This window comes from Pistacia vera, unplaced genomic scaffold (assembly GCF_008641045.1).
Source record: "Pistacia vera cultivar Batoury unplaced genomic scaffold, PisVer_v2 Contig124, whole genome shotgun sequence".
Lineage (NCBI taxonomy): Eukaryota > Viridiplantae > Streptophyta > Magnoliopsida > Sapindales > Anacardiaceae > Pistacia > Pistacia vera.
In genome coordinates this window covers 1252619-1396797 of record NW_022195293.1, presented here as the reverse complement: position 1 = coordinate 1396797, position 144179 = coordinate 1252619, and the positions used below count along the sequence as shown (strand labels likewise).

At 35.5% G+C, this 144179-nt stretch overlaps 8 protein-coding genes, 1 non-coding gene and 3 pseudogenes across 11 annotated transcripts; 5 read left to right on the top strand and 7 right to left on the bottom strand.

Moving 5' to 3' along the window:
* Positions 1–8818: 8818 nt before the first annotated feature.
* On the bottom strand, positions 8819–9347 carry LOC116118385 (annotated as a pseudogene).
* Positions 9348–21788: 12441 nt separating this feature from the next.
* LOC116118457 lies at positions 21789–21895 on the bottom strand. The gene has a single exon (XR_004126154.1). It is a non-coding gene; the product is annotated as a small nucleolar RNA R71 (small nucleolar RNA).
* A 17396-nt stretch (positions 21896–39291) lies between these two features.
* Positions 39292–40916, top strand: LOC116118290 (branched-chain-amino-acid aminotransferase 2, chloroplastic-like). The gene is made up of 8 exons (XM_031404270.1): positions 39292–39414; positions 39513–39689; positions 39826–39957; positions 40044–40139; positions 40217–40333; positions 40428–40523; positions 40610–40722; positions 40802–40916. Exons 1-8 carry the CDS (start codon positions 39307–39309, stop codon positions 40914–40916), a joined length of 954 nt encoding a protein of 317 aa, XP_031260130.1. The 5' UTR covers positions 39292–39306.
* Positions 40917–57232: 16316 nt separating this feature from the next.
* On the bottom strand, positions 57233–59998 carry LOC116118073 (histone-lysine N-methyltransferase SUVR4-like). Its single transcript, XM_031404055.1, has 7 exons — positions 59916–59998; positions 59771–59822; positions 59226–59577; positions 57832–58792; positions 57682–57748; positions 57476–57526; positions 57233–57364 (listed from the first exon to the last, which is right to left on the bottom strand). Exons 1-7 carry the CDS (start codon positions 59996–59998, stop codon positions 57263–57265), a joined length of 1668 nt encoding a protein of 555 aa, XP_031259915.1. The 3' UTR covers positions 57233–57262.
* A 7934-nt stretch (positions 59999–67932) lies between these two features.
* Positions 67933–70582, bottom strand: LOC116118062 (annotated as a pseudogene).
* A 7620-nt stretch (positions 70583–78202) lies between these two features.
* Positions 78203–80761, top strand: LOC116118358 (pentatricopeptide repeat-containing protein At4g35130, chloroplastic). Its single transcript, XM_031404348.1, has one exon. The coding sequence runs from the start codon at positions 78276–78278 to the stop codon at positions 80688–80690; it is 2415 nt and encodes an 804-aa protein (XP_031260208.1). The 5' UTR covers positions 78203–78275; the 3' UTR covers positions 80691–80761.
* Positions 80762–82625: 1864 nt separating this feature from the next.
* Positions 82626–83433, bottom strand: LOC116118425. Its single transcript, XM_031404416.1, has one exon. It carries the CDS (start codon positions 83276–83278, stop codon positions 82805–82807), a length of 474 nt encoding a protein of 157 aa, XP_031260276.1. The 5' UTR covers positions 83279–83433; the 3' UTR covers positions 82626–82804.
* A 2900-nt stretch (positions 83434–86333) lies between these two features.
* LOC116118055 (probable polyamine transporter At1g31830) lies at positions 86334–87758 on the top strand. The gene has a single exon (XM_031404037.1). It carries the CDS (start codon positions 86346–86348, stop codon positions 87756–87758), a length of 1413 nt encoding a protein of 470 aa, XP_031259897.1. The 5' UTR covers positions 86334–86345.
* A 968-nt stretch (positions 87759–88726) lies between these two features.
* On the top strand, positions 88727–90775 carry LOC116118415 (serine/threonine protein phosphatase 2A 57 kDa regulatory subunit B' epsilon isoform-like). Its single transcript, XM_031404408.1, has 2 exons — positions 88727–89821; positions 90349–90775. The coding sequence occupies exons 1-2, from the start codon at positions 88769–88771 to the stop codon at positions 90685–90687; spliced, it is 1392 nt and encodes a 463-aa protein (XP_031260268.1). The 5' UTR covers positions 88727–88768; the 3' UTR covers positions 90688–90775.
* Positions 90776–91801: 1026 nt separating this feature from the next.
* LOC116118401 lies at positions 91802–93344 on the top strand. Of its 2 annotated transcripts, none has more exons than XM_031404396.1 (5): positions 91802–91978; positions 92067–92158; positions 92249–92400; positions 92584–92665; positions 92945–93344. In XM_031404396.1, the coding sequence occupies exons 1-5, from the start codon at positions 91942–91944 to the stop codon at positions 92978–92980; spliced, it is 399 nt and encodes a 132-aa protein (XP_031260256.1). In that variant the 5' UTR covers positions 91802–91941; the 3' UTR covers positions 92981–93344. The 2 variants fall into 2 exon arrangements, with proteins under 2 accessions (XP_031260256.1, XP_031260248.1); XM_031404388.1 differs by having other exon boundaries at positions 92881–93344.
* An 876-nt stretch (positions 93345–94220) lies between these two features.
* Positions 94221–107594, bottom strand: LOC116118231 (transportin-1). 2 transcript variants are annotated; one of them, XM_031404197.1, is made up of 29 exons: positions 107309–107594; positions 106263–106550; positions 104839–104928; positions 104665–104742; positions 104497–104577; positions 104062–104112; positions 103725–103810; positions 102863–102929; positions 102709–102765; positions 102230–102259; positions 102062–102121; positions 101803–101916; positions 101576–101689; positions 100982–101080; positions 99500–99625; positions 99322–99396; positions 99072–99143; positions 98792–98902; positions 97868–97951; positions 97144–97248; positions 96605–96706; positions 96300–96362; positions 96149–96223; positions 95865–95936; positions 95648–95772; positions 95407–95458; positions 95213–95281; positions 95077–95136; positions 94221–94964 (listed from the first exon to the last, which is right to left on the bottom strand). In XM_031404197.1, the coding sequence occupies exons 1-29, from the start codon at positions 107489–107491 to the stop codon at positions 94881–94883; spliced, it is 2673 nt and encodes an 890-aa protein (XP_031260057.1). In that variant the 5' UTR covers positions 107492–107594; the 3' UTR covers positions 94221–94880. The 2 variants fall into 2 exon arrangements, with proteins under 2 accessions (XP_031260057.1, XP_031260063.1); XM_031404203.1 differs by having other exon boundaries at positions 95276–95281.
* An 11479-nt stretch (positions 107595–119073) lies between these two features.
* LOC116118392 lies at positions 119074–143544 on the bottom strand (annotated as a pseudogene).
* Positions 143545–144179: the final 635 nt, after the last annotated feature.

The following is a 144179-nucleotide window of genomic DNA, read 5'->3' as shown; positions in this document are numbered from 1 at the left end:
TTGGTTTTTGGTAATATTGTTTGATTGAATGTTGTGTTGAATGTTTGCCCTGAAATTGGTTGAAAATAGAAGAAGTTTAGTGTACCAAGCTTCGCCGGGGCGAAGGATAATCTTCGCCGCGGCGGGAAGATGTGTTGAAAATACGGGGAGGGAAACTCCTGGCAGTTTCGCCGCGGCGACAGAAGTTTCTTCATCGCGCGGCGAGGCCGATAAAATGTTGGTTAAGTTTTAGATATTTCTTCCCTAAGGGCAATTTGACCATTCTACCCCTAATTAGCAGGAAAAGGGGGAGTTAATTGTAAGGATTTTTCATGGAGAATGTTGATATGGGGGTGAGTTTGTAATGAATCAAAGGATATGGAGGAATTCCCAAAGAAGAGTAAGGGCAAAATGGGAATGATTGTGTATATATTTCATTAAAAGGAATTAAGATTAGCAAACCCTCATTCTTCTTCTCAAAAACGCAACTCTCCATCTTTGCTCCTCTAACTTCCCTTTCTTTTGATCAAGGAATTCCAAGGGGTTTTTGAAGTGATTTGGGGTAGAAAAGCAACCTAAGGCTTCCTAAGGTAAGGATTTCTACTTAAGTTGTGTGATTTGTGAATTTTAGTTATATTGAAGTTTGAGGGTTTTTTGTTATTTGGTTAAGAGTAGAGAAAAAGTCAAGCAAAACAAGTGAAAGAAGAGTTGGTGAAGTCTCTCCATAACAAGGTAAGTAAATCCCAACCCAAGTTGAGATTTAAGAATCTTCTTGATTAGGGTTTTGGTAGAAATGATGTATGTATGTGATGTACATGTGATATGCCATGTATGAAGGCTTAAATAGAGATTTGATGCCTTGTGATTGTTTATTCTTGCAAATATGAGAAGGAGTTGTTGGGTTGGAAAGGTAGTTGAGATGAAATTGAAGGGGTGTTATGGATCCCTTTTGGAAGTGTTTATTTGACAGGTTTTATGGTTTTGTGAAGGGGTTTTTCCCCATTTGGATGGTTAGAAAAAGTTTTAGAATCATACTATAATAGAGTTTTATAGTGCACATGAGTGTTTGATGAAATGCCTAATAGAGGTTTGAGTGTGAGTAGTGAACCTTAATTCTTGCAACATTGCATGTTGGCATCTCATAAGTGCATTGGTGAGTTGAACCATCCATAGGCACTAGTTGTACATTGAAAAGTGACCTAAGAAAGTGTAGGAAAATTGCATATGCAATTACCCTATGAGTAGAGAGCTTGGTGGGTACAACTGCTCTAAGGGTAGAGAGCTGAAAAGCTACAATAGAGTGAATTAGAGAGTAGTATAGGTGGGATGATGCTTGTGATCATCACCCGACCGTTATGGGAATCGGATTGATGCTTGTGATCACCACCCGAATAGCCCTTAGGATGGGTCGATGCTTTGTGATCGTCACCCAATGAGTAATAGAAATGGGTAGATGCTTTGTGACCACTATCAATTAGTTATTAGATAAGTGGGGTGATGCTTTGGTCATCATCCAACAAATAGTAGTAGAAGCGGGTTGATGTTTGTGATCATCACCCGACAGGACTAGAGACGGGTTAATGCTTGGTGATCGTTACCCAAAAGTCATGAGAAACGGGTAGGTGCTAAGGGTCTCACCGAAAGTTAGGAAAACCGAGTAGGAGCTTTGTGATCCCACTCGGTACTCACTAAGAACGGGTTGGTACTATGTGAATTCCACCCGATAGTCATGGAGAGTGAGATGGTGCTGTGTGAACGCCATCCGGCCGTACCTCCGTAAGATGAGGTCATGGTATTAGTAGAAACAGAAACAGAATTAGAAAAAGGAAAGAATAGAGGATTACATACGGGGACAGACAGTTAGAGGGTTTTACTTACTGAGCATTATTTGTGCTACACCCGTTATTTTCCTTTGTGGATGCAGGATCTAGGTGTTGATGCGGTCGGAGGGGCGTGCGGCAAGCGAGGAGCAATAGCTACACTGTTTCCCCTGTTTTGTCTTTTAAAATGCATTTTGTAAACAGTACTCTTGTGTATAAAAGACATATGAATTGAAATGAAAAGAAAACTTTGGGCCCAATCTATTGTTAGTATGCATGCATTGTACTAGTTTTCAGTAGATGTTACATGGGGCTACTGTGTGTGTTTTTAATTTCAAGAGAAATCAATTAATTAATTAATTAACACACAAACTTTTCTTTTTATAGGTAATCAATTTGCCTAATCCCATACGGAATAGGCTTGAGCTCCAACCCAACAGCCCCATGTTGCCAACACTCCAATATAATATTTATTTTCCATCATTATCTCAATTAAAATCAATAATATAATATATATATAATTATATATATAATATATATTATATATAATATATATATTATATATATAATATATTAACATTAACAATAATGATAATATATATTTAAATATGTGCGAACACACATTTAAACATAATTTACTTATTTAATTTTTCTAACAAATTAAATAAAGGCTACGACCTCAACAAATTTATTGCACTGTGAAATTAGCAAAATATCCTTTCACCTTAAAAGACGAAAACGCCCTCTTTCTTCTTGGATTAAATTGTCTTCTATGTGTGGACCATAGGTTCCTCATCATATCGGCAGTGTATAGTATCGCGATTAACACCAATTAATCGTCTCACAATACACTGACCAAGATTGGCCCCTAGCAAGGATCATGGCCACCCCGATAGATTCGGATTTAGCAAAGAGCGTTACCTGTCAACGATATGGTTATCGTGCAATTCGACCCTTTCATCATACGTTATCTCGACGAGAAAAAGGCATAGAAATAGTGTCAACCTTCGGTTACTCTCGATATTAGTATTCAGTTTCTGGACCAATGACCTGTATTATAATTCGGATAGAGCAACAACTCAATCCCACTGTGGCCACAGTTTTAACGTCATTGCCATATACTGAATTGCGCCATGAGATAACTTCTCCTGTACCCGGGAGTGATGAATCCTCTGTCAATCCACCATAGTCTTGATACACTCCTTGATGCAGCCAATCACCACCGTATTGATGGCTCTGAAAAGAACTGTGTTAGGCTAGTGTCAAACTACACCAATCGGTGCACAAGGTGCTCCGGTGATCTCAAGTCTAAGGATAACATGCACCACCATTCGTTAGAGGATTTGTTACATAGACACTGGGGTTACCATCCATATGGAATCCTCTGGTGGGTCAGTCTAGTAAACTTGCTGCGGTGTATCTGCCTATAGCAAGCACCCATGTGTTGCACTAGGTTGTCACCAAATAACCTTGACAAGTGAGATCAGTCACTACCTTTCGACAGGGTCGTTCAACACTATGATAGCCTTACCGTATTATCTGTGCCCTTACTTCAGAATAATACTGGGGCTACGGACGTTTCTAGAATGGCCACCATATGTGCTTATAGGGTTCTCACTATCAAGATTTGAAACACTTGATACCCTCGGCACGGTTCAACCATTCTAAGGACATATATCAATACATATTGTAATAATAATGATTTACGCGATATAGTATAAAATGCCTTTTATTGATTAATGAACATTATTACAAAGAGTCAATTCCACAATCATTAATTGGCTCTAGGGCACCTACTCCAACAGTCGAGATGTATATCTCTAGCAAAGACAAGTTGGGATATATCAATGGTGATATTCCACAACCATCTTCGACAGATCCAACATTTCACAAATGGCGTACGAACAATGCCATTGTCAAAGGTTGGTTGATAAACTCCATGGATCCCTCATTGATAGGGAATTTCATTCGGTTTCCTACGGCTAAGTTGGTGTGGGATTCCATTGCTACCACTTACTTCGATGGTAGTGACACGTCTCAGGTCTATGATCTTCGACGTCGAGTGACACGGTTGAAACAGGCTAGAGGCTCCCTTGAGAAATATACAATGACCTCCAAGGCTTATGGCGTGAGATTGACTTCCGGCGGCTTAATCCAATGGAGTGTGCCGTCGATATCCAACATTATAATCTTATCCTTCAAGAAGACAGAGTATATGTTTTCTTGGATGGTCTGGATGATAGACTCGATAAGATCCGGGGCAATGTGTTGCAGCTTCGCCCATTCCCGACCGTGGAGCAAGCGTATGCCCATGTGCGCCGTGAAGCCCTCCGTCAATCTGTTATGATCACTGGCAGTGCAGATGGTGTATTTGGCGTTGTTCTCGCCCCCAAAGGACTCAGACTTGGTTCCTCTGCCCACCCTCCTACCATGCACAATGGTAAGCATAAATCTCGTGCATCTTCCGACGGTTTAAAGTGCTCTCATCGTGGTAATTCGAGACACACTCATGACACTTGCTTTAAACTGCATGGGTATCCTAATTGGTGAAATGATCTTCAGGCTAAAAAGGGTCATGACCTTGGCACTAAGGATGCAAGCTTTGGTCAAGCAACCGTGGTTACTACCGAACCTCAACTCTCCTTCACATCATAGATGGCACTGGTTCCAGACTCGGGTAACTCTGGTTGTGCTTATTATACTTCGACTAATGATGCTAACAGTGGTGCATGGCTCCTGGACTCCAGCGCCGCTGACCATATGACGTTTTTTACTATGGATTTCATCACGACTTCCCTACCGAAACGTACAAATATTGCCAATGCTAATGGTGTTACCTCTCCGGTCACTAGAGCGGGCATTGTGGCCTTATCTCCTATGTTATAGCTGCATAACACTTTACTTGTTCCATCTTTATCTCATAAGCTTCTCTCCGTGAGCCAACTAACCTCTGATCTTAACTACATGGTGTTAATGTATCCTATTTTTTGTCTTCTTTAAGACATTCTAATGAAGGAGATCATTGGGCGTGGTACTAAGAGGGGGCGACTCTACTATATGGAAGACATGAGTGTGGGCCAAGTACATCATATGCATCATTCTCTTGGTGTCAAAGAAAAGGAACTTTGGCTTTGACACCGTCGGTTAGGACATCCGTCCTTCACCTATATGAAACATTTGTTCCCAGATTTATTTTCTGAGTTGAATAATTTTGATTTTCAATGTGAAACTTTCATATTGGCAAAAAGTCATAGGGCTTCTTTTCCATTAAGTTTGAATAAAAAGGATATTCCATTTGCTTTGATCCACTCTGATGTGTGAGGTCCTTCCCCAATTACTACTGTATCTGGCTTCAGATGATTTGTGTTGTTTGTTGATGACTGCACTCGCATGACTTGGCTGTATTTGCTTAAACATAAAGATGAAGTACTCGGTGTGTTTAAATCATTTCATGCTATGGTGTAGACAAAATTTTCTGCTAAGGCTCAGGTCCTTCGATCGGATAATGGTGGTGAATATGTCAATCACCAATTTCATGAGTATTTTCAACAACATGGCATTATTTACGAGACTTCATGCCCCCAAACCCCTCAACAAAACGGCATTGCTAAGCGGAAAAACCGTCATGTTCTTGAAACCACTCGAGCTCTCTTAATTGGTGCCATGCTCCTAATTGGTTTTGGGCTAAAGCCGTCACCACTGCCGTTCATTTGCTCAACTGGATGCCCTCTAATGTGTTGGATTTTAGAACTCCATTACAAGCCCTCTCAGGCTACACTCTGGTGCCTGTAGTCTTGATGCTTCCTCCACGTGTATTTAGGTGTGTAGCGTATGTCCATCTCTATAAAAACCAGTGGACTAAGCTTGACCCTTGTGCTCATCGATGTTTTTTTCTGGGCTATGCTTTTCATCAAAAAGGTTATAAATGCTATGATCCTACTTCTGGTCGCACCTATATTACTATGGATGTTACCTTCATGGAAACTGAAACATTTTTTCCACCCACTTCTCCTCTTCAGGGGGAGACTAGAGAAGAAGAGCAAAATTGGATGGAATTAAATTAGTCGAACTTATCTCAAATGCATGTGGAACCAAGGCGAACAGAACATATCTCTTTGGGGCGAACAGAACATATCTCTTCGGCTAAAGAAAACTTATCTGAAACGCATGTGGAACCAAGGCAAACAGAACATATCTCTTCAGCTACTGAAAACTTATCTGAAACGCATGTGGAACCAAGCCGAATAGAACATATCTCTTCGACTACTGAACAACATGAAAATGATCACGAAATGCATGTTTCTTCCCCTTTTGCAGTACCTGAAGACCCAACTCCTGAGAATGATCTTGAGGTAAGCCCGTTTAACACAAATATTGTGACATCTCCTGTTAGTTATGTGTTACCTAATAGGCAAAATCGTGGCAAGCCCCTAAGCCGCTACTCACCAGACATTGAAGAAAGAAGATCAAGATAACCTATTGCCAATTATGTGTCCACAAAGGAGCTGAATGATCCTCTCAAGACATTTGTGCATAGCCTATCTGTGTCTCATGTTCCAACAAGGGTGGAGGAAGCCTTAGAAGACCCGAAGTGGACTCAGGCAATCAAAGATGAAATGGAGGCACTAATGAAGAACAAGACATGGAACCTAGTGCCACTACAGGAAGGGAAAACAACAGTGGGGTGCAAGTGAGTGTTTTCCATTAAACACAAAGCTGACGGATCTATAGAAAGATACAAGGCAAGACTCGTGGCAAAAGGGTACACTCAAACATATGGTATAGACTATCAAGATACTTTCTCACCAGTAGCAAAATTAAATACTATTAGATTGTTGCTATCTCTTGCAGCAAATTTAGGATGGCCACTACATCAGTTGGAAGTGAAAAATGCCTTTCTTCATGGTGAGCTTGAAGAAGAGGTTTATATGGACATCCCTCCAGGCTACTCAGTGACCATAAGAACTAATGAGGTGTGTAAGTTACAACGAGCCTTGTATGGGTTAAAACAATCACCACGGGCTTGGTTTGGGCGATTTAGCTTGGCAATGAAGAAGTATGGTTTCCAACAGAGCAACGCAGACCACACGTTGTTTCTCAAAAAACAGCAAGGCAAAGTAACGGCTCTTATTGTTTATGTCGACGATATGATCATTACGAGAGATGATATTGAAGAAATCTCACGGCTCCAATGGCAGTTGGCTAGCGAATTCGAAATGAAGAATCTAGGTGGGCTCAAGTATTTCCTTGGGATAGAAGTTGCTAGATCACCCCAAGGCATATTTTTATCCCAAAGAAAATATACCCTAGATTTATTATCTGAAGTTGGATTGTTGGAATGCAAACCAGTGGATACCCTAATTGTCCAAAATCATAAACTTTGGGTATATCCAAACCAGAAACCAACTGACAAGGGAAGATATCAACGATTAGTTGGAAAACTAATTTATCTCTCTCATACTCGTCCAGATATTGCTTATGCTATGACTGTAGTGAGTCAATTTATGCATTGTCCAAGTGAAGAACACATGGAGGCTGTAATTCGGATACTAAAGTACTTGAAGTCTTCTCCAAGAAAAGGGCTCATGTTTTCTAAGAATGATCATGTGGAAGTTGATAGCTATACCCATGCAGATTAGGCCGGGAACATCTATGATAGGAAGTCGACGTCAGGGTATTTCACATTTGTAGGTGGAAACCTTGTGACATGGAGAAGCAAGAAACAAAAGGTGGTGGCACTCTCGAGTGCAGAGGCAGAGTTTTGTGGGATGGTCAAAGGGTTATGTGAGCTCCTTTGGCTGAAAAGACTATTATCTGAGATTGGTTTTGCTCCCAAGTCTGAAATGAACCTCTTCTATGACAATAAAGCTACTATAGACATTTCACACAATCCGGTTCAGCATGATCAAACCAAGCACGTAGAGGTTGATTGACACTTCATCAAACATAACCTAGAGAATAATACAATCTAGTTCCCATTTGTCAAATCTGAGGAACAGCTTGCAGATATACTTACAAAAGTCGTGTCCAGCAAAGACTTCCACAACTCACTGATCAAGTTGCGCATGAAGGATCCGTATGCATCAACTTGAGGAGGAGTGTTGGCGTGAGTTGTATATTAAAGGAATTAGAGTAGTTATAGGAAGTTGGATGGAAAGAAATTATCTCCTTCATACGGTTAGCATAATTATAGGAGAAAAATCTGTATAGAAAATATATCCTAATATGTACTTATAAAACAGAATTGTAACAGGAATAAAAATATAATTGATTGAGAACTTTTTGACAGAATTCTCTTAGGGAAACACGTCTACGAGTTCAGATTTACAACTTATTAATCATCCATTTATAAAATTAGATGAATCTTAGTAATTTATATTTTATACAAGCCTTTCTTAGTCAAGGGAGACATGTGTAGCTCACAATTTAAACTATCCACAATTTTCATCTTATTGAATTATATTTCTCTCCTTTTTCCTTTCACGTAACGTCTCATGTACATGCATATGATGATCCATGTTATCCCTTTTCCAAAAACTGTAATTGCCTTAATGCAATTGAGAATATCGCTCAAGAGCTCATCACCAGATTCATAATATTTATGAACTTCTGCAACATCTTGTCCAATACCATCAAATTTAATCTTTATTGGATTTCTAGCAATTGGAATTAAGAAGAAGAATAATGATTTTGGTGTCTGGGTTCTTCTAGCAACTAATTCAGTTTTCTCTAGTTTTTATTTTGGTGAAGCAAGGCCTGTTTTCATTGTTGGTTTTGCTGATCTTCTTTTGTATAGACCTTCTAAAGGCTAGTTTTTTGGTACATAAGGATTGAATATCCTTGTTCCCCTTTGTTGCTTTTTGTAGTTTGGTTCCTTGGACTTGTCTGAGGAGCTTGGCTTCTAAAGGGAATCCCCTTCTTTAGGTTGTATTCTTTCATTCATTTATAAATTACCGATTATCCAAAAAAAAAAGTCGAATTACGATTGTTAATTTAACAAATGAGATAGAACTAATTAATTAATAAGGTTTCTGCCCGACGTAATTACTTGGGGGAGCATAGCTGCAACCGATGAAAGTTCTGCCATTGTTGCACCTCATCTTGGCGCACCCAATGCGAACCGAGTCACGCCAAACTACCTACGTGTAGAGGCCACAAACCTTGCCTGCAGCACAAGTATTAGAGTTGTAGTCATAATCGGCCTTCTCATCGACCCACAATTTCACAGCATCCGTTCCCAAAAGGTCAGCGCTACTCCATGCAAGGTTCTCACCGTATTTCCCACCACCACCGGAGTGGACGAGAGCGCAATCGCCGATACGTTGATTAGCATAGTTTTGTGCAAAGGCGGCTACCGTGTTGTCCCAAGTCGCAAGCCCAACACCGATGGCTGCACGAGCTGAATTGTGGGCATTGACGTAGTCCTGTTGGGAGTTTTGTGCATGGGAGGGGAAGACGAGGGCTAACCCCATGAGACACAAAAGAGAGAGTGCAATTTTAATTGAAACCATTTTGTTTTGCAAGAATTTTGCAATGCAAAGAAAAATTGTTGAGTGATTGATGAACAAAATGAGAGGATTAGAGGGGTATTTATAGGGGAGAAGACGTGGAAAATTATTGAATCCATTTGCTTGATCAAGTGAAATAGGTAAAAAGGATAAAAATATTAATAATGTCACCTTCAATGAAAGTTTAAATTAAACGTTTTCGTGGTTTGCATTTTGATGAAATCAACTTCAAGTTTTACTTCTAGGAGGAGAAAATTGATAAACATTGGATTGGATTTCTATAAATGACGTGAAACAGTGCTACCATAGCATATGTGTTATGCTTATTTTTCTAAAATAAAATAAATTATATATTTTAAAACATTTTACATTCAAAATATATATGGTCTCTACTGACTTGCTTCTCTTGTTCTATGATTCAGTTTTCACACAATACACCGTTATAATAACCCCATACAAATATATTCTGGTTTATGAAAATTGGATTTTTTTTATTACGGAATTATTGAAAATTTTAAGACCTTAAAGTTATTATAGAGAATGAAATCTAATTAATATTTATTTTAATTTATTGATGTTATCTTGGGATATATTCATAATCAGAAGATGGCAATAATAAGTCTTATTTTCTACATGTGAGGGGAGGACTTTTCTTGATAATGAAAATAAGACAAACATACCAAATAATTTTGTAATTTGAAGACATTATGACAGAGATTACATGTTTATCATGTCATCCGTATTCATCCTACTAAACTTTTTTTTTTTTTTTTAAAAATTTAAAAAAATAAAAAAAAAAAAAAAAAAAAAAATTAATTAAAATAAAAAAAAAAAAAAAAAAAGGTAAATGATTAACATAAAACTAAAAACACTATTGTTTTTTGTTAATGACCCGGGTGTCCGGGGAGCTTACATGCACCTTAACTAATCTTTCGGGATCTTGGAACTATTAATCGGGTAAGAACTCACGTGGCTACCTCTATTAGCATCCGAGGGGAGACTTAAACTCATGACCTCTTGAATAATATACCCAAGAGTCCCTATCAAACCACTCGACTACCCAAAAGTAGTTCATAAAACATTACTCTTATTAACATATTACAATTTGAAAAATTCTTAATGCTTTATTTCTGAAGAACTAGTTTCGTCCATAAATTAAAAGGCAATTAGCACTCAACGAAAATTTCCATGTTTTACGAATAACATGGATTGAGAAACTCGCTATAAAACCCCTCCCTAGCCGGGTATTTCCTAAGTATCCCTTGGCCATTGAGAACCTAGAAAACGCACGCCTAGGAAAGAAGTTTATTTTAAAATCCTATTTAAAGAATAAACTTGTAGTTAAAACATATATATAGATATATGTGTTTAATTTTTTTTTTATTTTTTTTTACTATAATAAGTTCATTGTATAATAAAAAAATATAGTTTCTTTTCTTGGAGTAAATTATGAAATCCATAGTAATACTTACTAGAACATACACACTTTTATAAAATTTACTAGCAATTTGATTTCCTTTATTCATACAACATATTTACTTCATTATAGAACATGGATATAATTACTACATTATGAAATATGAACATAATTACTACACTAAATATTAGCAAAACCATTCAATAGTCATCATTAAAGCATCCCCTCATGCTCATAGCGTCCCTTGGAATCCTCTCCCAACTTCATGCCTTAATCCGTACCTGTAAAACATTTTAAAACATTTCGTGGGGTGAGCGCTAATCGCTCAGTAAGGAATATGGCCATTTATAAACTATTAAGGTTCATTATACAAGTATATTACTTAGGACCTTACCTACCTACAAAACATGACCTTCATTCTTTGACATAACAAGTTCATAAAACATATCATACACTTTGGACTTTTCTCATAAACATAAGTCATAACATAACCATACATAANTTGAATAATATACTCAAGAGTCTTTATCAAACCACTCGACTACCCAGAAGTAGTTCATAAAACATTACTCTTATTAACATATTACAATTTGAAAAATTCTTAATGCTTTATTTTTGAGGAACTAGTTTCGTCCATAAACTAAAAGATAGAAACAGCAGACTTCTTCAGCCAACACTAGTCATTTATTTATGACTATAATCATGGTCCACATGGGCAACTTTCTTAAGCTGACTAGTCATTTACCTCCAAAAATTCATTATCTTCATATCTTGGACTCGTCAATGTAGTTTTTATGAGGCAATTAAAGATAAAAACAGCAGACTTCTTCAGCCAACAGTAGTAATTTATTTATGACTATAATCATGGTCCACATTGGCAACTTTCTTAAGCTGACTAGTCACTTACCTCCAAAAATTCATTATCTTGGACTTGTCAATGTCGTTTTTATGAGGCAATTACAGATAGAAACAGCAGGCTCCTTCAGCCAACACTAGACTTTTCCTTTCCGTAGTTACAGGTATAATTTCCATATTACATCACAAAATTATAACAATTTTGTTGTTTTACTATACAATATTTGTAGAGTTCTCTTTTTTTTTTTCTTTTTTCTTTTTTTTTTTTTTTTGGTACATAAATCTTTTAGAGTTTAAATCACTCAAAAATAGGAATTTCTTATTTTGAGAAACAAAAAAATTGTATCCAGTGCAAATGAAATTACCCATAATTTATGTAGCTAATATTTCATGATTTTCATTTGTGGTTAAAAGTAAACGGTCGCGATTTTATCATATTCGCATGTTTCATGTTCTTATCAACATTGACAATGCATCTAGAAAGTTGATTTTTCTGTTTTTGATTGGGTCCCCAGCCATGGCTCATTAATTAACGGACAAAATTTTAGGAGTGTGGAACATAAATTATGGGAACAGGTTGAGCATAAATGTAGGAATATTTCATTAAAAACGCTTAAGTCAAGAGCATAGATGGACTCGCTGTGCATAATTTACTCATAAAAGTTCATATGGAAGAAAACACGTGTATGCAGACTAAGTTACAGAAAAAACTAGTCAATTATCTCAAGTAAAAAGATCTATAAAATTAGGCATATTGCACAAGATTTGATCTTAATTTTCACTTGATCAGTGTATAATCTTATTCACAATCAAATTTAATTTATATATATGTCATATATATTATTAAATTTGTACACACAAAAATTTTGTATATTTAAATTTTGTTTTATACAAATTGATGTGATATGGTTCTTTAATTGATATATAATCATCTATTCATTTTTCTACTATATCAATTTGTTATGCCTGAAAAAGTAGGGCTAACGCAGAGCCCTGTCAGCATAAGCGGTCAAAGTTTAGGTAAGTCCTATAGCCATTCAGACGAAGCCACGTCGCACGCTGACACAAGCAGCATACTCCTGCCAGTGTAGTGGGTGTGCGCTAGGCTGGTGAAAGGATGGAGACGATCCACATGTCCAATCCTTGTAAGCGTCGAGTAAATCACTCAAGCAGGTGAGTAACGGGACGCAAGGAAGGATTTGCACGGCAATCTGACCCACTCCCTGATTTAGTAATCATTACCTTAACTCATCCCACTATAAATAGAAGGTTCCTCTCCCGTTTGTGGGATTAGCTAATTTCTCTCTGGAATAGCATATAGACATACTCTCTCTCTCTCTCTCTCTCTCTCTCTCTCTCTCTCTCTCTTGTAATCTCTTGTAAGTCAGCTCGCTGAATGCGACCTGACCTCATATATTAATACGATACCAATGGACGTAGGATTCACTTACTTAAGCATCCGAACCACTTTAAACATTGTTCTTCATCTTCTATTCAGTTCAATACCCCCGTACACGTGTGTCTTCTGAGTCAGCTCAACATTTCTCACGTACGGTTAGTTGGTGTCAAAATCAAGCATCAACAGTTTTGCGCTAGAAGGAGGGCTTGATTTAGTATTCATCCTTCATCAGGAGAATTTCTAACTAATCAGTCCAACAGCAAAAGGCTCGCCAATTCGAATCTGAGCGACCCAATCATGGTGAGGAAGAGATCCCCCAGGTACAAGAGGACACTTCATCCGAAGTGCCCCCAGTCCCGCAAAATCTCGTGGAGGATATCCCTTCAAGCTCACGGCTTGATCCAACCGTTATGAGCTACCTGAAGAGGTTCAACAATACTCTCCAAACGGTCAACCAAAGGCTGGATCGCTTGGATCGGGTCGCGCCACCCAAATCAAATGAGATGGTGCCACTACAAAAAACGCCTGCAGGTCACATGAAAGTACGAGAAAGGGCGATAGCCCGTGCCGCACGCACTGCAGCGAGTCAAAGAAAGGGAAAACAGGTGGCGAACAACGGGCCTAGAGGCTCTGAGGGCTCCGAGGGACCAGCGAACAACGATCGCACCCCAGGTAAAATACCCGAGGCGCGCAGACTCGGTGACATGTTACGGCCTGAGCTCTCCCGTGCCACGTCACGCGAGCACTCCCACAAAAGTGCAATCCGGGGAGATTCCTATTATCGCCAAAATGACGACTCTGATCATCGTTGTGCGGGAAGTTTCCACCATCTGCGGGTCAGTTCGCCCCACCGCAGAGGTCAAAAAAGTTCCCCGGACCAGTCAGCGCCATCGCACGACTCTAGCCAACGTGTGTCAAGAGCGGTTGGAACTGCCGGCCGAGGCAAGGAGGAATCCAACCTTCAGACTTTCCTCAACCGTAATCGCGAGGGTCGAACCCGCATTGGGGAAAGCAATCCCCAGATGGCTCTGCTACCTCAGATTGAGGAGCTACAGCGAGCTTTGGATTAGCTGAAGGCTCAGCAAAATGAGCGAGGGCAGGTCACAGAGGCATCTCCCTTTTCTCCGATTGTGTTGGTCGCCCCTCTTCCATCCAGATTCAGAATGCCCGATATGCGGGAGTTCGATGGGAATTCTGATCTGCATGATCATTTGTACCAATTTAACGACATGATGGAACTTCACCAAGTTTCTGATTTGGCAAAATGTCGTTGTTTGGTAGTAACTCTAACTTCACATGCCAAGCGATGGTTCAGGTCATTCCCAGCAGGATCGATCAGCTCGTGGAATCAGATGAGCTCGACATTCTTGAGACACTTCCAAGCAAATAGGAAGTTCTCAATGCCTTTGAGCTACCTCCGCAACATAAGGCAAGAGAGGGATGAATCCCTTCAATCTTACATCGATAGGTTCCATAGGGAACTCTATAAAGTAGCTCATACTCCCAAAGAGTCCGTTCAGACTCTCATCATAGCGGGAGTTCGTCCACAGACAAATCGGTGGAAAGAGCTGCAATCAGCGGACAATGTTTCTCTCACTCGCTTCTACAGCCTTACGTAGAAATACCTCCGTATTGAGAACTCTGTGGTCGTGCCCCACTGCCATGACCCCGACACTTTAGGCAATGCACCAAGTCAAGGGGAAAATAGGAGGGCTAATCGCCGATGGGCTAACGATGATCAGTGAAAAGGAAAGAAGTAGTGGTTTAAGCCCAAGAAGTCTTATGCTCCAGTTTCTCATCGCGATCGCGACAGGAATCAATATACTCCTTTGAATGCATCTGTCTCGGCCATTCTTGACAAATTAGAAGAGGCTGGCCTGCTCGGAGAGCCTAAGCCTATGAAAAATCCCCCTTCAACTAGAAACAGTAAAAAGTACTGTCGTTATTATCAAGACAATGGGCATCACACTGATGAGTGTCGAGCTCTCAAGCAGGCAATCGTAGACCTTATCAAGCAGGGGCATTTCAAAGAGTATATTGACAATTCTGCTCCCGTAAGGGAGAAAAATTGAGAGGAACCGGGTAAGAAGCGTCGTGATCACAAGGGCATCTGTAGCGTGGGGATAATCTTTAGGGGACCACACCTCGAAAGAAACTCGCGAGGTGCCCAAGAAAGATATGCTCACACAGCCCATCACGACCCTATTCATGTGATGAACACGACATAGTGACCATCAAAGGTTCGTAGAGAAAAGGAAATAACCTTCTCTGAAAAAGACACAATCTGATTGCATCAACCCCAAGACGATGCTCTCGTCATCACACCCCAAATAGGGCGCTACAACGTCCACATAATGTTGGTGGATAATGGAAGCGTTGTGAACATCCTATTCCAGCGAGCTTTCGAAAGAATGAAATTGGATGAGGCCGACCTGAAGCCCGCCTCCATCCCCCTATATGGTTTTACAAGGGATTACCTAATCCCTAAGGGAATGATCTCGCTTACAGCCACGCTAGGTGACTTCGACAAGGTGACCAGGGTTACTAAATTCTTGGTAGTGGACTGCCCCTCTGCTTTCAATGGCATCCTAGGGCGACCTCTACTAAGAAACTTCAAGGCAGTCACCTCGATCTACCATCTCAAGATGAAGTTCCCCTCCCCGACAGGTGTAATATCCCACTTGAGGTACGTATTTAAGATTTTGCTGTATTATTTAAAGGATCCTTTGTTTCAACTTCAATTGAGTTTGTGTGTTGTTGCGGTTAGTTGGTTAGCCTTTAATTGAATTGGTATGTTTGCCTTGGTTTTGGTTGAAATTTGGTGAAGTTTGGAAATCCAATCTTCGCTGGGGCGAAGAAGAAGCTTCGCCGCGGTGATGAGGAGCTACACCCACGGGTAGGCTCTGCCGGGTTTCGCCGGAGCGATGGATTGTGCTTCACCGCGGCGAAGAGCCTAACAAAAAGTTTCTTGAGTTTTCTAGAGAATTCTTCTTTTGGGGCACAATGACCTTTTTACCCCTAATTAGCAGGAAAAGTGGGGAGTAAAATGTAAATAAATTTAGTAGAGATTGTGTTTAGATGAGGGTGTATTTGTAAAGAATCAAAGGATATAGATGGAATTTCTAAGGAAGGGCAAGGGCAAAATGGGAAATGATGCTTATAATATGAGCTAAAAAGGGTTAAGTGTAGAGAAACCCTTTAGTCCATCCATTCCACTGCCTCTTCCATTGCCTATTTTTCTCCCAATTTCTCCATCCAATCTTCCAAGATTTCTAAGGGGTTTAAGAGAGCTTTTGAGTAATTTTTGGTAAAGATTTCATCTAAAGCATCCTAAGGTAAGGATTCTTGCTTTAGATGTGAGTTGCTTATACTTATATTGAAGTCTTACTTGGTTGTTATTGTTCTTGTTGTTGTTTTGAGTTGTAGAGAGAGGACAAGACAACAAAGGAAAAGAAAAGTGCTAGAGAAGCCACTTTTTCATAAGGTAAGTAAATCCAACCAAGTTGAGTTTTGAATAAGCTTTTGAGTAGAGATTTAGAGATTGAGTAGAGATGTATGCATGTATAAATATGTATTATGCTTGTTGAGGAATTGAGTTGAGATGAGTAGTTAATTGGTGGTTGTTGGATACACTTCATGTATGAGAAGTGTTTTAATGTGTATTGAGAAATGGAAATTGAGATGAAGTTTGAGAGATGTTGTGTAAACCAATTTGGAAGTGCTTTTCTTGACAGTGATTATGAGTATTTAAGGGAGTTTTCTCCCATTTTGGATGGCTAGAGAATGAGTAATTATAGTAGAGTGTTTATATGCACATGAGTTGCTTGATGAAATGCCTAGGTGAAATCTGCCCTGTCATTGCCGTGACTTTCTAAGTGATTTTTGGGAATTTTACGGATTGAACTTGGCTAAGACCCAAAGTTGTAGCCCTGTCTCTAAGCTTTAAAACGAGACCAAAACCGTAGAAATCCGATGTGTATAATGCAAGTTATGCCCTTTTTAGTGTGACCTGTGCAGAATGATTGTTTAGATGAAATTTTGTATTTGGCATTTCATAGGTGCAGTAGTGAGCATGAGTTATTCATATGCATTTTTATGCACTTAAGAAGTAGCTTGAGACATAGCAGAGAATTTGAGTATAAGCTACTTTAACAGCTAAGAGAAAGAGAGAATGAGCACTAGAGAGCTAAGAGAAAGAGAGAATAGAGTAGGTTGTGCGATGGGGAACCCGTGAGTAATGGGTAGAGTATTCCCGCATGTACGCCGCATTGAGAGAGCGGCATGAGTATGAGAAAGAGTAGTGGTGTAGCCCGTGAGAGTACATGCGGATGAGGGCTATACCCGAGTACCCGAGAGAGAGATTATACACTCACATGGCCAAGGGTTCCGAATCCATGCATAACCAAGTCCGATCGGCTAGAACGAGTAGAGGTCACGTAGAGTGGGAGCGAGTCCTGGCCATGCCCCCAGTAAGATAGGGCCGTGACTGACTAAAGAGTTATTAGAAAAGATTCTAAGGAAAGAGAACTAGAGAGAAGAACCAAGGAGAAATTGAATGAGAAGTTGTAAGGAAAGAATTAGAGAGAGAGAGAGAGAGAGAGAGTTACGGGGATAGATGAGTAGAGGATTTACTTACTGAGCATTGTTTTAGTGCTCACCCCGTTATTTCCTATGTTTTGCAGGATCTAGGTGAGGACACGGTCGAATGGACGTCGGCGCTCGAGGGGAAGCAGTTACACTGTCCACTATGTTTTTGATGACTTTTGTACATATTATAATTTTGTATGAAAATGTAAATGTTTGTAAAGAATATATATTTAATAAAAAAAAAATTTGGGCCCAACTCTTTACACTATTTTATATGTATTTTATTTTGTATATTATACGAGTACTTGAGTAGAAAGTGGTTGTTACAATGGGGATAGGGGAAATAAGCGGATCTCAGCACGCATCTCGCGACTGCTATGTAAGGGCAGTGCAGATGGTGTCAAGGGGAAAGGCATCCCCCGTGGCATTCCCGAACAGGCAATGGCGATCAGTCGGATCGAACCACAGCCAGGCCCAGCCGAAGATAATATGGATCTTCGTATCCAGGAATGCCCTTCCAATGGGTCAGTTGAGGATTTATCTGAAGTGTCAGTCGATTAGAACGAGCCGAGCCGAGTGTTGAGGATTGGAAGCAATCTCGATCCCTAGCTCGCTACTGATCTGACCAACTTCCTTAGAGAAAATATTAATGTGTTCGCATGAACGCATGCCGATATGGTCGGGATTAGCCTGAACATCATTTGCCATGCCTTGAACATCAATAGTGAAGCCAAGCCGATCCACCAGAAAAGAATAGTGATGGATCCAGAACGATATGTTGCCTTAAAAGATGAGGTAGATAGTCTCCTTTGTAATGGATCCATCAGGGAAGCACTCTACCTGAGCTGGGTTGCCAACCCAATTCTAGTAAAAAAGCCTAATGGCAAATGGAGGACCTGCATCGACTTCACCGACCTCAACAAAGTTTGTCCAAAAGACAGCTTTCCCCTACCAAGGATTGACCAGCTCGTGGATGCAACCTCCTGCCACGAGCTGCTAAGTTTTATGGATGCATACTCAGGATACAATCAAATCTCGATGTATGCGCCAGACGAAGAACATACCTCCTTCGTTACAGATCGAGGGTTGTATTGCTATAGGGTTATGCCCTTCGGCCTGAAAAATGCTGGAGCAACTTACCAGCATCTAGTTAATTGAATGTTTTTCGAGCAAATCAGAAAGTCGATAGAGGTTATCTCGATGACATGCTGGTCAAATCACATGTCGCTTTAGATCACATAGCGCATCTCACTAAGATGTTCAACATCCTCCGAAAGTGCAAAATAAAGCTCAATCCTTTCAAATGCTCATTCGGAGTATCCTCAGGAAAATTTCTGGGGTACATGGTAAACCAGAGGGGAATAGAGATCAACCCCGAGAAAATCCAAGCTCTCCTCGACATGAAAAGCCTGACCAATTGGAAACAGGTTTAGAGTCTCAATGGGCGAATAGCGGCACTCAGTCACTTCATATCGAGGGCAACAGATCAATGCTTGCCATTCTTCAACATCCTCAGGGCCAATAAGAAGTTTAAGTGGACTCTCGAGTGTGAACAGGCATTTCAAAGCATTAAAGAGCACCGCGAAAAAACACCTCTTCTGTCCAAGCCTCTCCAGCAGGAAGTTCTTCTACTGTATCTATCCGTCTCTCAGTACGCGGTCAGTGTAGCTTTAGTTCGGGAAGAGCATGGTTCAATGGCTAGTTTATTACGTGAGCAAGCGTCTGTTGGATGCCGAGATGTGGTATTTGGAAATGGAGCGATTGGCTTATGCCTTGCTGATCGCTTCCAAAAAGTTGCGACCTTACTTCCATGCCCACACAATCTATGTAATGTCCAACTACCCACTCAAGCAAGTCCTCCAGAAGCCAGAGGCATCGGGTAAATTGCTCAAGCGGGCCATAGATCTAAGTTAGTTTGATCTACAGTATAGACTGAAAGCAACATCAAAGGGTAGGCTGTTGCCGATTTCATCTCCGAATTCTCATATCATCTGATGAAGGAATCCGAGCAATAGGCCAACGAAGTCACCCAAGAAATTGTTCAGAACCTATCGACCTGGAGCCTCTATGTCGATGGGTCATTGATAATCCTATTTTTCCCTATAATTTTGTATTGAATTTTGATAGGATTTAGGATACTTCTCATGCAATTTGGGCCATAATTGCTACCTAATTCTATTAATTTGTCCTTGCAGGCATAAACGATGATTTTGAGCATAAATGACAGTTTTGAGTATAAATTGTGTAACTTGAGCTTGGAAACTCAGAATAACCTGAATTTAGAAGCTTTGGAAAGCTAAGAAGAAGAACTATAACGTTCATGTTTTGGATTTTTCCTAATTCTGACTGGACAAGGGTGAAAACTTGGCTTGAAGTCGTGAAAAGTACGCGGGGAACTGAAGAAAAATGTCTTTGGATGTGCTTCTGTATTTCTGCCATAACTTGAGCTGTAGACCTCGGATTGTGCTGATTCTTGAATGAACACAAAGATAATTGAACGAGCTATAATTAATATGTTTAACACTTTTCCATATTCATAATCTATAATGCTCAAATTTGGCCCGAAAGTACTTGCCGTGGCAAGGAAAAAGCTTCGCCGCGGCGAAACCTGCATCAGATGTAAAAATAAAACGACGTGTTTTGGCTTGCTAGGGCTTCATCCTTAAGTGAGAGAGGTATAAATTAGAGAGAAAAGAGCTTGGTTCGTCATTTGGGAGGCAACTCATGGAAGGAGAAGATTATTGAAGATTTGGGCTTCAAATTAGAGAAGATTTATCCATATTTTGCTTGTTTTTCAATGATGAATCTTGATTCAAGTTGTTTTTGTTATTTTATTTCGTTTTTTACTATGAACTGAATTGTTTAGCTAGGGTTTGATGTAATCTTGATAAAATGATTCAAATTTATATGAATTGATTTACTTTGAGTTTTAATTTCATGATTGAGTGTTTATCTCTTTTCTTAATGATTTTTGGATGCTTGATCACCATTCAAATGTGTGTTATTTACAATGAGACTGAGAAGTGATTTGTAATTGTGCCTCTTGGGATAAATATCGTAGATTAAGCAAACACTAGAGATAGGTTTAGCGATCTACGAAATCTAGATAGAATTCCATAAATCTTAAAAGACTTTGAACTATTAATCTTCATTTGTTGGGTGCGGAAGCTTAATAGGGATAAGTAGGGAAACATAGCCTGAGAAGGTATGTTTTATAACTTAGGGAATTCGATTTTCAATCAAGGAATTAGAACTTGGGTAATAGATTCTATGATTTGGATTAGCGTATCTAGGTGAAATCAACACCCTAGCATTTTTTGCATTGTTTAATTAGTTAAGTTGTTGGGTTTTGCTTTAATTTCATTTTCATTCATTTTTATTTTGTCACTTTGTATTTAGTTTGATAATTTTCCATTAATCCAATTTATTGTTTCTTCAATTAGGACTTAAACTAGAGAAATCGGTACTTAGTAACACTATCCTCGTGGAAACGATACTCACTCATCACTTTATTACTTTTTACGACTGATGCACTTGCCATATTGCATGTTGTAGTTACAACGCATCAAGTTTTTGGCACCGTTGCCGGGGATTGAGTTTTAAGTTAACATTGAGTTTTTCTATAGTTAGCTAGATTGAAGTTTTAATTTTTGTTTTAAATTTTAAGTTAGTTTGTGATCTCACTTTCTTTCGTTGATTCTGTGCAGTTTATGCGAAGAGCGAGACATCAGCCAGTGGTTCCTGTTGATCTTGAGATTGAGAGAACCACCAGACGACTTAACAGAGAGAGAAGAGAAAGAGAGGACATAGTGGTTGAAACAGAAGAGATAGTTGTTGAAATGGCAGAACCAGAGAACAGGACATTAAGGGAATTCTCAGTTCCCATGGTTAATGGTAGTGGTTCGAGTATTATTAGGCCTATGGTGCAAGCCAAAAACTTTGAGATTAAGTCGGCAATCATTCAGATGATCCAGCAGTCGGTAAGGTTTAATAGAGATTTGAAGGAAGATCCGAATCAGCATATTGCGAACTTCTTGGAAATTTGTGACACCTTCAAGTCGAACGGAGTGTCAGATGACACCATGAGATTAAGGTTATTCCCATTCTCATTGGGAGATAAAGCTAAGGGGTGGTTAATGGCACTACTAGCAAGGACTATCACAACTTGGAATGATCTAGCACAGAAGTTCCTGACTAAGTTCTTTCCTCCAGCAAAATCAGCAAAACTGAGAAATGATATCACATCATTTCTACAAGAGGAATCTGAGTCATTGTATGAGGCTTGGGAGAGGTACAAGGAATTGATGAGGAAATGTCCACACCATGGGTTGCTAGTTTGGCTTCAAGTCCAAACTTTCTACAATGGACTGATGGGTAACGTGCAAACTATGGTGGATGCAACATCGAGAGGAGCTTTGCAGAATAAGACACCAGAGGAGGCTTATGAGTTGCTTGAGGTGTTGGCAAGCAACAACTATCAAAGACCAAATGAGAGAGCAATACCAAGAAAATCTGCAGGTCTTCATGAAGTTGATGCCTTCACAGCCATCTCAGCCCAACTCACAGCACTTCAGAAATAGTTGGGAAGTATGCAGGTAAACTCCATTCAAGCACCTCAACTAACTTATGATTTTTGTGCAAGGAACCATGTGAGCAGCGAGTGTCAAGTGGAGAACACATTTGCTTCGTCATCTTCATCAACGGAGCAAGTAAACTACTTGGCAGGAAATCAGAGGCAACCAAACAACCCGTATTCCAACACATACAATCCGAGGTGGAGAAATCATCCAAATCTAGCTTGGGGCAATCAGAACTAGCAAAATAATCAATGGAACCAAAGGGCAGTGCCGAATAACCAACCAGGGGTGAATAATCAACCGGGAGATCCAAGAGTGACAAAGTTGGAAGACATGTTTGGGAAATTAATGCAAAAGACAACGAGATTTATGAATGAGATGAGGACGAATTTTAGAAATCAAGGGGCGTCCATTCGGAATCTTGAGGTACAGATGGGCCAATTGGCCGAGAAGCTAAATGAGAGACCGCAGGGTTCCTTACCAAGCAATACAGTCACTAACCCACATGAGCAAGTAAATGCAATTTCATTGAGAAGTGGGAGAGTTTTAGAAGAGGTGGAAAAATCAAGGAAAGAGGAAACTTCATCAAAGCAAAATGAAGATTCTGATGAGGAAGTTGATGAAGAAATCATTGCTGAAGAGAAACCACCCAGCTCAAGGAAAGATGAACAGAAGCAGGAAGAGGGGAAAAAAAAAAAGAAAGAGAAATTGCCCTTCCCCGAGATACCACCAGAGTTGGCGCATCACACACCACCCGTGCCTTTTCCTCAAAGACTCAGAAAAGAAAATCAGGATAAGCAGTTTATTAAATTCCTTGATGTTTTTAAGAAACTGCATATTAACATTCCTTTTACAGATGCATTACAGCAGATGCCGAGCTATGCAAAGTTCTTTAAGGAAATCCTATCGAACAAAAGGAAGCTAGAAGATGAGGAAACAGTGATGCTTACGGAGGAGTGCAGTGCCATTCTCCAGAAGAAGCTACCCCCGAAGCTCAAAGATCCAGGGAGTTTTACGATTCCTTGCACTATGGGAAATATCACCTTTGATCGAGTTTTATGTGACCTAGGTGCTAGCATTAACCTTATACCTTTTTTTGTTTTCAGGAAACTAGGAATTGGTGAAGTAAAGCTGACAACCATATGCTTGCAACTTGCAGATCGATCAATAAAACATCCTAGGGGCATTGTAGAGGATGTGTTGGTTAAGGTGGACAAGTTTATTTTTCATGCGGATTTCTTTGTGTTAGATATGGATGAAGACAAAGAGATTCCTCTTATCCTGGGACGACCATTTCTGACGACTGGAAAAGCTTTAATCGACGTTCAAGAAGGGAAGTTAATCATGAGGATACAAGATGAAGAAATAACGTTTAATGTCCTTGACTCAACGAGAGCTCCACCTAAACAAGAGTCGTGTTTGAAAATCGATATGGTGGACTAGGCAAAGAGTGAAACCTTCCAGCTGGACAATCCTAGAGTGGAAATTAAGAGCTACATTGTCAACCCGAATCAGTTCGAGAGTGAGGACCATAACAAAAGGGATGGCACAAAATTCTGAGATAAGCCACAGTCGAGATTGTGTTTTCACAAAGAAAGGATCTCTCAGTTCAAAAAGGGTGAGGGAAAGTCAAGAAAACGGAAAACAGTCGGTGAGAAGAGTCGAACCACCAAAGTAATTACCAAAGGATGGAAATGGGTGGTGAAACTCTCAACAAGACCACTGTGTGAAAAAGATCATCAACAAAAGAAGCTCAAGCACAAGGGAATGTTAAGGGATGTGATATACTTGGATAGTCCGGACTAACGTGAAAAATTGAGGGAGTCGAGCTTACCGACTATAAACAAGCGCTTCTTGGGAGGCAACCCAAGTGTTTTAAATCTTTGTTCTTCTATTTTTTTTTTTTTTTTTTTCAGTGTGTTGAATGTTTTTCATTCTTTTTAATTTTTGTGTTTTGGGTGTTTCAGGTGAATTTTTTAGCTAATACAAGGAAGGAAAATGCTCCAGACTTTGCTGAGGCGAAGAATACGACTAAGCACATCAGATAAAAATAAATTTTGAAAGTCCCAGACTTAGCCGCGGCGAATATTGTTCTTCGTCGGGGTGAAGCAACCTGAAAATTTGTGATAGCTACTGTATTTTATCGCCTCAGCGAAGAAGGTTGGATGAAATTTTTCTAAGGAAATTTCGCCGCGGCGATTAGCCACTGTATTTTTTCGCCTCAACGAAGCGTTTTTCTTCGCCGCAGTGAAACCTAGGTTTAAATTCGTGTTCATGAACGAAGAACTTCGCCACGACGAAGGTTGTTCTTCGCTAAGGCGAAACCTGGGTTTCTAATTAGGGTTCATAAACGAAGAACTTCGCCGCGGCGAAGACTATTTTCTATATAAACTCACTTTGGCTTTTCATTTTTCACGCGTTTTTTCAAATATTTTTGAGAGAAAAATTTTCCAATCTCAATCCTTTGCCTCCCAAGTGCTTTCCCAACCAAAGTTTTCACTCATTAACCTTCCTAAACACCAAAACAACTCATTTCAACAACAAATTTCTCGAAAATTTCACGAAAATTTCAAGTTCAAGAAATTTAGGGCTTTCCAATCTGGGCTGATTCTGAGTAAATTGGTGGCGAATAATCCTTCATATTGGTAAGATCTCAAGTTCCCTAAACTCATTTTCGTAAAATTTCAAGTTTTAAGTTGTAGATCTGAGAAATTTATTTTTGGTTGAATTGCGAATATTGTGAGTTGGATTTTGTTGAAGAAGGATTTATTGTGCGTGTTGTGATTTTTAGGAGTATGGGTGTTGAATTTTGGAGTGTGTTGTTGAATTCGGAGAAATCGAAGTTTGGGGGTCTGATTGCAGATTTTTGGAAGTGTTGTTCATTTTCTTTTTCAAGTTTGAATTGGTTGTTGTGGGGAACCTAGGCTTGAATTTTTGGGTTGTGTTGTGAATTGGATTATAGGAAATGGCACCCAAAATTAAGTTGACATACAAAGGAAAGGGAAAAGGAAAGAAAGTAGATAGCTGTTTTGTGAATGAAGAGGCCTAGAAACGATATCAAGCGGCTATCCAAAGAAGAGATAAGGGCTTTATTCCTAAGCACGGATTAACCACGAGTCAGACGTTGGATTGGAGTCGAGGGAGACGATAGGAACTGTTCATGAGTGCTCCTGCACAACCGATTGTAGAGCCGCTAGTAAGGGAGTTTTATGCCAATCTCCCGAATTGTGATGAGGGTTTTGCATTTGTGAGAGGGGTTGACGTGCCGTTTACAGCAGATGAGATCAATAAGTTTTACAATCTACCTAGATTTGATCAGGATGAGTACGGAAGGTTTAGGGGGACACAGTTTGAGGATAGCATCATTCCTCCGGTCATCGCAAAACTGGATGCAACTTGGTCAGTGTCGAAGAAACAAAAGAAGATCATTAAGGGAACTTCTTTAATACCGGTTGCTCGAGTGTGGCAGTATTTTGTTAGTGCAAAGTTGATGCCGAAAACGCACTATAGCACAATAACTTACGAAAAAGCATTACTGCGTTACTCCATTGCCATAGGAAAGAGTATCGATGTGGGAAGAATTATCTTTAACAACATTCAACATGCTGCCAAACCAGGGCGATCAAGTTATTATTTCCCACATCTCATCACGGCTTTGTGCATTAAAGCTAGAGCCAAGGTAGGAGATGATGAGCAATGTATTCATGCTGCCCCTATCCTTGATTCAAATTATTTTCAGAAGCATCTTGAACATCCAGAAGCTGATCAACCAAGGGCAGGAACGAAACAGCAGAGAACCACACAAGGCCCTGTCACATCCTCCAGCTCCACAGCTACATAGAAGGAGATGATGCAGCAGATGATGGGTTTGATGAAACGGATGACAAAACGTCAGGATTGGTTGGTTGAGCAGACCCACATGATGTATGAGATGTAAAAGAGTAGCTTTAACAAGCTCAACGTTGACACTTCAGGATTCCAATGGGCCGACTGGGATTCAGATGAGTGGATGGGCTCCGAATCAGAAGAGAAAAAAGAGGAAGACGAGGGTGGCGAAGAATGTGCACCGGAACACCTGTGTTGTTGTCTTTATTTTCATTTGTTTAGTTGAATTGGTTTTTCATTTCAAACATTAAACTCAGCTCTTATTTTTGTTTTGGATTTGCGTAGTTGTTTTAGTTGTTTCATTTTCTTTTAATTTGTAGTTGTTGCAAGGACGAGATTAGGATGTAATATTTTCAATTTAGTTTGTGAATTTTTGCTAACACAATGGACACCATAGTTTCTTTTGTTTTGACAGATGTTGGGTGATGACAAAGTGTGCAATGTGGAGCGACAACTCACAGATTAACCAGGGAACTTTCTCGTACCTTTGTTATTTTTTATTTTCTATTCCAAATTTATGCATAATGGGACAATGGGGACAATGTCATCTTTTGTTTGGGGGTAGGAAAATTAGGAATTTTTGAACTTTCATTATTTTTTTTAGTTTGATTGTTTTTGCTGATGATGAATTGTATAAATCAATGATGCGAATTGGATTGTTGCATTTTTATTATTGAGAAATGTTAAGCATTGCTTCAAGTTTAGGTTTATTGACTGAATTTTGATTAAGATTTGTTGAGTGATTCAACCACCATATTCATTTTTCCGGCATGCTTAGATTTATTTTATGTACTTAGGTAAAGTTTGATAGTGTTGGTGGACTCTAGAACCTAGTAGAGAAGTGCTTGAGGCGAAATTCTAGGATTAGACATGGTTGAGGAGATGATTTAGGCATTCTTTTGGAACGTTTGAGCCTTTCTAGCCAACCCAGGAATGAAATTGTCCCTAGTCACCCGTTTGAGCCTTTCTAGCGAACCCAGGAATGAAATTGTCCCTAGTCACCCGTTTGAGCCGTATGAATCATTATTGCTTCATTTTTCTTGGCTAACAAAAAAAAAAAAAAAATTGTCCGATCCTTGTACCCTAAACACTCTGTCGTACCCGTAGGAGAATTCAATCCTAATGCAAACACAAAGAAAGGGAAGAGTTGTACAAATTGACTAAAAGAATAGTTTGGGGGTTGTAAGAAGGGCAATAAAAATAAAAGAGGTAGTTCACCTCAGTTCAATGGATGTGTCTCGATTGTATAAATGCTTTTATAAAAAAAAAAAAAAAAATTCTTTTGCCAAGTTGAAGGGTATCTCGATTGGAAACCAGTAACCGCCTTAAAAACTGCCTAGCAGTACTTGGTGACCTCTGATTTAACAACGCCATGTACACCTTCGACCCGCGCATTTATTGTATCAAAAATAAGAAAGACACAAGTTTGACGGGTGTAAATTAGTGGATACGTTGATTGGTGGGTGAAAAGAAATGGAGTTCGATTTGATTTGAGTGTTTGCATGAGGAGAACCGAGTTCTCTTACTTTGTATTTCCTATCCTTTTTTTCTTGGAACCCACAGAAAAGGGTTGGGGCAGGCCTTCTCCTCCTAAGTCTTGAAGGGACTCGCATTCATGGCATCCTCCGCTTTGGGTTCAAAGCGATCAACAATGAGGCCGAGTATGAAGCTTTGCTTGCTGGATTGCGGTTGGCAAGAGAAATGGGATCAATTGTGATTAGCATCCATAGCGACTCCATGCTGGTTGTTAACCAGATTTTGGGGGAATATCAGGCCAAGGAAGAAAACATGATCGGCTATTTGAAGAAAGCTAAAGCCGTAATTAAGCCGTTTAAGCACTTCACGATCATGCAGATTCCTAGGGACAACAATTCTGTCGTGGATGCCTTGGCAAAGATAGCCTTATCACTGGACTCGGATTCGCAAGAGAGCATTTTTGTTCAATTCATAGAGGCCCCCAATATCAGTTCGCCCGAACAGGCCGTGAATGTGACTGAATCAATCTCTTGGATGACCCCCATCATTCAGTATCTCCGAGATGGGATCTTACCCAATGAAAAGGTCGAGGCAAGAACCCTGCGAAGAAGAACTGCTCGTTACACACTCATAGGAGATCAGATGTATAAGCGAGGGTTTAGCGCCCCTCTTCTATGATGTGTAACTGATGAACTGATGAAGAAGCTGACTATATCATGATAGAGATACACGAAGGAATCTATGGTAATCACATGGCTACATGATCCCTCGCCAAAAAGGCTGTTTGTCAAGGGTATTACTGGCCCCTGATTCAAGAAGACACCTACAACTTTGTTAAAACGTGTGACAAGTGCCAGCGGTTCGCAAACATACTGCGAGCTCCTTCCCACCAACTGGTAACCATGTCCAGCCCCTGGCCATTCTCCATGTGGGGAATCGATCTCATCGGACCCATGTAGCTGGTAAAAGGGGAGTCAAGTATGCGGTGGTCGTGGTAGACTACTTCACCAAGTGGGTCAAAGCAGAGCCATTAGCCGCGATCACCACCAAAAAGCTTAAGGACTTCATTTTCAAAAATATTGTATGTCGCTATAGGATTCCTCATACACTTATCTCTGATAACGGGAAGTAGTTCGATAATGAGGAGTTCAAGCAGTTTTGCGATGGGCTGGGTATCCAAAAGAAATTCGCCTCAGTCGCAAGGTCGTAAGCAAATGGTCAAGTTGAAGCTATCAACAAAACCATCAAGCACACTCTGAAGGCCAAACTTGGCACAGCCAAGGGGAATTGGATCGACGACCTTCCTGAAGTTCTATGGGCATACAGGACAACTCGAGAACCTCCACCTCAGAAACCCCTTTTTCGCTAGCATATGGCTGCCAAGAGATGATCCCTGTGGAGGTTGGGACAGGTTCACTTTGGAGAGACCTGTACAACGAAATAGACAACAAAGCGCTTATTGTTAGTGTATATTAGTGTATGCCCTATAAACTATTCGTGTTATCGGTTTCAAAGCATTTTGTCTTGTATCTATATATCATAAATAATAGAAGAAAGAGTTCTTCGATTCATATATATAAATTGCTTCCTTTATTCAGTCATGCATTTAAAATAAAGTATGTATATGAATTGTCCAGATGATTCATTTAATCGGTAAATGAATTATCGAAAAGGGTTCCCTACGGAAGCAATATAATTTGGGCAACTATATTGCATAGTAGGCATATCAGATGCTTCCGAAAGATATCATGAGTTGATATAAGTACGGATGACGATGTCTTACCACTGGGGCATTGGTATGGATTAGCGGTGGTGAACTGTTTTTCAAACGTGACCGAGTAACGACAAATCACTTGGAAAAGCATGTAGTTAATGATTTATCGTTTGGTTACATCAGTGCACGATGTAGTCTTTTGACCTGAGACATTGTAGTCGGATCCGATACGGATGCGTATGGTTCATACGGTGTATAAGTACGAGACTAATCGTGTTTCGTATAATAAAGCCTATTTGGTCATGCGTTGTTCATATGCAGAAATGAACGATGGTCAAGAGGGGATCCATTTACTCGGAAATATAGGATCGGGAGTACCGCTGACTCCATCCGGATTCGAGACGAACATCGATAAATGTTGGAAATCAGAATCTCTAGCCAGAGTCTATTATTAGTCATACAAAAGCAAGTTTGTGATGACAAGTTCTGGACATATTGATCGACGATTCGGTAGAAGATCGAGTTTAGGATTTTGACGTTCCATAAATCCGTGCTCGATCAGGATATATCAATGGAGGGACTTTACCTACATGGTACATATGATCTGAAATGGGTTCAATGAAGTATTTCTTCATCATGGTTTAGGGACTATGGCACATTGCTAGATGTTTACCATAGTCGTTGGGCCTCCGGATAGGTTTCTGGATTCATCGAGAACCGGCTCACGGCTAATCCACGATGGACCTACATGGTCACACCAATAGCCTTAAGAAGTTAGAGAATGATGAGAGAGAGAAATGATTATCCGAAGAGGGCTAGCACCTTCCGAGGGTAATGACGGGATTTCTATGGTAATAGTTGCATAGAAAATTGTTTGTGACATTTTAAGGATTAAAATGGTCAAGCAATAATTAATTATATTTAATTATTATATCTTAAAGCATTAAGATTAATGAGATGAACGAAAATTACCTTTTAATAGTTAAAGGGTAAAAGGGTAAATTTATGGGTTGTTAATGTAAACTAATTTAGTTTACATGGGCCCCTGAATAATATTGATTATTCAAAGGGTAGCATAATAAATTTGTGGGGTCCCTTTTAAAATAAGTTTTTATTGGGGCTTGGAAGTGAAAAACAAATAATTACAAAATTGCCCAAGTATATATAAATGCAAAAGGTTGCATTTTGTTCATAACACACATTGTTCACTCAAAGAAAATTAAAAAACTCTCTCTCAAAGCCACGACCTCTCTCTAAATCTCTCAAGGTGGTGTTAAAGTGTGGAGGTCTCATTACTTTGAGTCTAATCTTCATCAATCCAAAGCAAAGGAGTAGGTATAATCCCTTTTTCCAGGCTTTCTTTGAAAATGTTTTTTGAATCCATCTTTTCATGCTTTCATTCTCCATTTTCGCCACTCTTCATGCATGTTGTTTTTTCACTTATGCACGAAATTCTAGATCTAGTTGAAGAACATTGCAACAAGGCTCAACTAAGAATAGCAGCCTATCAGCAACACACGAAAAGGTTCTTCGACTCTAAGGTCAGAAGAAGAGACTTCTAGGTCGGCGACTTCATTTTGAAAGAAGTCCTTCTTGGTTCTAGAGAACCAAATGCGGGAGTTTTGGGACCGAACTGGGAGGGCCCATACCGCATTGCCAAAGTGATAAGACCAGATACTTATCCTCTCAAAAGGCTAAATGGCTCCAAAGTACCGCGAGCTTGGAATGCTAAACATCTCCGACCATATTATCAGTAATTCCAAACTCAATTTTTCCTTGTAAATATTTTACTTTTCTTAGTCCTTGTAAATAAAAGACATCCTTTTGCAATTATCTTTCCATGTGTATAACACTGTTCGCATAGACTTGTACCAATGTTATTGTTATTATATAGTTAGAATGCGATCTCATATGTAACATAGGATACAAAAATTTTAAGTATTCATAACAAATTAAGAAAGCCATGTCTTTATTTATTTAAATAAAAAAGAGAAAGTACATAAGCGAGTAGGAAAAAGACCACAAAAACGGATCACTAGTCCTCTACCCCAGGGGTGACCTCAACATCCTCAGGCTGATCGCCGATCACCTGCTTGGGTGCAGGTTCCTCGGGGACATACTCCAGATGCTCCTCTTCCAGGTCAGGTCCCCGAGCTGCTTCCTCATCTTCGACCCATGCCATGGAGGCAAGGGCATCCCAGTACTCATTGAGGAGGTCGAACCGATCAATCCTTAGGTTCTTCGACCAAAGGGCGAAGATGGACTGAATCGTCCATTCTGTAGCCCTATTCTCGAGCTCTAACTCCTATTGTTGCATCTCCAAAGTTAGTGAGGTGACGTGAACTTGAGTAAATCAAAGCTCAGCTTCAAGCGCCTCTCGCTGCTTTTTGGTGATCTCCCACAGCTCAACCCTATCCCATTCTACTCGTAAGGCCCGCTCGGATATCATTTACAGCTCCCGCTCTTTCTCGCCAGACTTACCTCCTCTTCGTGCTTCTCTAGCTCAGCTTTCTGAAAGTCCACCATGCAAAAAGCAGTGTTCCTTTCGAAAAAGTACTGGTTCACCTGGACAGAGGCTAAATCTCTCTCTGCTCGTGTGGCCTCTAATTCTCACGTAAGCCATACATTCTCTTCCCTTAGCTCGACCAGTCCTTTGGCAGCCCCCAGTTGAATTTTCTGTAGGGACAGATGCACAGAGAGTAGGGCTTATGTAACGAAAAGAATAAAGAGTCAATTTCCTTTTTACTAAAAAAGCAAATATAAAGTCGTCACTGAGGACAGCTCGTTTACCTGACTCATGTGCTGGAAGGACGTGGACATCAGGTCCATGGGGTTGGAGGCCACGAACTGTTCGAACGTCTCTACAAGCCCGCACTCCAGCAAAGTGAAAACTACCAACTGTAGGTCCAGAAGTTGGCCAATCGAGTCTAGCACAGGCGTGCCCGTACCTGTAGTAAGTATAGTCTCTTCCGCGGGCTCTTTGCCCAACCTCCTCCCTGGACCTGCAACCTCCATTTGCCTTGTCCACAAACCCTCTGGGGCAATGGAGATGCCGGTCGCGCCCCTGGCTAGCCCTCCCGAGCGGAACGCTTGGTAACGTTGCAACCTCTCAGGTTGGATGCCCAAACCCTTAGTCTCGGACTCTGACTCTTCGGCCCAAAGTTGCTTCTGCCTCTTGGACTTTTGAGCCATTGTCTTCTGATTCGGAGACCAGCCGAAGGCTGGGGAGCACCCGACGGTGTCCCTCCAGTAGCGGGACCGCTGGAGCCGCTCCAGCTGGCCTGGTGACACCCATCCAGGGGAAGGAAAATTGCCTTGGTCGCGGTGATCTGGGCACCTTGGGAGGCATGGTCGCTGCATACGAACGTCGTTAGCAAAACAGTTCGCTGCGTGAAAAATCAAAAAATAGGCTAAGGTTAAGCTTACTTGATGGGGTCTCTAAGGTTGCTTCGGGGTTGAAGAAACTGTACTTCCGCAAATTGGCAGTTGTCACGAGCAGCCTTACGTCGCGACTCTTTTCGGGCAGAAAACTGAAGGTAGTGATTTTGTCTGGATCCTCGAGGAGCGACAACCTGGTCATTTTGTTAACTGCAAAGAAACAAAGAGCTCATTAGCGAAGACCAAAAGGGAAATTTGCGACCTCAAAGGAAAGGTTAACCTAATCGGCTCCAGAAAGTGGCAAATGCCATTGTATCAAAAGAAAAAGAACTTTGTCTCATATGCCTCTACGTTGCTGGGGTAACTATGAATTCCCTCTTCTATCGTAGAGCGCTTGGAGAGGTAGAAGGAGTCTTTGTCCTTACTCTTCTTTAGGATGTACGAGCAACCAAGCTCCAGCGTGGTCAACTCGCCTAATCCGTTTTCGCCGCAGGCAATATACATAGCCACTGCTATCATATATGCATTCAGCGTTAGCTGTAGTGATGCGATCCCGAAATGATTGAGGACCAACCTGACAAAAAGGTGAAAAGGGATCTACCCTCCACTCTTGAAAATGTTCTCGGAGATCGCGACCATCCCTTGCGGCGGACTCCGAGCTGTGTGTATCCTATCTTGGAAGACCTCCATGCTAAGAGCGTATTGGTCTATCACCTTTTGAATCTCCTCGATAATAATCATCGATAGAATCTCTTGAGGGGGACCCGCAAAAGCATCCTGCATAGGCGAGCTGGTTCCCTCCTCAATTCTGGTCATTGTGGGGTCCATTCTACTACGGTCTGAAAAAAGCAACATACAAGAAATCATTCAGTCCTCGTATACTGTTTCATACGATGACGTGGAGGAGAAAGTAAAAAGCTTCCTCCCTTAAATCCTAGAAAAACCCTCATAATACTTTTAGAGCCACCATCAAATGGCTCAAACCCAAGGAGAATATTTCATCTCCGATCAACTAACGGCAGACTATCATCGCATGGCAACTATCGAAAGCAAGAAATAATAATAAAAGTGGTGGAGTAACCATCCTTACCTCTTGAAGTGAGAAGATTAATCCTCCTACTTCGAATATCAAGCGCGCACCAAGCTGAGAGACAAAGAACCAAGGCTCACAAAAATTTTTGCTCTCTTTGAGAAAGTGAGTATTGTGCATTACCTGAAGTGAGCTTGGGGTTTTATAGTGAAGGAAGTGGCGCTTTGGTTTCCCGAAGTGAAACGATGTTTGAGCGAAAAATGCATTTGACCGTTGCTCGCGACCATGTGTCATGAATCAACGAAGAACAGTGACCGTCATGCTTCGAGAAACCAAATCATCATTCTTTTCCGTTGAAACACTCAAGCGATGGCACGTTTCCCTCTTCCATATTAAATGCGCCCCAATCTGCATTTAATACCCTGATAGGGACTATTGTTTTAGCATGATTCGCATTTAATGCGCATGGCTAGCACTTATTACGCACAGGACAAGTCTGTCATAACAAAAGGTATTTCATTAAATGTATCAGCTTCAAAAGTGCAACGGATAACATCTGAAGGGGTCGTTATTAGAACACTCTTCGTCTTATGTCAGTCACGAAGCGACGTGACTCTTCGATCTTGTCTTACGTCAGTTGCAGAGCGATGTGATCCCTTGCCTTTGGCAAAAAACTCTTTAAGTGTAATCAAGTCGCAAACCTTGGTCGAAAACCAGTCATCGTTATGGCACTGAACATGTTCTAAGAATAAGTCACTGACCCCAAGAGCAAGACATTTTAGGTCGCCTACATGGAAATGTTTCTTCGACCTTTTTGCAACCAGGTCGGATCGACTAGTATCTCTTCAAACGCATCAAATCAAGGCATAATATGTAGTTTCCAAGGTTCGATTCTCAAACCTTAAAAACTAGGGGACTTCTGTTATGCCTGAAAAAGTAGGGCTGACGCAGAGCCTTGTCAGCATAAGCGGTCAGAGCTTAGGTAAGTCTTGTAGCCATTCAGACGAAGCCACGTCGCACGCTAACGCAAGCGGCATGCTCCTGCCAGTGTAGTGGGTGTGCGCTAGGCTAGTGAAAGGCTAGAGATGATTCACGTGTCCAATCCCTGTAAGCATCGAGTAAATCACTCGAGCAGGTGAGTAACGGGACGCAAGGAAGGATTTGCACGGTAATCTGACTCACTCCTTGATTTAGTAATCATTACCTTAACTCATCCCACTATAAATAGAAGGTTCTTCCCTCGTTTGTGAGATTAGTTAATTTCTCTCTGGAATAGCATATAGACATACTCTCTCTCTCTCTCTCTCTCTCTCTCTCTCTCTCTCTCTCTCTCTCTCTCTCTCTCTCTATCTCTCTCTCTTGTAATCTCTTGTAAGTCAGCTCGCTGAACGCGACCTGACCACATATATTAATACGATACCAATGGACGTAGGATTCGCTTACTTAAGCATCCGAACCACTTTAAACACTGTTCTTCATCTTCTATTCAGTTCAATACCCCCGTACACATGTGTCTTCTGAGTCAGCTCAGCAATTCCCACATGCGGTTAGTTGGTGTCAAAATCACCCATCAACACAATTTATTTATAAATTTGTATAAAGAGTTTATATATAAAATAGATTTGAATTGTATTCACGAATAATCTAGCAAGAATATTCATAGCATTTCTAAACAAGTGACCTTTTCTTTTAATTAAAAAAAGGTTAAAATATATAAAAATTGGATGGAATGGACGCATATTCAACTGAAAACATCTAGAGTAGACAAAACAAATTAAGCTAATTAAATGATTTTAGTATAAGTTAATATAGCTGATTAGTTGATAATATATAGTTTTTTTGTCGGGGAAAAGAGAATTATCGATATATTTATTTAGGATTAGTTGCATTTTATTTTTCCAGATTGAGGTTATTTAATTCGCTGCGTTTTTGAAGTAGAATGATTTTCATAACTTGTTGGTTCTTTGTTGATTTCAATTAGATAAACATTATTTACCATGTATTTATCGCGAAAACTGGTCCAATTTGGACAAGTAATCAAGAGCCATGTCATCAATAGACAGTAGACATCAGTTTTGATTAAGTCAATGTGTCTTAAAAAAGTTAGAGTTATTTAAACCCTATCTACACTCCTTTTAAACCCCAAAATTTACTATATTTAAATAATTTTTATTTTATTCCAAAATGAACTTTTTAAACTTTCACTACTTTTTTAATCTTTTTATTTTTTAATATCTTCTTCTTAATACTTTTAACTTCTCGTTTATTTAATTATGATTAATAGACAATAAAATAAACAACAGATTGGTTTAAAAGGAAATCTTTCTTGAAATTTTTTTTCTTTTTTTATTTGTTTATTTTTTGGAAGTGAATGAAATTTTGTTGAAATATACTTGTGATTTAGAAAAAGTTATCAAACCCATAAAAACAAACAAAACAATGGTTGGAAAGAAAATTTCAGTCATGATTTTGCAAATCATGATCGGAAATATTCTTTCAAATTTGTTTTATTTTTTATTTTTTTTCAGATTTTTCATAATTGTTTCTAAATAATGAGTTTTTAAGAAAGAAAAGAAGTTAAAAAAGATTAGGAAATTTAGAGAATTGAAAAAGATTAAGAAAGTGGAGAAGTTAAAGAATATAAAATGGATAACTTTGAAATAAATTTAAATTTATTTACTTCTAATTGATTTTAGGGCTTATAAAAATTTGGAAAAACACTACTCAAAAAGTTATTAGCATTTCTTGTTATAATAAATCCGGATTCTTGAAACTCATATAATGGTCTGACTCAACTGCTCTCAAGTCTCAATACTGGGTAATTGATTAGCTATTGCTTGACTGTTTAAAAAATGGGTCTAACTATGTAAATAATGGACTTGTTGGGCCGATTATTAGCATCATGTGTCTGTTAAAGAGTTTAAATAATAATAATCCTCACTTTTTTCTTTCTGGTTGAATATATATCTATCTAAAGGATAAACTTATATATATATATATATAATATTATATATATAATTATATTTTATATAGGTTTTTTTTTTTTTTTTTTTTTTTTTTTTTTTTTGGTGACCAAGATGTGTGAGCCAGTTTATGCACTTCGACTAATCCTTAGATCCTTAAAGTTAAAGACTGGATAAATCCTCTAATAGTAACCCCCTATTAGGAATTTAACCATTGCAATAAAAAATATTGGTTGTAGATACAGTTGGCTTAAAATTTTTACTTCAACCGAGAAAATGGAGAGAAAAAGACAAAAAATTAAACAAAAATTAAAATTTTTCTTTTGGTAGTCAAAGGAAAATAAAGAAAGTGAGAATGTATAAAATTTATATAAATGGGATTCTTTCATTTTGATCTATAGTTCCTACCATTGCAACAGGTTGAGGAATAAGCGACGGAGCTAGTCATGGAGTGAAAGAATTAGCATATCATCTTTTTTTTTTCTTTTCTTTTCTTTTTTCCCATATTGATTACTGAATTACTCTCTCTTGCACCCTTCCTCGTTCTCACAAAAACAAATATTCTTCTAATTTAACTTATTTTATTTCATAAACATAAAATTCTGTTTCATACAAGATGTAGCCACTTCTAAAACTTCCAATCAATATCGATTAAGACATACATTTTCTTATACTACACCTCAATAAGGACGTTCACCTTCAATATTCCCCGGAGGATAATAACTGCAAATGACAAACCACCATCCATTCTGGCACTTCACCCTCCCACAGCCAAGTTGAGTCGATTTTCACCAAACAACCTGAGTGTAATGCAAGCACTCGTCACCAACACAAGAATTTGATGCATAATCTTATTTAGGCTTCTCGCTAACCCAATTTTACTGCATGCAGTCCAAAACGACGCCATAGGAAAATCCATAAAAAGGTATGTTATATATGAATTTACGAAACTATTGTTTTAATTTGACATGCATAATTCCTGAATAATCTAACAATCAAATATTTTGATTGTTAAGTATGATTTTATTCGACTTTGGATCACATATATATGAAGACCTCATTCTTAATTGTATAATTCATGCTGGCATGACTGCAAACAATCATTTAAAATAGGCCAAATATGTTATAACCATTTGTAATAACTAATAAACTGTAATTTCTTGTTCGCTAAAGGGGAAGGCGCAACTTAAAAAATAATCACCAGCGATGGACTTTTTGTTTTGTGAGCTCCCTACCATATTTACCTTCTGTTAATTGCTAAAATTCTTGAAACTCAGTGCTATTACTATTGTCTGCAAGTTTCGATTGAACTGAAAAAACTTTTTAACTAATAAATTTAACAAGTTTGTTAAATGCTTAATTTGATTCTCTTTTTCAGCCTATAAGAGACTGTATCTTACTCAGAACTCATTGTACCAACTTTGGAGACTTTCTACTTCGCTTCTGGAAGTAAAAGGTATCACATTTGTCTTGTTTATTTGTTTAGCTCCTTTATATAAGGGTAATAGCTATGATTTGTAATAATATGAGTTTGGATTATAGCTAATCTTGTTGCTAAAGATACAATTCAAGTTCAAGGACGCGACTCACATAAATGACTGTTTTCTTGATTGCAGTCTCATACCACAGTAATGGCTCCTCCCTTTATTGGAACCCAAAGTGGTAGCATTAACAACAGGTACACATTGAGNCCAAAACGACGCCATAGGAAAATCCATAAAAAGGTATATTATATATGAATTTACGAAACTATTGTTTTAATTTGACATGCATAATTCCTGAATAATCTAATAATCAAATATTTTGATTGTTAAGTATAATTTTATTCGACTTTGGAGTATATACATATAAAAGGAGACTTCATTCTTAATTGTATAATTCATGCTGGCATGACTGCAAACAATCATTTAAAATAGGCCAAATATGTTACAACCATCTGCAATAACTAATTATAAACTGTAATTTCTTGTTCGCGGAAGGGGAAAGCGCAACTTAAAAAATAATCACCAGTGATGGACTTTTTGTTTTGTGAGCTCACTACTATATTTACCTTCTGTTAATTGCTAAAATTCTTGAAACTCAGTGCTATTACTATTGTCTTCAAGTTTCGATTGAACTGAAAAAACTTTTTAACTGATAAATTTAACAAGTTTGTTAAATGCTTAATTTTATTCTCTTTTTCAGCCTATAAGAGACTGTATCTTACTCAGAACTCATTGTACCAACTTTGTAGGCTTTCTGCTTCGCTTCTTGAAGTAAAAGGTATCACATTTGTCTTGTTTATATGTTCAGTTCCTTTATAGAACGGTAATAGCTATGATTTGTAATAATATGAGTTTGGTTTATAGCTAATCTTGTTGCTAAAGATATAATTCAAGTTCAAGGACGCGACTCACAAATGACTGTTTTCTTGATTGCAGTCTCATACCACAGTAATGGCTCCGCCCTTTATTGGAACCCAAAGTGGTAGCATTAACAACAGGTACACATTGAGCAAATTAAATGTAATCTTTATATACATAGCAAGAGAATGTGTTTTATATTTTACTTAAATTTAATTAAAGTAAATATCTGTTCTTCATTATTCAACCACAGATTCAATTATTTGCTAATTTGTTTGCTGATTTTTGAAATGTTGTGAGCATTTATAGCTCGGAAGAAAATTATGCAGACGTCGACTGGGATAATCTTGGATTTGGTTTAACTACAACTGATTACATGTATATAATGAAATGCTCAATGAAAGAAAACTTTTCACGAGGACATCTTACCAACTATGGCAACATAGAAATCAGCCCTTCTGCTGGAGTCCTAAATTATGGACAGGTAGAAACCAATTTAATTTAAAAGCAGCAATAATGATAATGTGTTGGACTTAGCATTAATTGAGTGACAAATTGCTTCTTTAATGGTGGTATCTTTAGGGTTTGTTTGAAGGTCTAAAGGCCTATAGAAAAACAGATGGTAGAATTCAGCTCTTTCGGCCAGAACATAATGCTCTACGGATGCAAGCCGGCGCAAGGAGATTGAGGATGCCGTCACCATCAGTTGAGCAATTTGTCGAAGCTGTAAAGCAAGTTGTCCTGGCCAACAAGCATTGGGTAATATTCCTTTTTCTCTCTTTGTTTGAATGATCTTAAGTTTTCCGGAACTTTTAAAGATCTCAGGACACCAGTGCATTTGCACTTGACGTATGCTTATTTGTTAACGTATTGTTTCAAATTGATGAACACACAGGTGCCTCCTCATGGGAAAGGCTCACTATATGTTAGGCCTCTGCTCATGGGAAGTGGGTCGGTTCTCGGAATCGGACCTGCTCCTGAGTACACTTTCCTCATATTCGCATCTCCAATCGGCAACTTCTATAAGGTACACTAATTACTTGAGTCATTGAATTAATTTTCTTTTGTTTGATGCAGTATTATTAACAATAATGCCACTGATATATATTACAGGGTAGAGAATCCCTGAACTTATTGATAGAAAGAGACCTCCATCGTGCTGGACCTGGTGGAACCGGAGGCATTAAAAGTATCACAAACTACTCAGGGGTGAGCATAAAATTGAGCTTCATTACATGCCGTGATGCTATATCGAATTGTTTTTAAATTTTCATTGCTTATTGCAGGTTTATGAAACCGTAGCCGAAGCAACGGCCAAAGGATTCACTGACGTCTTATTCTTAGATGCAGTAAGTGGAAAGTACATTGAGGAGATTTCTTCATGTAACATTTTCATTCTCAAGGTAAGAACTAAAGGCCATTCTACACAAATGTTTCGCTTCATTAATATCAGAAGTCCTCTATTTTTTCCAATATTAACAAATCTCTCTTTTTCAGGACAATGTAATTTCAACTCCAGCAACACATGGAACTATTCTGCCTGGTGTCACCCGAAAAAGCATTATCAAACTTGCTTCTGATATGGGTTACCAGGTAGCTATATAATTGCCATTAATTCTGTTAATCGCAATAAAAGGGCGAATTGAGGAAACGTTTTAATAAATAAGTACAATGTTTAGGTGGAGGAACGCAATGTTCCATTGGAGGATTTGTTGAATGCAGATGAAGTATTTTGCACAGGAACCGCAATGGTTGTGACTCCTGTTGCCAGTATGACTTACAAAGATACAAGGTAAAAGAAATGTATATTTATGTTGTTTAATTTCCTTCCTCCTTCGTCCTCTTTTAACAGTGGAATAATTTTAATGTAGGGTTGAGTACAAAACTGGAAATGAAACAGTGACACATAAACTTCACGCAACACTTACAGGGATTCAGACTGGTGTTATTGAGGATAAATTGAGATGGACGCTCCCAATTAATTAATTGAGCTTATCTTCATTGTCTTATGTCCATAGATAGATATATAGTACCTAATAATGTGGTTTTCTAATTAATAATGTAATCACAAAATTTAGCCAAAAGTGCAAAGAATGTTTGGCAGAATATAATATGATTTGAAGATATTATATAGAGTACGTTTGGTTCAGGGAATGTTGCATTATTAGAAAGATAGATTATCAAAGAATCTTTAGAGAAATGTGTTTGGTTGGTTAGAATAAATTGGTAGGTATGTTATAATAATATGTTTGGTTGGGAGGATAAATAAGTGGGTATATTATATAGATTACTAAATTGTCCTCCTTTTTAAATAATAATATAATATTATTTTTATTATTATTTTATTCTATTATTTTTTAAATTATTTCTTTTAACACCCTATATTTGAAATTTTGCTAAAACACCTCAGCAATATAAAACCTTAATTTATAGCAAAATCATCCCCACTCACCCCAAGCCACTACCGGCAACCAGCCACCACCGTCGGCAGCCGTTGTAATGGCACACGACCAACCGGATCTAACTGGTCGTGCGTCGGTAAGGCCTAATCCAGCTATGGATCGGCAAGACCTAGCCATGAATATGGTTGTTTCACGGCCAAAGATGTGGCCATGAAATGGCGACCATTTCACAGCCAAAGATGTGACCATGAAATGGCGGCCATTTCACAGCCAAAGATTTGGCCTTTTCAAGGCTAGATTTATGGCGTTTCATGACCACATCTTTGGCCATGAAACAGCCAAATCTGGCCATTTCTGGCCATAGATCACAAATCTATGGTCAAAAACGTCCTTACCGGTACACGACCAGCAAGATCCTACCGGTCTTGCGCTGATATGATGACTTTCGTCGACGGCCAACGGTGGTCTTGAGTGGTTGGGAGTATTTTGTTAACTTTTAAACTTTTGTGGCTAGGGTGTTTTAGCTAAATTCTCAAATGTTGGGGGTCTGGGTTAATTGTTATTTGGTAGACATATGAGGGCAACTGTGTACGGAATGATAAAAGATTAAAGGCAAAATAGTGTCAAAATTAAGATTACCTCGGTAATCTTATATTAGCACCCCTTGGGAAGGTAATCTGATTACCAACAATATTACTAACAGTAAACACTATTTGTAATAAAAGATTACATAATATTTTATTACTTGACAACCAAACGAGAGAATTTTGAAAATTAAACAAAGATTACAAGATTAATCTTATATCACCCCAAACCAAACGCAACCGTAAGGTGCGCTTGGAACGAGGGTAATCTTTGTTTATTTTGCAAGATTTTGGTGTTTGATTTGCAAGTAATAAAATATTATGGATATCTTTTATTGCATATAGGGGGCGTTTGGATCATATAATATTTTTTTATCTTAGTAATAAGATTTCCAAGTAGAAAGATTACCTTGTAGATTACCAGGTTTAAATTATTATTGTGCTTGGTTCAATTGGAATGTATTAATAATTAATGTACTTGGTTGATAGTAATAACAGATGTCCTTAAATACCCTTTTACTATAATGCCCTTGCAATGATCACTTGTATTACTAATCAATCTGTTTGGTTTGCTGTAACAGCAGATGTCTTGATTACATTTTATTAAAATGCCCTTTAGATAATTACTGGGTGTAAATAATCAACATGTTTGGTTAATAAATGAAATTATCAATTAACAAAATATTTTTTCTTGTATTTTAGCCAAGTATTTTATTGGTAAGTTATTTGTTGAGAAATTTACACAGACTGTTGAAACTCCAAAAAAAACCTATTGTATTTTCTGTTGGATATACATTCAACACTTGATCCTGGTATTGCAACAAATATAGTTGGCATCTCCGAATTTAAAACTCTATCTAAAACTCTGATTCTTGTATTACCATAAATTATAATTCATACATGTTTATTTCTACTTTAATTCAATTGAATCCGGGTCAATTTCTATTTTTCAAGGCAACAGAAAAATAAACTTTTTTTTTTTTTTGTTTAGACCATGCCTGGAATTTAGAAACAATTTTGCATATTTGAGGAAATCTATTAACTTTTTCCACTTATCCTAGGCCAAAACTATGTGTGAAAATTGTGAGAATTATTGGTGCATTTATCATATCACATATTTCGGAGTACCTGTGCACAAAAAATAAAACCCTTTACAAGACTTCACTAGAAATCAAATTAGTCGGTACTCAATACTTGCTCCAAGCTGCATCTTCACAAATTTTGTCTACATGTGCATTGGTAACCCAAACAAGATATCTATCTTGTGAGGTTCCTTGCAAATCTCAGTGGTCGCTGTTAGCATCTTAGTGACTGTGAATCCATCCAATTGAGAAATGATGGAATACACCTACCCTTTTACGGTCTTTCTCTTGGGTTTCCTTCTTGAAGTAGTCAGCAATACCCTTGAGCTCTGCTCGGGTCCCATCCAAGGCAGACTCAAACCTGCCTAATGTGGTGTGCCAGTCTGTTGCTTTTTCGGAATCTTTTTTTCTCTTCTTACTACTGACCGCAACTCTGCTTTGACTGGCAGTGGCTGCCTAACAAGTATAATCAACTACATCATCCTTGGGCGGGCCACTGGTGTGCCCCTAGACATCGACCTGTACATCGGCATCGATGTCCATCTGTTCATCATTGTTCTCGACACTGTCATTATCTAAATCCTCAACAGCATCAGCTGTTGTCTCTGCACCAGCTCCATTGGCCCTGTCTTTGTCGTAGATTGCGACAAAGTAATCATAGTGCACCCATAGTTTGTGTCGCAGTGCTCTTGCAAAAGGATGACTCTACAAAAATGTTAATCATCATAAGATATGCGACATCTATGTCAGTACATATAAACGTGCAGTTTAGAATTTAAAATTTACACAAATAAACGAACACAAGCATACTTACCCGGACCCAGTCATCAAAGACATCCTTGGTACATGTAATGTATTTATCCTCATCATTCCACCCGAAGCCGCTACCTCTCTCAATCATCTCGTTGATTGCATTATATTGCCTCCTCAACATCTTCAACCTCGAGTCAATATGTGGTTGTGCTTTCAGACCGCAATGAGGAAGCTTTTCCCACATCATCTTTTTGACCTCAGTTAGGTAACCACACTTGAACCCCCGCTCAGTTCTCCAAAGTGGCTGCTCTTTCAGCTCCAGCAAACACTCCACCAACACAGCGTCCTTCTTTTTTGTCCACTGCCACTTACTTCCCTTACCCTTTGCCCTGCCCTTTCTGCCCCTTTTTAGAGGCACAGGGTTGTTATGCATGCCAATACTCCTGTCGGACTCCTGGGACCGTGATGCTGACCTGTCTATATTGCTAAAACAAAACAAAAAAAAAAAACCACGATTACTAATATTGTACAAAAAAAATCAGGTTACAAATGTTTGTTTATACACAGTGTCCGATCAACTGATATGCGCGAGTTGAATAATTTTATGTCAATCAGGAAGAATAATACATGAATAGGATGACTTAACAATCAAGCATCCACATTACGACAATGTAAATCAATGTACAAGTCCCCTAACAAAGGTAGATTAGCGTTTGGGTTCATTCATACATGGAAAATCAGAAAAGACATAAATTTAAAGAGTCACAATAGTACACATAAACTAAACAGAAGCACAATCATTCATTCCGCGCAGCCATCCAAGTATTGAACATTTCAGCCGCCAAATTGTCTCTAAATGCAGTCCATGTGGCCTAGGCTCAACGTACCTAATCAATTCACCTTCGTCATCCTCTTCCCCTTCATCGTTTACCTCTTCCTGAAGCTCCGCTTCAACCGGGTCAATGGACAACTCAGACCTTATGAAATTGTACAAAAGACAACATGCAGTAATGATTCTACATTGAGTTTTGATGGGGTAGTAAGATGTGTGCTTCAATATTCCCCATCGAGCTTTTAGGATGCCGAAACATTGCTCAATATAATTTCTTGCTTGAGAGTGTTTCATGTTGAAAAATTCTTGTGGTGATGCCGGTTGGTGACCTTGTCGCCAATCACTCAAATGATATCGTTGTCCTCGATAAAGGGCCAAAAATCCTTCCCCGTTAGTGTATTCAGCATCGCACAGATAGTAATGCCCTAAAATAAACAATTTCAAGTCAATAACAATTACTAAGTGCACTATTATGCCAGACCCTAACATTAAAAATACAATTATTTTGTTATATTACCTTAGGGGACCTTTAATCAATTTCTCCTAGTAATGGCATCCCTAAGAACTCTACCATCTGCAGCGGAACCTTCCCACCCAACGAGTACATATATAAACTGCATGTCAGGTGTGCATACACTAAGGACATTAATTGCGATTTCACTTTTCCTTGACTGATACCTAGGTATATCAACAGTCAGCACGTGAACCTTTATGTATGTTCCATCTAAGGCTCCCAAATAGTTTTAACACAAAACACCAACAACAATATTTTAGAGAAAACAATAACTCTGATTTTAATAAGGTACTGAACTACATGTGCATCATAAACCTAGTGATTACACTGTACCTTGAACCATTTCCACCGCTCATCGGTTGAGTTCTTAGGAATGGCCTCTGGATTTTTAAACAACAGGGTATGCAACCTTAACACAACGTTCAGGACTAAGTAAAAATTGCGGCTTACCATCTCAGTGGATCTACGCATTTGACGTTTCATTACTCTAGTCTTTTGGTTATGGGCAAGGATGTGAAGAAAGGTCCCAACTAATTCTTCTACGGATGAATGACGGGTTGATTTTAAGTTGCCATGTATAGTAAGTAAATTACAGAATTTGTGAAATACAGCCCTATTCATCCTACAGCTCTCAAAACATAACTCATCACTTTGGAAAAGCATTGTGTGTAAATTGAGGGACCTAACCTTAAACCTAGACGCAGACTCACTGGCATATGATATAGCAGCCCTATGTCTACCACGTATATTAAGTGCATTAGCCAACCCAAGAAGGACGAGCATGGTGTACATGGTTTCCAACATGTCCAAATGGAAGACTAGAAGGGCAACCAAGTGCATCTTCTGCCTGACTGTTAAACGGGCCGTAGCTATTTCACATAATTCATGAGTCAAAGCATAATGAAGTCAATCAACCATGTACAACAAATTTGAAATTGACTGTGAGGGGTAAATTCACAAATGATAGCATATGTTTTTACAGATACTCTTCAGCAAATTAAGTAATTTCCTTCTTTATCATATCAGAGAAAGTGCAGACAGAACGGGTTGAAATAGAAGATAAAGAGAAAGTTGAACAGGATACATTCTCTCATGCAGTAAATTAAAAGCCAACAATTATAGCATAACAATGTATTAAGGTCATGTAACATCCAAAAAAGTTAATTCTATTACAAATAATTACTACTTGGTGACACAGTATTTTTCAAGCAGTTGGTTTTCACTATCAAAACAAACAGGAGATGTAAACTAAACAAAATATGAAGTCCAACAGTGTCTGAACAGGAAGAAATATTCCCATAAAAAATTTCAGGACCCATCTCTAATTGTTCTTAACCATTTAACTTCACACCTAGTTTAGTCAAAACGGAAAACATAAATCAGTGAAACCAAAAAAGATCACTAAGTTAGACCTCAAAATCTTTCACACAATTTTGTACACCATGTATAGACACATAGAGATCCAATTGACCAATATTCCTATCACTCCATAACCCATAAACTAAGGTATTTCTGTACCAAACATATAAACTGTAAAGAATTGCAAGACACACCCCACTATACTAATAAGCTGCCTTAAACTAGACTACACTAACTAGATTAGTATAGTATACTAATATGCTCCCTTAAACTAGACAATACTGAAGCATATCAGTCCACTTATACTAATATGCTCTCGTAAACTAGACTATATACCAGATTTATAAAATTCAAAACAGCAGCATATTATCTTCATTATTTGTACTTTGTCATTCAAATCTTAATACCACAACAGCAAAGGATAGCCAGTTACAGTCTCAACAGCATAATAGATCAAGCAACAACTTGGAATCTCAACAACGAGTAGCAACAGAGCATAAAAGATAGCAACTTACAACCTCAGCAAAAAACAGCCTTCAAATCTCAGCAACAGAACAACCAAAACATCCTTAAAATCTTAGCAACAGAACAGCAAAAACATTGTTAAAAACTTAGGAACACAACTGTAAAAACACCCTTAACATCTTAGCAATAGAACAGCCAAAACATCGTTACAAACTGAGGAACAAAAATGTAAAAACACCCTTAAAATCTTAGCAACAGAACAACCAAAACATCCTTAAAATCTATGCAACAGAACAGCAAAAACATCATTAAAAACTGAGGAACGGAACTGTGAAAACACCCTTAAAATCTTAGCAACAGAAGAGCCAAAACACCCTTCATGTGAAAGCTGGTTCATCCTCCAATAGCATTTTTTCTCAAGTAAAGATTGATGATTATTTTCAAATGTTCTGTCCTTTGGCTGATTTCAAATTTTTTAAAATCTTATATGTTCTCCATGTTGCTTTTATAACTTAAATACCAATTGTTGATTTATGGAATAGAAAATAGAAAATTTTAATGTTCTTTTTGAACAGGTAAGGTACAGAGGAGCTATAGTATAGGAGCTATTTCTTAGTCTTCTCCTATTAATACCTTATTCTTATAAAAATCTAATCTTTTTAATACAATTTGAAGATGACATTTTGATATGAATAGTTTACTATAAAAATGTAATCTTGTAAAAGACTACTCATAAGGTGAGACTATTTAAAATCACACATTCTGTTCCTTTAAAAAAAAAAAAAAAAAAAGGCTTTGGTTAAATAAACAAATATTTATATTATGTATTATTCAAAAGCAGAATTGTCATTGTCATTGTCAATACTGAAAACAACAAAGAGAGGGTGTTTCTAGGTTTGTTTATACTTTCCAACCATTTAGGGGATTTAGAGAATGTCATAGGTTTAGATATAATTTGATGTTTTCCTCTTCTTTTTTACTTGTATTACTCCTATCGACTATATATTCGAAAGTGCTTCTATAGTTCTCTGCAGTGTAAACATCACCCTCATTTATTTGAATTTTAACTCTTTAAATCACATTCTTATGTGTTTAAATAATAATTTGTCAAATTTTGTCGAATGCTTATCATCTCCTACAGTTATGAAGGCACTTATTATCTCCTTTACAATTTAGGAGCTTATATCTTGTTTCTAAATGAGCTATAGATATGAGTTTTATCTAATCACTGATTAGGAGTTGTTTATCCAGGATGAAAACAAAATCATTTGCTGCTCTAGGTGTAATTTCTTCATGACGTAGTATCTAGAATTTGCATAACTGCCTCAACACTCCCAATGATTCGTTTATCTATTAGAATGAATGACCAATGACAGACAAAAAATTTCAAAGTACGTAAAAGCAATCGAAACAAATAATGGTACATTCAAAGAAAAGAGGGCAAACAACACTCCCAATGATTCATTTATCTATCACAATGAATGACCAACGACAGACGAAAAATTTCAAAGTACTTAAAAGCAATGGAAACAAATAACGGTACATTCAAAGAAAAGAGGGCAAACAACAAAAAATTTCAAAGTTAGGGTTTACTTAAAAGCAATCGAAACAAATAACAATATATTCAAAGAAAAAAGGGCAAACCACATACCGAAATTAGCGAACGGACTGACGAACAAGATCGTCGAGCAATTTTTCTCCACCGACGGCGAACGAGTTTAGCGCAGAGATCTGAGAACAAAATCATACCTCCTTTGCGTTTTAGGAAAAAAAATTTCTTTCATCTTGTAGTTTTAGTGAAGTTAAAGGGCATATTGGTCACAATACACAAATTAGCGGGGCATTTCTGAAATAAATGATAAAAATCTAGGCAGTTTCGTTTGGAAATAAAAAATATGAGGACAAATACATCTGTTTATGTAAATTGGCTATTTTGTAATTATTAATAAACCAAAGGATATTTTTGTCCTAATAAAATACTGTTTAGGGGCAAGATTCCGATAACGTTTTAATAGCCCCCCATGAGGTACAAATATTCCCGGTAATTTACCCCCTTTTGACCACTGTTTGTCATCTTTTGTTCCCAGTAAATTTTTTTACAAAATTGCCAAACATGGTAATCTGCTAAATTTAACAAATATTACCCTTGTTAAAAAATTTAAACCCGATCCAAACGAGCCCATAGTGTTTACTGTTGGTAATGTAGGGGATAATCGGATACCTTCCCCCAAGGGTGTTATAAATGATTACCGGGTAATCTAATTTTTATACCTATTTTGCCCTTAATAAAAAACTATTTCAGACACAATTATTCTCAAATGTCTACCAAATGACAATAGCCTAGCCCCCCTACATTTGAGAAATTAGCTAAAACACCCTAGCCACAAAAAAGTTTAAAAGTTAACAAAATATCCCCAGCCACCCAAGACCACCGTTGATCGTTACACACCACCCCCGGCGTCAGTCATCGTAATGGCACACGATCATCGAGATCTGGCTGATCGTGCACCGATAAGGCTATTTTCGGCCATGAATCTGTGATCCATGACCAAAAATGGCCAGATATGGCCGTTTCTATGGCTATTTCATAGCCACAGATCTAGTTGTTTCACAGCCAGATCTACAGCCGTGAAATAGCCACATCTTTGGTTGTGAAATGGCCATAGATCTGGCCGTGAAGCAACCATGGATTTGTGATTCATGGCCAGAAATGGCTTTGTCAACACACGGTCGACCATATATTGCCAATCACGCGCCATTCTGTCGACTGCCGACGACAATCAGCAGTGGTGGCTAGCTACTAGCAGTGGCTTGGGGTGGGTGGGGGTGATTTTCTTACAAATTAAAGTTTTATATGGCTAGGGTGTTTTAGCAAAATTTCAAATGTTGGGGGTTAAAAGAATAGTTCAAAAAATAATAATAAAAAATAATATTATATTAATATTTAAAAAGGAGGGCAATTTAGTAATCTATATAACATACGGACTCATTTATCCTCCCAACCAAACATATTATTCACCAATTTATTCGAATCAACCAAACATATTTCTTAAACATTCATAGTAATCTTCAAGGTGATGTATCTTTGCGTTAATATAACATTCTCTTATAATAAAATATAATATAATCCAAACACCCCCATATAGATATTCATATTTCCCAGCTCTCTCTATTATTATTTTTTATTTTTTTATTTTTGTTTCTTTTTGTGATATATAACCATATTGCCAATACACCTCTTCTAGTCTTACTAATATAAATTGAATTGCATAAGTATTGTTGCTGACAAAGCTTGGTTAATAATAGTTGTTGTGCATGATTTTGTCCGACAGCTAGATTCATGTCACCTATGTAAAAACCATACTAGGATCTAGCCGTCTAAATCTTCCCCACGTGTCACACCCACAGTGGATTACTTAACCAATAAGCTCACTAGTCCTAAGCATGGGCCTTTTGACTTAAGTGTGGGTGAGGGCTGACTCAAATCCGAATTATGGGGAATTATACATGTAATCCATCTTGTAATATCAACTTCCAACCACTGTCAGACGGAGTGTTAAAAAGGGAGGCACCACCTCCATTTTATGGATCTTGGATTAAATACACTTAAACACAGAAAAACCATTTTACAGAGAGCATCAGCTTGCTATTACTTGTTTTCTCCTATAATCATCTTATTTAAAGTCCAGTTATAAGCAACAAGATAGCAATGGACGTAGGCTTGGTTCTAACCCGTCGAACCACTTCAAAAATCTCTTGTTTACTCCCATTATGGATTTTTTTGTCTGTTTCAGGTTGGTTATTTATAATCACAGGTGACTATTTATAATCATGTGCACATCCTATGGGGTGAGCATGGGTAAAGGGTATAACCGGAACCGGTGGGTTCTGGGTAGGAACCAAAACCGGCCTCATTAGGGTCCAATTCTGGTTCTAAAAAATTGAAACCGAAAATTCCCAGGTCCAGTTGCTATAGTGTTAGAATCAGGAACTAGAACCAAAACCGAGGTCTGGGTACCCGAGTAGGAACCAAGACTAAATTGTAATCTTTGTAAATTGTTGAGGTGTATTTGTAATTTTTTTGGGTATATTTCTCATATTTTAAAAGTAGGGGGTAACTAAAATTAACCCAGGTACCCGGAACGAGAACCTATATTTCAAGTTTTGGTTCCAAGTTTTTAGGAACCAGAACCAACTGCTTCCAGTTCCGGTTCTAATTCCTTCAAAAAATGCAGAATATCTGAAAACACTCACCTCTAAATTCCTACCCAGCCCTGTAGTGGTCGATTGGGTGTCTCTGGTTATTGCGAATTTTCGTAACAATAATAATATAGTTAGATTTTAATCTAGAAATTATGTTTATATATCATAAAATGATAAATAAGTTAAAAGATTGTAATACTACAACAAAGTAATCTACAAAGATTCTCTATTAATATATATATGAATAAATAGCCACATCATTTATGATCTATTAAGGAATATGTGCGAATAGATTTGCTATTTATTTACCAGGTTCCTAAAACTTTTAGCTAATTGAACTCATGGTTTAACTGTAAATTGTGTATGTTGAAGTAAATGATATTTTGCTGGAAATCATTTTGCATGTTTGATTTGAAAGTTTGGCGCCAGTTTTTTAACTAAAAGGGGCTATCTGTCAAGTGGAGTTCCTGTCCATTTTTGGAAATGTATTTGTGCGATGTTTAGGTGAAGATAGCCGGTGATTAAGGCCACAATATCTCAATGCAATTTGTGTTACTTAAGAGTAGATTAAATTGTATTATACTTAAAGTTTATTCATTGCAAAGTTGTTGAAACAATGGTGTATCAGGTCCATATATCTCTCTGTTAATGAATGAAAAATACAACTTTTTGGAATTAGTTTTTTACTCTCATTGTTAGATCTCTCTCATGCACGAAAATCCTTCTTTCTCTTAGTTTTTGAACCCTAAAAAACCAACAATTGGTATCAGAGCTTCTTTGATCCTTCAGAACCAGAATACTAACTCAAGAAAAGCTTCTCCATGGCATCCAGTTCTGCTCCAATCTCTGCTCCAGTTTTCAATGGTGATTAGTACCATGTTTGGGCTGTCAAGATGAAAACATACTTGAGGGGCCATGGTTTGTGGCAATATGTGGAGGAGGATAAGCAAGTTNGTTAGTAAGTCAGAATGGCAAATCCCAGCCTTGTTTGAGGGAAGATGTTAGTAAGTCAGAATGGCAAATCCCAGCCTTGTTTGAGGGAAGATGTTAGTGAAGGATGAATGATCTGCCAAGCCGTTAGTGCTTAGTCACTGTTTCTATTAAGTATTTTGTTGCTACCGTTAGAAGCTAACAGTTAGTTACTGTTCAGTTCTATCAAAGCACTATAGAAGTGTTATTGTACACTTGTATTCTCTTAAGCTCAGTACATACAAATTTCCAGAAACTTTCTTCTTGATTTTTCTCCGTCTTTTTGCGCGAAACCTCACATCAGCTTAGAGCCATCTAGAGCCTGTATGACTAATTCGTATTGTTTGTTCTGAGCCTGTGCCTGTTTTCTCTTTTCTATTTGATTTGAGCTTGCAAGCTCCGTTTAGGGTGCTTGTACCCATCTTCCTCCTTGGTTTGAAGCCTGCGTGCTCCCTTTTGAGCATTTGTTCCCGTCCTTTTGTTTAAAAAGATAGACATATCTGTTTTGGTATTTTTTAGACCTCTTATGGGGGTATGCTCCTGGTTTCTGTATAGTTTATCTTCTTTTATGAAATTTACCTTTTAACAAAAAAAAAAAAAAAAAGATTTTTTATGTTAATTATTATAAAAAAATAATGTGATAGCTTCTAATTGAATTATATATATCATGGAAGAATAATTACAGTTTATGAAGAAAGTTTTCCAAGATGCAAAACCTTCCTTTATATCAATGATTAAGAACTTATAGAAAGTAAGAGGATCATACTTTGGGAAAACAAAGGCAATACATGGATTCTACTACTTCATAGTTGTCATAATTTTCTCAGTATCGATAATTCAAGTATTACTTCTAACACCATGAATGACTAATTGATAATTCAATCAAGAAAGTTTTGGTAAGCTTCAATTATTGGCAATTAAAGTTTCAAGGTATTGTTAAAGTACATTCTGACTCTAAATTATGCATCAAAATCTAATTGAAAGCAACTAAACCCGTACATGTAATCTAAGCAAATTAATTAATATTCTGTTAACAAACACTTGATTTTTAGATAACAAAGCAAAGGAATCAATGTTGGTTAGGAGAATTAAAATATTCATAACGACAGATTATACACAGCTATATAGCTAGCTATATATCTCAATCATTTCCCAGCATATGAACCAACTAATCTAATCTCAAGTTTTTCAGGTCTCCGCCTAATGAACATTTGTTTAAAGAATTAATTAACTAACCACCACTAAGTAGTTTGATGGTAAAAGAGTAAAAAAGATTTCAGGGTTTTATGAGTTCTTAAGTTTGGGTCTCTCCAAGCACTAATGGGGTGACCACTAGAGCTTTTATCCGATAAACAGTTTTAGGGTCTTGAGAGATTAGTTGAAATGCACATAAGCTGATCCAAAACCCCTAGTGATAAAAAAAAAAAAAAAAAAAAAAGAATTAATTAACTTGTTCATCATCAACTCATTAGAGAAATCCAGCTTTGCATGTTAGTTGCCGCCCTGTCGGTCACCTTCATTACCTTCAATTTAAATTATTCTTTCGTACATATCATGAATATATAACTAGTTCATAATTCAATCGAGCAAGTTGAGTAAGCTTCAATTATTGAAACTTGAAGTTTCAGATGTTAAAGTAGATTTTGACTCCCTTAAAATATGCAGGATTTGATTGAGAATAGTAGCTAGGGAGTTGGCATTTGGGTGTGCCTATTTTTTTAATCGAAGTCAAAAGGCCAACCTTGCAATTGATGAACAAAGATTCTGTGGGAGAACTCTATATATATGAATCAATGGATTGAGAGTTCTAAATCCATCAAAGTAGATCAATATTTACTAGAATAAGAGAGATGGGGTTAAAAGTTTTCCAAGGGAAGTCACTAGCACAGAAACAATTTCAGCGAAGTATGGAGAGCAATCTCATGGAAGCTATTTCTCTGGTGAGTGGTGGAGTTGTTTCTCAGACCAATGAAGATGGAGTTAAGAGGATGAAAATTGTCGTAAAAAAAGAAGATTTAAAGCAAATGATTGACGCAATGAGAGGTTGCGAGAAAAATGTTTATCGGCCATCAATTTCGCCATCATCGCCATTGGTTGCAGAAAAAAGATTGAATCTTTTGAAGAGAAGGCATCTCTTAAGAGCGTCAAAGGAGAGCCGAAGACGCACTTGGCGTCCTGCCCTCCATAGCATCGCTGAGGAGATCTAAGCCGAAGTACTAAATTAACTGAAATATTTAACATGTTACATTATGTGACTCCCATCAATCTGAGATCTCTTTTAATTTTCACATTCTTGCTGTTTTTCTCTCCTTTTGTAAAGAAAAACAATTTACTCTTTCATACAAACTAAGCTAATTGTTCAGGTATATTGATCATTGTCATGAAGTGCCAACTATAGTATCTTCTGAGTCTCAAAACTACCAAATGGAATTATATAAAATGCAGATTAATTAAATAATTGGTGAGGTTTTTTTAGCACCATTCTAAAATTTATTGTTAGAAAACTTCACGTTGAAGTAAAAAAACTAAAAGTAAGGGTAGCCACTAGAGTTCTCTCCCGACCGGCTGTTTCAATGTCTCAATGGATTAGTTCATATGCGCGTAAACTAGTCCAGACACCCCCGGTTATTAAAAAAAAAAAAAAAATTGATGTTATATAGCGTTGAAGAACATATATAAATTCTTCTGTTTTCTCTTTCAAAATTTATCTTAGATTGAGTACTAACTATAAAAATCTGTTTCATCATTTTTATTTTTCGTTTACTCTAGCAAACCTTCATCTAAAGAATCATATATAAATTTCAATTTCATTTCATATATATTGATCGTTTCCACCCTCTTCCAAAATCCATAAACATATTAAAGGTATGTTTGTTTTATTATTTTGAGTAGTATTTTTAAAAAAGGTTGAGTTATTACGAGGATAAAATTTGAATTTGAAAATGTGTTTGATAAGATTATTTTTTAATCTCTTATATTTATTAATTTAGTTAAACACCCCCTATAATAAAAGTTTTAAAATTAACAAAAATACCTCTATTCACCCGTTAAATGTCGACAGTCGGCCATCACCGTCAGAGAGTGATCGAAAGTCACCGGAATGATGCACGACTATCTGGTTGGGGGTGTTTAGTTTATTTAACAAACTTAAAGGGTTAAAAATAATAAATATTTTAAGTTAAATAAAATAAGATTAAATTTTGAGAATAATAAAACAAATATATATTTTAAGTAGAATAGGATAGGAATAGAAAACAAACATAGCCATATACTTTTTTGGTCGTACATGTTTTGCTAATTAATTCAATCAACCTTGGTTCAGAAGTTCAATTATTGATGGATTGGCCAACACCTGGACTGTGACCTGGTGTCGTGGGTCGAAACTGATTAGCATATTCCACCTTACGTTTCTGCTCTTGGCTCGACTCTGTGGCTCGAACTTGAACTCCACCTTTTGCAACACTCAAAGGGTTGTTGTTGACATCCTTTGAACATTTCTTGCACAATCTAGACTTTAGATGCCTTACTTCGACGCAAATAAAAAATCACAAGAAAGTTTGGTGAGCTTCAATTAGTGGCAACTAAAATAAATTTCAAGATTTTAAAGTAAATTTTGACTCTAAATATGCTTAAACATCTAATTGAAAGCATGCGACGAATATAGGTTTTCTTAATCCAAAGCTTGTTCTAAGATAGGAATGATATTATATATAGTTGTTCTCAGTCTTGTTTAGGCCTTTTTAGATCTTATCCTAGGGCATGTCCCATGGCAAGATGTCTTTGTTTTTGTCTTTGTATTCTTTTACTTACTCCTCTTCTCTTGTCTCTTATCCTTTACGTACTTAAGATAGACAAACAAGATGATATTAGATTCTTAATCTATTAAGTTTGTATTTTATTCTTATCCCAGGGTTTGTCTTGATGAAGGATGGTCGGTTTTTTAATGAGCTTTATGTACATTCTTTCTCTCTTTTAACAATACTATTTACTCCAAAAAAAAAAAACCCATCTAATTGAAAGCAACTAAACACGTACATTAATTAATTTTTTTTTAGCAAACACTTAATTTTTAGATAACAGTTAACAAAGCAAAGGAATCAAGTTGGTCATGAGGAAAGTTAAAATATTCATAACGACAGATTATACACAGCTAGCTATCTAGCTCAATCATTTTCCAGGATTTGGATAAACTAAATAAATAGATAATATATCCCATGAAAAGGGATACCACAAACGTCTACAAGCTTTTCAGGTCGCAGCTTCGATTTTAAAAGCATATATATAAATGTTCCATATTGACCTGGTCACAATTAACTAATTTATCATCAACTGATTGACGAAATCCAGTCAGCTAGCATAATACTGGGCTTTGCATGTGAGTTGCCGCTGCGTCGGTCACTTTCATCATCTTCAATTTAAATTATTCTTTCGTGCCTATCATGAATAATTAATTCATAATTCAATCAGGAAAGTTGAGCTATAAGACTCAATTATTTGAAACTTAATGTTTTAGATGTTAAAGTACGTTTTGGCTCTCTTAAAATATTCATAAAAGAGAATTTAATTGAGAACAACTAGTTAAAGAGTTGGCATTTGGGTGTGCATTTTTTTTTTTTTTTAATCGAAGTCAAATGACCAATCTAATAATTGATGAACAAAGATTCTCTGGGAGAACTCTATATATATGACTCAAGGGATAGAGAATTCTAAATCCATCAAAGTAGATAAATATTTGCACAAGAGAGATGGGGTTGAAAGTTTTCCAAGGCAAGTCACTAGCAAAGAAACAATTTCAGAGAAGTATGGAGAGCAATCTCATGGAAGCTATTTATCTGGTGAGCGGTGGAGTTGTTTCTCAGGTCATACAAATTTAGACTGTTGCTCAGTTCTTTTATATTGATTATTGTAAAGTGCATAGAGATTTTCATTTCAATTCCAATGCCACTTATGATATCTTCTGAGTCTCAAAACTAAGAAATGGAATGTATAAACTGCAGGCTAAATAATACGACATTTTGTGTTTCAAAACAAGGAAGCCAGTGAAGGATACGAGCAACCGAGGGACTACCTACCGATGCCTTATTTAACAAAATCGACAACAATTAATTTTCACTGTTTAAACAATTGATCATCCTAAGCAGTATTGATATGGCTTTAAGCTCATACTAATTAAGGCGAAGACCGATTCTTCATGCAACAAAAAAAGCTTCCACACTTGCAGTCGAATGCTTTGATTGGATGAGTTTCATCATCGAAATCAATGCCATAGTCCTGCAGCAAAATCATTTTGGTATATCAGACCATAGAAAACCAAATAAAATTCATTAACTTTTTAACCCATTAAACACATTCCCAGAGGTTAAAAAAATCTACTATTGATACCCAAGTCAATTCTTCATTCGCCTTGATCTTTCTGCTTGTGAAAAAAGCAATCTGCATTTGAAAGCAAAAAAAGAGTAGACAAACAGGAAATACTATGTCAAATTTTGTATATTATGAACTGATATAATAAGTACTAGGATAATACCACATAAAATAATTTTCTTTTAATAAAATAATGTAATTCTTGAAATACTCGGATTTCATACATGATAATAGTGATGATCAGGAGTCTCCACTTCCACTGGAATCTCCACCAAGTTTGCATCGTTACATCTGAAAATTTTCAACGAAATTTGTTATATAAATGCTCACACAAATTCAAACAAGAGTAAGAATTACAATTGCACGAGTAGTACCTGTGATTGATAAACCTTGCAACATTTCCAAATTTTGTTGCATCCAAACAAAGTGCTTCTTCATCCTTCAAGTGTCTTTCTGACGCCCAATCTGCATCAAGAAGCACTGGATACGTATGTTCCTCTCCCCAACTTTCCTCATTGCGTTCATGTAGTTCCTGATTTGTGACAATTTCACCAACGTACTCGCACACAAACGTTCCTTTCTCCATATCCTCAAGTGTTCGAAGTCCCCATCCTTTTCCTTGGGCTGTTTGGAACACCTGCAATTTCACTTTAATTCCTCTCTGAACAACACGATTTCCACAATTCCTACTGCATCCACATTTAGCCCAGCACTCCTTAATAAATTTTCTCATCAGGTGCCCCTTACAAGCCCTTTTGGGATTCTTTCGTTTCTGGTGCTTACCATTTGTAACCGAAGTGTTTTCCAATGGACAATTTTCGCAGTAATAGAGATTGTATTTCTTGGGTTTCCTCTGGCTCATGCCTATACATTCATCTAAAAATTTCTCCTCAACCACTCCTTCACTTGTGTAAGCAAAGTCGCCCCGAGTTTCGCCGGTACAGGCGCAATTTGCCGGAGATAAGAGGCAGTCTCCAGAACAATTTGAACACCAATTATGATCGGATATTCGTGCAAGTGAAAAGTTCACATAAGCGTTTTTGAAAATTATGTTCCTTGATATGTAGAAAAACTTGGGCAACTTCAAAGAGCTACTACCACTGTCGCTCACCAATGAAATTGGATTGCTCTCCTCACCTCGTGTTATATCTTCAATAAAAACGGTGTACTTGGGAAGTCCAATGCATGAGTTTGGAGATTGTTTGGATTGATTAGACCCCTCAAACTTCTTTTCACTTTCAACAGATGAGTTTCCAACATCTTTACCATTGCAAACATCAACATGAGCATGAGTTTGAAGATTGTTAGAGCTTTTGCCATTAGTGAGATATTGATCTGCAACAGATTTTTCTTTGAAATATCAAAAATTGGTAGTACAAGAACGTAAACAAAACAAAGATAAGAAGAAATGCATGATCCAATGGAAGTTTATTTTCCAATCCAAATGAACATGATCATTATGCAAGCATGTGGTCAATGATAAGAAGAAATGCTTGCATGTGGTCAATTCTATTGACTAAAACAAATTACTTGGCATCAACTCAAAGAATCATTAATGTAAACCTTAATTAAGCTATATTGGATTAGTATAATGTTGAATCCCCATATTCAACATTATAATAAGAAAACAAAAATCCAAGTTTCATATAAAAGGGCTTTTTAGATTAATATGATATTTTCTCATCTAAAAACTTAAGCTTTAAGATAAAATAGTAACTTAACAAGTCATTCATTACTATGATCAAAATGTATTAGAGTAAGGTAGTACCTAGATGGATCACAGCAAAAGGGGATTCATATTGTAGCTCTTGATGATAAGAATTCTGGTGCAAGTCTAATGTCTGCGAAACAACAGGAGTTCCATTCTCAAAGACAGAAGCTTTCCCATTAGAATTGGTATCACCGATCACTGACCTATCCCCTTTCAGGTCTCCAACTGTTCCAAGAGATAGTTGACAAAGTTCATTTGTTTCAGGCGCAGTTTCATCTAGTTGCATATGCACTGTTGATGACGACCTTTTATCCTTCTCAGTATGATTTCTTTTACGCCTTATTAATGGAGGTTCAGGCTCTTCAGATTCATCATCGTCCAAAATGTGCACCAACTTCGGTTCTAATTTCTAGGTACAGGTAACAAAAAGCGTGATAACACGAGTAAAATCAGAAGTCCAAAAATTGTAAAAAGACTAGCTAAAATACCAAAAATCTTCAAAACAAGTATTGTTAATAATTCAAAAAAAAAAAAAATTTATTATTATACAATAAAATAGAATGATATAACAGATTTAAGATATATAGTGAAAAGAGATGCACCTTTTCTTCCTGGATGAACAAAGCACCTCTCCTCATGGATTCCACTGTCTGGCTAAAAAGAATCAATTACCAAAAAGTTATTGGAAAAGTAATATTATACAAACAAATTAATATGACCTCAATAAAAGAAGGCAAAATAAAATACCTTATTTTCTTTTTGCTTATCATTCTCCCATGTCCACTCAAAAATAGCTTTATAGTTATTTTCTTCGATACGATCCCATGCATTACAGCACGTTGAAGTAAAAAAACTAAAGTAAGGGTAGACACTAGAGTTCTCTCGACGGCTGTTTCAATGTCTCATGGATTAGTTCATATGCGCGTAAACTAGTCCAGACACCCCCAGTTATTAAAAAAAAAAAAAAAAATTGATGTATATAGCGTTGAAGAACATATAAAATCTTCTGTTTCTCTTTCAAAATTTATCTTAGATGAGTACAACTAAAAAATCTGTTTCATCATTTTTATTTTCGTTTGCTCTAGCAAACCTTCATCTAAAGAATATATATAAATTTCAATTTCATTTCATATATATGATCGTTTCCACCCTCTTCCAAAATCCATAAACATATTAAAGGTATGTTTGTTATTATTTTGAGTAGTATTTTTAAAAAAGTTGAGTTTTACGAGGATAAAATTGAATTTGAAAATGTGTTTGATAAGATTATTTTTAATCTCTTATATTTATCAATTAGTAAACACCCTCTCTATAAAAGTTTTAAAATTAACAAAATAACTTTATTCACTGTTAAATGTCGACAGTCGGCCATCACCGTCAGAGAGTGACCAAAGTCACCGGAATGATGACGACTATCTGGTTGAAGGTGTTTAGTTATTAACAAACTTAAAGGGTTAAAAATAATAAATATTTTAAGTTAAATAAAATAAGATAAATTTTGAGAATAGTAAAACAAATATATATTTTAAGTAGAATAGGATAGGAATAGAAAACAAACATAGCCATATACTTTTTTGGTCGTACATGTTTTGCTAATTAATTCAATCACCCTGGTTCAGAAGTTCAATTATTGATGGATTGGCCAACACCTGGACTGTGACCTGGTGTCGTGGGTCGAAACTGATTAGCATATTCCACCTTACGTTTCGCTCTTGGCTCGACTCTGTGGCTCGAACTTGAACTCCACCTTTTGCAACACTCAAGGGTTGTTGTTGACATCCTTGAACATTTCTTGCACAATCTAGACTTTAGATGCCTTACTTCGACGCAAATAAAAAACACAAGAAAGTTTGGTGAGCTTCAATTAGTGGCAACTAAATAAATTTCAAGATTTTAAAGTAAATTTTGACTCTAATAGCTTAAACATCTAATGAAAGCATGCGACGAATATAGGTTTTCTTAATCCAAAGCTTGTTCTAAGATAGGAATGATATTATATATAGTTGTTCTCAGTCTTGTTTAGGCCTTTTTAGATCTTATCCTAGGGCAGTCCCATGGCAAGATGTCTTTGTTTTTGTCTTTGTATTCTTTACTTACTCCTCTTCTTGTCTCTCTATCCTTTGCGTACTTAAGATAGACAAAAAGATGATATTAGATTCTTAATCTATTAAGTTTGTTTTATTCTTTCCCAGGGTTTGTCTTGATGAAGGATGGTCGGTTTTTTAATGAGGACTAATGTACATTTTCTCTCTTTTAACAATACTATTTACTCCAAAAAAAAAAAACCCATCTAATTAAAGCAACTAAACACGTACATTAATTAATTTTTTTTAGCAAAACTTAATTTTTAGATAACAGTAACAAAGCAAAGGAATCAAGTTGGTCATAGGAAAGGTTAAAATATTCATAACGACAGATTATACACAGCTAGCTATCTAGCTCAATCATTTTCCAGGATTTGGATCAACTAAATAAATAGATAATATATCCCATGAAAAGGGATACACAAAACGTCTACAAGCTTTCAGGGTCGCAGCTTCGATTTTAAAAGCATATATATAATGTTCCATATTGACCTGGTCACAATTAACTAATTTATCATCAACTGATGACGAAATCCAGTCAGCTAGCATAATACTGGGCTTGCATGTGAGTTGCCGCTGCGTCGGTCACTTTCATCATCTTCAATTTAAATTATTCTTTCGTGCCTATCATGAATAATAATTCATAATTCAATCAGAAAGTTGAGCTAGACTCAATTATTTGAAACTTAATGCTTTAGAGTTAAAGTACGTTTTGGCTCTCTTAAATATTCATAAAAGAGAATTTAATTGAGAACAACTAGTTAAAGAGTTGGCATTTGGGTGTGCATTTTTTTTTTTTTTTTTTTTTTAATCGAAGTCAAATGACCAATCTAATATTGATGAACAAAGATTCTCTGGGAGAACTCTATAATATGACTCAAGGGATAGAGAATTCTAAATCCATCAAATAGATAAATATTTGCACAAGAGAGATGGGGTTGAAAGTTTTCCAAGGCAAGTCACTAGCAAAGAAACAATTTCAGAGAAGTATGGAGAGCAATCTCATAGCTGGAAGCTATTTATGGTGAGCGGTGGAGTTGTTTCTCAGGTCATACAAATTTAGACTGTTGCTCAGTTCTTTTATATTGATTATTGTAAAGTGCATAGAGATTTTCATTTCAATCCAATGCCACTTATGATATCTTCTGAGTCTCAAAACTAAGAAATGGAATGTATTAACTAGGCTATAATACACATTTTGTGTTTCAAACAAGGAAGCCAGTGAAGGATACGAGCAACCGAGGGACTACCTACCGATGCTTATTTAACAAAATCGACAACAATTAATTTTCACTGTTTAAACAATTGATCATCCTAGCAGTATTGATATGGCTTTAAGCTCAACTAATTAAGGCGAAGACCGATTCTTCATGCAACAAAAAAAGCTTCCACACTTGCAGTCGAATGCTTGATTGGATGAGTTTCATCATCGAAATCAATGCCATAGTCCTGCAGCAAAATCATTTTGGTATATCAGACCATAGAAAACCAAATAAAATTCATAACTTTTAACCCATTAAAACATCCCAGAGGTTAAAAAAATCTACTATTGATACCCAAGTCAATTCTTCATTCGCCTTGATCTTTCTTTAGTAAGTCAGAATGGCAAATCCCAGCCTTGTTTGAGGGAAGATGTTAGTGAAGGATGAATGATTTGCCAAGCCGTTAGTGCTTAGTCACTGTTTCTATTAAATATTTTGTCGCTACCGTTAGAAGCTAACAGTTAGTTACTGTTCAGTTCTATCAAAGCACTATAGAAGTGTTATTGTACACTTGTATTCTCTTAAGCTCAGTACATACAAATTTCCAGAAACTTTCTTCTTGATTTTTCTCTGTTTTTTTACTGGAAACCTCACATTAGCTTAGAGCCATCTGGAGCCTGTATGACTAATTGGTGCTGTTTGTTCTGAGTCTATGCCCGTTTTCTCTTTTCTATTTGGTTTGAGCTTGCAAGCTCCGTTTAGAGTGTTTGTGCCCATCTCCCTCCTTGGTTTGGAGCCTGTGTGCTCCCTTTTGAGTGTTTGTTTCCATCCTTTTGTCTAAAAAAATGAACACATATGTTTTGGTTTTCTTTAGATCTCTTTTGGGGGTATGCCCCTGGTTTCTATATCATTTATCTTTTTTTATGAAATTTACCTTTTTCAAAAAAAAAAAAAAAAAAAATTATGTTAATTATTATTATAAAAAAATATTGTGACGCTTCTAATTGAATTATATATATCATGGAAGAATAATTATAGTTTATGCCGAAAGTTTTCCTAGATGCAAAAGTTTCCTTTATATCAATGATTAAGAACTTATAGAAAGTAAGAGGATCATACTTTGGGAAAGCAAAGGCAATACATGGATTCTACTACTTCATAGTTGTCAAAATTTTCTCAGTATCGATAATTCAAGTATTACTTCGATCTGACACCATGAATGACTAATTGATAATTCAATCAAGAAAGTTTTGGTCAGCTTCAATTATTGGCAATTAAAGTTTCAAGGTATTGTTAAAGTACATTCTGACTCTAAATTATGCATCAAAATCTAATTGAAAGCAACTAAACCCGTAAATGTAATCTAAGCAAATTAATTAATATTCTGTTAACAAACACTTGATTTTTAGATAACAAAACAAAGGAATCAATGTTGGTTAGGAGAATTAAAATATTTCTAACGACAGATTATACACAGCTATATAGCTAGTTATATATCTTAATCATTGCCCAGCATTAGAACCAACTAATTTAATCTCAAGTTTTTCAGGTCTCCGCATAATGAACATTTGTTTAAAGAATTAATTAACTGACCACCACTCAGTAGTCTGGTGAATAAAAGAGCAAAAAAGATTCCAGGGTTCTATGAGCTTTTAAATTTGAGTCTCCCTAGACACTAATTGGGTGACCATTAAAAATTTTATCCGACTGATAATTCTAAGGTTTTCAAGAATTAGTTGAAGTACATACAAACTGACTCGAACACCCCTGGTGATAAAAAAAAAAAAAAAAAAAAAAGAACTAATCAACTTATTCATCAACAACTCATTAAAGAAATCCAGCTAGCATAATACTAGGCTTTGCATGTTAGTTGCCGCCCCGTCGGTCACCTTCGTTACCTTCAATTTAAATTATTCTTTCGTACATATCATGAATACATAACTAGTTCATAATTCAATCGAGCAAGTTGAGTAAGCTTCAATTATTGAAACTTGAAGTTTCAGATGTTAAAGTAGATTTTGACTCCCTTAAAATATGCAGGATTTGATTGAGAATAGTAGCTAGGGAGTTGGCATTTGGGTGTGCCTATTTTTTTAATCGAAGTCAAAAGGCCAACCTTGCAATTGATGAACAAAGATTCTGTGGGAGAACTCTATATATATGAATCAATGGATTGAGAGTTCTAAATCCATCAAAGTAGATCAATATTTACTAGAATAAGAGAGATGGGGTTAAAAGTTTTCCAAGGGAAGTCACTAGCACAGAAACAATTTCAGCGAAGTATGGAGAGCAATCTCATGGAAGCTATTTCTCTGGTGAGTGGTGGAGTTGTTTCTCAGACCAATGAAGATGGAGTTAAGAGGATGAAAATTGTCGTAAAAAAAGAAGATTTAAAGCAAATGATTGACGCAATGAGAGGTTGCGAGAAAAATGTTTATCGGCCATCAATTTCGCCATCATCGCCATTGGTTGCAGAAAAAAGATTGAATCTTTTGAAGAGAAGGCATCTCTTAAGAGCGTCAAAGGAGAGCCGAAGACGCACTTGGCGTCCTGCCCTCCATAGCATCGCTGAGGAGATCTAAGCCGAAGTACTAAATTAACTGAAATATTTAACATGTTACATTATGTGACTCCCATCAATCTGAGATCTCTTTTAATTTTCACATTCTTGCTGTTTTTCTCTCCTTTTGTAAAGAAAAACAATTTACTCTTTCATACAAACTAAGCTAATTGTTCAGGTATATTGATCATTGTCATGAAGTGCCAACTATAGTATCTTCTGAGTCTCAAAACTACCAAATGGAATTATATAAAATGCAGATTAATTAAATAATTGGTGAGGTTTTTTTAGCACCATTCTAAAATTTATTGTTAGAAAACTTCACGTTGAAGTAAAAAAACTAAAAGTAAGGGTAGCCACTAGAGTTCTCTCCCGACCGGCTGTTTCAATGTCTCAATGGATTAGTTCATATGCGCGTAAACTAGTCCAGACACCCCCGGTTATTAAAAAAAAAAAAAAAAAAATTGATGTTATATAGCGTTGAAGAACATATATAAATTCTTCTGTTTTCTCTTTCAAAATTTATCTTAGATTGAGTACTAACTATAAAAATCTGTTTCATCATTTTTATTTTTCGTTTACTCTAGCAAACCTTCATCTAAAGAATCATATATAAATTTCAATTTCATTTCATATATATTGATCGTTTCCACCCTCTTCAAATCCATAAACTATTAAGGTATGTTTTGTTTTATTATTTTGAGTAGTATTTTTAAAAAAGTTGAGTTATTACGAGGATAAATTTAATTTGAAAATGTGTTTGATAAGATTATTTTTTATCTCTTAATTTATCAATTTAGTTAAACACCCTCTATAAAAAAGTTTTAAAATTAACAAAAATACCTTTATCACCTGTTAAATGTCGACAGTCGGCCATCACCGTCAGAGAGTGACCAAAGTCACCGGAATGATGCACGACTATCTGGTTGAAGGTGTTTAGTTTATTTAACAAACTTAAAGGGTTAAAATAATAAATATTTTAGTTAATAAATAAGATTAAATTTGAGAATATAAAACAAATATATATTTAAGTAGAATAGGATAGGAATAGAAAACAAACATAGCATATACTTTTTTGGTCGTACTGTTTTGCTATTAATTCAATCAACCTTGGTTCAGAAGTTCAATTATTGATGGATTGGCCAACACCTGGACTGTGACCTGGTGTCGTGGGTCGAAACTGATTAGCATATCACCTTACGTTTCTCTCTTGGCTCGACTCTGTGGCTCGAACTTGAACTCCACCTTTTGCAACACTCAAAGTTTGTTGTTGACATCCTTGAACATTTCTTGCACAATCTAGACTTAGATGCCTTACTTCGACGCAAATAAAAAATCACAAGAAGAGTTGGTGAGCTTCAATTAGTGGCAACTAAAATAAATTTCAAGATTTTAAAGTAAATTTTGACTCTAATATGCTTAAACATCTAATTGAAAGCATGCGACGAATATAGGTTTTCTTAATCCAAAGCTTGTTCTAAGATAGGAATGATATTAATATAGTTGTTCTCAGTCTTGTTTAGGCCTTTTTAATCTTATCCTGGGCATGTCCCATGGCAAGATGTCTTTGTTTTTGTCTTTGTATTCTTTTACTTACTCCTCTCTTTGTCTCTTATCCTTTGCGTACTTAAGATAGACAAACAGATGATATTGATTCTAATCTATTAAGTTTGTATTTTATTCTTATCCCGGTTTGTCTTGATGAAGGATGGTCGTTTTTTAATGAGCTTTATGTACATTCTTTCTCCTTTTTTAACAATACTATTTACTCCAAAAAAAAAAAACCCATCTAATTGAAAGCAACTAAACACGTACATTAATTAATTTTTTTTAGCAAACACTTAATTTTTAGATACAGTTAAAAAGCAAAGGAATCAAGTTGGTCATGAGGAAAGTTAAAATATTCATAACGACAGATTATACACAGCTAGCTATCTAGCTCAATCATTTTCCAGGATTTGGATCACTAAATAAATAGATAATATATCCCATGAAAAGGGTACCAAAAACGCTACAAGCTTTTCAGGTCGCAGCTTCGATTTTAAGCATATATATAAATGTTCCATATTGACCTGGTCACAATTAACTAATTTATCATCAACTGATTGACGAATCCAGTCAGCTAGCATAATACTGGGCTTTGCTGTGAGTTGCCGCTGCGTCGTCACTTTCATCATCTTCAATTTAAATTATTCTTTCGTGCCTATCATGAATAATTAATTCATAATTCAATCAAAAGTTGAGCTATAAGACTCAATTATTTGAAACTTAATGCTTTAGATGTTAGTACGTTTTGGCTCTCTTAAAATATTCATAAAAAGAATTTAATTGAGAACAACTAGTTAGAGTTGGCATTTGGTGTGCATTTTTTTTTTTTTTTTTTTTTAATCGAAGTCAAATGACCAATCTAATAATTGATGAACAAAGATTCTCTGGGAGAACTCTATATTTGACTCAAGGGATAGAGAATTCTAAATCCATCAAAGTAGATAAATATTTGCACAAGAGAGATGGGGTTGAAAGTTTTCCAAGCAAGTCACTAGCAAAGAAACAATTTCAGAGAAGTATGAGAGCAATCTCATGGAAGCTATTTATCTGGTGAGCGGCGTGGAGTTGTTTCTCAGTCAACAATTTAGACTGTTGCTCAGTTCTTTTATATTGATTATTGTAAAGTGCATAGATTTTCATTTCAATTCCAATGCCACTTTGTCTTCTGAGTCTCAAAACTAAGAAATGGAATGTATAGACAGGCTAAATAATACGACTTTTGTGTTTCAAAACAAGGAAGCCAGTGAAGGAGAGCAACCGAGGGACTACCTACCGATGCCTTATTTAACAAAATCGACAACAATTAATTTTCACTGTTTAAACAATTGATCATCCTAAGCAGTATTGTATTGGCTTTAAGCTCATACTAATTAAGGCGAAGACCGATTCTTCATGCAACAAAAAAAGCTTCCACACTTGCAGTCGAATGCTTTGATTGGATGAGTTTCATCATCGAAATCAATGCCATAGTCCTGCAGCAAAATCTTTTGGTATATCGACCATAGAAAACCAAATAAAATTCATTAACTTTTTAACCCATTAAACACTTCCCAGAGGTTAAAAAAATCTACTATTGATACCCAAGTCAATTCTTCATTCGCCTTGATCTTTCTGCTTGTGAAAAAAGCAATCTGCATTTGAAAGCAAAAAAGAGTAGACAACAGAAACTATGTCAATTTTGTATATTATGACTGATATAATAGTAATGATAATACCCACATAAAATAATTTTCTTTTAATAAAATAATGTAATTCTGAAATACTCGGATTTCATACATGATAATAGTGATGATCAGAGCCCACTTCCACTGGATCTCCACCAAGTTTGCATCGTTACATCTAAAATTTTCAACGAAATTTGTTATATAAATGCTCACACAATTCAAACAAGAGTAAGAATTAAATTGCACGAGTAGTACCTGTGATTGATAACCTTGCAACATTTCCAAATTTTGTTGCATCCAACAAGTGCTTCTTCATCCTTCAGGTGTCTTTCTGACGCCCATCTGCATCAAGAAGCACTGGATACGTATGTTCCTCTCCCCAACTTTCCTCATTGCGTTCATGTAGTTCCGATTTGTGACAATTTCACCAACGTACTCGCACACAAACGTTCCTTTCTCCATATCCTCAGTGTTCGAAGTCCCCATCCTTTTCCTTGGGCTGTTTGGAACACCTGCAATTTCACTTTAATTCCTCTCTGACACACACGATTTCCACAATTCCTACTGCATCCACATTTAGCCCAGCACTCCTTAATAATTTTCTCATCAGGTGCCCCTTACAAGCCCTTTTGGGATTCTTTCGTTTCGGTGGTCTTACCATTTGTAACCGAAGTGTTTTCCAATGGACAATTTCGCAGTAATAGAGATTGTATTTCTTGGGTTTCCTCTGCTCATGCCTATACATTCATCTAAAAATTTCTCCTCAACCCCTCCTTCACTTGTGTAAGCAAAGTCGCCCCGAGTTTCGCCGGTACAGGCGCAATTTGCCGAGATAGAGGCAGTCTCCGGAACAATTTGAACACCATTATGATCGGATTTCGTGCAAGTGAAAAGTTCACATAAGCGTTTTTGAAAATTATGTTCCTTGATATGTAGAAAACTTGGGCAACTTCAAAGAGCTACTACCACTGTCGCTCACCAATGAAATTGGATTGCTCTCCTCCCTCGTGTTATATCTTCAATAAAAACGGTGTACTTGGGAATCCAATGCATGAGTTTGGAGATTGTTTGGATTGATTAGACCCCTCAAGCTTCTTTTCACTTTCAACAGAGAGTTTCCAACATCTTTACCATTGCAAACATCAACATGAGCATGAGTTTGAAGATTGTTAGAGCTTTTGCCATTAGTGAGATATTGACTGCAACAGATTTTCTTTGAAATATCAAAATTGGTAGTACAAGAACGTAAACAAAACAAGATAAGAAGAAATGCAGATCCAATGGAAGTTTATTTCCAATCCAAATGAACATATCATTATGCAAGCATGTGGTCAATGATAAGAAGAAATGCTTGCATGTGGTCAATTCTATTGACTAAAACAAATTACTTGGCATCAACTCAAAGAATCATTAATGTAAACCTTAATTAAGCTATATTGATTAGTATAATGTTGAATCCCCATATTCAACATTATAATAAGAAAACAAAAATCCAAGTTTCATATAAAAGGGCTTTTTAGATTAATATGATATTTTCTCATCTACAAATTAAGCTTTAAGATAAAATAGTAACTTAACAAGTCATTCATTCTATGATCAAATGTTAGAGTAAGGTAGTACCTAGATGGATCACAGCAAAAGGGATTCATATTGTAGCTCTTATGATAAGAATTCTGGTGCAAGTCTAATGTCTGCGAAACAACAGGAGTTCCATTCTCAAAGACAGAAGCTTTCCCATTAGAATGTATCACCGATCACTGACCTTCCCCTTTCAGGTCTCCAACTGTTCCAAGAGATAGTTGACAAAGTTCATTTGTTTCAGGCGCAGTTTCATCTAGTTGCATATGCACTGAATGACCTTTTATCCTTCTCAGTATGATTTCTTTTAGCCTTATTAATGGTTCAGGCTCTCAATTCATCATCGTCCAAAATGTGCACCAACTTCGGTTCTAATTTCTAGGTACAGGTAACAAAAAGCGTGATAACACGAGTAAAATCAGAAGTCCAAAAATTGTAAAAGACTAGCTAAAATACCAAAAATCTTCAAAACAGTATTGTTATAATTCAAAAAAAAAAATTATTATTATCATAAAAGAATGATATAACAGATTTAGTATATAGTGAAAAGAGATGCACCTTTTCTTCCTGGATGAACAAAGCACCTCTCCTCATGGATTCCACTGTCTGGCTAAAAAGAATCAATTACCAAAAGTTATTGGAAAAGTAATCTTATACAAACAAATTAATATGACCTCAATAAAGAAGGCAAAATAAAATACCTTATTTCTTTTTGCTTATCATTCTCCCATGTCCACTCAAAAATAGCTTTATAGTTATTTTTTCGATACGATCCCATGCATTACAGTAAACAGTTAGAAGATGTCTCAGAGCCGCCTCCACTTTTGGTTTTGGCGTGTCATATCATCTCTTCATCTCTGCACAACCCTCCTTATTTTTTCCAGATGGACGCCATCTTCACTCCCTTGAACAAGAAACCCAAATAAAGAAGCAATAAATTTAACAACTTACCCTGAAAGTGAACAAAAAAAAAAAAACCTAGAAGGCATGCACTAGGGTTTTGCAGAAAGTTAAGTTAATTTCCTAAACAAACTTTCTCCTTCTGCAGAAAAGAGAATCGAGGGTTTGAATTGTTTAGTGTTGGGGAACAACATTCATCGGCAGCAGCAAGAAAAAGTCGACATTCATTGGCAGCAAGAAAAAGTCAGATGGCTTGCATCTACAGTAAATCACACATCACAAAGAACTAAGCGAAAGGGGAGCGTGCGCCGCATTGCTTAGCCCTAGAAAGTTCCCGAAGAATGGGAAGAGGCGGGGCCAAAAGCCGAAACTGTAATTAAGTCTAGAAGAAAGATTATTTGGTTACGCTCTGACTTGACCAGATTCACGATCATTAATTGATTCACTTATGACTTATTGGTATCATCGAAACACGAGAATTGTTTTTACTTTTTACTTTTTATTTTCTGAATTTTTACATCTTTATCCGTTGTATCATTGTGGGCATACAAGAAGAAGATGTAAATTAAATTTTGCATTTTGTATGAAATTACTAATATTAGTATTCAAGAACAACGATTAAAAATTGAAATACAATGATATTATATTATAAAATATGTTAAATCACGTTACGAGAATCTTTTATAATGAGATACATATACGATGCAGTTAATCAATCATAATGTAAGTGCATGTGATACATGATAATCATCTGATTAATTGATTGTGTGTGTTTACATATAAAGAATTTTTTATCCAAATTATAAAATTGGAATATGGATGTGTGTAGACAGTAAAACTTATGGTTGACATGGATGGAACGGATCTTGTGAGAAGGAAGCCACTAACAATCGAATGGACCTGCACACAGAGAGTGAACGAACGTGAAGGCTCGGGGAACATCGATTTGGTGTCTGTTGTAGGCACTCCAATGCTCAAGTGAACACAGTTAAAGATATTTAGTGAGGGTTAAGAGCAAGAAAGGGTTTACCGTAATGTGGCTAAGACTAGACTACACAAAGTGGCTGGAACACAACTTTGCGGTGGCTAAAGATGGTAAAGTTAGTTGAAACTAAACTTTACAACAAGTAAAATGGAGATTCTTGGGAGCAAAGAATTTGCGAGCTAAAGCTATGGGTGATTTTTGAATATTGGATGAATAATGAGAGGTTAGATCTCTGTTTATATAGTGAGCATATGAACTTGAATCCTAGTTGACATCTAAGTTCATAATGATAGAGTTTTTGTAAAAAGGAAAGTCTTTATTCACTCATCTTTGTAAGAGCAAAACTCCTAATTCATACAAGATTCAAGATCTTAGATGAATTAGAATGTAGATGAATTAGGAATTAGATGAATTAGGATATGAACAAAACTCTGGATTCTTTGGAGCAGCCATGGACCCAATTTAGGGCAAGGCTTTAGTAATTGGATGATCCAACTTGCGAGTAGCCTGGTTGGTGCAATGGGCTGACTTGTAGTATGGATCTTAATGTGGGCCTGACCGACATTGGGCCATAGCTTTAGGCTATATAGTAGATGTTTTGTGTTTAGGCCTAGTGAGACTCATTACGATTTTTTGCTGATTACAATGTGTTAGGTACGCGACGAGTAATTATTGAACAAAATAATAATTGACTAAAATGATTTTAGGAAATTATTCATGAAAATAACTATCTCTGTGTAATCAGGTGGGGTGATAGGAACTCTTAAATGTATTACTCAAAAAGTCTTAAGTTCAATTCTGTTCAGGTTCTTAATACCTTTAGGGTCCTGGAAGATTAGTTGAGGTATACGCACAAACTGGTCTAGACACCCAGCCACCAAAAAAAAAAAAAAACAAAAGAAGAAATTATTCATAAAAATAGAAAGAAGTTTTAAGTTTTAATGGAATACTTATCACGCTTTTTACCTTGGAAAACTAACCCACCCAGCCCATGGAGTGTTCAAGCAAAATTGCATGTCGGGCCTAACTCGACCCGCCTCTTTGGCCAGAAGGGTTGGCCCAGCCCGGCCTGCCAACCCTAACCTGATGGTTTTTTGTGCAGGCTGGGCCGAGTTGGCCCGAAATTTTTTTTTTTTGTAATTTTTTTTAGCTAACTTTTCAAATATCAAAATTTAATTAAATTAATTTTTTTTGTTAACGTTTCAAATATTAATTCATTTAATACAATTAAATTGTAATATAAGAAAAATTAGATTTATTAATTTCAAAAAAAATAAAATAAGAAATTACAACAATTATTATCTCGTTAAAAACTTACCAAGAAAAACCAATTGGGACAAAACTTGGTAAGGAAAAAAGAATGCATATTGACAGTTAATTTACAAATTACAAAGTTACAATTTACAAAACAACTAATTTGAGAGTTGACTAGGACTTCTCTCATCTGTATCATCTAAATTACAAAATTGAAATGATTCTATTAAAGTATCGTTGATAACCTCGTATGATCCTGATGACCTGACCATTCCCAATCTCGAAGACTATGAGAACTTCAATCAATTTTGGTGAAAGTTTAGTCCTCCTATCTTTAAATTTTTCCACTTGTACTAAATGTTTATTCTAATGAGATGGTTGAGACAGAAACAGAGAAAACATCCAGCAATCTTGATAATACTAGAAAAATGATTTTCAGGTTTTCAATTTCTATGACATCAAAGTGACTTTTGTTATAGATAGTTGGTAGCACGTCAGAGGTTCCAATAGATAAGCTTACTCTATGCTCATGGGGACAAATATTCATTGTTGATGCTTCTGAGAGGAGGCTGCTTTGGCCTCGGGTCCCTTCAGCCTATTAAGTGCACTCCAAGAGTCGAAATCTTCATTTTTTTTCTGATGCTACTTCCTCGAGTATTTCGCCTCTTTGCTGGTTCTCTACCATATTTTTATATTGCAAATATACATCTGCAAGACACTCTCTTTCTCTCTAGTTGATTGACATATGCTTCGTCTCATATTTTTACTTAGGTGTCTAAACCATTTTCTAAACGCGCAAATTTAATTCTATGATCAAATATGACAGCTAAACAATAAAGAAAAGGAATAGATTTCAATATTTTTAAAATTTTAATTTCATTGACTTATTGGTCTCGCTAAAATTTCATTGTTTCTGTTTTTTTTTTAAATAAATCTGAAATTTTTATAATTATATGTATTATCAATGGACTAGTAGGATAATACACACTAGAAAGTTATAAAATGGATTGATAAAGATTTTAGAAAAAAATGAAATTTTTTAACTATATGCTAAACATTGTCTACCAAATAAGAGGATTTTATTATTTGCTACAAATAACTAATTAAATCTGCATAATGTAAACATAAATCAGACATTATAAGTACTATTTATCAACAATATGTCTAATGAAAAGTTCTAGAAGATATATTTATTTTATACAAGTATTTTGAAATTCAGCATTTCTTTATTATTATATATATAAGCTAAAAAAAAACCCTAATTCTATCATATTATTTCTAATTTTTTTATACCACTTTTCACATTAAATTAATATGTGACATACACAACATTGGTAAAAAAATTTTAAATTGTCATAAAAATGAAATTACTTTTAAAAAATATAGCTCTACATTAGCACTTGCATTATCTTAAGTTAAACTTATCACTTTGTGAATAATATCATAATCTTTTAAAACTTCAACAATTTTATTATAAATTTGTTGACCATTTAATCCACATCCATTAATCTAAATCCCAATAAAGATTTATTTAATTTATATTCTTATCAAACTAAGACTAGTCACAAATACATCTTGTATAACTCTACCACTCCAAATATCGGCGTTAGAGCTACACTAACATACAACTATGTATTTTATTTTAATTCTAATTTCATTTTCTCAAACAATTTTATTAAATCATTTCTAATTGTAGTTTTAGAATAACTTTAAATCTTGGAAAAATGAACTTTTATAATCTTTCAAATATTTATCTTCCACCTATTAATATGTGATCAGTTGCAGTAATATATAAAACAATTGTTCCCTATATAAATCAGAATATAATTCAAGTAGTACCCATATTAGTTATCTGAGTTTGATTAGTTTCTCTATTTTCATGTTAATTCAATGTTTACCAGCATGCCTTTTTTAAAGTATTAATACCATTACCGTCATCAGCTTTATAAATATTTCCATTTTACTTATATCTTGTTCTTCACTTGAACTCTATTTTCTGTCTCATAAAACTGTCGAAATACACCCAAACATTGATGTGTGTCTGTCGTCTATTCCGACTACAATTGGAACCCCTTCTGCTTGAGTGAGTTGGATAGGACGATGATTACGAGGACACTTCTAAAACTACCGGGAGCTGTATTAGTATGCGAGGAGGAGGATATTATGAGATGTATCGGATTCTAAGAATGGGAAAGTATGACTATTTGAATCTACTGACTTATGTTAGTAAATTTATGGGGATTGGGATAATTTTTTTCATCACGAAATTGATGGTATTAAAATATCTATTAAAAAAAATGGATATAGAAGAAATAAAGAATTAAGAATGAGAATGGAATTTGGAAATATGAATTGAAATTGCAAAAACAAAATAAAATTAAATGAGAGCAAATTGACAAAAAAGAGATTGAGAGATTTCAATAGAAAAAGTGAGAGAATTAGAGAATTTGGGATGTAAAGAAATTGGGAGTTTAGGCCCTATTCATAGAAAAAAAAATGACCAAAAAAATCCCTCCAACAACTCTAACGCTACATTTCAAGGGTAAATGGATTTTTGTACAAAAAAAAAAAATATTTTTATTTTTTAATTTTTTTGTCCAACTTGCCAGGTTGACCAACGGATTGAAAACCCTCAACCCTGGGTTGGACAGGTTTTTTTTTCAGTATTATATATTAGGTTGCCCTATGAAGGTCAAGCCCGCCCTGCAAGGTATACGTGGGCGGGTTAAACCCAGTTGATGCAAGTCAGGTTAGGGTTGAACCCGACCCATTTGTTCCACCTCTAGTTGAGCTTATCTATGGAAAAATAGCTTATTAATTTTATATATATATATATATATAATAAGCATGTATAATGTAAAAGTTATAGAAGACATATTGATTTTATTCGAGCATTTGAAATTCAGTATTATTTTATACTATTAGTAATCCAAGCTAAAAAATCTCTAATTCTATCAATTTATTTCTATTTTTTTTATACCACTTTTCACAATTAAATTAATAATGTGACATGCACAACGTTGTAAAAAAACTTCAGATTGTCATAAAAATGAAAATTACTTTGAAAAAAATCTATAGCTCTACTGTTAGCACACTGCATTATCTAAAGTTAAATTTATCCCTTTGTGAACAATATCATAATCTCTAAAACTTTAATAATTTATTATAAATTTGTGGACCATTATAATCCACACTATTAATCTAAATCTCAAATAAGATTTATTTATTTATATTCATTATCAAAATAATTACTAGTCACATAAATACAATCTTATTTAGTCTACTACCACTCCATATCGACGGTTAGAGTTACACTAACATAATAACTAGTATTTTATTTTTTAATTCTAATTTCTTTAAAACAACATCTTGTTTGCTCTATCACTCCAAATATCGGCGGTTGCGCTACTAACATAACAACTATATTTTATTTTTTAATCTAATTTCATTTTCCAAACAATTTTCTAGTTGCAGTTTTAGAATAACTTTTAAATCTTGAAAAAATGAATTTTTAATAAATCTTTCAAAATATTTATCTTCGCATATTAATAGGTTGATCAGTTGCAGCTTGCAGCAATATATAAAGTTAATTGTTCCCTATATACATCAGAATTACAATGTCAAGTAGTACTCATATTAGTTATCTAAGTTTGATTAGTTTCTCTATTTTCATGTTGATTCATATGTTTACTAGCATGCTTTTAAAGTATAATCCATTACCTACATCAGCTTTTAAAATATTTCAACTATACTTATATCTTGCTTTCTTCACTTGAACTCTATTTTCTGTCTCGTAAACTTATCGAAATGCACCAAACGTCTGATGTATTCTGTCGTCGTTTCCATTGCAGTTGATGAACCCGCTTCGTTTGAGGTGGAGTTGGATGAGGACGGATTACGAGGACGACTTCTAACCATCGGGAGTATAGCTAGGCAAGGAAGGGGAGAATATTATGGGTGTATCAGATTCTAAGATAGGAAAGCAGAACTATTTGAATCTACTATAGGGGTGTTTGTCTAGCTTATAAGCTGATCAAACTGCTTATAAGCTCTAAATTAAGCTGACCTGTTTGTTATAATTTTTTGAGCTATAAGCTAAAAAAATAAGTTGGGGGAGGTTTTTTTTTTTTTTTTTTTTCGCTTATAAGCATTTTGCTTATAAGTTAGTTTGACCAAGTATATTACCACATATCTTGTTTAATTTTAAAATTTCATAGTATGCCCTTGTTTAATGTAGTACCTTTTTTAGTAATTTTATAATAAAATGTACTTATAGCCATATTTTACCAAACACATAATTACTTATCAGTCACTTATAGTACTTTAACCAAATCGTAATTGCTTAAAATTTCAAATGCTTATAAGTTAATTTTTTATAAGCATTGTTGCTTATAAACAATTTTCATAAGCCCGGACAACACCCCCTATATTTATGTTGTAAATTTAGGGGGACTAAACAATTTTCTTCATCTCGAAATTGATGGGATTAAAATATCTATCCATTTTAGTTTTAAAAAATGGATATAAAGAAATAAAGAATTAAAAATGAAATTGGAATTTGGAATTGGAAATTAGAATATGAATTAAAAATTGCAAAAACTAATAAAAATTAAAATGAGAGTAAATTGCAACAAAAGACGAGAGATTTCAATAGAGAAATGAGAGAATTTGGGATGTAAGGAGATATGAGAGTTTACGCCCTATTTATAGAAAAAAAAAAGAGAAAAAAAGAAAATGATCAAAAAGATCATTCCAACAATATAAAACAGCTACATTTCAAGGGTAATGAGTTTTTATACAAAAAACTAATAATTTATTTTTAATTTTTTTTTTTTGTCCAACTTGTCGGTTGACCAATAGATTGAAAACCCCCAACCCGGCGGTTTGGACGGGTTTTTTTTTTTAATATCTATATATTGGGTTGGCCTATAAAGGTAAAGCCCGCCCTGCAAGGTATACACGGGCCAGGTTAGGGTTGAATCCGATCAATTTGTTTCACCTCTAATTGAGCTTATCTATGGGAGTCAGAGCTTATTAAAATCATTCATATATATATATATATATATTTTGAGTTTCTTCAATTAAATTCTTTTTAATTCAAAAATTTCTGAATACTATTTCATTAATTTGATTTTCTTTATCTTATATTAAATTATTTAAATGCACATCTAAGTTACAGACTAATAAAAACATTTAAGAATGGGATCACGGGTGCTATAAATAACAGAATTAACCGTTAATCTCATTCCCCCGCCAAAATCCACCGAGCTCTCGCTACGCAGCGCCATGATTTTTAACGACTATTTTTTCTGAATCTTGAACCAACCCAACAATGGCGTCAGCAACCCTTCTTGTTCAGAGTTGCTTATTTGACTCCAAAAGTACACCTCAAAACATGTCGCCAAAGCACCCCAAAACCCCAAAAACTGATATTATCAATTCAAGAACCTCAAAATCGACCTATCTCCGTAAAACCAAACTGAAAACTTCGAAAACATGGGAAATTGAACCAGGAGTTCTCAAACTGACACGGGCTCTTATTGGATTTGTTGAATCTGGGTCGATGGATGATGCACTCTATCTGTTTGATAAAATGGATTATCTGGATTCTTATATATGGAATGTTATGATAAGAGGGTTTACAAATAATGGATTGTTTGAAAAAGCAATGGAGTTTTATCGTAGAATGAAAATTGAAGGGTTCAGGGCTGATAATTTTACATACCCGTTTGTGATTAAAGCGTGTGGCGGGTTGTTGTCGTTGATTGAAGGAGAAAAGGTTCACGCGAAGTTGTTTAAATGTGGATTAGACTTGGATATCTATGTGTGTAATTCTCTTATTGTTATGTACATGAAGCTTGGGTTTGTGAAGTCCGCCGAAAAGGTGTTTGATGAAATGCGTATAAGAGATTTGGTCTCTTGGAATTCTATGATTAGTGGGTATCATAGTGTTGGTGATGGTTTTAGCGCTTTGAGTTGTTTTAAAGAAATGCGAAATTATGGAATGGAATATGATAGGTTTAGTGTGATTAGTGGTGTTGGTGCGAGTTCTGTTGAGTATTGTGTAAAAAGTGGCAAGGAGATTCATTGCCATGTGATCAAAAGTGGACTTGAAACAGACATTATGGTTCAGACATCACTTATTGAGATGTATGGCAAATGTGGTGTGGTCGATTATGCAGAGAGGGTGTTTAATAGGATTATTTCAAGGAATATTGTTGCTTCAAATGCTATGATTGGTGCTTATGTGCTGAACGCTCGTTTTCTCGAGTTATTCACTTGCTTGAAAAATATGCAAGAGGCTGATAAGTTGAATCCTGACGCTATTACAATGATTAACTTGCTTCCGTCTTGCTCACAATTGGGAGCTCTCTTGGAAGGTAAATCTATTCATGGCTATGCCATCAGGAAAGGGTTTCTACCTCATTTAGTTTTGGAAACTGCTTTAGTTGATACATATGGACAGCGTGGGGAGCTGAAAGCAGCAGAATGTATATTTGAGAGCATGACGGAAAAAAACTTGGTAACGTGGAATGCCATGATTGCTGGTTACGTACAGAATGGGCAGAACGAGGAAGCCTTAGAATTGTTTCAGGACCTATGGAGTGAACCTCTTAAACCAGATGCAATTACATTTGCAAGCATCCTACCTGCCTATGCTGAAATCGCCACATTGAATGAGGGTAGGCAAATCCATGCTCTTGTCACAAAATTTGGACTTATTTCAAATACATTTATTTCAAATTCAATGGTTTACATGTATGCAAAATGCGGAGATCTCGAAACTGCTAGAATACTTTTTGATGGCATATTGTGTAAGGATGTCATCTCATGGAACGTGATCATTATGGCCTATGCCATTCACGGGTTGGGGAAGACCTCCATCCAGTTGTTTCTTGAGATGCAGGAAAAGGGCATAAGACCCGATGCGAGGACTTTTGCTTCCCTATTATTATCTTGCAGCATTTCTGGCATGGTGGATGAGGGGTGGAATTACTTTGACTTAATGAAAATCGATTATGGGATTGATCCCGGAATTGAGCACTATGGTTGTATTATTGATCTTCTGGGCCGCACCAGGAATATTGACCAAGCCAAGCGTTTCATTGAAGAATTGCCACTGGTCCCAACAGCCAGGATATGGGGTTCTTTGTTGACTGCAAGCAGAGTAAACAGTGACATAGTCTCAGCTGAATTTGCCGCTAGGCATATTCTATCATTGGAACATGATAATACAGGTTGTTATGTCTTGCTTTCCAATATGTATGCAGAAGCTGGGAGGTGGGTAGATGTAGAGCGGATTAAAAGTATTATGGAGAATGAAGGACTAGAAAAGACAATTAGCTGCAGCGTGGTTGAGGAAAATGGTAAAACTCACCGGTTTATCAATCACGACAGATCCCACAACAAAATTTACATGATTTATAATGTGTTGGACATTCTATCGAGGCATATAGGAGAAGACATTTATGTTAATAGTCTATGTAAGTTTAGTCCAGCAAACTTGATGATGAAAAGAGCAAAATCACCAGCGAATCACAGTGTAAGATTGGCCATTTGTTTCGGTTTGATTTCCACAACTATCCAAGATCCTGTTCTTGTAAGAAACAACACTAGAGTATGTGAAGCTTGCCATAGTGCTGCCAAAAAGATGTCAAAAATCACTAGAAGAGAGTTGATAGTGAGGGATCCTAAGGTCTTTCACCACTTCAGAGATGGGTATTGCTCTTGTGGAGATTACTGGTGACTGCAGTTATTCCACAAACACCCAGAGAAAATAACTTGTAGAAGTTTGTACAAATTACCCAAAACTATACATATAATCTCATTAATGGAAGAAAAAATTTCAAACCTTTTTTCCTTGGATATCTCTCAAGATTATCTGGACAAGTGTTTATCCTCATCTAACCCAACAAAGTACGAGGATGGCTACAAATTAGATGATTCAAAATGCATAGATAAGGGGCAACGAACCGAATAATAAAATAAACCGAATGGTGATCAAAAAACAGATAAGATTTAAAATGAGAACTTTGATTTGAAACCGCCACCTACGCAAATATGAAACTATTATGAACTTTCCTTAATAACATGCATGACGTATCATAACCCTTAATTAACGCATACTTAAACTAATTAAAGGAGTAAAAGACTTTTTTCCACCCAAGGTTTGCCTTAATGACCTTCACATCTAAAAAGTTTCAAACTACTACTTTTCCATCCAAAATTGATTCCGGTAGCGAAAATTCTTTTCGTCACCATCATTTAAATCTTCGGTCTCCTCTTTACAAAATCTCTCTCATTCCGACATTTGATTTCTCACCGATACCCAACTACTGCAAAGTTAGGGTTTCTTGTTATTAGTTGATTATCGGAATTTTCGGTTGATTCCGACAACAAATATTCAATCGATCACCACCATTCGATCTACCGGCCTCCACTCTACAAAACTCATCTTACCTTGACTCTTGATGACTCGTCAAATGTCAACTAAGAAAGTGAAGTGTATTTTGGTTATTAATGGAATATAAACTTTGGATAAAAAATTGGTATTATCGAACTTTTTGAGTGAGAAAGTGTGATTATGGCAAAGCTTACTCTTTATTAAAGCCAACACACTTTCAATTAAGGGCACACAAATACGCCAAGAATCAATGGGGAGATAGAATAATGCAACTATTAATAAGCACAAATTATTATGGTTTATTAATACCATAATTTTTCTTATAATAAAACTGCCTTACATAAATTTTTCTTGCTGGAAATTGAAAATATAATTGAAGAACACCTATCGTGTTCACCCACCATTCTTACAAAAGTTCGAGAATTTGAGAGCATGAAACTGAAAATGAAATGCCACCACAAAATAATTGATGGTAAACTCTAGAGGATGGTAGAATGATTAATTTATTTTGTTACGTGTCATTACCCCATCTCACTATTTATTTTATGTGAAATTTACTACCCGAAAGGCCAAAATTGACGGAGTCAAATAAAATATGATACATTTTTTTTAATAATTAGTTTTATACACATTTCAACTAATTCTTANAACTTTTTGAGTGAGAAAGTGTGATTATGGCAAAGCTTACTCTTTATTAAAGCCAACACACTTTCAATTAAGGGCACACAAATACGCCAAGAATCAATGGGGAGATAGAATAATGCAACTATTAATAAGCACAAATTATTATGGTTTATTAATACCATAATTTTTCTTATAATAAAACTGCCTTACATAAATTTTTCTTGCTGGAAATTGAAAATATAATTGAAGAACACCTATCGTGTTCACCCACCATTCTTACAAAAGTTCGAGAATTTGAGAGCATGAAACTGAAAATGAAATGCCACCACAAAATAATTGATGGTAAACTCTAGAGGATGGTAGAATGACTAATTTATTTTTGTTACGTGTCATTACCCCATCTCACTATTTATTTTACGTGAAATTTACTACCCGAAAGGCCAAAATTGACGGAGTCAAATAAAATACGATACATTTTTCAAAAAAAAAAAATCTTTTATTAAATATATTTTTTTTAATGACCAATTTTATACACATTTCAATTAATTCTCAAAATTCAAAATTATTGATAGATAAGAGTTTCAGAAAATTCACTTGAACTAAACCCAAATCTTATAATTTACAACTCAGAGATATAAGAAAAAATATATCACTATAAAAATCAATGAGAGTTGGTATTCAATAATTTTCTATGTTTTAATTACACGTCACCCCACCCAAAAAAAATTAAAAAAAGAAACTCACCTGAAAAAAATAATAATGAAATTGGTATTTACAAGTTGAATGAACCGCTAATCTACCAGTCAAACTTATAGCTTCCAAAATTGTCCATCTCAGTCAACTTTCTCATCATCTTCATCTTCATCCTCAATATGTCCATTCCAGAACACCTCCTTTACACTCCTAAACACGACGTCGTTTATCCAGGAAAAGCACTCACATTGACAGCAAAACGAGTCCCTGAGTTTCCCAAACAATCCTTTGTCCCCTGCCTCCGGGGGGCTCGACATGGGCTGCAAATAGGCCAACGCCGCGTGTTTAACAAGCGGGTTCTTGATGGGGATCTCGCTCCAGCTGGAGTTTTGCGTCGGTGAAATAATCGACGGCGGCGACGCCGGTAACAAATCCTTTAAACTTGTGTAGGTTGCGGGCTGTAACTTGATCATCTCTATATCAGAAATCTGATACCCTGTAGTTACTGAATTGATGTTGAAGCCGTTGGGTAAGAGAAAGGCGGAGTTCAACGACAAATCATTTGCTAGATTTGTGTTCGTGTTGGGATCTTTAATGAGATGCGTTTGAGCCATGGAAAGAAGGTGGTTTCGGTTGATTGAACGATCAATGAGAAGAAGCAAGAGAAACAGAAAGAGAGAGAATATACATATAAATATACATCCAAGGGGAACTTGATTTATCTGTTTGTGTTTTATTTATTATATTTGCTTGGGTTTTTGTCTTTGAGAGTGAGAGGGAGTTAAGAGTTTGAGTGTAAAGATGTTTCCTACTTAAAGTGGGAATGATGCTTTTGCAGTTGGTTTTGGTGAAGTAAAGGGCCAATTATTTTCGACAAATCTGTGGACTTTCACTAGTCAACAGGTTCCTATCTGGTTTAAGGTTATACTAAACATTCAAGTTCAACTGTAAAATTCTTTTTTTTTTTTTTTAACGTGATAACTTATATTTATCTCATATAAAGTCATTCTCTCCTATTTGGGTTCATACACCCAATGGTGGTGGCTGGTGGGAGACACCTCGGCTATTCTTCTTCTTCTCCTTTTTTTTTTTTAATTTTGATTTAGTTTTGTGACCGAAACTAGTAGGAGGAAATGGATTCCAAGTAAGCAAGAGCACTATTGAGACAATCCAATTACAACATCGATCTTTTTTTTCTTTGTCTTTTTTAAGTTTATAATTTAGGGGTGAACACCAATAGTCTGGTTCTGGTTTTGAAAAATTAGAATTGGGAATTCTGGTTTCTGTTCCAATTTCTATAGTGTTGGAATCGAAAACTGAAATCGACACCGGAACCGAGGTCCAGGTACTTGGTAGGAACTGAACTGAATTATAATTTTTGTAAATTGTTGAAGGTGTATTTGTCATTTTTAAAAAGTATGGGATAATTGAATTAACCTAGGTACCTAGAACCAAAACCTATGTTTTAGGTTTCGGTTTTAAGTTTCTAAGAACCGGAATCGACAGGTTCCGTTTCAAGTTCCGATTCCAAATCTTAGAAACTGGCTGGTTCTGGTTCCTTAAAAAAATACAACGTATCTAAAACCGCTCACCCCTACTTTATATGAAAGTTACATCAAAATTTCTGCAGGCAAAGATCATAACAATAAAATATGACACAAAAACGCACGTGCCTTCGTCCATGAAAGACTTTCTCTTTATAGAGATTGGTTTAATTATAAATATAAGCATATATTTCGTGTCAAAAAAGGTTTAATCTAATCGTTGGTTCCAAACTTACCGCATTGGTTTATCAAGGTTTACTTAAACACACTAATTAATTATATAAATATAAAATTAATTTGAGTGCATAAGCTGAAATTAATTCAATCTAAAACAAGTAATATATTTTGCTCTTTTTTAAGCAAACATATATATAACTTAATACCAACGTTTTCGAAATGATCTACTGACAAGTCTACAACAAATATTATATTTATATAATAAAATCACAAAGATAAGATTAAACTATAATAATTATAAAAATCCAGCAAATTTCTTGGTAGTTTACTTAAAAATTCAGTCAAAGACTGGAAAAGGTAAAAATCAAAGTCATCGTCCTCCGTAAATAAATAATAAATCAATCTATGCAAATTTATTTGATTTATTATATATTTATTTATATAAAAATTCTTTTAAAAGAAATGGGATTAGAATTGCTGATGTTATTCTCCATTCACTCTCTTTCTTTGTCTCAGTTTTATTTTACGTCCATGCAGAGAACGCCAAGCAAACCACGTATCGGTTGCGTTCATGGGACACGATGAACTTTGAAGACGACGCGTGGATGCCGACTCATGCACTCACGTAACCCTCATTCGACACATAACACGATTACTTTCGCAACACAACTAACAAAGCTTCCCACTTCTCACTTTCACTGTCAGTTTCACCACTCACACACATTTGTTTCATTCTTTTACCTTCTCCATCTTACTTTCTTCAATCAGTTTTCGATGCTTTTCTTTGACTTACTGTTGAACGTCAGATCACCAACGTTTCAGGTAGAGTTTTTCTTTTCTGGGTTTGAGTTGTTTGCTACTTTTTTAATGAAAATATTGCATTAATCTTCTATCCATGTTGTTAGTATCCTACTGATACGCAATAAATATCCTTCAATATGATTTGATATAGGTTACTAATTATACCTATTAGAAAGTGTATCTTATAATTCGTATTCATTTGTATCCTTAAAAATATCGATACAGATCCATACAACTTTATTAATTTAGGCCAAATGTCCAAAAAAAATTCGGGTTGGATCTGGGTCATCCAATCCAGTTCACTAAAACCTGGTAAAATTTACCCATTTTGCATGGAAAAAGTGAAAAGGAAGATATGTTGCCCATTTTGCATGATAATAATAATACAAATGGAGATATAGATATTGGCATTGACATTTATCTTGGAAATCATATGAATGATTGAGAGGAAATAATATAGATTCTTAATTTTGATTATGTAATACCATAATTTAAAGTCAATAATAACACAAAATTCGTTAATTAATCATGGGATGATATTAATTTTTAGAAAAAAATTATTATTTTATTAATTTTTTTGAAAAAGGCATATCTTATACGATTTGAAAAATTAGGTTTTCGGTACTTTTGACAACCATGCTTCTATCCTTTCTAGGTGTGTGTGTATATCTGTTTGTTTCTCTCTATTTTCCTTTCTTATTAATTTATTTGAAAAGAAGAACGTATTTGTACAATTTAGTAATAAACTGTGTGATGACTGCACCACGTGCTTGCTTAACAATTTTAAATTAATGAATGCATATACATAGAACAGCTTATAACCAGCAGCAAAACAGAATTGGCATGGTGTATTGTTCAGGGAAAAGGTTGGAATACTAAGGAAGTAAATTAATGCTATACCGTAAGTCATTTTATATATGTTATTTATGAAATTTTCTCCCTTTCATCTCTGTTTTTCTGTTTTTATAATTAATACATTCAATGTAAACTCTCTCGTTGGTTAGTATTTCCATTGTGATGCTTCCATTATGATGTGGAGCCACTATATCAGTGCTTCTCATTTATTTCTCTAACATTAATTGCCTAAACCTGGAAGTGGTAGAAATGTTTAAGGTTGTGTTCGGACTTCTGATGTTGCAGGCAGACTTCTGCAGCATTGATGGAATCCAATGATGCCCAATATGTGGAACTAGGGGAAGGTTCATCTCCCAATCTAGAAAGGTTTCAAAAAGTTTCAATTGTACCACTTGTTTTCCTGATATTTTATGAGGTTTCTGGGGGACCATTTGGTGTTGAAGACAGTGTCCAGGCTGCAGGTCCCTTACTAGCCCTTCTTGGATTCTTGCTTTTTCCATTTGTATGGAGCATTCCGGAGGCCTTGATAACTGCAGAAATGGGTACTATGTTTCCTGAGAATGGTGGATATGTTGTCTGGGTTTCATCAGCTCTAGGTCCCTTTTGGGGCTTTCAACAGGGTTGGATGAAATGGTTAAGTGGGGTCATTGATAATGCATTATACCCTGTTCTCTTTTTAGATTATCTTAAATCAGCATTCCCAGTTCTAGGAGAAGGTTTTCCGAGAATAGTTGCGGTTTTGTTTTTGACCTTGGTCCTCACTTACATGAATTATAGAGGTCTAACTATTGTTGGTTGGCTTGCTATATTACTTGGGGTGTTTTCCCTTCTTCCTTTTGTGGTTATGGGGATTGTGGCTATTCCCAAACTGAAGCCTTCAAGGTGGTTTGTGGTAGATTTGAATAATGTTAATTGGGGTTGGTATTTGAACACTCTTTTCTGGAATTTAAACTATTGGGACTCGATTAGCACTCTTGCGGGAGAGGTGGAAAATCCTGCCAAAACCCTCCCAACAGCTCTCTTTTATGCTCTAATCTTGGTTGTTTTCGGGTACTTTTTCCCTCTTTTGATCAGCACTGGCGCAGTTCCACTTGACCGGGAGCTTTGGTTTGATGGATACTTCTCGGAGATTGCTCACTTGCTTGGAGGTGTTTGGTTGAGATCTTGGGTCCAAGGGGCTTCGGCTCTGTCAAACATGGGAATGTTTGTAGCCGAGATGAGCAGTGACTCTTTCCAACTTCTGGGGATGGCAGAACGCGGGATGCTTCCTGAGTTCTTCGCCAAAAGGTCTCGTTATGGAACTCCAATAATTGGGATTCTTTTCTCTGCATCTGGCGTGATATTGCTCTCATGGTTGAGTTTTCAAGAGATTGTTATTGCGGAGAATTTCTTATATTGTTTTGGAATGATTATGGAGTTCATAGCATTCGTGAAATTAAGGATGCAACACCCCGCAGCACCTCGTCCATATAAAGTACCTGTTGGAACATTTGGAGCAATTTTGATGTGCATTCCTCCGACGCTACTAATATTGGTGGTTTTAGTTCTTGCTTCTTCAAAGATCATGGTTATTAGCATCTTTACTGTCGTGATCGGGTTTGTTATTCAGCCCTGTCTCTCTTACTCTGAGAGAAAAAGATGGTTGAGATTCTCCAGGAGTTCAGACCTCCCAGATATCTACTCTGCTTCTGCCCATTACCAAAGTAATGAATCATGAACTGTGAATGGTAATGCTACCAACTTCATACAGAATGCATATATCAGCAACAGTTTTGTGAGCTACTTTTGTAATGTTGTGGATCTGCTAATATGCTATTTCTTGAAGCTAACTGGAAGGATTAGAGAACTGATCTTATATAATCTGGATATTACAACATCAGTTGCATAACAAAACAAAATCTTTTTTCTGTTGCATAATACATGTCAATCACTCGAAGCATGCATTATATAATCTATATGAAAACCTTAGCTTAGTTTCAACAATGGTTTAATTTTTTGTATAAGTTATGTTGTCTTTCTTGCTCCCTTGACTATGGAATCGCTTGTCTCCTGGTTTTTTCTTAGATTTGCATGTGATAGGGAAGGGAAACGACAGCTGTTGAGTTGAGACTAAATAATTTGTTATCATTTCTTTAATCCAGCTAAGATTAAAATGTATTTTCCTTTGTTTTCATACTTGTAACTAAACATAATGTTGTATGATTCTCCATTGCAAACGCCTCTTAGATTTCTGATTCTATGTAGAAAGTTTGTCAATTTTGCACATGAAGGATTTGTTCAAGTTCAAAATGTCCAGATTACTGATGGGTAGGCTAGGTGAGGTGAGGCAAATTTGTAATGCATTGGCAAAATTTTAGCAAGGCCTGTTGTCCTCTTGCTGATGTCTCCATATATATTGCAACCAAGTAATTTTTGTAATCTAATTACTGTAACTAGAGAAATCCATGTGGCATTCACCCAGATGAGGAGCAAGAACAAAGAAGATCCCTTATTTATCACAACCTGTCACATTACTTTGACTCCTGGGAGAGCTTTTTATACTCCATTATCGGATATTACAACAGTTACTGCCTATAAAACATCGCTGTCCTTTTGGCATTTCTCTCATGAGTCATGACCCAGCAAGGGAAAAAGATAAAGAAGATGTATTGAAACATTCTCTCTCTCCTTCGGCAGTTGGGCAATTATAACCAAACTGTCTGGTTGGAGAAGGAAAGAAGAAAGAACATGGGTGTTAGTAGGAACTCCAAAGAGACTTCTTCAAAGACGAAACCTCGGAGTACCACACTTAAGTACCTGTTTGATCTAGATTCCAACTTTGGCAATAATCCTTCAAGTCCCAACAATGGCAAGCGCTCGTCTTTCGATTCCGAAAATGAAGAAATCCTGTCAGCTATCTCTATCTGTAGTACTGTTTTCACCTTCACTGATCCTGCAGAGTCTCCCTCGCAGCAGGAGCTCAAGCGCCTCAAGCTCAGTCAATTACTTGCTAGCACAAAGTCCCCCAAGAAGACACTGGATGATAGAATTCTATCTCGTCTAATCTCCATGCTGTCGACCAATCTCTTCCGGCCTCTCCCTCCGCCTTCAAATACCTCCATCATCTCGGAGTTAGCTGATGATGAAGAGTTGTTTTACAGTCCAGGACCTTTGTGGCCACACCTGCAAATTGTTTATGACATTCTTCTCAGGCTTGTTCTTGACATGGATCCCAAGACACTTCGCGAGTACATCAATCATCAGTTCCTTATCAACCTCCTATCCCTCTTTCAGACTGAGGATCCACGAGAACGTGACAGCTTGAAGAATGTTTACCATCGGATATATGCCAAGTTCACTTTCTATCGATCATTTATGAGGAAATCGATGAACGATATTTTCCTTCACTATGTTTATGAGACAGAGAAGCTTTGTGGGATCGGCGAGCTTCTTGAGATATGGGGAAGCATTATAAATGGTTTCACAGTTCCACTAAAGGAGGAGCACAAGCTGTTCTTGATGAGGGTGCTGATTCCTTTGCACAAGGTCAAAGGAATGCAGGTTTATCACAGGCAGTTGGCTTATTGTGTCTCTCAGTTTGTACAGAAGGAGCCTACGCTCGGCGGGGTGGTCGTTCGAGGCATTTTAAAGTATTGGCCTGTCACTAATTGTCAGAAGGAAGTCATGCTTATAGGAGAACTAGAAGAAATGGTGGAGAACATTGACCCAGATCAATACAGGAAGTTAGCCCTGCCTATATGTACCCAAATCACAAGATGCTTAAACAGCTGCAACTCACAGGTTAGCTCATAATAATAAATCTTCTCTGTCAACAGTTTATTTCATTTTCTTTAAAGGGCTTTTTCTGAAAAAAAAAGGGATTCCTTGATGTAAGCATCAACTTTCTCTTATAATCAAGTTATTTTCCGAGAACTTTTTCTCAATCATAAACAGCTTTGAATTTGACAACAGCTGCTAAAACTCAATTTTCCAATTGAATACTCTCTACTAGTCTTTTTTTTTTTTTTCTTTCTATATTTTCTCAAGAACCATATGGAAAATGAATGATCAACTCTTGAAAATATTCTCTCCTACCAGATTCATCATCTTGAAACTCATGACATTGAGGCCAAAGAACATAGAATCTGTGAAACCGGCTTATTTTGCATTTCTATAAATCCTTTCATCTTTAAGCTTTGTTGGTTTTTTCAACATATTTCGAAGCTCGCAAAATCCTCAAGGTTATATCTTTCATTTGCATATTATAAGTTGACATATATTTATATATACTCCTATAATCTTTCTACCATACATTGCTTTTGATTCAGGTAGCCGAGCGCGCGCTATACATATGGAACAATGAGCAATTTGTAAAGATGGCACAATCAGCACTGGAAGAAGTGTTTCCAGTGATAGTGGAAGGCATGGAAAGGAACCTGAAGCTGCACTGGAGCAAGAGTGTGAAGCAATTGACAGAAAATGTGAAGTTGATGCTGGAAGAAATGGCTTCGAGTTTATACAGCAGATGCCTACAAGACATAAATCTTAGAGAATCTGAAGCTCAACAAGAAGAGATCAATAGGAAACAGAGATGGGAAAGAATTGAAATGGCAGCATCTCTTAATGGAATACTCCAACAAAAACAATATATATGTGTTTCTCATTGAAGAACAGAACACAATATTTTGTTGCTGGCATATAGAAGCTAATATATACTATAACAGAAGCCTTCTTTTTATTCGTATAAATTGTGCCATGTCCAACCTGGTCTTCATGTGAAATATAATGCAGATTTCTTGCTATTAAAGAAGGTCAATTATACAAAACTAATCAAGCCAAAAGAGTAGTTATATAATAACATAAGGAAACATAATTGCACTTTCTCATGGCCGGCCATGTCTAGAATTAGTAATAGGGTTAAGATATCAAATCTTAAAAGTTTGGCTTTTAAATTTATGTATTTAAAAACTGCAAATAATGCAATCTCTACTACACCGCTACACCCCAATACCAATAAGATCAATGAAAGAGGTAATTTTATAATTCTAAAGATTCAATATTAAATATTTTATTCTCTCTAATGAAACCGAACCTAAACATGCATTCGAGAGATAACTATCCATACATATATAAGAGATATGTGAATTATCTAGAAAAGAGGAGTCACGTGTATTCGAGAGATAATTATCCATACACGTATAAGAGATGTGTGAATTATCTAGAAAGGAGAGTCATGATGGTAATTTCCCTTAACAAGAAATTTAGAATACCATTAGATCTAATGATACCTCATTTATACAATCAAGGTATTTATCACTCATGAATATTCTCTCTCATTAATTACTATCATAGATGTAGTTGATAGTTACCAGTTTAAAAAAATTACATAACAGTAATATGCTTGTTAATCATCACTGGGTGGCCTGATGATGAAAATGGCAAAAAGAGATTTTATAAGTTTCTGAGTTTGAGTGCTCCTAAATATTAATAGGGGTGATCATTAGGGTTCTTACTCAGATTAACAATTTCAAAAATTTGAAGAATTAATTAAAATATACATAAGTTATCAGCCAAACCTCCACTGATAAAAATAGAAATTAAGATTTACGTTAGATTTTACTTAAATTGGCCATAATGGATGGTGATGGAATGTCCTTGGTATCTTAAAATGTAGTGGGTTATCTTTTCTCAATATATTGGGCGGGCTTCAATCCAGCCCAACAACCACCAGCAAATTCTACTGTTCTAGTGTTTCACTGTTCTTATTCTTAGGGCAAGTATTTTAATTCCCTTGAGCCTTGAGCTTCCTCCTCGTTTCGCTGGCTCCAAAATCTTTTGGTGGATACCCAGTGATTTTTTTTTTCGTTTTCTTATCCTTTTCAAAAAATTGCTGTAAATAAAACTGATTGAATTCATCTACAATGGTTTTTGTTTCCGGGTTGCAGGCAAATTGTCCAGGTTCTCACTCTTTCTCTTTCTTTTCCTTTTATTATATCAAAATTTCCATGCTTTACTTCTCCTTATCTTTGCTTATCTGTTTCAACAGCTTTGCTTCATCCTACTCGGCCGAACAAACTCCCATACCCAACTGGGAGTTGTAACAGCTACAGATTTATTCATCACAATGCCGCTCAGCAAGTAAGTGAAAAGGGAATTCTTTGCTTTGTTATTGTTTATATTTGGTTTTAATAAGTACCCGTAATTGAATTTTGAATTATACTTTTATAGATTTCTACAGGAGGAATTGGGTATTGGGTTGAAAAGGGTTTAGGCCATGAACGTGTTAATTCTGTCGGGAGAGATTATCAGCATCGATTAGGCTATGATGGTGACATTCCCGAGGAGCCCCTTTTGTTAACTTGCATCAAGGAAGCCATTTGGTATTGTAGTTTCAGCCTTCTTAGTAATTTCTTTATGCTTTTACTGAGAAGCAATCTACATTGAATCACATGGGGTCTTTCAAATTATTCGTTTTCCTCAACCAGCAGATTATCATAATGACATTGTCAATAAAGGAATACAGTTAGCATACTGAATGTAAGGATATTTTGTCTTCTGTATAGGGCTTTGAGATCTTTATTCGTACTTCTGGTTGAGCAGCCTAGTCAGCTGAAGTACATAGAGTGGCCAGGCTTTCAAAATACGGTATGTATAATTCCTTAAGTCCATGTCTGTGTTTTCTACTTTTGAATCCTAACAATAAGCCGCTTACTAACAAAGTGTCCACATCCAATTTTATTGTACTGCAAATATTTCAAATGATTGATATACATTGTGTCGATCTAGCTCAAGTTCGGATGTTTTTGAGGTGAATGAATATAGAGGTTGTAATCTTGGTTTTTCTTGTTGCTGTTGTGCAGCTAAAGACTGCCACTCTTACTCTTGTTCTCGTAGCATTGCTCATTGTTGCTCTCTCATCAACAGACTCTTTCCTCAGCTATTTGCTGGGTTTGCTTCTGAGGAGAACCCCGTAAAGGAATGTACCAGTTTTGCATACTTTTCATAACTTGATTGATAGTTTATTGAAGATGGACGATTCTGCTCCAACCTCAATTGCTCATCAGGACAATAATTTGAAAGTTTTCAGCCGAGGCATTGAAGCTTCAGCATTGTAACTTGTAAGTATAAACTTTATGGATCTGCTTAGATGATGAAGCTTGACTGGTTGGGAAACTCGTTATTGCAGTTTATTGAAGATGCAACTACAGGAAAAACTGAGATGCTTCTGTGAGGTGAGATTAAGTTGTACTGCCACGTGCGAGCTTTGTTTTAATTAACAAAGTTGAAACAAATTAATTTAAGAAATATAAAGTATTTGATCATAGTTTGAATTTTTATTTTTATTCATAATTTTTTTGGCCGATTCCTCATCTGTTTTCAATTCTCCAGGCAATTAAGTACGAGTAATATTACGCTCTCAACTCAATCTCACAACATTTTCTTATAACTCTGATGTAACAGTTAAGTTGGCAACTGTCATGTCAGTCACCATTACATCGTAAACATTGAATGACTTTGATTAAACAAGAACAATCGTTTTTAAGGGAAGAACGATCTTTCTTTTTTAAGGAATAGTTATTCCTTATAAAGTAATGGACAATCCTTTCTTATGAATGAACGGTCGTTCGTTTTGAAAGAACGATCGTTCGTCTCTAAAGAAACATCATTTATATTTAGTCACAATCGTCAATTGACATGATAGTATCAACTTTGTTGTCACGTTAGGGTTGTTAAGATTATGTTGTAAACATAGTATTTTTTATTAAGAGTACATTTGTAGTGGTCATACACATTGGTAGATTCAATCACAACATTATACTCTTCATGCTTAATTGAGTATCTTTAAAAATAGAGTAATACTATATATACAATATTTTTATATAATATTTCTCATATGATATTATATGACAAAATATGATTGATTAATTTTAAACTAAGATTAAATTTTTACCTAATCATCTTTTATCACATAATGTTGTATGAAAAATATTATACGAGAATGTTATATATATATATGATATTCATTCTGGTCTTAAGATGAAGAATTTCATTATCAAAGCTTTGCAAATGTGAAACAGTTAATTGGACTTTGGTCTCCTTTCATAGCCTGCACAATCCGGAAAGATTGAACATAACTAAAACTGGTTTTCGGATAACTTAAAAATAGTACTTGAAGTTGAATCACAGATCATAATATGAAAACTTCTTAATGTTCAAATGAATTACTTTCAATCATTTTCATGGAAAAACCAAAGTTACAGAATATTTATTGTCCCCACAACCCAAATCTGACAATCGCCAGATGCACAAAGAATTACTCGAGTCGATTCTCATTTTAAAGTTACAAACTTGGACATACAAGACATGGTGGTAAACTTCTAATAATCAAGGTCAAAACTGCTTGTACAAAATCTGTGGGAAACCAGAAAGAAACCTATAAACCAAAACAACAAAAATAAGAACTGAGACCAAAGGAGAAACAAAAAAAATAAAAATAAAGACGAATTCGAGCTTGTATAAAATGCTACTACCCATCCTTAAACCACAAAACAATAAGAATCATACTCTCCCAGAGCTTGAAAAGCTGTACCCCTGTACACCATATCCACATTCAAAACTCAGCTTGCTTTCAGTTGAAAATTTGAAGAGGATATCAGCTTCAAGCTTTAATGATTAAGGCAACAAAGATGCTGTGCCTCAAGAATCTGTGACCAAAACTGACTTTTTGCTTTAAAAAATTAAGCTCCAATATCATCTGGCAATGCACAATGACCAATAGTAGCAACACGGATACACAGCTCCAATGGACCACAACATTGAAGAAGAGTAGAAGACTGCCGGTAGGAAAACCAGAAAAGTATTATACTTGATATTTTGACAGCTTGTCTTTTACAGGGGGCTCCAAAGCTGACATGCATTGGTCCCATGCACCATTCCTCAGCATCTGTTAAATTGTTTTTATCGAAAGAGCAGTGGATCAATTTTCTGTTTTCTTCATTTCAAAAACCATTATTTACATAAAAGTCACATAAGCATGGATTTGAAGCATTACTAACCTGTTTATAACCATGCAACACCTGGCAAACATCGTTATGCAGCTCTTCGCTCCTTATTTCCTGTAGGAAAATAATAAGTTGATAAGAAAAATCAAAAACATAGAACTTCGAAAAAGGTATGCAGAGCCATTCTTACGTGCCAACTTGCAATAGCTCTGCACATGAAAACAAGTGAACTTAGAGCTCCTGAGGGATTTACTTTAACCTGAAAAAAATTGAGAAGAACCAAGCATAGGTTTAGCTATTAATCTGTCCAGCCAAAATATTCAAAAAATAAATAATATAACGGGAAAAAACTATCCATAACAATATTACAAAAAAAATACATACCATTGCACAGAGACCTCGGAATGCATCCTCCTTCTCAATGTCATCACGTATCCTGCCATAATTAAATTAAGTGCTCATAAGAAAATGTATTTGCATTGAGTCTGTGAAAGTAAATACTGAGTTTATGCTTAGAAAACAAGGAAATACTCATGTCCATGATCCTAGTATTAACTAAAGAGTACTGAATCTATGGTTGTTCATATCAAGCGAATACTCAAACTCGATAGATAAAAATACTTACATAGACAATGCAATACACCATGATTGCATGAAATGCTCCATATGAGGTGCTACAAGTTCTGGACAAACCCAAGCAAGCCTTCCAAGTGTGATTGCACTATTTTCTATTAGCGACTTATTGAGCTCCTGCTTAGTGTGAACAGGTGTTAATAATAGTTACGATGCATAAGATTCATACACAGACAAAATATATTAAGAAAACAGAAAGAGACAATCACCTCAGAATGTTTAAGAATTAAGACCAGGCTTGAAATAACTGTCATAACAACTGGAGTAACTTCTTGACGAACCTAAAATAAGATAAGTATAGATCACTGAGAAATCTAGTCCATCAAATGAAAACTTAATAAGTTAATTTCAATATGTATAAAAATGTAAAGTACAAGCAAGCACGTTGGCATGAGTATCATTGAATTTAATTTAGCAACTTCAAATCTAACAAAACCACCAGAAAGCTGTTTAATCCACCCTAAACAAACCACAGCAACGGGAGCTCACATACCTTAATAGCTAATTCTCCAATAGCCCAACACGCATTATTTGCCACTGAAATAGTTTCTCTCAGCTTAGAAGTGTTCTGCATCGAGCATCAATCATGTAACATTTAGAAAGCCAAATATAATTCTTGAAATATAGAAATGAGCTTCACTTACCAGTTGCTTGGCAGCAACATCAAGAAATTCGGATAATCGAGGGTGCAAATGAATAGGACACACCTAATAAATAACATCAACGGCATTGTTAAGAATGAAGAATCACAAAAAATTTACTAATTAAACAAAAACAGAAACTTTCAAGTGGCTAACAAAGAAGCCTTAAACCCAGTGGTACCAATTGCTTCTTCTTTAAAGGAGGTACAGTGCACAAGTCTTCGCATCTCACTATTAGCCCTAGGGTCATAAGAAACTTGGCTAGACTGAACACTATACATAACGTGGTAGGTACATTTTCAACTTACTTTTGCAAGGTCCCCAAGGAGGGCGAAAGCACTTTGTTTGACATCATGAGCATCATCCATGCAACATTGAAGAAGCAACTCCCGCAAATTACTTTGCGCAATCTGCATAGAGAAAAATATAAGAGCATATCTAAGTATATCTATGGTTTCTTAATCCTAGGTAAAAATCTGTCCTCATTTGCCAGACCAACAGATATCAAGAACAAATGATGAACTTGTTAAAACATAGGAAAAGTTTCTATACTTCTATCCAAAGCAGTGAACCAAGGCGTGTATAAAAAACAAGAAATCACAACATATGGCTAATATGATCTAAGTTATTATATGATTATTTTCAATAGTAAAAACTTCCATTCCTTGCTAAGATGAATTTTCTCATCAAAGAGCAATCTCTAGTGAAAATGTTTGTTTCATTCTTCCAGAGGAGAAAAGGGGGAGTCAATTCTCAGATAGGACCCAGAATTATATCATATATTGCAATAGTAAATGTGCATCTTATCGCTAATCCTGATCAATAAATTTTAGATAAAGGGAAATACCAAACTCTCTATCCCACCACCGAGACCCTCCACAAGTCCAGAGAGCAGATCAAGAGCGCATACGATAAATTCTTTATCATAAGCTCCAGCTGAAACAGGATCAACCTGCAATAAAAGTTCCAGCAAACGTCTATGAAAAACTGAGTGAAATGTGTCTTTGGAACAACACAACTAGTGCCATAAGGATGCTGTCTATGTCACGCAAAAGAAAGTTCATGAAGCAACATTTATAATGCAACCACACAAAGCAGATATGATACTAATTAGAAGAGATCAAATGTCAAGCTATGAAGGATATACAATGACAGTTCAGTAAATCTACAGCTTTAAGGTATTATGCAATCATATATGTTACAAGGCCAGATTCAAAAGATATAGACTGCAGCAACACACTGATTATTCACACCAAAAGTGAGTTTAGTAAATTCTGAAACAGTAGTGCACAATGAACACAACATTCCATCTTATTGTGTAGAGAAAGATACAAGGTTTTGTGAACCAGCAGTATGAGAACAATTACTGCTAGGCATCTTCTCAACAATGAGAAAAACCTGTGCTAAATGGTGCAGAAAAAATATGCGAGGAAATGAAACATAACAGAAACAACTACAAATTTATATGGAATCAACCTTTGGCAGTTGATGACATTTAAGTATAATTATTCAAGGGAAAATTGAAAAAGTATAGCAACATAGTAAATTTCTATATATCAATCAACTGAAACCTTTGCCAGTTGTTGGGTCTGGATGATATCTATGCACCTCTGAAATACAGGAAGAGCAAACTGAGTGAATCCAGTACCCAATGCCTGAAAGAAATAAACCAAAGTTAATTAATTTTTCATATCATTCAACTCCCGGCTGTTAAGCTATTTAAGTTTTGGAACTCCTCTGTGTTAAATCCACAAAACAGTCATTTTTCAACAAACCACAGAATAGGTAAAACAAAATAGAGTTAATCACAACTTCATTTAGTGTAGCATTATAACATATGAAGAAACTTACAAATAATGTGATATAAACAGGGCCATCCAAAGATTAACTCATTGTACTGAAAGGAATCAATGATAGATCAATAGATCTCACATCTGACTTCGAATTCAAGATCTTAAGCCTTCTAAAGAATACATGAAAATGCAGTACGCTAATTATGTATTGAGGCAATTCTCCTAGATGCTGCTTGTTGAATGTATTAGGCAGAGCAAGAAACTGTGAACAGATTCACTGATCACGCGGTATCTCCAAGTCCCTTGACTTCATCTATTAATTATTAATAACGGATCTGCAAACTAATAAATGTCTTAATTGATATTCTAGACATTAAACCCATCAATGAACCACCAAATAAAGATAAGGTAGATTATTGATCTTAACTATGCAACCCATAACTCCATTGTCTATTTCTCAAAAAACTCAAAATATGCTACATGTACACAGCACCAAGTTTCATTTGTCAGATTTTCAAAGCATACAAAAATATATAATTCAGATAAATTATATAAATAAATCAGATTGCTAAATCATACAAATAAATCAGGAAAAAGGGAAAAAAAAAAACAAAGTCCAAGACAGCTTAATGAGTTATTTCTTAAAAGCCAAGAGAGAGAGAGAGAAGAAAGTAAAAGCAAGAGCAGGTCACAAGTCCACACCTGTGCTATGGACGTAAAGCACTCAAGCAATGGAAAAAGATCTTTGTCTGAATTTGGAAGTTGCTGCCACTTTGCAATTAATGGTGGCATCAGAATTTCAAGATAAACGGGCTGCAGATCATCAAGGCATTTAGTTGGCACAGAATTTTATTTTTGCAACAGAAATGCAATTTAAAATAAATCTTCTGTACAACTGTAAACCATACACATCTTCAGCAAAGAGTACAAGAAAAAAAGGAAGACAGAGGCACAAGAAACATACTTAGCAAAAAAGTAATACCTGATTTAGTTCTTGTCCAACAGCATCAGCTAGAGTTCCAATTGCATCATATACAATTCTGAGGTTCCGTCTCTGGATACAATGGGCATACATACATGGAAAATTTAAAAAAAACAGTAACAATACTGAAAGCCAGTAACCATAATAATGTAAGTGAATTTTAAGAGGTAAATAAATAGCATAGCATCTCACTATAGTGGCATTGTAAGTAGCTGAGTAAATGGTAAATAACAGTACACCAGCAAATGACCTGATATTTTCCAAAAGCACACATAAGGTGCTGTAAAATAACTTCCAAACGTGGTGCCAACTCTTCTGCAGCCTCCTGCAAATTAGAGGTCTGTAAGTATTTAAAACCAGAAAAGAAACAATTAAATCACAGTTATTAAAAAAAAAAAAAAAAAAAAAAAAAAAAAAAAAAAAAAAACCTCTTCCAATGTCGCAAAAGCTGAACAAGCAGCCTCTTGCACCCGCTTGTTAGTATCCAATATTCTTCGTAAAAGGCCCATAAGAACCTTGTCAAATTGCTCGTGACCATTCTGATGGCCAGTGTCCTGAAATAAACAATGATAGAAGTTGTCATCCACAATGCAGCTCCAAAAATCACCAAGAATTTCCAATAGAGCAAGATTTATTTAGTTATTCCATGCAGAACAATTGTAGAAGACGCATAAAGATAGAGTAATAAGTCAATTAAAATCCCATATGATATACCAAATTTGACAATTTATAAGTAGCACCAATTTCTAGTCAAGGTGGTAAGGCACAAAAATTGCAATATGTGACAAAATGCTTAAAGACATGCAAATCCTACACTTGAATTGCCTTTTTAGATCACATTACAGAAATGCAAACTTTCAGAGTCTCAGAAAAATAAGAAGCTGTTGGCAGAAAGCATGCCCTCCCCTTATTCATCCATTTTCTAACTATCTGGGAGCAGGAAGACTGTTACTTGTTTTGGTGAAGCATTAATAGCTCATATAGGACCTAATCTTAAAAATGCCCCATGCCTCACTGTTACTTTTCTAGCAAGCTAGTGTAGCCAGCAAGAAGGGAAACATTGACGAAAACTAACCCCTAAAAACCTCCCATGACCATCCTAAACTTTCTTCTTACTACATGATAAAGATTGACATACAAAAACTGATTTGTTAAATCAACCTAATCCTCTCAGAGCACATTCAAGTTTCTATAAGCAAAAACATAATATTTTTATCAGAAACATGGGAAAATATCATATTACTATATTTCCATATTTATGTGAGAGTAAACATAACTGTATTTACTGTCCAATATACCCAAAATAACATCAACACTCTGATTTAAAATATCCATATCTAATTATCTTCTAAAGTATAATAATAACAAATAAATGTGCTTGGGCATGTGTTCTACCATCAACATAGACAGAACATATGTGAACTAATGGAATAGTACAAAATTTATCTCTGAAACTTCAGTTGCCATCCCAATTTTATTAAGAATTTAATTTAGATTTAGCGGGTTTTAAATATCTTAAAAACTTTGTCATGTCCTTTCTTTCACCGACATTTTGTAGACAACCAGCCTTCCTGCCACTATTTATAGTGAAACTTCAAATAAATCATTCTTTTCAATCCAAAACAACTCCTCCATTTCATCCATTTACCTATGGTTGAAAATGGTAACAATATAACCATTATTTGGTTTCCCTTAGCCATCAATAATCACCATTTCATCATTTTCTTCCTTCTGCTGATAACAATATCCACTTATTATGAATCTTGCAAATTCTAGAGCCAGATATTCCAAGATCTTACAGGAACCGCCAATTTAATTTACTCTTCATCCTAAACAGGTCACTAACAATGACAATGTATACAACTCGAGGAAATCATAAATGCTTAGGAGTAACAGTTGAAAAAATGTACCTGAACAATAAATTTGCTGAATCGAGAAAGTGTCCAACAAGAAATACTCCGTATTAGAGGAAATTTATCATCTAAAAGTGGGATAAGAAACGCCACAATCTGCACACATCAGAATTGTATTGCTTTTGATTAACTCAACATTCTGAGTCAGGGAATGAGTAACCAGATCCAGAAAATAAAAATTTTTCATTATGTGGGACAATTTGTGCACAAAGGTAATACTCACCACTCATTGAAGGGTGGAGAGAAACTAAGAAAATATGAATAATTTATAATTAGCAGTGCAACTAGTATTATAATTCAAATATGAAGATTAAATCTTGAGTAAAAAGAGAAATAAACACCCCTGGAAAGAGACATAAGATTTTACATAAAGGCTTCTTCAAGAAGAATTATGGATTAAAAAGATGAAAAAATTAAGGAATGCTGCAGAAGCAATGTCAAAAGGGGAATATGAATGTAACAAACTGGTGTTAAGCATAGCTCTAATTTTCTTTTAAAAAAAAAAAAAAATTAAGCATTGTATTTGCACCAATTATGTACAAGCCATTTGCAATCAGATTCAAAAATCAAGATCATCCAACAAAAGATTACCTCGGATAAATGAGGGTAAAGGCCATTAATGCAACCTTCTGCTACGGCACCAAGAGCCAAAACAGCCGCTTCCCTGTCTTTCCAGGCTGCATCACCACTAGTTGCCAACTTAGCCTGCAAAAATGCTTGAGAACTAAAACATGTACTTGAAAGAAGAGATACTAGCAGAAAGTTTTAGTTTCATCAAAATTAAATCTTAGCAGCCATGTGAACTAAATTGATGTTACCTGAATAATAGGCATCAAAGTTGGAAGAATCTCATCCCCAAACACGTTGGAGAGAACATCAAGCGCTGCTGCGCTGCACTTCCGCAAATTCCATACGTTAACTATGTCATCATCCTGTAAACCAAACAGGTCATTTAGAAAACTGAACGACCTCCTCTATTATATTAACTAAATCACAACTTCTGTAAATTCCATATATTCACTGCTTAACCAAGCAGTTTAAAACAGCTAACATAAATAAGATGATGCAACAACTTACATCATCTTCTAAGTTTTCTGATCCGTGAAACCGTGATGAATGAAAACGAGGTTTTAGATCCTGTGGTGTAAATAGATAAACTCAATAAAATATATCAAGCAAGAAAACATGACTTCAAAACAATATATGAACAGACATATTCAAAAACAAAAACTATAAAGTATAAACCTGGTCCCTGTCTGGGAGAGACTCATCCTCCTGCAACAATAAATTGATCCACATAAATTATGCAGTACAATATTCAAAATCATTCAAAGACAAATTCAACAGAAAAGTCAACCTCGACTTCAAGAAGTGACTCATCATCATCAGCATAAACCATATTTGAAAGCAAAACCTACAAAAGTTGTTTCAGACATGAGTAAAATCATGGAAAATTACTCTGGGAAAAAGGTAACTAGCAGAAAAGGAAATTAAACAAACATTAGCTATACCGGAAGTAGACGTGGCAAGAATTCTTTCAGGTTTTCAGGTGGTAGTTGAGCATCACAATATGCAGACCTATCAAGAAGATGGCCATCAATGGAAAAATAAAATAAAATAATATATATAAATAGAAGAACAAGGTTTGCAGAATATTTCCTTTTTTTTTTCTTTNAGTACAATATTCAAAATCATTCAAAGACAAATTCAACAGAAAAGTCAACCTCGACTTCAAGAAGTGACTCATCATCATCAGCATAAACCATATTTGAAAGCAAAACCTACAAAAGTTGTTTCAGACATGAGTAAAATCATGGAAAATTACTCTGGGAAAAAGGTAACTAGCAGAAAAGGAAATTAAACAAACATTAGCTATACCGGAAGTAGACGTGGCAAGAATTCTTTCAGGTTTTCAGGTGGTAGTTGAGCATCACAATATGCAGACCTATCAAGAAGATGGCCATCAATGGAAAAATAAAATAAAATAATATATATAAATAGAAGAACAAGGTTTGCAGAATATTTCCTTTTTTTTTTCTTTTTTTTTTATAATACCCCAAGATACCTTAACCTTTCCCTTCTTCACCAGTTCTAAAAAAAGGGTTGCAGATATTATAAAACCAAAAGTCACAACCCCCAGCACACACATCTGTCAAGTACTTAATATAAGAAAATCTCCAGTTTCTTACATGAAAGAATGCAACACTGTGGCATTACATTTAAGATGTAATAAACACAGACAATCTTCAAAAACATTAGCTTATCCAAGGGTATAACTACATAAAACCAGAAACTTGAAAAGTTGGGAATTTGAAAGTAGCAAAATTAATCAAACATCACATGCCCCTCTAATGAAATATTAACTTCTGAGTTAACCACTTTTTCTACATAAATATACAGCCATGAGTTTCAATACCAGCAAACCCGAAATTAAAAATTGCAAGTGATCCCTATTCTCCAAAGAGAATGATAATACTGATGTCACAAGAATTCAACAAGTACACCAGCTCTTGGCATATTTACACTGCATCATTATGAAATGTTTTCAGAAATAGAATTGCACACTAGAATAGCATTTTCATATGCCGACCAACATCATATGGTATATAACTAGAAATCTAGATACATACATGATTAACAAAGAATTGCCTTGATGTTTAATTTACATATGTGCCAACATAATGGGTATTAAACTACTAGTCAAGACATTCAGATTTATTTTTGCAAAGCAGAGGATTACCAGAATTCACAAGCTTCAAGAGCCACTTCATCATCAGCATCCTTGTTGACTTGTAGCATGTATTCAATTACGTTCCTTGGATGCGGCTGAAATAGTGCACGTCATCATCAATAACAGAAGGAGAAAGGCGGCATAGAAAAAGACAACAAACAAGACAAATTAATGATATAGAAAGTAAGAAATCACAATAAAGGGTCTACTCAAACCCTTCGACCAGACTGGATTACAAGAGGTGAAATAAAAGTGCATAACATTCAGCCAAAATAATACCAAAAAGAAATATATGCAATCAAAAATAAAACATGTGATACTAAAATAAAACAAGCAAGAAACTCACCTCCAAGAAAGATGGACGGACTTCAATTAGTTGAACAAATGCTGCACAAACCTATTAAGTTGAAATAGACAACAAACAGATGAGATCGCAGCCAACCTTATAAACAATTTAAATTTCAATAAGCCATCACTAGATCATAAAACGATAAGATTATAGACTATTTACAACCTCATTTCAAGAACCATAATGTTATCTGTCAAGATCAGTAAATATCCAATTCCCTTGAGATATATGTTATCATATAATCCATTCAAGAAAAAACACCATGACAAGATAGCTAAGACTTAATGGCCAGAAACAGTTTGAACCAGAAAATGGATTACCAAAGTAAAGAGGAGATTATTTTTAACATGTCTACAGAAGAATCTGTTTCAGTTCTATACGCGAAGCCACAAATAGAAAAGTCCAGTAACAGCAAAAAGAGAAAGCATTCACCAATTTTCGGACTTCTGTAGCAGGGTCATTAGCAAGAACAAACAAACCCTGAAGATACTGATCCATGGATGTAAATAAAGCCTGCAATGAATCAAGACATAATATTGGATGTTAACCCCGAGTAAAAAATAACACTATTAAGAGAACAAATACTTCAAGCATACTCACCGAAGGCATCAGCATGATGTATTGATTTACAGAACCCAAGGAAAGCTTTCTTAGCGAGGAATGTGGTGACTGGAAAAACTGTTCACACAAAAACCAGAAAAATGAAAACCCTAGGAAAAAACAAAAAGTACGATTTGGGCATTGCATAAGACCAGTACTAAATTATAATGTCACCTGCAAAAATCTAGGGAGGAAGATGTTGATGGGGCGCTCAGCCAACCCAGGTACATCTGAATCCAGCACTTGGGGTATGTCCTCACAAATCTGTATTAATTAGCAGCATAACTTGTTCAACATTATAGAACAAGGACAATAATCTAGACTTTTAAATATGCACTAACTATGAAAGAGACAATTAGAAAGATTAATATTCTTGCCACTAGATCATTAATCTTTGATTGACATATGTAATCAAGTAACAGGAATTAGAGATAAACTATGTTTTTCGAATTTAAATTGCCACTCAACCTGTTCGACAAACTAACCTAAAAGTTTTAGCTATTAGGTGGATCCAACCATAGTATAAGTAGTCTTGTCAAAATAACACACGTAATAATGTGGAATACTTTAACACTCACTGGTACAGCCGAAAAGCAACTTAACTTTTTACATATTCCATGTGAAACAGATACTATACAAAATGAGCGTAATCAAACACAACTTAAGAAATACCATATGAGTAAAGTCTAACCCAAACACCTAAGCGATTACATGGGGTGGAAAAAGGTCTCTTGTAACATAAGACCAAATACTCAGTAACAATCATATGTAACCATTAACCAGTAACAAAAGCAAGTATCATTTCTTTTTCCATCCAATAGAAAAAGTAGCATTTGTACAATCAAAATGCGCGCTTGAAAAGATAATCCAAATTATGACCAGCATCACCATATGAATTGTTGCAGTGGAGAAGGGAGTCCTAGAGGGTCAACAGACCCAGAAAGAACTGAAGTGGAATCACGGAAGAAAAGCCTCAAACGAAAAAGTTCTGACCAATAAGGAAATCTGTCACAGTATAAAAGCATCTCTCGGTAGATAAAACGACAACTAAGGAATACACTGGCATCCACATAACATAATGCAGGTTAGAAATAACAATGAGAATTATGATTTCATAAGAACATGAGCATGGTAACTAAGCCAAACTAAAGAGAGAGTTATCAAGTCATGATTTTATCAGCTGTCACACTCATTGACACAGACCCGTCTTTTATCCATTCACTATGAGGATGCCTAATTTTGTGGACCTCATGGTGAAATGGACAGCTGAGTTAATGATGAAAGGTACACTAACTTGCTAATGATGCTTTCAGTCATTTCAGAAAGATAACCACCCCTACCCCTTCTCACCTTCTGAATAACTCCCAATAACTTTTGCAGAATTCGTAACTCTTAGCATTTCATGAATTAATATGTTTCTTAAACTTAATTAACAAGGATGGACACGGTAACACAAAATACAAGAGTTCAACAAAATAAATGAACACCAAGGAAGCCATTAGACAAAGTAATGGCACCAAAAGTGTTACTCATTGCATCAATATAGAACAAAAAACCAATAGCTGAAAGATTCATTAGTTCTAAAAAGCAGGATATACCTTGGACAAAGCATCCATAGCACCTTCCATATGATTGATGTCATTACTGTCCAAGCAATTTACTAGAGCTTGCAACAGTTCAGGCCATACCGAAATCCCACCTAGTTGAACAAAAACACTAACAACAGTCCCAACAGTGGACCTGATGTGCCTATCAGCAGCTCCTAAACAAGGCAACAACTCTGACTTTATATACTGTTGGTTTGCAGGAGCCATAGATTTGTATGCTGTTCTAAGGTTATTTTTCAACAGCAAACCAGCAGCTTGTCGAACCTCCACCGATTTACCCTGTTTAAAGTTCCCACAAACATAATGGCAATTGTTAACCAGAAGCTTTAAGCTACATCACCACCTAGAAGTTATCAGAAGTATAACTAGAATGAACACATCAACTTCCTTGTACTTATAAACACTAGTGATAATGAAACAACATCGAAAAATTAATGACCCTAATAAAATTTTTTATCTAAAAAGCAAAAAGATAACCAGAAGTGTTTGCAGCCCAGGTATAAAACTTTTACGGTACCTGAATTGCACAGTATAATGAGGCCTCAATAGCCAGTGAATGCCATTAATCTCATTTATGTAAAAAATCATTTATGTAAATGCCATTAATCTCATTTATGTAAACAAAAATAAGAAGTCTCTCCCATATATCCCAAAAGCATTTTTATATACCACATTCAAGTCAATCAAACCCTCTACAACATCTCAAACCAACCCAAAATCAAACAATTCAAACCAACACCAACTTCACCACCCATAAACCCAACCCAAAAACCCATCAAAACCCACAAAAAAAATTCATCCAAACACCAACACCAACACCCCATCATCACAACACAATTCACCGAAAGAAAGAAAATACCCATCTCCGAAATTAACCAACCAATCAAAAGCCCACCACTAAAATCCATTCAAACCCTCAAAGACCCACCAAACCAATAAACTCCGCCAACCAATTAAAAACCTAAAACCACAAACTTTACCATCATCAAAATTAAAAAAGTAAAAAAAACAAAACAAAAAGGGCATTTCCTATTTACCTCGCCACGTGCGAGGATGAAGGCGAGGTAGTTATTGAAATCAGGGAACTGAGAGTAGTGTTGGAGTTGTTGCCAAATCTGGGACTTGTCAGCAGTTGAAGATGGAGAAATCTGTTGCTCTAACAAGCCACAGATCTCTTTGAAACCCTCTTCCTGGGCCTGCCACGAGGCTGGGGCGGCCATGTTTATTGTTGAAGGAGAAAAAAGGGAAGAGAATTGTTGGTGTTTAGACAAGTTTCAGAGGCTTGGGCGTGGGCAGACAAGTGAAGACTGAAGAAAAGAAGAAGAGGGTCTATTTGTGGGTTTTGTTATTTTTATAATTATAATATATAATAACAAGAGATTTTGATTTTTGAGTATCAATCATATTTGGATGGAGTACTGGGTATTACTACGGTCATGAATACGATATTAAAACTAATTACGGTCATAAATACGTTATTAGGGTCGTTTAAGCGGTTTGGTAGGAGCGCCAACACCTCGGTTATTAAAAAAAAAAAAAATATATATATATATATATTAAAATAAAAGATAATTATTTAATTACAAATATTAATATATTAAAATAAAAGATAATTATTTAATTACAAATATTAATAACAATAAATATTATTTTGGGTTTGATTTTGATAGAATACTGGATGTTATTACAGCTATGAATACGCCATTAATATCAAAAAATAAAACAAAAGGACTTGNTGAGGAATATACTCTGGATATTCTTGTAAGACACAAGAGCAACCAAATGTATTGCAAGGAAGCAATGTTTTCCACAGGAGCTTTGGAAACCATTGAAAAAACCTATCCTAAATACGGTTGCAGATAGAGGTCAAAGTATGATCACGGATGTGGTAGAAAACGTGGTTGTACTGTTAAACGAGAAAAAATTCACTCTAAGGGAAGTCCTAGTAGTGGATTACTTGGAGATAGATTTTATTCTCGGAAATAGCTTTCTGCGAGGTCAAGCAGAAGTTAGGCCATTTACTCAGGATAACGACCACATTATCCTTGGAGGACATAAAATCCCTACTCTTGCTAAGCCTGAAGTTTCGAAAGTGAGAAACGGTTTTAGACTGATGAAACTAAGGCAAGAAGTTGATCACATTGTTTTCCAAGTTTTGGAAACAAAGAATTGGTGGTTGAAATCCTCTTATGCGGAAGAAGTGGATGAGGCTTGTAATGTTTCCTTTCAAAGATTGTATCCTAGTTATCATACAAACCGGATCGCACGAGGTATGTCGCAGGAGGATGATCCCTATGGTGCATGCCTTGAGAGCACGGATAAATTCATACATAAGGAAAAAAATCTTGAAGGTTGAAAACGAGAGCCAAAAGAACTCTTTAAGGATTGAGGAACTTGTAAAATCCTTTAAAGAGGAACTTTCTCCATGCTTTGATGATCAACCATTAAAGTTATGGGAAAGGAACGGTATATATGCTTCACTTGAATTAAAAAGGAAGGATGATAAAATTGTGACCAAATCCTATCCTTATACTGTGTGTCTATATATATATAATGGAGCTATGGAATTGTTCGTTCCATGGAAAATCTTTAGAAAAGGTTTCTGTAGAGATCTTTTGACTAAAGGATGGATCGATACAATGCAAATTGACGTACAGGAAGCGATGGTGGATCCAAATATGCTTGATGCGGTTAAGCAAACGCTCTGTGTATTAAATCGGAAAATTGACCCCTTCACTTGCATGATTACTTCCTCATTGCAAGAGAGCTACGATGTTCAGCCTGTACATATATGGGAATTTCTTGTAGGAGAACCATGGTACCGAATTATGCTCGATAGTGGGATAAAGATGGGTTCTTTTGCATTAGGAGAAATTCAGAAGAAAGAAGAGGAAGATTGGACCAGGTTACACATTTCCAAAATGTTACTGGTTAAATCCAAACTGGAAGAGCTCGTTAGGGCAAATGCTACTGTCCATATTTAGAATGGAATTGCGGTAGTTATACCAGACAGGTATGCATTGATCCAGGATACTCTTTTTCAACATAATCAGGCCCAGCTGAGAACGCTAATAGAAGGGTTCGATTTAGCCCATCTACCGAAGCAAGCCTTAATGGAAGGTACTATTGATCTTCTAAAGTTGGTCCTAGCCCACGACCAGGAAGCCCAAGAAGATGCAACTCTAGAAGATTTTATTGATCTTATCGAAGTGGATAACTTCAAAGATTGATAAAAATCTGGAGAATGGAGATTTGGACAACCGGAAACGTCCAACACGTAATACGCTGANGATAAATTCATACATAAGGAAAAAATATTGAAGGTTGAAAACGAGAGCCAAAAGAACTCTTTAAGGATTGAGGAACTTGTAAAATCCTTTAAAGAGGAACTTTCTCTATGCTTTGATGATCAACCATTAAAGTTATGGGAAAGGAACGGTATATGTGCTTCACTTGAATTAAAAAGGAAGGATGATAAAATTGTGACCAAATCCTATCCTTATACTCCTGATGCAGAGGAGGAATTCAGTAAGCAAATACCAGAATTGCTAGAAAAGCAATTGATACGCGCCAGTAAAAGTCCACATTCTTCGCCAGCATTCATTGTCATGAATAGAGCTTAGCAGTTAAGAGGTAAAGTGCGGATGGTTATCGATTATAGGCAGTTAAATGAAAAAACCATTGACGATGCTTATAAGATACCAAACAAATCAGCTTGTTTGAATAAAGCTAGATTTGGAAAAATCTTCTCTAAATTTGATCTAAAGTCAGGATTCTGGCAAATCAGAATGGAGGAGTCAAACATTCCTTTGACGGCTTTCACCTGTCCGAAAGGATTGTTTGAATGGATGGTTCTACCTTTTGGACTTAAGCAGGCACCATCAATATTCCAGAGGAAAATGGATAAAGTCTTTGGAGATTTATCTAACTTTTGTGTAGTCTATATTGATGATGTTCTGGTTTTTAGTAAAACCATGGAAGAACATGTAAACCATCTTAGACTCGTGAGCAAAAGGTTCCTTGATAATGGAATGATTCTGTCTGAAAGAAAGGTAGAATGGTTTAAGAACAAGGTGATGTTCTTAGGCGTTGAGATAGCTGAAAGAGGTATTCAACTCCAAGAACATATCTCAAAGAAGTTCCTGGAATTTCCAGATGTGCTGGAAGATAAGCACATGTTACAGCAATTTCTTGGGTTAGCCAATTACATGCGTGACTATGTTCCTAATCTTGCTAATGTAATTAACGGCTTGACGCTTAAGGTTAGTGATAAAGTGCCCTGGAATTGGACACTTGAAGACACTAATTGTGTTAAGCGGACCAAAGCCTTGACAAAGCAATTAAAACCATTAAAACTCCCGGAAGATGAGGATAAACTCATTATAGAAAGTGATGCATCTCACTTGTATTGGGGAGGTGTGCTTAAGGCTAAGGGTACTAATAATATTGAACGAATTGTTCGATATGCGTCAGGAAAATTCTCTCCTGCTGAAATAAACTATCCTGTCCATGAGAAGGAAGTTTTAGCAGTGAAAGAATGTATTGACTGATTTCGATTGTTCGTAATCAGTCAGGAATTTACTTTAAGGACAGACTCTAAATATTTAAATACTTTTATGAAACTGTCTTTAAAGGATGACAAAGCTGGACTAATCAGATGGCAGATTTGGTTTGCAAATTATAGAATCAAATTTGAATATATTTCTAGTAAATCTAACTTTGTTGCTGACTTTTTGTCAAGACATTTTGCAGAAGAATTACAGGATAATGGCGGACAAGAAGGAAACTGGAAATCACTTCTCATGCTCCAAGTGTAAGCAACAGGGACATTTGAGAAGGAATTGTCCTTTGAAGGTTACTTCTACTTCAAAGGTTACTGCTAAAAAGGAGAAAACTGCGGATAAGCAGGTTGCTTCTTCTTCTAAGCAGGTTACTGCGGTAAAGCAGGTTGAAGGGAAGAATCATGACTATGATTTTGATACTTCGGATAGAAGAAACCCGAAATTTCAACGATTGTAGGGTGAAACTTCTACGAAGGAAAATACTTCTGAAAAGAGGGTTACTCTTAAGAAGGAAACAACTCAAAAAAAAAAGCTAAGGTTTGCTGGTCTTGTAAACAGGAAGGACATGAACAGGCTACTTGTCCACTGTCAAAGATCAAAAATTCTGAGGAATCATCGTCAGGCGCTACAAGCGTGGTAACGCACACTCCACAAAAAAAGCGGTTAATTGACGCAGATATTTGTGAGAGGTTTAGCTTTCCAGAAGGCGTAAGATTAACTTCAGCTAGTCAAACACTCTGGGAGAATCTGGAAACCCAAATTAGGATCGCGATGGCGACAATGAGGAGTTCAAAGGAACTGCTTTACTCTATGAAGCAGGAATTCAAAAACTTGAGGTCATGAGAAAATGTCATTTGTTTGACATGTCAAAACTCAAACTCGAGAATTTGAATGAATTAATAGTAAAATTGGGAAAAACTGACTTGACGGATGTGGTCCAAGGATTAGCGGTTTATCCTAATGGAGCTATGGAAATTTTCGTTCCATGGAAAATCTTTGGAAAAGGTTTCTGTAGAGATCTTTTGACTAAAGGATGGATCGATACAATGCAAATTGACGTACAGGAAGCGATGGTAGATCCGAATATGCCAGATGTGGTTAAACAAACGCTCTGTGTATTAAATCGGAAAATTGACACCTTCACTTACATGATTACTTCCTTATTGCAAGAGAGCTATGATGTTCAGCCTGTACAGATATGGGAATTTCTTGTAGGAGAACCATGGTACCGAATTATGCTCGATAGTGAGATAAAGATGGGTTCTTTTGCATTAGGAGAAATTCAGAAGAAAGAAGAGGAAGATTGGACCAGGTTACACATTTCCAAAATGTTACTGGTTAAATCCAAACTAGAAGAGCTCGTTAGGGCAAATGCTACTGTCCATATTCAGAATGGAATTGTGGTAGTTATACCAGACAGGTATGCATTGATCCAGGATACTCTTTTTCAATATAATCAAGCCCAGCTGAGAACGCTACTAGAAGGGTTTGATTTAGCCCATCTACCGAAGCAGGCCTTAATGGAAGGTACTATTGATCTTCTAAGGTTGGTCCTAGCCCACGACCAGGAAGCCCAAGAAGATGCAACTCTAGAAGATTTTATTGATCATATCGAAGTGGATAACTTCAAAGATTGATAAAAATCTGGAGAATGGAGATTTGGACAACCGGAAATGTCCAACACGTAATACGCTGACATGTATCCAACAAGCGAAAATAATACGTGGACCGTCAAGATTTTGCCGACAAAATTTAACGCATCATATTTAAAGGCAATCTTGAATATTGTGCATATGTAATAAACATATGTAAAATGTAATAAGTTGTTTTAAACATGGGAGACATATGGGACCCATGACATATTTTCTTTATTTTCTTTAAGTTACGTGTTAGGTTTTATTAGGATAAAGTCAAATCACATGTGTTTTGTGATTGACATTGTGTTTTGTAAAGTTTATCTTATTCACGGATTCAAAAATTTTGAAATCCGAACTTCTCTATATAAAGAGAAGCTTTTTACATTGGTAATCAGAGAAAAATTAATAATATTTTCAGTTTTGAAAAATTCTCTCGATCTCTTGTTTACTTTTCATTGTATACTCGAAACAAGAAAAGTGATCCATTCAAGACGATCGATATCCAGGTATGAATTAATCTGTTAAACTGAATCTATGAATTTTCTCTCCAATTAATTTACTAGGATGTTTAGTAATTAATTGTAATAATATTTGTAAGACTGGGTATTACAAATATTATGTGGGTGTAAATGGAGGTATCTAGGGGTGGGGTTGAATCGAAAATTTTAAGAGACGGTTTTCCCAAGAAAGTTGTATGAAAATATGTAGTTTCCAAAATGGACTTTCAACTTTCTTAATTTAATATAAATTATAAACTAAATAAACCAAGAGCAACAAACAAAATATAGCTTATTCAGCTTCTAAGCCTAAAATCGTCATTACATAAGTTTAACATTAAATTTATCATTGTTACCAAAATAGGCCGTGATAATATCAATTTTAAAGGGTAAAATTGTCATTTTGATATAAAGGGCTTTTTCTTAATTTTGCTATCAATATGGTACATAAGGATAAAATAGTAATTGATTCAATTTAATTTGTACACCTCATGACAAATTGTAACTTACTTTTTCTTTCTCCTCTTTTTTTTACCCATTGTTCTTCATCCCATAACCTTTTTTAGCTTTCTTTCTTCTCCAGTGTTCATTCTTCATTCATTTTCTCCTACTTTCATTTTTTTCTTGGATTTACCATGATTGCCATTAGGGTTGGGACTTGGGCATAAATAACTGAAATTGTTAGGGCCAAAAATCGTTATTTGCTCAAATAGGAAAACGGCCCTGACAGTGAGGAAAAAGCCAAGCCCAATCCCGATGCAACCCAATCCGGATTAGGCCCATTCGATACAAGATACAGTCGGCCCAAACCATCCGGGCACAAGCCTCATAATCCCACTCCACTTCCTGGATCCATGAGCGAATCCAAAGCCCACGACCCCCACATATCATTTTCCTATTCCTGATCAATCTCCTATTCAAGGTCACCTTCCTGTTCAGATCGCTTTCCTACTCGAAGTTACTTTCCTGATCGGGATCACCTTCCTATCCGGACACTGGTAAGACAGCTCACCACCGCCCTAATTTCTCTAGGATTTGCATCAGAGTCATACTAGGACTCCTACTCCCACCAAGATTGGGAGACCAGACAGTTACTATATAAGCAGAGGTCAGCCCTCTCACAAGGGACATTACATTACACTACACCTGAAGCTCTGACTTAAGAGCTTCACATCACTGTCGTAGTCACAGTCCCCGACTAGACTTCCGGTAACCTTTCTACTCCCTAACCCTCACTATACTAGCCTCTTTCAGCCTTGCTGACTTGAGCGTCGAAGTGCCTACGGCAAACACCACCCTAGTGTTTCCCGTTCGCTTCACTCGTTTGTTTCTCTACGTGTGCAGGTGTAGCGGATCGCTAGTGGCCTCAACCTCACGGGATCAGACCCCCCTTCCGTACAGGTAGACTCCTATGCTTACGGCAAACACCACCCTGGTGTTTTCCGGAAGCTTCACGCTTGCCCTTTCATGTGTGCAGGTCTAGCGGATTGTCAGTTGCCTCAACCTCACGGGATCAGACCTTATTTTCATTATGGTAGATTTTTTGCATCTACAGTTTGGTGCCCACCGTGGGGCCTTGACAATCATCTGCCAATGACGACTTATAACATGGGAGGTGACACAGAACTCCTTTTGACTGACAATGTTGATCAGAAAATCCCATCACGATAAGAATTTGTTTTTCTTTTCTTCGTTTGTTTTATCTATTCACATGCCATATTATATATATTCGTCATATCGTAATTTATTAAAGCTCATATTATTGTTCTAAATTAATAATAGCTTCATATTATTATTCTAAATTAATAATAGAATAATAATGTGTCAAAGTTTAAAGTGGTGTTCCTAAACCACTTGATTCATTGACTTTGCTTCAACAATCTCTCTTCTCTAATCCTTTGTTCAAATAAGGCAATAGCTTCTGTCTCTAACCTCTCTACACGTGCCTTTTCACTTCAATCATCAAACCACCAGGTGGTCCGCCACCATCATCAGAGCTTTGCAATGCATTACCCACCATAAAACCAGTCAATTTGTTCATTCAAGAAGATGTCGCAATACGCCAACATCTCCAGGACCTCCGCTCCATTAGAAGGTAACTCAAACTCGACTAGCCTTGATCCAATCCCAATTCAGCTTCACGGAGATTTGCCACCACTTTGAAACCCAAAACCTGTCCATCTGTTCTCCTAAAATTGCCCTAACAGCTTCTCCAATCACACAATAAAATCCCAAAAACACAGTAGTAATCCTCTCAAAACACCTAAATTCATCTACTAAACATGAAGAGAAACCCCCCAAACAAAACCTCGTAAGTGACACCACCCCACTCTCGCCTAATCTCCTTACCCCACCGTATTCCAAAACTCCAAACTCGAACCATCGCCCCTTCCCAACCAATACATATCAACTCAAACCACCTTCACATCACAATCTCCAACACACCTGTCATAGAAGCCCTCATGCTCCCCTCTATTTGCAAACTTTCCACTCCCCACTACAACTCAGCGCCACTAAACAACATGAGTTGTCTACTCAATGATATTTGGGTCTGCACATACAATATCAATGTGCCCATTCGGATCAGCCCAAAAGTGAATCACGTGCCCACTCAACTTCAACTGGTTCAGCTCCGACATAAAAAGTAACACCCCTCTCTCTACTCGATCCAGCAAGCATGGGTGGCAACACTTGAAGGGGAAATGTATGTGTCATTGTCTCCTTTTAACTACCACTCTATTTGGTTAAATCTTTCTCTATTCGGCCCATTACTTAAATACATGCAGCCCATTTTTCCATTTAGCTCACTCTTTATTCAGTCCATAACACATGCACACCATGCATATTAACTCTCCATTCGACTATTTGCTTAAAACATGCATGTCACTGCTCCAGCTTCAACCAAATGTTTTCAACTACAAAGTCAGTCACGCCGACTAGGCTACATAGTCCTCAAAGGTTTCAACTACAAGTCAATCACACCGACTCGACTGCAAGCTCCATACAAGCTCCACTTGGCATACACCATCGGATCGACCCTGCTCGATCCATGGATTTACACCTTCGGATCGACCTTGCCCGATCCACGGATTTATACCTTTGGATCGACCCTACTTCATCTACGAATTTACACCTTCGGATCGGCCCTGCCTGATCCACAGATTTACACCTTCGGATTGACCTTGCTCGATTCACGGATTTACACCTTCAGATCAGCCCTGCTCGATCCACTGATTTACACTTTCGGATCGACCCTACCCGATTCACGGATTACACCTTCGGATCAGCCCTGCCCGATTCACGGATTTACACTTTCGAATCGACCCTACTCGATTCACGAGTTTACACCTTCGAATCGACCCTGCCCGATTCACGAGTTTACACCTTCGGATCGATCCTGCCCAATTCACGAGTTTACACCTTCGAATCGACCCTACTCGATTCACGAGTTTACACCTTCAGATCGGCCCTGCCTGATTCACGAGTTTACACCTTTGATCGGCCCAGACCGATTTATAGATTTACACATTCAATTAGCCTAGACTGATTGAAGGACTTGCACCTCAAATCGACAAGTCATTGACCCAATCCACACAACGATCCATCCGACCTAACGAGCTACTATCATTAATCCACTCAGTCTGCACTCATTCGATTAAATCTACTCTCTAAGCTAAATACTCTTTAACTTAGAGAGTGGGGGGCTAACTGTTAGGGCCAAAAATCGTCTTGGGCTTGACGAGACCCAATAACGAAATAAACATGTCACGGCCCAAGGCTTCAACCCAATCCCGATTAGGCTTACACTTAAAATCACCTTGCGAACTACCCACTCTATGAGTTGGGCTATCCTATAAGTAAAGCTAAACTGGGTTTCAGTCCATTAGCCTGCAACAATCTATAAATAGGAAATCAGAATCCCATTCTATTTCCTCTTCTACCAAGATTCAAAATCTTAATAAAACTATTAAACTTAATCTGATAAAGTCAAGAAATCATATATCTTTCATGATAGGGATTATCTCACAAAAAAAAAAACTCAATATCCTACTAGGATTTCAACCCCTTGGGTTCACTATAAAAACAGAAGCTTGCTCTCTCATTAAGAGGCAATCTCTCATAGTCAATCTACACTACTCAAAACCATCTATTTGCTCCTAAAGTTCTTGGTCCAAAGAACCTGACGCCTCTGCCGTAGTCCTAAATTCCGACAAGACTCCTGGTAATTCTTCATCTCCTTAATTCTTATCAAATAATCTCTTTCAGCCTTGCTGACTTGAGCGTCGGGGTGCCTACGGTAAACATCACCCCGGTGTTTTTCGAAAGCTTCACGCTTGCCCTTTCATGTGTGCAAGTTCAGCGGATTGTCAGTGGCTTCAACCTCACGGGACAGACCCTATTTTCATGACGGTAGATTTTTTGCATCTACAGAAACCTAACCCGATTAAACACTACGATAGAGTTATTAGTGACTTCACTTTTATACCCATACTTTTGATTAATTGACTGTTTTTGTAAGGGAAAAAAAAAATAAAGGATAAACAAACAACTCAAACCCCTAACCCCTTGCAATGAAATCCAATATATTTTACCACCAAGTTACATACATTGATTATTTAGAATTTACCCAACATAAGTAAACTAGGTAAAATTATTGAATTTAGCATATTAAAATTTTGACAAATATATATCTGAGTTTTTGTAGAAAAGAATATCAATTTTTACCTCTAAAAATATATAAATTTTAAAAAATATATATTTTTAATTTACAATACTATTAAATTTTGCTAAATCTTTTTCACAAAATTTAATTTTTAATAAAAAGATAAATAAAAAATTTGAAATAAAAGTTGGAGATAGTACCCGCTATCTATTTTATCATATTGCCAACCAGATCTCATGTATTATAGATAAATATATTAAATTTGAAATATTTTGAGAATTATAAATTTTAAGTTTAAAATTTCAAATCCTACTTTACATATATTAATTTAGTATCATCAATTATCAAATATATTTAAGAATTTTTTTGATATATTAGATTTAATATTTTTAAATATCAAATATATTTATAGAAATTTTAAATATAATTTTGTCAACATATTTTATTACGTTTATAATTTATAAATATTATGTTGGCAGATGTTATATATATATATATATATAGCTTATTGGTTTGGTTATTATTATCCATCCCTGAGAGATGAGTTAAATTTTCACTCTAACGTGATAGCTTGTAATTGGTTTCTAATAAATTTTTTTGTTTGACCAATTGTGAGTTGTTACCTCAATGTTGTGAGGGCAAATTTATGAGATTATATTGTGATTTAATCTTTATTATTTTGCTTTAGAGTTGAAGTAAATCAATTTATTTAATTTTAAATCATTTTATAGTTAATAATTGTTTTATCAAAATATTAATTACTTTATACCAAAAAAATTTAATAAAATTTTAAAAAAATTAATTTAAAATTTTCAAACCGATCAAAGTCATTGCCTAACGACATTCTATCAGTATTCTCACATCACCACCAACGCATGAGAGATCAGAGCTCGTCGATCTAGATCGATTCCAACCACTTGAATTGACACATTGACATCACAGGTGATGGTCCTTGGCCATGGCTACCGCATGTCATCATACCGCTGTTGTTCGACGACCAAGATTTGCCCAGATCAATATATCACCAATCGATGATATTGCACGCACCAGCGGTGACGCCATTAGCACAAAAGAATTCTGTTGTCCGACGTTGACTGGTTTGAAGATTTTTCAAAATTTTCCAATTATATGTACATAAACTGAGGGTATTTTCAAATAAAAAAAAAAAAAAAACAATTTATTTTTTTCATTCCATCAAAATTTTTACAACCAAACAATGCAATCCTATTCAATTCATTTATAATACTTCATTTCATTGATTTTCATTCATAAAACGAAAATTCCAAACATTTCTAATTCACAAACCAAACATGACACCGTAGTTAGCACCTTTTGAGCCACAAATATTTACATAAAAGAAATTTGTTTTATAACTTTATTTTGTTAAAAAAATATATAATAAATAATTATGAAAGAGAGAAATAACAATTCTGTTTATGGACAATGGAGATAAAATAAAAAATAAAAAAATTATAATACCGGGAAATGTTCAAAGATTACAAGAACATTCACCATTCTAATGCATATCACCAGGAGCAACCATACTACCAAGATATAAATTCCTACAACTTTTTGGAACAACGAGCTCTAGTAGTATATGATATGAAAGTAACAAAAAAATAAAAAAAATTAATAGGAATTGCAATATTACAACTCTCACAATTATAACGTACTGAATTCGTATCATAATATGATTCTAATATAGGACATGCCCCGTTGAGAAAGAAATAGCCTGATAACAGACAAGTCACAGTTGGACAACTTTCTTCATTTCTGGGAACCAGTCTCACCCTAACAGAGATCTTATCAATCAATACCGAATTTACCAAAAAGATACAGTATTTTACCAATTTCTTCCAGATGAGATGCAAAAAATGATATTACAAACACTGACCTACATGGATTAGTGTATTCCAAGCCTGCACTTTGTTTCTACAAAGAAATAAGATGTAGCTACAAGTCGCAAAAATGGAGTGTCAAGAGGTGTTAAAAAATAAAATGAAAATTAATAAGCTGAACAAATAACTCCCTATAGCTACACGACTTTGCACCAAATGACTCAGATAATTTGATCTGACACGATGATGAAAAGGAAGAAGGATAAGAAAAATTGTGGACAAAATATTACCACATATTCCGCATGCACAATCATATAAGAATTCTCCAGCTGTATTTTGATGGGCCCAAGCACAAAATTTTCATGTCCCATGCATATTTCTTTTACTTGAAATAGTCTTGCCGGAGAATTGTGACAAAACTAGGAGGTGACCCATCTTCATCCTTCTGCTTACAGACTTCCCCATTGCCTTGGATGTACCATGATACTTTCGGAGATAATGGAGTATAAAGATCTGCATGTTCAGGATTATCAAATAAATGTTTGAGCTATTATATGTTGAGTCTCCTTTTCCCATTCTTTCATCAAGACCAGTATCAAAAATAGCAATCTCAGTAGGATTTCAACAACAGAAGTGATAGTTCTATTTATATATACTATAAAAAGCTCAATGGTCCTCAACAAAGACACGAGAATTTAGTGTTTGAAAAACCTAAAGAAAATCTACCTTCGTCATATAGCTTAAACAAAAAATATAGAACGATTGGGCACTGAAGGAACAAATGATCAAATACTCTCAGCCTCGTTTTACACATAAAACATCAATCAAGGGATAATCAAACCTTGGGCCATTGTTTTTGAAAAACATCACAATTATTAATCCCCCCATGGAGTAAACACAAAAAGTAAAAATAAAAAATTGAACTTCAGGCACAACTTTAGCCGCTCACATCATTGAAGCCAGTTGAAAGTGATACAGTGGTGAATCAACGATAAGCCAATAAAAAAAATGTTTTATACTACAAAACAGCTTGAAGCAAGCCTCCAAACTCTAGGATCCTTCTTCAAAATTTTCAAAGTACAATTGTCAAGCAACACAAAAAAGAGAAGACAATCATCAATACAAACCACTCAAAAGTCCTTATAAATTAAAATTCCACACTATACAAGGTAAACATAAAACAAAGAACTTTTGTTAGAAACTCGTTGAGAAGCCAATAATGTGTAAGCAAGGAAACACATACAAAGCAGAGAATTAACTAACAAATAAATCCTCCCAAAAAAGATTTTCTGGTCATTCCCAACAGCATAACTCAAAATGAGAGAAAAACAAAGAACTATAGCTTTCTGAGGACCTCGACATGTATTAGTCGTCCCTACAATCACACCCATTACCAAGAAGACATTGTACTTATAATAAACCCAGACCAAAGAGAATTGTATTCCAACAGAAATCTCCAATGGCATTACCCAACAAAGCCATACTTCTCTTCACTAAGGAGGGATAGCAAAGTGTTTGATTTGAATGCATTAAACCCCAAACCATCACTTGAAATTTCAGAGGTGGGTTAGGTTGGTGTGTTTGTCTGGGTAAGGAGTAACTCATCACATTGTTTTAATAAAAGTTTTTGAAGACTTTTAGTATATATGAAAATGCATTTATTCTAATATATAATAATAAAAGGTTTTTAATAATATTCAATAAATGCACGTAAATTATTTGTATATCAAAATTATGATTTATTAAAAACAAATGTTATAGAAAATAAAATGTGGTCATAAATACCCACCCAAACTAAGTTGAAACAACCTGGTGGGTTTTTTTGCCATTCCTACTCCCCAAGACCAAGAAACATTTTTCCAACTGCAGTTATTTTCCTTCAACTCCATAGTCCCATCCCACAAGAAATCACTTAGAAAATTGTTTAATTCTATAAGCTGCAATATAACGATGACGATATTATTAAATAATAAATTATTTAAAAAAAAAAGATAAGAAATAAATAAGACTAAAAACACCGAATAAACTGAAAGCCCATTTTATATAAAAATGCTCTACATTCCAGCTATGCAATCTTTTTCTTCAATTTTTTGAGAATGGGGTTCTATAGCTTACCCTTCCAGGGTTATCTACGAAAAGAAGACTCCAGTAGTTTACATCCACTCACTAACACTACATCCTGATCTATTTTTCAGATGAACCACTTTATGCAACAGCCAATCACCAACACTACAACCCAAACTCTTTGCCAAAGAAACAGCTTCCTGATCTTGCAAATTAACACCAACAATAACACTCTTTGACAACTTAAAGAGGCCCAAAACCAATCTAAATACTCCAACAATCAAAGAAACTAGACACAGTAAAGTCCTTCCCAAAAGAAAAGAATAAAGTATCATCAAAACATTGAAATGAGGCACCATAATTTGATCCCTATCTACCGTACTTTTATAACCAAGTATTGACCAAGATAACAGGTCACGTCTTTTAAATAGTCCAAGTAATTTCAATATACATGGTCATAGGCTTCATTTTCAAGGAAAAGGACACCATCTCAGAGTTGAAATCTAATCTTATTGGGCAATGATCAGAAACAACTATTCCAATATTTCCTGCTAAAACAACGCAAATTAGCTTCAGTTTGAATATCTATCCAGTCTATGTTTCACATTATATCCTAAGTTCCACATAAAGTAAGCTTCATGCAGAACCAGATCCATTAATTTTTTTTCTGGTGAGAAAAAGAAAAATTGAAATCTTTTATACCATGAATTCCTCCTCCCAACTTGACTTTTCTAACACAGATCTAATACTGAATAACCACCCTTGCTCCCATAAACACTTTTTTTTTTTTTTTTTCATTGATGGACTTACTAGTTAACTTTTTTCAAATTCTTATTTATTATCAATGACTTTTATAGTTTATGGGTTTGGGTTTATTGGGTCAAATGATGCTATATTTTATTATTTTTACTGCCCATCAAAGCTTATAAATATGTACATATATATAAAGAGTAGTAGGTCATAAAAGACTGACTTTTCATTTTCTTAAAATTTCATCTCTTCATCTTCTCTTTTTTCCATTATTCTTCCTCTTAATTTATTATTTTATGTTTCAACTATCATTATCCTTTTTCTTTCTTTTATGATTCTTATCTGAAAATCAAACCAAAATAAAGGGAAAGAAAATTAGAGTGTTCATGAGTAAACAGTTTCGCCATATCTGCAAAAGCAGCAAATTCTTAAATTAAAAACACTTCTTTTGTATGCTAATTTTACCTGTAGAAGCATTCACCGTTTACGTACTACAATTTTTTCTTCCATGTAGTTCAATTATACTTCCACTAGTACATCCAGAATTTCATTACATTTATATTTAAGCTTTTAGAAACAGTATATACAGATGGCATATGTACCAGGCATTACTTAAATATAATGTGCTCAGGTTGCTAAATTATATATTTACAACAGACATCAAAGGTTTGCCCACTGATATGCATGAGACATGTACCTGTAATAAAAGGTGGATCTGGCTCTCTTGTGCTATGCAATACAGTAGTTCCCGATAACACAGTGATAAACCCACAAAGCTCTGATGCTACGCTACTTGCACTTTGACCAGAATAATCCTAGAGCAGCCAGACAGACAATTAGAGACATTATGATACATAAGACTTGCCTGAATATGCGTATCTATGGCAGTGTATGCGATAACTGAGCTTTACCTTAAACATTATTGCACTGGCGAATATTGTAAAAGATGTGAACATAGCGTAATATATAGGAGAAACAACTGCTGTGTTGAAAGTATCCAATGCCTGCAACCATGCCAAAATCAGAGGAAGCCTATATTCACACTAAAAATCCGCGAATTCGCCTCTTCCAAATCCAATAACCGTAGCCCTTAAACAAAGCCTACCCAAAGTGATTTTATTCTCTTACCTTTCCATTTCCTTGCCAAATGGGGGATGTAAAATGCTAGGGTCGAACCACATAGCCAAGGTCAGCAAGCATAAGGATCTTACTCCAAATAGACTTAGAAAAAGGGCATGCAAAAAATAGTGTCAAGAGATTCCATAGATGAGTTACAAAGGCAACATGAGCGTTAGTAGTGCCCCATACCTCATCAACCTTTCCTTTGTAAGATCTCTCCTTAATACCATCCATAAGATCATAGAGTATCTTGGGATAGCCTTGAGAACCACCCAAGTCACACCACTCAACTTTTGCTCTCTTCCCTAATAGCTTCCCAAGCCGATTTGGTAAGAAATCCCCCAAAGTGAGGTATCCAACAATCTTGTGGTCAACATTGGCAGGTGTGAAATTCATAGAGTCCTCATATTAATAAGCCCAAGAATTGGCACTTGGCCACTTCCATGCATCCATCAACACGAACTCACCTTAGCATCCTTAGCACCCTACACAAATAATCATTTCCCCATAATGCAAACAAGGGGGCCATTTGGGTGCCAGTTATCAAACAAGAGAGGTGGTATACCATTGTCAATCGATATTTGATATCTAGCCATTCCCTATTTTTGGGACATGTCTCCATGACCATGTACAATTTTAGGAATGCTGATGTCCCAAATGCTTCTATTTCTCAAAAGATGAATTCGAACCCACAGACCCACAAAGTATGGTTTCTATGATTACACAGGTTCCAAATATGTCTTAAAGAAGCGGCGAGTTCCATCCTTACTTTTTATTTCTCCTCTAATTTTTTCCTTCTTTCTTTTCCCCTTGTCTTTATCCCATCTCCTTTTTTAGCTTTCTTTCTTCTCCAGTTTTCATCCTTCCTTCATTTTCTTCTCTTTTTTTTTCCCTTCTCTCCTCCCTTTCTTCTTCTCCTATTTTCATTTTTTTCTTGAATTTACCATGATTGCCATTAGGGTTCGACATAAATACTAAACCTGACCTGACTAAACATTACGATGAGTTATTAGTGACTTCACTCTTATACCCATACTTTGATTATTGACAATTTTTTGTCCTATAAAATTCCATTTTGTAGAAAAAAAAAAAAAAAAAAAAAAAAGATAAACAAACAACTCAAACCCCTAACCCCTTGCAATAAATCCAATATATTTTACCTCCAAGTTACATGCATTAATTATTTAGAATTTACCCAACATAAGTAACTGGCAAAATTATTGAATTTAGCATATTAAATTTTACCTCCAAGTTCATACATTAATATTTAGAATTTACCCACATAATGAACTAGGTAAAATTTGAATTTACATATAAATTGACAAATATATTTGAGTTTTTTAAAAGAAATCACTTTTACCTCTAAAATATATAATTTAAAAAAAAAAAATGATTTACAATCTATTAAATTTTGCTAAATCTTTTCAAAACATTTAATATTTTTAAAAGAATAAATTAAAAATTTGAAATAAAAGTTGGAGATGGTACCACTGTCTATTTTTTCATATTGCCAACCCAATCCATGTATTATATATAAATATATTAAGTTTGAAATATTTTGAGAATTATAAATTTTAAGTTTGAAATTTCAAATTCTACTTTCATATATTAGTTTAGTACATTAATTATCAAATATATTTTAGAAATTTTAAATATATTTTAATTATCATATTTTATATGTTTATAATTTATAAATATTATGTTGTAAGATGTTATCAATAAATCTATATATATAGCTTATTGGTTGGGTTATTATTATCCACCCGCTAAGAGATGAGCTAACTCAACACCCCTATGATTTTCGTAAAGTACAACTTTTTAACCCATGACCCCAGTGTTGACTTTGTCGAAGAAAAATGACTTAATTTCTTTATGATTTCTATTGATGAGTAAATGATATATAATGTCTAAAATAACCCTAGAAGTGATGTGATTCATGTAGGCATTGGTAAAAATGTTTTCTTTTCTTTAAATTAATAAAAGTGATTGGATAGTTTTAGCAATTGAATGATGCAAAATACAAAATTACCATTGGTTATTTAATTTGTTGTACAGTGAAACTCAATTTTTTTTTAAAATCAGATTAAATTTACTTTAATTACTGATGATTGATCAAATTAAAATTTTTTTAAAATTAGTCCTATTAATAATATAACTTAATTAACCTTATTAAATTGGACAAACCCATTGAAATCTTTAGGAGGTGTGTCTGAGCTTAAAAATTAATTATAAGCGATAATTGCTTATAATCTATTTAGCTAGCATTTAAAATTTTAAGTAATTACTTGTTGGTTAAAGTACTTATAAGTGACTGATAAGTAATTAACGTATTTGGTAAATGTACTTATAAGTATATTTTATTATAAAATAACTAAAAATGGTACACATTAAATAAGGGTATACTATGAAATTTTAAAATTAAATAAGAATAATTGGTATATACTTGGTCAAACTAGCTTATATCAGAGTCTTATAAGCAAAAAAAAAAAAAAAAAAAAAAGTATCTCTCTCCAACTTATTTTTTTTGGCTTATAAGCTCAACTTATAGTTCAAAAAGTTATAAACAATACGTCATTTAATTTTAGAGCTTATAAGCTAGTTTGACTAGCTTATAGCTTAGACAAACACCCCCTTACTCTTCCATCCGCCTTAACTCATGAACATCAAAATAAAATAAAAAAAGTGGCAAGGCCTAACTCATGAGCCCAAAAATTACCTAAAATCCCCTCCTTATTTGAAACTACCTAAAAAACCTTTGATCCAATTGACTTTTTTATTGTAATTGTATAATTCTCTAGATACTCTTGGGCTATTTGGCTTTTATTGACTTATTAGACGTCATTTTAACTTCAGAGGGTTATTTAATACTTTATGAAAATTGTGGGGGTGTTAATTAGCTCGTCCTTCAGGAAGTAGATGATACATCCTTTTACGATTTGTTGTACGAAATAAAATAATGAATAAAATAAAATAAAATTAAATTAAATTATGACATGGACGCGGCAGTTAAAGCTCTTTAACAAGATTTTAGTTGAATTTTGATAGTAGTTTGCTGAAATAAAATAAAAATGGAAAAAAAATTAGTGTATGAATAAAAGTTAAGAATATATGGTATATGTAGTGCCTGAATTTTCCAAGGACTCTAATTATGTAAATACGTAAGTCTTACTTCTACATCAAGTAAATAATTCTGTGATATATTTTAAAGATAGATCAAATTAAAAGAAGAATCAAGGAGGGAATAGAATTTTAATGTAAAATAGGGAATTGAATTTATATGAGATTCGTTCCAAGAAGGAATTAGATCCTCACCTCTCCTAACTATTCGTTCTCCTCATCCTACTCAAATTCCTACTCTCCAAAGAGAATTATTCTCCAAAAACATACTCTTTCTCTTCACTATAAGGAGGCTAAAGGCATGGGAGATTACATAATTCATTCTCAAAGCCTCTTACTGAGCATTCCAAATTGGGCCTAATTGCAGCCCTGTAACCTCCCAATCATAAACCCAAGCCCGCCCTCATTTTTGGGTACACATACCTCTTCCCAAGCTATTCTAGCTTTGTGTCTATTCATATCAACTCCGGACCAAAGAAAAGCTCTCAACCTAGCATCAATTTCCTTCTGAATTTTGGAAGGAAGAATAAAGAGAGACGACCAATAAATCTGGATACTCCAAAGAATCGACTTAATCAAAATAATCCTCCCCGCATAGGATAAAAACCTACTTCTCCAAGTGGTAACCCGAGCCAAGATTTTATCCAAGAGAGGTTGGCAATCCCCAAAGGTTAACTTAGAGGTAATAAGGGGTACGCCTAAGTATTTTATAGGTAGAGTAGCCTCGGAAAAACCTATTAAACTTAAGAGATCCATCTTCTCATTGTCATTCACACCAGAAAGGAAGATATTGCTCTTATCGGGATTAGCACTCAATCCTGACCAACTTTCAAAGGTAATTAAAGCATTCTTAAGGAGAGATAGAGAAGTACCTTTGCCTCTGTCATTTTGTCACCATCAATTTTATGTGTGGCCTATTTGTTTATCATTATCATGTCTCCCCATTATGACTTATGCGAAGCTTTGGAGTGTGTTTGTGCACTTCTTCAACTGGCTTCATCACTCCCTCCTACTGTTTCCATTTTCTGTGACATTCAAAATCAACACTCAATAGAACCCAGAACCAGTTCCACCTCTAGTTGAAAGTAGAAGTAGTGTAGATATTGAAAGGGTTGAAAATTGAAATAATAGAATTTGGGAAAACGGGGAGAAGAAAAGGAAAAAAGAGAAGGAAGGAGGGAAAAGACGAAGAAGATAGGAAAGAAAGAGAAGAGAAAAGAGGGAGGAGAAAAGGAAAAAAGGAAAAAAGAGAAGGGGAGGAGGAAAATGAGGGAGAAGAAAGGAAAGAAACAGAGGGGAAAAGAGGGAGAAGAAAAGGAAAAAAGAGAAGGGGAGGAGGGAAAAGACTGAGAAAAAGAAAGAAGAGAAGGGAGAGATGAAGAAGAAAACAAGAGAGAGAAGAGAAAAATGAAATAAAAAAATTAGGGATTTATGGATTAATTTAAAATTAATGGATATAAAATTTTTATATTGTCCTTAGTTAAACGGATTTTACTAGTAGATTTGGACAGAAAGTGGGTAATTGTCATTTTCAAACCTTTTAGGTACCAAATTGTCTTTATGGCAAACTATGGGTGGGTGCATGTCGTTCGACTTTAAAATTTTTCTCCACGTTTGAAGAGTGGGCTTCATTTTTGGGATCAATGATGGCCGGAGCTTCTTCGATTTCAATTTTTTTTTTTTTATTAGATGAAACTTTTGTTGATTAATTGTGATAGGGAGTTTAATGGATTTGTATTTGTTGACTTGTTAGATTGAAAAGGTTTATGTCAATGTTTTTCTTGAATCGTTTCTAGTAAGTGGTAGATTGACTTAGTGTCTTGCATAATGGTTTTGCATATGTTTATATAAAATAATATTTTTTGATTGAGTTTTTAGTTTACTTAAAATAATTTTGTTCGATTGAGCTTGTATTTGAAATATGTGCTTTTTTGTCTCAAAGAAATTGGGTTTGTGTTTTGTTGTTTGCTGATTAGTATTATGATTAATAAGAAAACGGGTTTGGAAAATATAGTTATGAGGAATTGAATAGAAAATTTTAAGAGACGATTTTCCCAAGAAAGTTGAATGAAAATATATAGTTTCCAAATGGACAATAAAATGGACTTTCAACTTTCTTAATTTAATATAAATTATAAACTAAACAATCCAAGAGCAACAAACAAAATATAACTTATTCAGCTTCTAAGTCTAAAATAGTCATTACATAAGTTTAACATTAAATTTATCATTGTTACCAACATAGGCACGTGATCATATCAATTTTAAAGGGTAAAATTGTCAATTTGATATAAAGAGCTTTTTTCTTAATTTTGACAATCAATATGGTACATAAGGATAAAATAGTAATTGACTCAATTTAATTTGTACACCTAATGACCAATTGTAACTTTTTTTTTTTTTTTTTTGTTAAGTAAGTAAATATATTAAAAAAAGAGAAGAATGTACAAAGGCCTGAAAAAGGGCGATCAGCCTATTTTGGGACATGCCCCAAAATAGGAATCAAAGGAAACAAGCCTACAAACGGCCATTCACTCTTGGGGTTAATCTTAAACCACAAAAACCAAGAAGAAAGCAAAGAGAACAACAATAATTCCACCTACCATAGGACACCTCCCTAGGTTAGGATCATTTAAAAGAAAAACACAATATCAAACTCGTTACAAATGATAGAAACACAACCAAGCAAAAACCATTATGTGTAACGCTCCGTAATCCAGTCTTCAAACGGTGTCGGGAACTTGAGGAACATCTTTGAAAATAGATCTAGGCAGGCCCCAATCATTCACCAACTTCCTATTGCTATAGGATACTTTGACATTCCTAAGATCCATAACTTTGTCTCTCACAACACTTTTGATAACATCAATTATGGTGAAGGAATCCTTATAGTCACCCCTAAAAATCCGCGAATTCCGCTCCTTCCAAATCCAATAAACCGTAGCCCTTAAACAAAGCCTACCCAAAGTGAATTTTAGTCTCTTACCTTTCCATTTCCTTGCCAAATGGGGGATGTAATAATGCTAGGGTCGAACCACATAGCCAAGGTCAGCAAGCATAAGGATCTTACTCCAAATAGACTTAGAAAAAGGGCATGCAAAAAATAAGTGGTCAAGAGATTCCATAGATGAGTTACAAAGGCAACAATGAGCGTTAGTAGTAGCCCCATACCTCATCAACCTTTCCTTTGTAAGTAATCTCTCCTTAATAGCCATCCATAAGATCATAGAGTATCTTGGGATAGCCTTTGAGAACCACACCAAGTCACACCACTCAACTTTTGCTCTTCTTCCTCTAATAGCTTCCCAAGCCGATTTGGTAGAGAAATCCCCCAAAGGTGAGGGTATCCAACAAATCTTGTGGTCAACATTGGCAGGTGTGAAATTCATAGAGTTCCTCATATTAATAAGAGCCCAAGAATTGGCACTTGGCCACTTCCAATTGCATCCATCAATCACAGAACTCACCTTAGCATCCTTAGCAATCCCTACATCATAAATAATCATTTCCCCATAGATGCAAACAAGGGGGCCATTTGGGTGCCAGTTATCAAACCAAAGAGAGGTGGTATTACCATTGTCAATGCGATATTTGATATTCTTTCTAGCCATTTCCCTATTTTTAGGACATGTCTCCATGACCATGTACAATTTTAGGGAATGCTGATGTCCCAAATGCTTCTATTTCTCAAAAGATGAATTCGAACCCAACAGACCCACAAAGTATGGTTTCTATGATTACACAGGTTCCAAATATGTCTTAAAGAAGCGGCGAGGTTCCATTCCTTACTTTTTATTTCTCCTCTAATTTTTTCCTTCTTTCTTTTCCCCCTTGTTCTTTATCCCATCTCCTTTTTTAGCTTTCTTTCTTCTCCAGTTTTCATCCTTCCTTCATTTTCTTCTCTTTTTTTTTCCCTTCTCTTCCTCCCTTTCTTTCTTCTCCTATTTTCATTTTTTTCTTAGATTTACCATGATTGCCATTAGGGTTCGACATAAATAACTAAAACCTGACCTGACTAAACAGTACGATAGAGTTATTAGTGACTTCACTCTTATACCCATACTTTTGATTAATTGACAATTTTTGTCCTATAAAATTCCATTTTGTAAGGAAAAAAAAAAAAAAAAAAAAAAAAAAGATAAACAAACAACTCAAACCCCTAACCCCTTGCAATGAAATCCAATATATTTTACCTCCAAGTTACATGCATTAATTATTTAGAATTTACCCAACATAAGTAAACTAGGCAAAATTATTGAATTTAGCATATTAAAATTTTACCTCCAAGTTACATACATTAATTATTTAGAATTTACCCAACATAAGTGAACTAGGTAAAATTATTGAATTTAGCATATTAAAATTTTGACAAATATATATTTGAGTTTTTGTAAAAAAGAATATCAACTTTTACCTCTAAAAATATATAAATTTAAAAAAAAAAAAATGATTTACAATACTATTAAATTTTGCTAAATCTTTTCAAAACATTTAATATTGCTTTAATAAAAGATAAATTAAAAATTTGAAATAAAAGTTGGAGATGGTACTCACTGTCTATTTTTTCATATTGCCAACCCAATCTCATGTATTATATATAAATATATTAAGTTTGAAATATTTTGAGAATTATAAATTTTAAGTTTGAAATTTCAAATTCTACTTTTCATATATTAGTTTAGTAACATTAATTATCAAATATATTTATAGAAATTTTAAATATAATTTTTATTATCATATTTTATTATGTTTATAATTTATAAATATTATGTTGTAAGATGTTATCAATAAATCTATATATATATAGCTTATTGGTTGGGTTATTATTATCCACCCGCTAAGAGATGAGCTAACTTCAACACCCCTATGATTTTCGTAAAGTACAACGTTTTAACCCCATGACCCCAAGTTGACTTTGTCGAAGAAAATGACTTGAATGTCTTTATGATTTCTATTGATGAAGTAAATGATATATAATGTCTAAAATAACCCTAGAAGTGATGTGAGGTCATGTAGGCATTGGTAAAAATGTTTTCTTTTCTTTAATATTAATAAAAGTGATTGGATAGTTTTAGCAATTGAAATGATGCAAAATACAAAATTACCATTGGGTTATTTAATTTGTTGTACAGTGAAACTCAATTTTTTTTTAAAATCAGATTAAATTTACTTTAATTACTGATGATTGATCAAATTAAAATATTTTGTAAAATTAGTCCATATATAAATAATATAACTTAATTAACCTTTATTAAATTGGACAAACCCAATTGAAATCTTTAGGAGGTGTTTGTCTGAGCTTATGAAAATTAACTTATAAGCGATAAGTGCTTATAAGCTAATTTTAGCTAGCATTTAAAATTTTAAGTAATTACGTGTTTGGTTAAAGTACTTATAAGTGACTGATAAGTAATTAACGTATTTGGTAAAATGTGACTTATAAGTATATTTTATTATAAAATAACTAAAAATGGTACTACATTAAATAAGGGTATACTATGAAATTTTAAAATTAAATAAGAATAATGTGGTAATATACTTGGTCAAACTAGCTTATAATCAGAGTGCTTATAAGCAAAAAAAAAAAAAAAAAAAAAAGTATCTCTCTCCAACTTATTTTTTTTGGCTTATAAGCTCAACTTATAAGTTCAAAAAAGTTATAAACAAATACGTCAATTTAATTTTAGAGCTTATAAGCTAGTTTGACTAGCTTATAGCTTAGACAAACACCCCCTTACTCTTCCATCCGCCTTAACTCATGAACATCAAAATAAAAATAAAAAAGAGTGGCAAGGCCTAACTCATGAGCCCAAAAATTACCTAAAATCCCCTCCTTATTTGATTAACTACCTAAAAAACCTTTGATCCAATTGACTTTTTTATTGTAATTTGTATAATTCTCTAGATACTCTTGGGCTATTTGGCTTTTATTGACTTTATTAGACGTCATTTTAACTTCAGAGGGTTATTTAATACTTTATGAAAATTGTGGGGGTGTTAAAATTAGCTCGTCCTTCAGGAAGTAGATGATAACATCCCTTTTACGATTTGGTGTACGAAATAAAATAATGATAAAAAATAAAATAAAAATGAAAATTAAATTATGACTATGGACGCGGCAGTTAAAGCTCTTTAACAAGATTTTAGTTGAATTTTGATAGTAGTTTGCTGAAATAAAATAAAAAATGGAAAAAAATTAGTGTATGATATAAAAGTTAAGAATATATGGTATATGTAGTGCCTGAATTTTCCAAGGACTCTAATTATGTAAATATCGTAAGGATCTTACTTCTACATCAAGTAAATAATCTATGTGATATATTATTAAAGAAGTAGAATTCAAATTAAAAGAAGAATCAAGGAGGGAATAAGGAATTTTAAGTAAAATAGGGAATTGAATTTATATGAGATTCGTTCCAAGAAGGAATTAGATCCTCAACTCTCCTAAACTATTCGTTCTCCTCATCCTACTCAAATTCCTACTCTCCAAAGAGAATTATTCTCCAAAAACATTAACTCTTTCTGCTTCACTATAAGGGAGGCTAAAGGCATGGGATGATTACATAATTCATTCTCAGAAAGCCTCTTACTGAGCATTCCAAATTGGGCCTAATTGCAGCCCTTGTAACCTCCCAAATTGTTTAATTCTATAAGCTGTAATATAATGATATCGATAATATTAAATAATAATTTTCTTTTTAAAGATAAGGTATAAATAAGATTAAAAACACCGAATAAACTAAAAGTCAATTTTATATAAAAATGCTCTACGCTCCATCTATGCAATCTTTTTCTTCAATTTTTTGAGAATGGAGTTTTATAGCTTACCCTTCTAGGGTTATCTATGAAAAGAAGACTCCAGTAGTTTACATGCACTCACCAACGCTACATCCTGATCTGTTTTCCAGATGAACCTCTTTGTGCAACAGCCACTCACCAACACCACAACCCAATCTCTTTCCCAAAGAAACAGCTTCCTGATCTTGCAAATTAACACCAGTAATAACACTCTTGGACAACTTAAAGACTTTAGGCCCAAAACCAATCTAACTACTCCAACAATCAAAGAAACTAGACACAGTAAAGTCCTTCCCAAAAGAAAAGAATAGTATCATCAAAACATTGAAATGACGCACGATAATTCGATCCCTCCCTACCATATTTTTATAACCAAGTGTTGACCAAGATAACGTGTCAAGCCCCAAATTATATTACGAAAGCCATTATAAATGATAGAAAAATTCGTAGACACAAGTATTTTATAATACACCTTCTCCATTTACTAACAAAAACCTTCAGCTTCCAAGACAAAGTCCAAGTAATTCCAGTATACATGGTCATAAGCTTCTTCAGGGTCAATTTTGTAGAATAAAGCTTCTAATTTGAAAGGAACAGGGCACCATATTAGAGTTGCAAGGCAAATTAGCTTCAGTTTGAATATCTATCCAGTCTCTGTTTCACATTATATCCTGAGTTCAACATAAAATAAGCTTCATGCGGAACCAAATCCATTAAATTTTTTTTTTTTCTGGCGAGAAAAAGAAAAATAGAAATCTTTTATACTATGAATTCCTCCTCCCAACTTGATTTTTCTAACACAGATTGAATACCACCCTTGCTCCCATAAAAACCATTTTTTTTAATTGACGGACTACTAATGAACTTTTTTCAAATTCTTATTTATTATCAATGACTTTTATAGCTTATGGGTTTGGGTTTATTGGGTTAAATAAACAAGCTATATTTTATTATTTTTACTATCCATCAAAGTTTATAAATATGTACATGTATATATAAAGGGTAGTAGGTCATGAAAGACGACTTCTCATTTTCTTAAAATTTCATCTCTTCATCTTCTCTTTTTCCGTTATTCTTCCTCTTATTTTATTATCTTATGTTTCAGCTATCATTATTCTTTTTCTTTCGTTTATGATTCTTATCTGAAAATCAAACCAAAATAAAGGGAAAGAAAATTAGACTGTTCATGAGTAAACAGCTTCGCCTTTTCTGCAAAACCAGCAAATTCTTACATTAATAACACTTCTTTTGTAAGCTAATTTTACATGTAGAAACATTCATCGTTTACGCAATACAATTTTTTCTTTCATGTAGTTCAATTATACGTCCACTAGTACATCCAGAATTTCATTACATTTATATTTAAGCTTATAGAAACAGTATATACAGATGGCATATGTATCGGGCATTACTTAAAAATAATGTGCTCAGGTTACTAAATTATATATTTACAACAGACATCAAAGGTTTGCCCACTAATATGCATGAGACATGTACCTGTAATAAAAGGTGGATCTGGCTCTCTTGTGCTATGCAATACAGTAGTTCCCGATAACACAGTGATAAACCCACAAAGCTCTGATGCTATGCTACTTTCACTTTGACCAGAATAATCCTAGAGCAGCCAGACAGACAATAGAGACATTATGATACATGAGACTTGCCTGAATATGCCTATCTATGGCAGTGTATGCAATGACTGAGCTTTACCTTAAACATTATTGCACTGACGAATATTGTAAAAGATGTGAACATAGTGTAATATATAGGAGAAACAACTGCTGTGTTGAAAGTATCCAATGCCTGCAACCATGCCAAAATCAGATATTATAGAAAGTTGGCACTGAAAAGATGAAAGCCAAATCATCATAAGCAGACATTATATAAGTTTGAAATAAAAAGGTGAAAGCGAAATCATCATATGTTCACCAATTGATCCATAACTCCTAAGAAACATCAGATATATTGATTTCCTAGAGAAACAAGAATGAATGCTGATTAATAAAGTATCTTGAGAAATGCTAAAAACACTCTTTTAACTCTCTATTCTGACACATGTACAAAAGGAAAAATACAATGAATAAGAAAATAACCATTTATTTCTCATTTTTTTTTTGTCTTTTGTATACACACAACGAGAATGAGAGTGATAAATAGTGTAAAAGAGTGTTCTGACGTTCATGAAGTACCTTAAATAATTCCAGGAAGAATAAGATCAGAAATTCAATTATGCTTCCAATTCTGGAAAACTTTTGCAAACACACTTAAGAGATGCATTAAAAGTCTATTTGGGCAATTATTAAAGTATCTAAATCTCATTTTCAACAATATCACATACACCTTGTTAAAAGATAACCAGTGAATTACACAATAGCAGAAAAGAGAGATATTCCGGACAGTAGTAACAGTGCATTTTTTCTTTTTATTGCACAGATTATATTCACACCTTTTTTAGCCTTTTGTATAGTTTTTTAACCCTTCCTAGGAAATAGCCCCTTTACAGCGGACAGCTGGTCCACCTTTGTTCTTTCTTTCTTTCTTTATAATAAAATATTTCTATATTAAAAAAAAAAAAAAGCGTAGATTAAAGGCATTAAGCAGTCAAATCACATTATAGAATCAGATGAATTTGATTTGCTAGAATAAATGGTCCAAGATTATATCCTTGTCAATATACATCTATCTTACAATGAATAAATCTACTTTCTGATCAATTTATTCTTGTGTCATACTCCCTCATAGGCACTTACTACCCAAAAAAAAAATGTCACAAAAACTTGAAAATGATGATGAAAACATAGAGACAAGCGACAACCCAATACGTCATACCTCACCACTGACCACACCTTGCCAATCCAGGTCACATTTTATCACCATACATACTTGTTTTTTGTTTTTCTGATCTATACTAACTTTACTATGGATGAAATTAAAGCATATTATATTAATTTTCCATTTCAATTCCCTCATTGACAACTTAACTAACTATAAACTAAAATGGATAATTTTTTAGAGCTTTTACAACAGGTTTTCCCAGTTATTCAAACATCTTTAGCTAGTTGATCACCCCTCAAAACTAGTTACGTCAGAATTTTACCACCAACTGAAATACCACTTTGCCTAATCCAAGAATGGCTTGATTTCTTCTCTTTCCCAGACACCTTTCCAAAATTTTACCCATCTTGTCTACCAATTACTCGTAAAATGAATCCTAAGAGTCAAACTGGTCCTATGAGTGAGAATGATGCTTGAAGAAAGGTTAAACATGATGGTGAATATGATGCTAAAACTGAAGACCATATTAAAATTAGTAAATCACCTCATGCTAAAATTGATCCTAAACTAGAAATTAATATTGATTTCATTGTTGAGCCTTTTATTAATTGGATGTTCACTAATTTGTCTTCAAGATTAACTTACAATCTGGTAATCAATTGTAAAACAATGTATACTCACCAATGCATTTTTGAGCCTCTGGTAGTTTCTTCTACGGAGTTTTTTGGATTATTTACTATAGCTTGATCAAGTTGATGCCACACTGAGATCTAATCCCCTCTATCTAAGCGACTGGATTATTATGCCTATCCTTTGGTTGATCTCTTTCATATGTCTAGTGTAAGATCAAATTTGGCGTTTTCAAGTCTATCGATTACATTCAGTTTACACATGGTGCCTCTCTACCAATCAACGCTTCAGCAGTCAAGTTTTACTTAACAGGAGAGAATCATGCAGAACGTATGATCTAGTAATTTAGGGAAATAAGATATTTAATACTTGTTATATTTAGATTTGATTCCCTACAATTGAATTTTTTATTTAGGTCAGATTCAACGAGCTATTGCAAGTATATTTATATTTCCTATTTTGTTTAGGACCAGCCTTCATATAAATAAGGACTTAGATTATAGTTGTATGTAAGACTTTGATGGATTGTTGAATACAAATATTTGATCTCTCCCCCTATAATCTGTTTCTTCCTCTAATTCCTTTATTTTCTCTCCATTCTTACTATCCAAAACAATGACACATAATCCCTAAGAATACATTCAAAACTTTACAGCAAAATAACCATGTGACTTTGATTAGTATATTGAAAAAATGAAAAATAACATGTCCAGGGGCAAAATAGCTTTTGCACATAATAACGGCTTAAGTGAACATAATTATTAATTTGAGGGAAGAACACCCTGTCACCCTGATGTGTGTTTTTTTTTTTTTTTTTTTTTTATTGGATAAGAAATTACAAAACATGTATGACAGAAAAGATCTAACAAAAGTGAATAAGCAATCCTCTAAAGAAAGACAAGCTTGAGAAAACAAGAAAAAAGGTATACACAACGTTAGGGCTGCAAAAAAAAAAAAACCGAAAACCGAATCGAACCGAAAAACTGGACCAAAACCGGTCTGAAAAATCGGTTTTTCAAAATAACCGGCTCGGTTTCTATTTTTAAAATAAAGAAAACCGAAAAATCGGTTCGGTTAACGGTTCAGTTGTAATTTTGAACCGGTTAACCGAAAACCGATTTTTCCATAATTTTGAAACCACCGAAAGAGAGAGAGAGAGAGAGAGTTCAAGAATAAAAAATTAAAAAAAATTAAAAAACTAACAAAGAGCAACGACACCCTGCACGCCACCTGCTGTGCATTTAATTCTTTGGAGCTCTCACCATCTTTAAGTCAAATACAATAACTCCTTGCTCCTTACGTTTTCAATACCCCACCATCTCTCAGTTTCTCTCCTCCCTTTACTGCTTCTTCTCCTACAACTACAAATAGCCATTTTTTTTTTCCTAAATCTAACTTTCCACCCTAGTCGTAGCTGCTCGACCAATTTTTTTTCCCAATCACAATCGACTTTATTCTTTTTCCAAGTCTTCTCTCACATCTCAATCGACAACAGCCTCCACACTCAATAGCATTCGTTTGATACGGTTAAATTCTTTGATTTATCTCTTTTAACTTTCTCAGTTTTGCAAGCTTTTTCATTCACCAATCTTCTTATTTTTCTCTCTTTAGGAAGGTCACTCTATCCAACAAAGTTCAGATATCATGATTGTATATGAGTTGATGGGGTAGAAGGTGGAGTGTGGATGGTTTGACGTTGCGAGAAAGTTGGTGACGGTGGTTCGACATCATGAGAATGGGGATTGTTTTATAAAACCGGTTAACCAGTAACCAAACCAAATTATCGGTTCGGTTAATAATCGGTTTAAGAGATATTTCGGTTCGATTTCGGTTTGAATTATCTCCTTAACCGAAAAATCGGTTTGGTTCAAAATATCAGTATTCTGGTCCGGTTAACCGGATTTTTGCACCCCTACACAACGTACACCAGACAACCCAAAGGGGACAATCATAAAAAGATGACCAAAAATAAACCAAAAGCTCCCAACAATCAAAATAGTAATCATGCCATAAAACTCTTTCCCAGTTAAAATAAATTATTAATGAAGGAAGAATCTCTAAATTATTGTCAATGAAACTCGGGAAGCTAAATGTCAAACTCTATCCCACAAAGAAGGGATGTCTTTCTCTCTGTTAATATAAAGAAAACCTTCAATTCCTCAATCCAAATTACCCAAAACAATAACAAAACAACACATTTCCACAACTTTAGCTTTATTAATCCTGCCAAAAGAGTCCAAGAACTTTGAGAAAAAGAATTTATCCGAGGCTGGAAATGACCCAAGAAATTTTTGCTATTTGAATCAGTTTAAACCAAAAACCAACAGCAAGGGACAATGATGGAATAAACAGTCTTCGTTTTGCTTCTTTTAAATAACACACCAAGAGGGAGTCAAGAACAGATTAAGGAATCTTCAGTGAAAAACTCCACCTGTATTGATTCTATTGTGAGCAAAAATTTGAGCCTTACAAGGGACTTTGGCCTTTCAAATTATTCTATCCAACAAAAAAGAGGAGTAGGAGGGATCATTAATCAACCAAGAGAAATAAGATTTACATAAAAAAAACAAGGTGAATCCAACTTCAAATCTCTCTGATCCTATTTAAGCTCATTAATAGATACATTATCTCATTCAAATTCCTAAAAAGGTCAAAATTAAACTTCCAACTATGGAAAGGGCAACCACGTAAACCACTCTAGATTTGATAAGAGACATTATGAGATCTCGAATTTCCATAAAAATAATAAGAATATGCAACACAAAGGATTATCCTACTGCCAAGCATATTCCAAATGGCAAATTATAACCCAATTCCCTACTTCTAGCGAAAGAAATACAGAATAGTATTTTGATATAGATTCCAAGGGCTTCAAGGGAATCCATTAGCCACCATCTTAGAATCCCAACCATTTACATGAATGCCATATTTACTCCTCATAACCACACACCATAAGGAGGACTTATGTCTCTATAAGACAACAAAATGAAAGAGCTAAAAGTTGAGACATGTCAAAACATGTCTTTTAGCCCACTCCACTTTTATGATTCAGCATTTTTCTAGTTGCTCTCTCCAATTAATTGACATTTTAAACATAGAATATTTCCAAATAATGTCCTTAGATTATTTCTAAATTTATATTTACTACGGGAATCAAAAGGACTTTAGGTTATAAAAATATAGACTACTGAAGGCCAAGAAAGAGGAATAAGATTGCTTCAGAATTGCCAAAAATGGTCTAGGTTTTGTAGTGATAATAGTTATTCTAAACTTGAAACTAGGAAACTTTTGAGATATGATATCCCCAATTACTTGGTCCTGGATAATTGGCACCTAAGAGGCCCTCTCAAGGATAGATATGGCAGCCGCATTGTGTATGATTCGGGCCTACAACATCTTGCTAAGGTGTGTGAGATTTGGGATGGGACAAGGTGGCGATGGCCAACAGCTAATTCTTGGGCTTTGATGGACATGAAAGATTCTATCGACTTTGATCCAAAGGAGGGCCAGGACCTGGTTGTTTGGAAGCCTAATGCATCTAGTAAGTTCTCTATAAAATCGGCTTGGGAGGTTACTCGTGTGCACCAACGCCAAGTGGAGTGGCATCACCTTGTATGGTTCCCAACAGCCATTCCACGACACTCCACGATCACATGGATGGCATGTAAGGATCGGCTTCAGACCAAGGACAAACTGATGAGGTATGGAATAACCTCTAGCAATGCGTGTTGTTTTTGTAATCATGGGCAAGAAACGATCGATCATCTCTTTTTTGCTTGTCCTTTCACCCAAAGGATTTGGAACCGAATCCTTGAGCTCTCTTCTCTTGGGTATGTCACCCGGCCTTGGAACGATTATGTTGAGCACATAGCTAGTAGGTGGGGGAAGAAAAAGCTAAAGTACTCTATAGGGAAGCTAAGTTTGGGGGCCATCATTTACTCTATTTGGAGAGAGAGGAATAGCCGGATTTTTGGTGGGGAATGCAAGGATGCACATACGCTCTACAACTCCCATCAAGAATGTGGTGAGGGAGAGGGCTATGGACCTTAGCAAGATCATAAAGAATACCTACAATAGAAGACTTGCCGAGAAATGGGGTCTCCTCATGTCTATTTTTAAAACATCCCATGGGAGGTAATTTTATGGTTTGTATTTATGTGATGGGTTTTTTGTCGTGTAAGGGGATTGGGTTATATGACATCCCGGCGGGTGATTGTGCTAGAAAAGGCTACTTTGACAATTGGAAGTCTTGGGGTATTGATCTAGTGCTTTGTCTTTGTGTCATTAACGGGCCCTACCTGGTTAATGTCCATGTTTATGGAATTCTTATTGATAATGCTTATGCATATGTGTTTTGTGCTCTGATACTTTTGAACCTAGCCTAGGGCATGTCCTGTGGTAGGTGGGATTCATTGTATTCTTTAATCTCTACTTGGTTTTTTTTTTTTTTTTTTTTTTTTGATAAGTAAGTAATCATATTAAAAAAAAAAAACAAGAATGTACAAAAGCCTAATAAAAGGCGACCAACCTATTTTGGACATGCCCCGAAAAATGGAAACAAAGAAACAAGCCTACAAACAGCCATCCGCTCTAGGTGTTTATCTAAAACCACAAAGGGAGATAAACACCAAGAAGAAAGAAAAAGAGAACACCAAAATCCCGCCTACCATAGGACACCTCCCTAGGTTAGGATCATTAAAAAAAACACGAAATCAAACTCTTTACCAATGAGGCAAAACAACCAAGCAAAAATCTCTACTTGGTTCCATTCCTTTGACAAGCGGAATGGGAAAAAGAGAAGAGTAGGGTAGACTTATATATCATTCCTTTGCTCCTAACCTAGGGCTTGTCCTGAGGTAGGTTGGCCGAACTTTAGGCCTTTTGTACATTCTTTCCCCTTTCTATAAAAGCTTACTTATCCAAAAAAAAAATTACTTGGTCCTGAAGAGATCTAAACCCTCTGACTTCTAGTTGGAAAACAGGGTCAACCATTCAAGCTTTAAGATAATGTATCATGTTATCACAGGCCGGAGCATGAGCATAACCATCATGGAGATACTAGGATTTAAAATTTTTGAGAAATGTACAAGAAATCAGGTCTTCATTCTGCCTAATGGAGTCCCACATGACAACCTAAAAGACACCATACAAAGTTGATATCATCTGTTCACTAGCACTAATCCATCAGTTTAGAGAGCAAATCAGCCAGCCAATAATAGGACAGCTACCTCTTCTAATAAGAACTTTAGCTGCTAGCAATAACAATGACCCTAAATATTACTCTTACAATAAATAAGACACTGACCATGTTAGATAGTTCAATTGTGTGATGATACAGGTAATTGCAATCATTGCAAAAACCATGTCTGAAAATATTTGGCTTGTTTTATTCCTCTAATGTTAACTTATTGCAATCCAAGGCTTAACACTCATACCCTGCGCCACAAAGAAAAAAAAAAAAGAAAAAAAAAAAAAAAAAAAAAACATTAAACCATGGTTCTTTAAGCGCATTGGGATGATCCAAAAATGTGAGGAGGCACAAATACTAACCGTCAACGATCCAATTACAGAGAAAATTCCTATATAGATCATTATGTTGGTTTGGCCATATTGAGGAGCACAATACAAGATCAATACCAATGCTACAGCTACTATTGAGGCCACATACAAAAGAATTGCTGGAAAAAAGAACAGATAAACCAGTCAGGAGATGAGTTAGAATCATAGATGATGAACATTCGACAACCAAGAAATAAGAAAGATGGGCAGCATACCAGATTGTGTAGCTAGTTCCCAGATTTCCTCAACTGAATCAATAGATTCCTCTTGTGGAGCATGAAGCACAATCACTACAGAACCCACTACACATAAAAGACAACCCAACATTCCCATCTTCTGTAATTTCTCCTTCAATAAGAAATGCGCTAAAACAGCACTGCCCATTTGCAAATAATTTTCAGACACCACAACTTAGGGTAAAGAAAACAACACCACAAAATAAGAACAAAACTTCATAAACTCAAATCACCTAACAATGATACTTAGTGCACCAAGTGGAGTAACTAGCGCTGCAGGCGCATAAATATAAGCTACAAAATTTGCAATCACTACAAAAACAAATAATAATGATAATAAATAAAAATTAATAAAAAGGCGCAATCAAACGTAATTAAAAAAATAAAAACTTACTAGTAACCATGCCGATCCACCATAGTGGCTCTAACAGATAACCATATCCTCTAGAGCCTTAATTTTAAAAAAATTAAATTAAATAAAAAAATTAAATCAATCTAACAAGAAATGTTAAAAGCAATACATATATTGAAAATTACAAAAAATAAAAAATAAAAAAAGAAGAAGAAAGTTACGAGCACTGGTACCGTTGACACCAGCCTTCCTAACGCCTTTCTTCATGATGATAAAACTGGATCCTATAAAGGCACTTGAGACCACAGCAAGTAAAAACCCTTTGAGATTATTGGAGTTCATCTATTTCTATTTTAATTCAATGCCACTCATCACTCATCGATTAAATTTGATTTCATTGATTCAAGAAGGAATTTTTTTTTTCCATATTATTATTTCAGGAAATTGGCAAGGAAAAGGAGGTCGGTAGGACCGTAATTTGTCTCCTCCACCTGCTGGTCCTCTACTTTAGTTCCATTAAATTCCTGTTTTATATTACTGTACATCCATTTAATTATTTTTTTTACTATTTTTTATAGATAAATTATATTAAAAAACTATTTCTTTCTTATGTGAATTAATAAAGATTAATGCTACATGTACAAACAAATCTTTAAAATTTTAATACTTGTTGCATTGAAATTTACTAAAATCTTTAGTACTAAGGCCAAATTCTCCATGAAATTTACTAAAATTGGTAAAGCCCTGTTGCATTGAAAAAGTGACACCAGAAACCAATATTTATTAAACAAAAAACCATCTGGCAAAATAAAATAGAGTTACTAAAACTATTTTTCTTTTCTCATCTTTATTCACTATGAATTATCTACTCTAGTCTATAATAATTGCATTCACATTGTAAACCTTTTATGTTTCCAGATTAAAAGGAAGTTCTCAATGATTATATTACGTTCAATTATAGAAAAAATGGATTGCCCAAATCATCATCACGACAACAAACCATAAAAGTCGCAAAATGACTCCATAATAATGATTTTCTAGAATTAGAACATGTTATGCCTAAAAATATAGGGCTGACGCAAAACTCAGTCAGCATAAAAAGTTAGAGCTTAGGTAGGCCCGCAGCCAGTTAAAAACAGCCATGTCATGCAACGATAGGGGTGGCATGCTCATGTCAAGGTAGTGGGTGCGCGTCAGACCAGCCAGGAGCTGTAGTGATTCCACGTGTCCAATCCTTGTACCAAATCGCGTAAAACACTCTAGAAGGTGGGCAATGGGACATAAAGAAGGATTTGCACTGATAATCCCACC

Bases quoted from the DNA above. Each gene is read 5' to 3' on its own strand.
- LOC116118290 (XM_031404270.1), top strand. From the start codon at position 39,307: ATGTATATAATGAAATGCTCAATGAAAGAAAACTTTTCACGAGGACAT. The intron at 40,140-40,216 runs GTGAGCATAAAA...TGCTTATTGCAG, and splicing joins GTATCACAAACTACTCAGGG to GTTTATGAAACCGTAGCCGA. The intron at 40,723-40,801 runs GTAAAAGAAATG...ATTTTAATGTAG, and splicing joins ATGACTTACAAAGATACAAG to GGTTGAGTACAAAACTGGAA.
- LOC116118073 (XM_031404055.1), bottom strand. From the start codon at position 59,998: ATGCATGGGATCGTATCGAAGAAAATAACTATAAAGCTATTTTTGAGT. The intron at 59,578-59,770 runs GTGCATCTCTTT...ACCTGTACCTAG, and splicing joins TGTTCATCCAGGAAGAAAAG to AAATTAGAACCGAAGTTGGT. The intron at 57,527-57,681 runs GTATGAAATCCG...TTTCAAATGCAG, and splicing joins CTGATCATCACTATTATCAT to ATTGCTTTTTTCACAAGCAG.
- LOC116118358 (XM_031404348.1), top strand. From the start codon at position 78,276: ATGGCGTCAGCAACCCTTCTTGTTCAGAGTTGCTTATTTGACTCCAAA.
- LOC116118425 (XM_031404416.1), bottom strand. From the start codon at position 83,278: ATGGCTCAAACGCATCTCATTAAAGATCCCAACACGAACACAAATCTA.
- LOC116118055 (XM_031404037.1), top strand. From the start codon at position 86,346: ATGGAATCCAATGATGCCCAATATGTGGAACTAGGGGAAGGTTCATCT.
- LOC116118415 (XM_031404408.1), top strand. From the start codon at position 88,769: ATGGGTGTTAGTAGGAACTCCAAAGAGACTTCTTCAAAGACGAAACCT. The intron at 89,822-90,348 runs GTTAGCTCATAA...CTTTTGATTCAG, and splicing joins TAAACAGCTGCAACTCACAG to GTAGCCGAGCGCGCGCTATA.
- LOC116118401 (XM_031404388.1), top strand. From the start codon at position 91,942: ATGGTTTTTGTTTCCGGGTTGCAGGCAAATTGTCCAG. The intron at 91,979-92,066 runs GTTCTCACTCTT...CTGTTTCAACAG, and splicing joins GTTGCAGGCAAATTGTCCAG to CTTTGCTTCATCCTACTCGG. The intron at 92,401-92,583 runs GTATTGTAGTTT...TCTTCTGTATAG, and splicing joins TGCATCAAGGAAGCCATTTG to GGCTTTGAGATCTTTATTCG.
- LOC116118231 (XM_031404197.1), bottom strand. From the start codon at position 107,491: ATGGCCGCCCCAGCCTCGTGGCAGGCCCAGGAAGAGGGTTTCAAAGAG. The intron at 102,930-103,724 runs GTAATCCTCTGC...TCTTCTTGATAG, and splicing joins CTTGAAGCTTGTGAATTCTG to GTCTGCATATTGTGATGCTC. The intron at 98,903-99,071 runs GTATTACTTTTT...GATGATCTGCAG, and splicing joins TTGGACAAGAACTAAATCAG to CCCGTTTATCTTGAAATTCT.